A 144,179-nucleotide genomic window follows, 5' to 3' on the forward strand; every position below is an offset into this window, starting at 1 on the left:
TAGAACGCTAAGTTGCAACTTCATGTCTAATTGATTGCTCCACTAGTCCATAAAATCTAGGAGGAAAGGGCTGTATCCTCAGCCCTTGACACACGGCCTTGTACATCTTAAGTTTGCATATGAACCACTAGGACAACCCTATAGGTTGTGCATGATTATTCCAATTGTTGTCATTGCTGTTATTTTAAATAAAGATGGGGGCTCACTATGTTGCCCAGGCTGGTCTTAAACTCCTGGGCTCAGGTGATCCTCCCACCTTGGCCTCCTAAAGTGTTAGGGTTACAGTCGTGAGCCACCTTGCCTGGTCAATTATCCCCCTTTTAATAGATGCGCAGAGAGTCGAGGTTCCACTGGTTTTCCACTGCAGTGTCTCTGCTGAAGACTTAAAAAAAAAAAAAAAAAAAAAAAAAATCACAGGGCTGTGCTGGACTGCTGGAACTTCCAGAGGACAAGGCCCTCTCTTCAGTGAGGCTGATCTCCACAGAGCCAGCCCTCCTTCCCCTCCCAGCCACAGCTGTGTGTTGGAAAGCTGGAGGCCTGGGCCCCTAATAAAGAGCAGACCTCCCAATCTCCTCGTTCCCTCCCCCTCCCCTCACATGGTTTTTCAAATTAAAAGCAACTAAAAGGAAAGACCTAAGGAGCAGGAGAGGGCGGAGGCACAACAACATGTTTAAACCGAGGAAGGGGGCTCTCTCGCGAGGGAAGTGGTATCCAAAAGCCAGATCCAGAGGGTTCCAGTCCTACCAGTCTGTCCCAGCCTCTAAGGAGTGTATGGCCCACCAGGCTGGACTGGACCAGGAAACAAGTTCTTGTCCTCAGGTCCGTAAACAAGCTGTGGTGTTAGGAACCCTCTGCTTCTACTTCTCCTTGGAGAGCGAGCCCCTCAAACCCAGAAGAGAGGCTGCACCTTGAGATCCAGCCAACAACCACAGAGAAGAGGAGGTGGGTGCGGAGTCCTGGGGAGGGTAACTTTCACCTCAAGCTGCACAGACCCATCTCGATCTTTTTGTAGAATTCCTCCTTTTTCAAGACTTGTGCCGTTCTGAATTCTGAGCGTGCAAAGAGACTCCTTAGAGCTAGCTTACAAGCCTCAGCTGGGGCAGACCCGAGGCCAGGGCGTCCCTCTCTCTGCGAGGATCCCTCACATCCGTGCGTCGCCTCCACTACCTCCGGGCAAAGGACCCTTCCCCCCAGGGAGGGGGCTATTCCAGATGCAGCCAAGGATTAAAGGGGGTGAGGGAAGGAGCAGTTCGCACCATTTTCTTTTGTAAACCACCAAACGGGCCCTTCGTTTTCAAACTGTGAAGCCAGAAACATCCCCTGTTCCCTTGCCCCGCCCATCACCATTTGAAAAAAATAATTCACAAGTTTAAACGTGATTTTCACAACTAACGGCTTTGATAACTGTTACATTCGTAAGGCTTCTAGAGCAAACGGACTTGAATTCTTCGAGGAAAGTACAATTGGGGGTGGGGCTGGGGAGCAGAGGAGGAGAAGACACAAAAAGCCAACTCAGCGGGAAGCGCCCTCAAAGCCAAAGGTGTGGCGCTCGGAGCTGCGGCCGCCCTCGCCCGGGAGTTGGGGCCGGGAGAACGGGCCCTGGAGGCAGGGCAAGGCACGGCGAGATTTTGCTTTTGTTTTTAGTGACCGTTTTGATCTGGTTGTAAAAAGTTTACGAGGCCCTCTTTTTGAAGGTGAGCTCATCGACTGCACCTTTTTATGCCCTTGCTCCCAATTTCATGTCGCCTGCTGGCGTAGATGCGCAAGGCCGAGGACAGAACTGTCACAGTCCCTGCCCTTTTCTCCTAACTTCCCGGCCCGGCTCAATTCGGGAATTGAGCCTCCTTCCTCTCCGCACGCAGCCTCCCCGACTCCCCGTTTGGGGAGAAAACCCACATGCTTAACCCCTTGATAATCCCTTAAGGAAAAAACAAAACAAAAAACCCCAAGAGGCTGAAAATTAGAATCCGGGCGCGGGTTGAGATCTGCGCAGAGCTGCCCAGGCCGGTGCAGGTCGCTCCTCTCCGGGTACACGTGATGGCCTGGTACCCTCCTCCCACCTCCCGCACGGCGCCCAGTCAGAAGCACAGGAAGGGGAGAAAAGACCCGCAGCCCGCCTCAGGAGGGCAAGCTTTCTGGCCTCCTGCGGTTCCGGGGCCATCCCGGACCCAGGGCGTCGAGGGACCAGTCTGGAAGGATCTTAGAACAAACATTGGGAGAACGCGGCAAGAACTCGCCCCGCCTTCACCCGACGCTCCGGACTGACTGCCGGGCGCAGACCCGACTTCTCCCGAACCAGCCTCGTACCAGCCTTAGAAGGCGGAAAACAGGATTCAAACCCGCCTATGAGCAGTGGTAGGGGCGGGGGCTGTAGGGGCAGGACTCGGTTTAAGGAACCAACCGCCTCGGTTCGAGGGTCTCCTGTCCGGAGGTTGCTCCTGACCCCTGGGTTTATTTTGTTTTGCAGAGTAGGCAGATGTTGACCTCTCTTCTTTGCACAGTCTCTCCGCGAAATCTTCCCCCAACCATTTGCTTTCTTGCGCCACCCCCCACCGGGGCACTATCCCCGGAGTCAGCTCCTCAGGCCTTTAAACCTTCCAGAATGTCACACATGGAAACCTTTAACAAATGTTTGTTAATGGTCATAACAAAGGCATCATTCAAATTAGGCAGGTAATTACTACCAGAAGGACAACTGGGTGCTCGCTTGCTCATCCATTGCTTTCTGCTTTAAACTCCTGAGGAGTCGCTGCCTGGAGCCACTCCCGCCCGGGCTGCTTTTCGGGCCCCATTAAACGGCTCTGAAATGAACTGTGAAGTTACCATTTGTGGGCGGAGAGCGCTGGGGCCCTGCGGACGGAAGACCCTGGCTTGACCGGGCTAGCAGTGTCGCCGAAACAAAGTAGTCCTTCTGGGTAGGCTCTCTGTCTCGCCTCCTACCCTCTGGGGCAACTCGCCTAAAAACCCAGTTCTCAACTTAACAGCAAGAAGCCCAGCAGCCGCGTTTGCCTTTTATTCCGCACTCTGATTTTTGGGGGGAATCGTTTGTCCCGCTCATTTTCTACAAACATTACGGTATCCTGTTAGCATTCCGAACAAGGGGCTGTTCATATATTTGCCTTCAATGATTTCCTGAAGGAACATGTGGAAGTAATAGCGAGCTGTGCAGTCACCCGAGCTGAAGATGCACGAGAGCAGGTCGCGTAGAAGAGCTGGGGCAATGGGGCCCCCAGCGCAGCCCCAGGCGCCCTATTTCCGAGGCTGATACCCCAAGATCCTGTCCTAATTAGACACAGCACCGCGCCCGTTGGAGTACTTCTCTGTGACTCTCCTCTGTCCACTGCACTGTGTCCACCCTCCTGGTGAAGGAGGAGACGGCTGTTGGACGTGCCAGTCCCAACCTGGCCACCTTGGCCATTTTCAGAGTGCTTGTGTGGGGGTGGGGTTGAGGGAGAAGGATGAAGGATGACCCCCAACCCCAACAAGATAATTCAAAAATCAGAGAGCGAGAAAGGTGAACGCGCTCCCATCCCCCGCTGTCGCTGGGAAGCCCCACTCTGCCCAGGTCTGGTTTCTGGAGCATCAGCGCCCCCTTTCCCTCGCCGGCAGGATCGTTTCCTCCCGACACTGGCCTCGCGCCTTGGGCGCAGGGTTTGGGGCTCAGCTGTCAACTCCGAAGCATTCGTAGGGTTCGACCCACTCGGCGGGAGGGAACGGAGGAAGAATCAAAAGGCACCCTCTCCCACGACGCGGAGGCGGCGGGACGATTCCCCAAACGCCCAAGCTTGAACTTTTTTGTATGCGGAGTTAGAAGCCAGGACAACCTCGCCCAGATAACCCCCAAAACAAAGGCACGACCAGATAAGTGACTTAAAGGGAGTAAAGGTCGTTCTATCGGAGAACGTTCCAAACCTACACAGACCCTCTTTTCTTTGTACCCTATTTCAGACTCCACCCAGTCTTGCGCGCGCACACACACACACACACACACACACACACACCCACCCCCCACACAAAACAAAAACCCATCGTTGTCATATTGGACTCAACAGTTTGCCTAATCCCATTAAAGAACTAGCAACTATATAGCCCTTAGCCCTTCCCCTAAAAGACCCTTAGTTCAAAACCGCGCAACCGCTTGGAGATTTCTCCCGAGGGCCCTATTTCTAGTTGGGCCGAGTTTGTAGAAGGGACGTTTCTTGATTCTAGATTTATATTCTCTCTGGGTATTAAATGCAATTTTGTATGTTCCTTTTCTTGTTTTCAAAGAGAACATAAAACTATAGCAGTCTAAGAAAATAACCCCAAAATGGGGAGGCAAACTCATTCTGGAAATGATGGGCTGTTTGTAGTTTCACAAAACCGCTTTCCCGGCAGAGCACCAACACCTCCCCCTTCCACCCCCCCATCCCATCTGGTCGGCTTCTCCCCGCCCCCCAGTTGTTGTCGAAGTCTGGGGGTTGGGACTGGACCCCCTGATTGCGTAAGAGCAAAAAGCGAAGGCGCAATCTGGAGACTGGGAGATTCGGAGCGCAGGGGAGTTTGAGCGAAACTTTTATTTTGAAGAGACCAAGGTTGGGGGGGGGGGGCTTATTTCCTGACAGCTATTTACTTAGAGCAAATGATTAGTTTTAGAAGGATGGACTATAACATTGAATCAATTACAAAACGCGGTTTTTGAGCCCGTTACTGTTGGAGCTACAGGGAGAGAAACAGAGGAGGAGACTACAAGAGATCATTGGAGGCCGTGGACACACTCTTTACTCCATGTGTGGGACATTCATTGCGGAATAACATAGGAGAAGGTAAGGAAGAAGAAAAAATGATTTTTTGTTTATAAGAGAAGTCCCTGATCAGACTCTGGGACTGGAGAAAGCGAAGTAACTTCAAACTTTGGGCGACAAGAAAAAAAAATGGAGCTGGATTCCAAATGTGTGTCCAGAGAGCAATTTTTTTTTTTTTTTTCGGAATAAACTTCACTTGGGGATGGGTGGGAGATAACCATAGAATTAGAAAGTCTAGGGATTTTTTTTTAAACACACATTTTCCAGACCTATTTTTAAAAAACAATGTTTTTCTAACAACCCTATGGCCTCCCAAAGAAATTGTTTAGGCTTACATTTTTGAGGTTTCTTTTGGGAGTGGGGGTGGTGTTCATGAATACTGGGCCGAACACCAAGGAACTGGGGGTGGAGGCAGAGGTGTTTGCCCTCTTCTTGGCAGTGAGTCCTGGAAGGCGACAGGTTTTAAATGAGTGTTTTCATTCCTCGCCTGCGGTTTGGCGGGACAGCGCTGCAGCCCATGGTGTGGAGCGCGGCTGGGGGACCAGGGGAGGTGGGGAGAGGGGAGCGCGGAGCGGGGCGCGGGAAGGGGTTGCTGGTCGCAGGAGGCGGGCAGGGCTCGGCTGGAGACCGGACCTCCGTGCTGGCCTGCAGCACATGGAGCCGGTCGAATGCGCGTAATTACTGGACGGCGCTGCTCTGGGTGAGAGTCCGGGCCAGATTTGGCGCAGCTGTGACGCGGCTGCGGGACAAGCAGAGGGGCGCGGGCGTGGGCAAGGGTTTGGGGCGCTCTGGAGGGGTTTGTCGGGTCAGTGAGGTGCCAGGGAGAGCGGGTGCCTGCTCGGCTGTACGCTCGGGTTGCACGCCCTAGCGCGGGGGCGACAGCGGCGGCGCGGGCGGGCGGTCTGGAATAATGACAAACACATTTGGCCCTGAGTGAAGAAGTCGATGTCGCCTCGCATTCCAGCAACTGGGATTTGAGGAATTTCGAACCGCACACCAAGGGGTCCTCATTGTGCGCCGTGGCCCCCGCCCCCGCCCGTCTCCCCGCGCCCCCTCCTCGGTGGAACCGTTTCTGCATTGCCCGGGGCTCTGCTGCCGCTCAGTTCTGGCCTCAGGCAGGAAGAGAGGAAAGGTCTCCAGGAAAGTGTCGAACTTCTTGTGAGTAAGTTAGGGACCACTTGGAACTGGGGAAATTTGTTTGCAGGTAAGAGAAAGGTGGGAGGTAAACCACATTCTCCCTCCGGGCAACTGAGCCCTGGGCACCCCCTACCCGGCGCCCCTCTCCGCGCGGGGGTGCACGGCACTTGCCGTCTGCGCTCGCCCAGCGCTGCTCGGTCCTCTCTAGTCGCCCTTTTTCTCCATTCTTCTCCCTGCCGGGTTCAGAGCCGTCTGTGCGTACTTCTCCTTCCTCTGCTGTCTACCCCCATGGAAACAAGGTTTATACACGATTAACTCCGCCCGGCTGCGTCCGGGAAGCGGGCTGCGTCCGTTTGACTCTGAATATGTGGGATCAGCTGTTCTATTCCGAGAGGGTGACGGCCAGGTCGGAGCGACAAGGAGTGTGGCCCGACCCGAGTCCGGTTGCCGGAGGAAGCCAGGAGCCGGGGCCGGGCCAGGTGTGCGGGAACTGCCGGTGACCTGGCCTCGCGTCTTGGTCGGGAGGGACTTGCTGCCCAGGCCGGCTGTCCGTTGTGCATCCCTCCTGCAGCCAGAGGGCCGGTCCCGCACTTCGCTCCCCCAGTTCTGCTAAGACCTCAGGATGTGCGCAAAGAGTGCCTGGAAGAACCTGCCACTCACTCCATCTCCCTGGGTGGGAGGCAAGCATGGATGGGACCCCTATCAGGTCCCGACCGCCCCACGTCCGAAAAGCCCCGGGCTGGGCGGTGTGGGAAATGGCTTTTTGGCTCCGAGGCCGAATTGCTCAATGTTTTGGACCGACTCGCCTCGCCGCGGTCGCTCCTGACCAGAACTAGACAGATTTTTGGAGCAGGGAGAGGCATCCAAGGCAAACGAGGCACGACAATCCTCCGCAGTGCATCTCACCCGACAAACATCCCGCAGCCACAGAAGGGGAGGAAGGGGTCCCGGGCGTGCGCACCTCACCAGCCGCCGCGCTGTCCCACCCCCGACCCCTAATCTGGTCAATCTGGACCCCCGCACTGCCGAATTGCATCCCCTCCCTCTTCTCCCTCTCTCCTCGGCCTCCTCCTTTCCACAATCCTCACTATGAGGAGGCCCTGCCTCGCCTTCCCGACAGGCGCGAGGCCGAGCAGCCTCGCTTTGACGCACAGGTCAGGCCCTACTTCGGAGCTTGCACAGTTTTGGGTTGAGCCAAGTGCAGCTGGACCTCGTTCACAAGAGTGAGGAGGAACGAGAGTGGGGGGACGCCAAGAATGAACCCGTCATTAGCCCCCGGTGCCCTGGCTCTTGTTTAAATCCTTAGATCGAGAGGGACTTGAAGGAGAGCCCAGGCTCCCAGCTCTCCGCCCCTGGGCCAGTTTCCTCTCGGGACGCGGACTGAGGAGGGATGCAGGGGGAGGGGCATTGGGCTGGGCTTTCCAGCTGCAAACACGTCTGGCGCCGAGGCGGGCCCATTTTGTGCCTCCTGGGGACAGACCGTGGGCGGCGCGCAGCGGCGGGACGCATTTTGGGGACGTGGTGGCCAGCGCCTTCCTGCAGACCCCGCAGGGAAGGACTCCCTCCGACCTCCGGGGAGCTGCGACCAGGTTATACGTTGCTGGTGGAAAAGTGGCAATTCTAGGAAAAGAGCTAAAAGCCTGATCAGTGACCGAAAGGTGTGGGTCTCAGGGTCCCCCTGGTCTAACTCGCCGGGTCCACCCGCAGTATCAGCCTTGGGGCGGCAGATAATCTTTCGGTCTCGCCTGGGGCGCAAGATACAGGATCGGGGCAAATGGCTTCTCCCAACTTCGCCCTAGTTCAGTTTCTGCCAGATGGTTGTCGTTTGCTGAAGTGGCTCGGCGGCATTTCCTTTTGTTTTAAACTGATCAGTGAGTGAACCCGGGATGGGCTGAAAAAGTAGATTGTAGGAGGGAATAATGGGAACCCCGACTTGGGGCGCCTCCTTCCCTGCCTCCTGCTGCAGTTTCTCGGCCCCCGCGAAAGGGTAGCTACAAGCGCGGGTGGGCGCGGACTCGTCAGGGGGCAGAGGCGGCTAAGGCGCGTGTCGGGCAAGCTGGCACCAGAGGGCACTTTTTTTTTTTGGACAGAGTCTCACTCTGTCGCCCAGGCTGGAGTGCAGTGGTGCGATCTCGGCTCACTGCAACCTCCCCCTCCCGGGTTCAAGCGATTCTCCTGCCTCAGCCTCCCAAGTAACTGGGATTACAGGTGCCCGCCACCACGCCAGGCTAATTTTTGTATTTTTAGTAGAGACGGTATCACCATGTTGGCCAGGCTGGTGTCGAACTCCTGACCTCAGGTGATCCGCCCACCTCGGCCTCCCAAAGTGCTGGGATTACAGGCGTGAGCCACCGCGCCGGGCCAGGAACAGTTCTTAAATGCCGAGGGGGCGCAGGCTAGCTCTCTCCAGCATTCCATGTGAGCCGCTACCCACTGCCGGGCGGCTCTCGTGCCCATAGGAGGCGCTGGCGAGCGTCTGTAACCCTAAACCCCTCGGCCCCTTTTCCCCCACCCGCCCGGCCTCTCTTCCCGCTCTCCCCCCTCTCCCCACACCCTGCCCGGCCCCCTCTCGGGTCTCAGTTGAAAACAATGCAAACGCCGAGCTTTGTGCCTGGGGCGCGGCGGCCTTTGCAGCTCTGAGGTACAGAGTGCGGCGCGCACGGACGCAGGTCCAGGGAGCGGCTGGGCATCGCCACCAACCCCGGGACAACCGAGCCGCCGAGGGCGTGGTGGAGGCGGGAGGGCGAGCCGACCGCGCAGTGTTCCTCTGGATCCCGGGGTCAGAAACCGGACGGTGGCTGGGGCTGGACTGTCCGAGCGCAGAGCCTCCCGGGTGAAGTCTGCGCGCAGCACTCCCGGCAGCGCTGTCGGGGACCAGGAGCCTGTGCTGTGGGCTAGCGGGCCGGCGAGCCGGGTAAGATTCGCGGGGCTATCGCGCCCTCTAGTGGGCTCTGGGGGCGCATCCCGCTTTCCCTAGCCCCGGGCGGTCGGCGACAGGATCTCAGTGGAGCGCGGCGCTGGAACCCCGGGGGCCCGGAGCGGAGGCTAACCTGGGTCACCTTTCCTTTCCTCCGGGCCGCCAGTGGACGCCTCGCAGGCTCTGTGTGGGCCCAGAAAGCGCCAGGTGGACGAGAGGGGGCCGAGGTCGCTGGGTTTGGATTGAGAATGGAGCGTCCTTTTAGTTCAATGTGGGAGAAGCAGGGGAGGATGGAGGAGGATGGGTCCCGTGCGTTCTCGGGGGACAGGCGCCGTCTTCTGCGTTCCAGCCCCTCGCCAGCTCCCTTTCCCCTCGGGCGGCCTGTTGCTGTTTGTTTGTTATACGACCCTGCGTTATTGTGCAACGGGAACAGTCGTTTCTAATGCGCCCGCGGTTCCCGGGCTGCGCTGCCGTCGCGGCCTTCGCCGGGCTAGTTTATGAGGGGCAGCGGTGTCGCGCGGACAGATAGGGCAGCGCAGCCTGGGAACGGCGTCGCGGCCAAGGCGGTCCCCCGCCCCGAGGGGGCGGAAATGCTGAGGTGTCGAGAGCGTGGGTTTCACAGAACCCGAGTAGCGAGTCCGGCTGAGTCTCTGCGGCCTGGCCCGGCAGCGTCGTCTTCCCGGCTCCCGAAGCCCCGCTGTCCCAGCGCACCCGCTCCCAGTGATGGGGATGGTGATGGGGACGATGGGGAGATGTCCGCCTACCCCGAATTCTTCTGGGGTCCCGAGGAGATTTAGCCATTTTCAACAGCAGTTTTCGTATTTCTGCTCAAACCCCGCGGGCTTTCAACTGAGGTCGCCACGAAAGCTAAAAGTACAGCCTAAGGAAGGGGGAGACTGGAAGTTAAGATTTGGGATAGTGGAGCTCAGAATTCCTGGCAGACGCGTCTGTGTCGCAACCCCTGGACGCACGTCCTTCGACCAACACTGCCATCTGCTGGCCACTGGCAAGAACTAATGGGCTTTGCGGAGACTCCAAGCTAGTACTGGCATTAGGAGGTGCTTTTTTTTGTTTTATTTATTTATTTATTTATTTATTTATTTATTTATTTATTTATTGCTCTGTAGGACCGTAATAGGTGACTGATTTTCTTTTCCTGTGAGGCTACAAGAATTGCTGGAAGACAGCATTTTTATTTCGTGGAAATTTGTGTTGTGTTTCGCCTTGGTTATTAATGCTTTGCATTTACATAGTGAACATATTATCAGAGCAGGCCTGTGAGGAAGGTAGTGGGGGGTATTGGTGTTCCCGTTTATGAGTGAGGAGACCTAAGTCGGGGCCTTGGTGACCTCAAGATAAGGTTGTGCCATTAGGAGTCACACCCGTTTGGTGACATTCAAAAGGATATGTCATTTTATTCTCCCGTGGTTAAATATCTGGTGAAAGGAGAGCACCCATGTTTATGAGCCCAGATTGTCCCATAAAACGCTCCTGTGTAAAAACACTCCAGCCTCCTCCCGTTACTGGAATGTCTGATGGAGCTCCGGGAGATCAAAACAACAAAACAGGCTCTGGTAGGGTGCAGAGGTCCTGGTAAACACACCCTCTGCTGGAAAACAGGGAGAAGTTTCCATCAGTGTAGACCTGCACTTGGGTTGCCTGGGCTGAAGTTAGGAGACTGCGTAGAAAAAGGAAGATGTGTAATTTTCACAGTTAGAATTAACTTAGGAGAGCTGAAATTAGCTGAACCTCGGAAATCTGAATCTTGAAGTCACCAGTGGCTTTGGGATTATGAGAGAGTCTCCTGTGGTCTTTAATCATGTGAGGGTGGGGTGAAATTAAATATTCAGTGGTTCTGCAATGGGATGCACTGTGCAATTGGTGATTGAGAAGCAAGCTCTCTGGCTTTAGGAGAAGAATGTCTTGCTCTTAGTCCTTCTGGAAATAGAGCCTTGCATTGCCTGCTGTCTCTTTACACTGCCTGGGGTTATACAGTCGTGTTCAATGGCTCTTTAGTGCTGTTTTAAGGGCAGGAGATGGCACCCTGTTAAACAGAAAGGATAGTAGCTGCCAAAGCATTTGTTTCTCTGTTTCTGTGACTGTATATGTTGGCTCATCTTTGAATGGTCTTTATAGCCACACCAGGCTGGAGGTAACAGGGTCATGGGAGTGGACTGCTGGTGTAGGCTGAATCACAGTTCAGATCCATGTCTCCAGGAGGCAGGAGGTGCAGGGCAAGTCATGTCGCTTCTGGGGCATCCATCACTTTCTTAGTTAAGGAGAAGTTGAAGGAGCTGATCTAAAATATCTTGGGAGTCTGCAGAAAGTTTTGAAAATTAAAGCACTTTCAATTAAAACTCTATAATTTAGTCCTTAAAATAATGCCACAAGGCAAGCAACCAGTCAGGCCTTACTAGTGCTTCCTAGAAGAAGAGACTGAGGCTCAGAGAGTTGGACAGAGTGTCAGATTTGGGATCAGTGGCTAGTCCAATGTGATTTCCATCCTTTCTTCTGAGAGAAAGCATAAGAAGGCCAAGAGGATGGGGGAAAAGCACAAGTCACCTGCCTTGGAGTCAACAGGGCAGGGATCTCTTTCTCAGTTTGTTTCTCTAAGTTATGGCAAATGCTTTTTGAGCTGTGATTATTGAAGATGGGGGCCGAAGTTCAACATGTAGTTGGCATGAGGGAAGTAATCATGATTGAAGAAAAGATTTGGTTGAAATCCATCGTTCTTCTCTGCAAAGGGGGCTGTTCTCATGGATTCTTAGTAGTGCCATGTTTCTCAGAATTTGTAGCTTCAATTACTTATATTTGCACACCTGACTTTAGATGAGCACTGGAATAGCAGTTACTAATTAAGGACGAGCATTTAGAGTAGAAAAAGTGGCAGGAACAGCCAGATTCACTCCCAGAGAGCCTCACTACAGGTCTGATAGGTGAGGAAAGTCCCCATCTTTCCCATTTTTCTTCATTACCTCCCTGTGGGGCAAGCACTGCCATTATTCATGAGTCACCTGTCTGAGTTATAGATAAGTAATGACATGAAACTTCACAAACACGCTGAGCACAGTGGCTCACGCCTGTAATCCCCGCACTTTGGGAAGCCGAGGCGGGTGAATTGTTAATGCTTTGCATTTACATAGTGAACATATTATCAGAGCAGGCCTGTGAGGAAGGTAGTGGGGGGTATTGGTGTTCTCGTTTCTGAGTGAGGACACCTATGTCGGGGTCTTGGTGACCTCAAGCCGAATGCTCAAACTGCTACTGCTACTCCTAAGGTTGTGCCATTAGGAGTCACACTCGTATGCTGACATTCAAAAGGATATGTCATTTTATTCTCCCGTGGTTAAATATCTGGTGAAAGGAGAGCAGACATCTGGTGAAAGGAGACCAACATATACAGTTACAGAAACAGAGAAACAAATGCTTTTGCAGCTACTATCCTTTCTCTTTAACAGGGTGCCATCGAGACCAGCCTGGCCAACATGGTGAAACCCTGTCTGTACTAAAAATACAATAAATTAGCTGGCCATGGTGGTGGGCACCTGTAGTACCAGCTACTCGGGAGGCTGAGACAGGAGAATCGCTTGAACTTGGGAGGCAGAGGTTGCAATGAGCTGAGATCACGCCACTGCACTCCAGCCCAGGCGACAGTGCGAGACTCTATCTAAAAAAAATAAGAAAAGAAAAAAAAGAAACTTCGCAAACAGGCCTAGATTTCTACCCAGGGAACCACTGTTATTGGAGACGGGAGTTTGGAATCTTAAGCAACAAACGTGTTTATTCTCTTGCTTCCTGATGGCTTGCTCAGAGGGCCTGTTTCCATTGCCTACTTTTTTTGAGACGGAATCTTGCTCTGTCACCTAGGCTAGAGTGCAGTGGCAAGATCTTGGCTCACTGCAACTTCTGCCTACTGGGTTGAAGCCATTCTCCTGCCTCAGCCTCCTGAGTAGCTGGCATTATAGGTACCTGCCTCCATGCCTGGCTCCTTTTTTTTAATTTTTAGTAGAGATGGGATTTCACCTTGTTGGCCAGGATGGTCTCGAACTCCTGGCCTCAAGGGATCTGCCCGCCTCAGCCTTCCAAAGTGTTGGGATTACAGGCATGAGCCAATAACGCCTGGCCTCATTGGCCACTTTATATGTCAGTAAATAATCTTTCCTGGCAGAGGGTCCACTGTATCTGGAGGCACTGAAGGAAATCTGGGAGTGTCTGGCGAGGGCAAAGCACTGCTTAGAGCTTGCACAGGAAAAGCAGTGAGCCCTTCTTTTAAGCTCAAGAATGCTTTAAAGATGCATCTTTGGCAAGTCTTGCCAAAGAAATATGGGATCTAAATGTGATAAAACCAAAGACATCAAGCTGGCTCTGGAGGCCTTCTTTGAAGTTTGCTGAGTGGATTGTCAGTGGGAGGCTGGTATTTACATGTACAAACACACAAGTGTGCGTTACTGCTAATTGTGGTAAATCAGGCTGGTCAGCCTGGCTCTGGGGCCCACTGTGCCTGCCACCGCAGCAGTATGGAAGCCCTGCATCCCAGACACATGTCAGCATCCTCAGAGGCCATCAGCCAGCCAGCATTGTGTGAATTGCATTTGGGTTCACAGCACTGTAATTGTGTTTCTCCTGCTATGGTGAGCAAAGGAGGAAAATGGAAGGAGGAAGTGTAATTTGCCCTAGGAAATAGTCAGGCAGGCGGCACACAGGGGTGGGATATGGCTAAAACACTGACCTTCCCTTGAGAGAGACCATATGGTGAAGTGGAGAGGGCATAGCCTTTGTATCACACAGACCTTGTGTTCGAATCCTGGCTCTGTCACTGGCTGTGTGACTTTGGGTCATTTGCAAAACCTCTCTGAGCCTCAACTGCCACTTCTTAAAATCAACTCTAAGTAATCTCTAAGGGTTATTCTTCACAAACACAGCATGTACATGCAAACTTTGGCTTAGTAAATAATGGTTTCTCATTCTCTTATTTTGTTTTCTACGTACCCCACTCCCCTTCCTGTTAGGAGCCTTCCACCTTTTACTCTGTGTTTTCTTCCTTTCTTATTTTCCTGGTGGCATTCAATAAAGCAGAAATCTGATTTCTGCAAAGCAGGCCACCTTACAGGAGAAATGCATGATTAGGCACCACCAAAAACTTTGTTTAGGCTATTATCTTCTGGATCCTCTCCAACCAAACTAAACTCAACTAGGGATAAACACAGCAATACAGGAATACATTGAATTTCTCTCTTACTCTCTCTTTTTTTAAACTAGTTTACTCAGGAATCACATGCACACATATTTTAGCTTCCAAAGTCAATGATGGAACACATTGAGTCCCATTAGGCTCACTCCATTGTATGAGTTAGCATCAGAGGAGTTCTTACCAGAGTGTCTTCATCTTGAATAGGGCCTAGGTAAGAAGAGGATGAGACCTGCTGGGCTGCATTCCCAGGAGATTAGGCATTTGTAGTCACAGAAGAGATAGGAGTTGGAACAGGAGTTGATAGATACAGGTCATAAAGACCCCAGTAATAAAACAGTTGCAGGCCAGGTCTGATGGCTCATTCCAGTAATCCCAGTACTTTGGGAGGCCAAGGCAGGAAGATTGCTTAAGCCCAGGATTTCAAGACGAGCCTGGACAACATAGTGAGACCTTGTCTCTACAAACAATAATTTTAAAAACATGAGCTGGGCATGATGGTGCAGGCCTATAGTCCCAGCTACTGGTCTGAGGGGTGGTTGGGGGTGCAGACTGAGGTGGGAGGATAGAGGCTGCAGAGAGCTGAGATCAGGCCACTGCACTCCAGCCTGGGTGATAGAATGATACCCTGTCTCAAAAATAAATAAATAAATAAGCCAGCAAAACCAGGATGCAGTGAAGAAGCTGGCCAAAACCCGCCAAAACGAAGATGGTGATGAAAGTTACCTCTGGTCATCCCTACTGCTTATTATACACTAATTATAATGCATTGCCATGCTAAAAGACACTCCCACCGGTGCCATGGCAGTTTACAAATGCCATAGCAATGACCAAAGATACTCTGTACGGTCTAAAAAGGGGAGGAACCCTCAGTCCTGGGAATTACCTGCCCCTTTCAGGGAAAACTCGTGAATCTTCTACTGCTTGTTGAGCATACAATCAAGAAATAACTATAGGTATACTCACTCAAGCAGCCATGCAGTTGCTGTACCCATGGAGTAGCCACTTTTTTAGTCCTTTACTTTCTTAATATATTTGCTGTTATTTTACTCTTTGGCTTGCTCTTGAATTCCTTCCTGCATGAAGCCAAGAACCTTTGTGACCTCCCAGGTCGAACCCCAATTTTGAGGTTCACCCTATGACATCTTTTCTGGTGACCAATGACGGGACAATGGTGACCTCCCATTGACTTTAAATTAAGACTGATTGGCATTGTGTGGGCTTCACTAGTGGGTGAGTCTCTCCTTGCCCAGATTCAGCTTGCTAACATTTTTTTCCCTTCAAATTGGCTCCTTTGTCCTTTCTAATGTTCTTTATTTTGGACAGATGGGAAAGTGGCTGTGAGGCCTCTGGCTTAGCAGCCTGATAGCGGCCTCCTGTTGTCTGGTTGCCCCAGATGGGAGCATGCCTGGCTGGTCACATCTTTTGCAACCCACCTTGTCATCCCTTCTCTGAGACCTTTTCTCTTTAGTTTCTTTTTAAAAAAATTTTTAAATTAATTAATTAATTAATTTTTAGAGATAGCATCTTGCTCTATTGTCCAGGCTGGAGTGCAGTGGCATAATCATGGCTCACTGCAGCCTGGACCTCACAGGCTCAAGTGATCCTTCCACCTCAGCTCCTGAGTAGCTGGGACTATAAGGCACGCACCACCACACCTGGCTAAATTTTGTGGGTTTTGTTTGTAGAGACAGGGTTTTGCCATGCTGCCCAGACTGGTCTTGAACTCCTGGGCTCAAACGATCTGCCTGCCTCAGCTTCTCAAAGTACTGGGATTATAGGCATGAGCCACTACACCTGGCCTGTCTTTAGTTTCTAATGACTGGCTGTTTGACTTCTCTGCTCTTCGGGCTGATATGCTTATTTCATGTTTGTTGTCTTTGCCTTGGCTATTTGGCAATTGTTTAAGGCAGGACACTTGTTTGTGAGAGTTCTCCTGTTGTGTTGACCCTGGGACACCAGAGTCATCGTTCTGTAGCTCCAATTATGTTAGGTCTCATACTTTTGGGGTTCACTACTGGCCATCCCCCAGATGCTCTGGGGTTTTTGGCATTTGGTTGGGGACCCTTGTTAGCTGATTCTCCAGGTTTTGTGGCATTTGGATGCTCCAGGGTGTTTGGCACTGGCATTCCCCTCTAGCATTGTGGGTTAGAGTCCCACCCAAGGGGAATCTTAGTCTTGCCTTTTCTTGTTTTCTACTCTAAAATTATCATTTTCTGTAAAAGCATTTTCTTATTGTCACTTCATTTAATTTTTTGCTCCAGGAGGTGGGAATTTGCAGGGGAAAATAATTGGACTCTCCCTACACTTAGAAAAACTTCTGTGTCTGTTGAGATCCTTGTTAGACAAAGGGACAGTGGTGAGTCCCAAAGGACTCATCACTAGGGTGCCTTTTAGGCAATTGGAGCAAATTCAAATTAGCAAACAAAGTTTAGCTATTTGGATAAGTACCAGTTTTGTCAGGGAAATAATTTGGGTTCAGCTATCTTTTATAAAATAGTGCATTTGTGTTTCTACATTATGGCTAGAGCTCAAAGATAAAAGCTATTGGATCTATGTTTGTGTGTGTGTATAAATGTCTAGATGTGTTTATGTGTATGTACATTTATTGTGTTATATATTGTGTCTACAGGGTACCAAATTGGCTTATAAATAAAAGAGTGCTCATAAAAAAAGTAAATAAGTCCAAGCATTTCTCAAGCTCACGTAACTTAAGTTTGCTAAAATTTAGAGTTACTAAAAATTCATATATAACTCTGTATAAATGTGCCAAAGAAGATATGCTCTTAGTGAAAATAAATTCTTTTTGGCCAATTCAGATGTCATTTATTTGTGGGGTTTAAAATACGAGTTTAGAAAGAAAATAAAAACAAGTAGAAAGAAATAAAAAACAATAAGTAGTGGAGAGAGATGTGAGGAGAGTTATGAATATGAAGATGTATTTTGGTCAGGAAGGTTATAAATAAATTTTATGAGAAAGGATCTTATATGATAAATTCTTGTCCTAGGATAGAATGACTGATTGTTTAGAGAAAGGAAATACAGGACAAATCAGAAAGCCCAAGCATGTTGTAGATGACCTGTGTAAGTCATGGTAAAGTTTATAAAAGAGAATTAATTAAAATTTAGATGTAATTAGCCATAACTGAAAGGAAATTAATTAATTAATTAATTAATTTTGAGAAGAAGTTTTGCTTTTGTTGCCCATGCTGGATGCAATGGCATGATCTTGGTTCACTGCAACCTCCGCCTTCTGGATTCAAGTGATTCTTCTGTCTCAGTCTCCTGAGTAGCCAGGATTATAGGCATGCACCACCATGCTTGGCTAATTTTGTATTTTCAGTAGAGATGGGGTTTCATCATGTTGGTCAGGCTGGTCTTGAACTCCTGACCTCAAGTGATCCACCCACCTCGGCCTCCCAAAGTGCTGGGATTACAGGCGTGAGCCAACTCATATGCCCCGCCAGGAAATTTATTTATAATAGTCTATCTAAATTTTGGTGCCCTATGTTAAAACAAGTTTGTCTTAAAGTATTGGTTGGCTTTCAGTAAGATTGCAAGAAATACTGACTTTTAATTCTAGAATCTGTTTCCTTTGAAGGCCTCTCAGATTTATATCTGTTCCTTTTCCCTTGAAAAAGTATATCCTTTGTAAGCTCAAAACTGACTTCCCTAGACTCCTTTTACGAAAAGCAATACAGTGCTTGTTTCAGGCTGTGGCTCAATAGCTAAGCCTTTGTTCTTTCATGGTGGTGGCCTGGGTTCAGTTCCTGGCTTAGGGAATGAGAGATTTCCAGTTTGCTACTTCTGGGACTTTTGTCATTTATTCTTTTTGTCTGCACTGACAGCTTCTGATTTTTTCATTTGAATTTTTTTTTTTTTCTGTGAGCTACCTTAGGGGTAATGCTGGGTCTTGTAAAAATTGCTTGTCATCTTTTTGGAGACACCTCTTGTGTCCATGGTTAAGTTATAACCTTGGTTAAGGCCTGTTGGTTTCACTGGGGAAAATACCTTTAAAAAAAGGCTTAAAAGCCAGAGTTGTTGGCTATTTGTCCTGGCTAGAGTCTGGTATTAAGGGATTTAAAAGGATTTTTTAAAAGGACCTCTATAATTAAAAGTCAGCTTAATTAAAAATGGATATTCCATATTCATATATATATACACACACACATATATGTGTATATATATATATATTTGAAAGAGCTTTATGATTTTTTTCTTCTTGGATCTTATTTTTTTAAGAGAAAGTTTTTTGTGTGTGTTTGTTATCTGTTTTTCTTCTCAGTGGTCTGAATTATTTCTCCATTCTGTCTTTTTGCCCCCTTTAATGCCCATATTAGAGGACCTGAGATAATTTCTGACAGCCTGGGACTCCTTGGGAGGAAACAGAAGCTGTCACAGACCTCATTTTGGGAGAAACCTCTGTTTTCTTCATGGAACCCCCAGAACTGTAAGCAGACAGGACCCTTCAGAATCCAAGGCTCTGCTCTGTTTTACCTCACATTACCTGACCTTTGTGACTTTTGGGGGCATCAGAAATTACTTTGCATTGTGAGAGAACCTTTAGCATTGGTGTGTATTACCTAGGTAGGATGTATACTTTTAGGGATGGCAGTTACTTACATGAGTGGTTATTACTACAGGCCAATACTTACTTCTTTTCACATTTAAATGAAAAAAAGCATGCTCTTGGGCATCCACCTGTGAATGGAGGATGGGCTGATTTGCTTTAGGTTGGCCACCAGCCTTTGGGGAACATCCTTGCAGTGAAATGCTTGGTGAAAGCATTGCACTGTCTGGTCGCATAGTGTTCCATTTTGGGGGATCCAGTATTTGGTATAAATATGGGATTCTCGATTTTTGGAGATCTGTTTGGCCTTCCAGCTGTGCCTCCTTATTTGGACCTAGAAGCTGCATGCTTGAAGGAAAAACTTAAAAACTGACAAATGAAAAAAAAATCCTACAACTACTGGATATTTATATGTGTTCTGTGTATTTAAATGTGTTCTGTGTGTGATATTTATATAAAAGAGCTCTAATTCATTGGTTTAAAGAAAAATAAGTGCTTAAATCAAATATATTGTCAGAAAAATGGCAACTTTAAAGCCTTTGAGTTCAAGTGACTTTAGTAATCTTTGGGAAATAAAGATAGTGTTAAAGATCATTGATAAAATAAAAATGTCTTCAAAATTTCGACATGTGGTCTAAATTAGGCAGGTTTGATACTGTTTTCTACTAAACAACATAAACTGCTTCTCTGAGTTTTGGTAATTGTTCAATTTACCTGCTTTGGAACATTAGATGCTAGGTAAGGCCTGGGGACTGTGGAGTTAACCATGTCAGGTTTTTAATCAAAACTAAAAGTTACTAAGAGTTAACACTGTAACATATGTACCTGAGATTACCGGAGAAACAGTTTTACATACAAGATATGTAAGGAAAGTAAAATGTGTTTTTGGTAAAAGATTATAGGAAGGCATGGGAGTACAGTTTTTTGTTTTGTTTTTGTTTTGCTTACTTTAGTGGATTAAAGGATTGTTTTAAGTTGAATAGGAAAAAGCTGAAGTATGAGCAAGTTGTGAAAGGTATATGAAAGATTAACATTGTAAAAGAAATTCTGTGTGTAAACATTGGCTAAAGTTAAAGGGATATTATTATTATTATTTTTGTAAGTTAAACATTAGGATTAAAAAGCACGGCAGAGTTTTCTAGAGCACTGATCTGCTCTGTAACAGAAAATTGTAAAGGGTTATAAAAGGTTTATGAGAATCTTACCTTATGGTCAAACTGATTAAGATTGGGAAGATTTGTCTATAAAGTTTTATTAAGAATTGGGTTTAATATTAATAGTACACTAATGCAAAGGTGAAATTTGGCTTTCTCTCTTGAATAAGATTTTCATGTGATATTACAAGATAATGAAAGATTTTTGTTTGATTTTTAAATAAACTATAGGAAAAATAAGGGCGAAAAAAAGTGACAGATCATTTGGAAACCCAAGTCTGCCCTATATCAATGAGTAAACGTTTTTACCTTTTTGAAATCTTTGAGTTATCATTTTGGTTAAATAAATGCTTTATGGTGACCTGGGATTCTATTTTGTAATATCACTGTTTAAACCTTTTATATTTGATGAATGTTCCAAAATGAAATTCTAAAGTAAGTCTTTTTCTGATCCGATTAGTCTTTCTAGATATCAGGTCCCCTAAAATCCAAAAGTGACATATTTGGCTTATTTGGTGTATTAAAATCATACAAGAAGCACTGTCAAATATAAAATACTATTTGGCTTTCTTTGGGCTATACTTATATAAATGTGTTATTGGTATGTGTTCCAAAATTATGCAAAACTCCTATAATTCTGTTATGACTTAGTGTACATTATCAGTCATAATTATAGTTCTTATGTTACATTATTGTGTGCTACAGAGGTAACCAAATTTCTTTGTCAATTGCATATTTAATTGGCTGTCCTAAGACTTTTGTCACCCACAGACAATTGTTGTCTTGTTTTTAATCCTTTTCAAAAGGTGGTTTATAATCAGCTATAGGACTCTGATGGGTACTCTAAAATGCAAGCCTCTGATAACTTTTAAAATTGTGCCATTGGCTGGGCATGGTGGCTCACACCTGTAATCCCAGAACTTTGGGAGGCCAAGGCAGGTAGATCACTTGAGGTCAGGAGTTCGAGACCAGCCTGGCCAGCATGGTGAAATGCCATCTCTACTGAAAATACAAAAGTCAGCCAGGCATGGTGGCTCACACCTGTAATCCCAGCAATTTTGGAGACTCAGACAGGCAGATCACTTGAGGTCAGGAGTTCGAGACCAGCCTGGCCAGCACGGTGAAATGCCATCTCTATTAAAAATACAAAAATCAGCCAGGCATGGTGTCATGCACCTGCAATCCCAGTTACTTGGGAGGCTGAGGCAGGAGAATCGCTTGAACCTGGGAGGCAGAGGTTGCAGTGAGCCGAGATCGCACCATTGCACTCCAGCCTGGGCGACAAGAGGGAAACTCCATCTCAGGGGGAAAAAGAAAAAGAAAAAGAAAATTGTGCCATTGAAATAGAAAAGAAAACACAAAAAAACTTCCAGGATTCTCATAGAAACTTAACATATTCATAAGGAATGTGGCCCAATATCAGGCAAAACAAGAGTTAATAGCATGGACTAAACTAATAAAAGATCAAAACAATCTTTTTATGACTTTTTGCTTAAAACATTGCTGATCCTTTCTGTTTTCGTTTTCAGAGTCAAGAAAACTTTTCCTTTGGAAAGTATTAACTGCTTTTAACAATTGAATAAAGTATACTACTGTAGACAAAATTTGGAGCATGTCTTTCTTTTTACCTGATTTCTCCAGAATTTGAAAACTATTTGGGAGTATTCTTAACTAATATCAATACAGTTATTTACATAAGTGCAGTAAGAATCTTTTCTTTTGTAACAGGACACAATTAAAGAAACTGCTTATTTTTTGAAGGCTTTGACTAGAATGGTGTGCTTTCAGATACAAACAGACTGCTTTAAGGGATCAAAGTTGACTTACAGAGCCAATAAAAGCTACTTGGGAAAACTGACCTCATTCCTTGTCTATGCAGTCTCTGTATGGGGTTCCTGACCTGTGGTAAGTGAAAATGTCACTTTCTGACAGGCCCAGGAGTCCCAAGTTATCTTGGGACATCAAGAAGAAAGGAATGCACCCAACTTATACAGACATTTTCAGGCACAGATAAATCTGTGGCTGACTCAAGGCTTTAAGAAGCCTAATTTGAGATTCTTTATAAATTAAAGTTCCATCAAAACCAATTTTAAAAAGAGCCTATGTGGCAAATAATTATTTTTGCTGCACTTTATATAAATAATCAGGCCAAATATAATAAGATTAAAACTTTATGGCAAACAAATTGGTCCCACTGTGATTTGTCTTTGGTAAAAATGGAAGCTAGAGAGAGAAGTTGTTTCAAAAACTGTGATACACCAGTTATTAGATTCTAGTCTCATCTGTTGTTTTTGAGTTTCTTCTGCAATTTAGACAGACCCTGCTTATTCCTGAGAATCAACCAGTGATGTATGGCTGTTGCTCAGAAGAAATAAGAGGGATGGCTAATGTAAAGATCTGGATCGGTATTCTAATTCTGGGCATGTATTGGAATTGGCTAGTGACCACATATCAGCTTGCTTTTAACAATTACCCAGTTCATGGAAAGCCTTCTTATTTAGTTTACTTGGGATAATTGTGCTGATTTTGCTTTACTGTTGTGGAATATATTGCTGTTGTCCTCTTTGTGTGGGAATGCAGGATAAACTTACTTAACATTTTCTTAAATTGAACACTTATTAATCTTCCAGATTTCACTTTTGTCAGAACTCAGAGTTATGATTTGCCCTCACTATACTGACAACAGGCTCTGGTAGGGTGCAGAGATCCTGGTAAACACACCCTCTGCTGGAAAACAGGGAGAAGTTTCCATCAGTGTAAACCTGCACTTGGGTTGCCTGGGCTGCAGTTAGGAGACTGAGTAGAACATTTGCTGCAGAGAAAAAAGAAGATGTGTAATTTTCACAGTTAGAATTAACTTAGGAGAGCTGAAATTAACTGAGTCTTGGAAATCTGAATCTTGAAGTCACCAGTGACTTTTGGGACTGTAAGAGAGTCTCCTGTGATCTTTAATCATGTGAGGGTGGGGTGAAATTAAATATTCAGTGGTTCTGCAATGGGATGCACTGTGCAATTGGTGATTGAGAAGCAAGCTCTCTGGCTTTAGGATAAGAATGTCTTGCTCTTAGTCCTTCTGGAAATGGAGCCTTGCATTGCCTGCTGTCTGTTTACACTACCTTTGCACATTGCCTTTGGTTATAGAGTCATGCCCAATGGCTCTTTACTTCTGTTTTAAGGGCAGGAGATGGCACCCTGTTAAAGAGAAAGGATAGTAGCTGCAAAAGCATTTGTTTCTCTGTTTCTGTGACTGTTTATATTGGCTTATCTTTGAATGGTCTTTATAGCCACACCAGGCTGGAGGTAACAGGGTCATGGGAGTGGACTGCTGATGTGGGCTGAATCACAGTTCAGATCCATGTCTCCAGGAGGTAGGAAGTGCAGGGCAAGTCATATGGCTTCTGGGGCATCCGTCACTTTCTTAGTTAAGGAGAAGTTGAAGGAGCTGATCTAAAATATCTTGGGAGTCTGCAGAAAAAGTAGTGAAAACCAAAGCACTTTACATTAAACTCCGTACTTTAGTCCTTACAGTAATGCCACAGCGCAAGCAACCAGTCAGGCCTTACTAGTGCTTCCTAGAAGAAGAGACTGAGGTTCAGAGAGTTGGACAGAGTGTCAGATTTGGGATCAGTGGCTAGTCCAATGTGATTTCCATCCTTTCTTCTGAGAGAAAGCATAAGAAGGCCAAGAGGGTGGGGGAAAAGCACAAGTCACCTGCCTGAGAGTCAACAGGGCAGGGATCTCTTTCTCAGTTTGCTTCTCTAAGTTATGGCAAATGCTTTTTGAGCTGTGATTATTGAAGATGGGGGCTGAAGTTCAACACGTAGTTGGCGTGAGAGAAGTAATTATGATTGAAGAAAAGATTTAGATGAAATCCATTGTTCTTTCCTGTAAAGGGGTTGTTATCCCTGATTCTTTTTTTTTTTCTCTCTCTCTTTTTTCGATGGAGTCTTGCTCTGTCGCCCAGGCTGGAGTGCAGTGGTGTGATCATGGCTCACTGCAACCTCTGCCTCCTGGGTTCAAGTGATTCTCATGCCACAGCCTTTCCAGTAGCTGGGACTACAAGAGTGTGCCACCACGCCTGGCTAATGTTTGTATTTTTAGTAGAGACGGGGTTTCACCATGTTGGCCAGGCTGATCTTGAACTCCTGATCTCAAGTGATTCACCTACCTTGGCCTCCCAAAGTGCTGGAGTTACAGGAGTGAGCCATTGCACCTGACCTATTCTCACTGATTGTTATAGTGCCATGTTTCGCAGAATTTGTAGCTTCAATTACTTATATTTGTGCACCTGACTTTTAGGTGAGCTCCGGAATAGCAGTTACTAATTAAGAATGAGCATTTAGAGTAGAAAAAGTGGCAGGAACAGCAAGACTCACTCCCAGAGAGCCTCACACAGGTCTAATAGGTGAGGAAAGTCCCCATCTTTCCCATTTTTCTTCATTACCTCCCTGTGGGGCAAGCACTGCCATTATTCGTGAGTCAACTGTCTGAGTTATAGATAAGTAATGACATGAAATTTCACAGACAGGTCTAGATTTCTACCCAGGGAACCACCGTTATCAGAGAAGGGAGTTTGGAATCTTAAGCAGCAAACACATGTTGATTCTAAGTATTTGCCTCCCGATGGCTTGCTCAGAGGGCCTGTTTTCATTGCCCACTTTATATGTCAGTAAATAATCTTCCCTGGCAGTGGGTCCACCGTGTCTGGATGCACACAAGGAAATCTGGTGGGATCTGGCTGGGGAAAAACACTCCTCAGAAGTTTTGCAGGAAAAGCAGTGAGCCCTTCTTTTAAGCTTGAGAATGCTTTAAAGGTGCATCATTGGCAAGAGTTGCCAAAGAAATACGGGATCTAAATGTGATAAAACCCACGACATCAAGCTGGCTCTGGAGGTCTCCTTTGAAGTTTGCTGAGTGGATTGTCAGTGGGAGGCTGATATTTACATGTACAAACACACAAGCGTTACTGCTAATTGTGGTAAATCAGGCTGGCCAGCCTGGCTCTGGGGCTGCCACCGCAGCAGTGTGAAAGCCCTGCATCCCAGGCACATGCCAGGCTCCTCAGAAGTGATCAGCCAGCCAGCATTGTGTGAATTGCATTTGGGTTCACAGTACTATAATTGTGCTTCTCCTGCTATGAGGTGCAGAGAAGGAAAATGGGAGGGAGGGATGTCTAATTTGCCCTAGGAAGTTGTGGGGGAGGGACACGCACGGGGGCGGGACATGGCTAAAACACCGACCTTCCCTTGAGAGAGACCATATGGTGAAGTGGAGAGGACACAGCTTTTGCATCAGACAGGTCTTATATTAGAATTTTGGCTCTGACACCAGCTGTGTGACCTTGGGTCATTTGCAAAACCTCTCTGAGCCTCAACTGCCACTTCTTAAAATCAACTCTAAGTAACCACGGGGTTATTCTTCACAAACACAGCATGCACATGCAAACTTTGGCTTATTAAATAATGGTTTCTTTTTGTTCTATCTACTCCACCCCCCTTCCCATTAGAAGCTTGCTACCTTTCACTCTGTTTTCTTCCTCTTGTATTTTCCTGGTGGCATTCAATAAAGCGGGATTCTGATTCCTGCAATGTAGGCCACCTTAGAGCAAAATACACGATCAGGCACCACCAAATTAGGCTATTATGTACTGGATCCTGTCTAACCAAACCAAACCCAACTCAGGCTAAATACAGGAATACATGAAAACATTGAATTTCTCCCCTTTACTTTTTTTTTTTTTTTTTGAGACGGAGTCTCGCTGTGTCGCCCAGACTGGAGTGCAGTGGCGCCATCTCGGCTCACTGCAAGCTCCGCCTCCCGGGTTCATGCCATTCTCCTGCCTCAGCCTCCCGCCACCACGCCCAGCTAATTTTTTGTATTTTTAGTGGAGACAGGGTTTCACCGTGTTAGCCAGGATGGTCTCGAGCTCTTGACCTCGTGATCTGCCCGCCTCGGCCTCCTAAGTGCTGAGATTATAGGCGTGAGCCACCGCTCCTGGCCCTCCTTTTTTTTCAAAAAAAACCAAAAAAACAAAAAAACAACAGGAGGTTGAGGCAGGAGGATGGCGTGAACCTGGGAGGCAGAGCTTGCAGTGAGTCGAGATCCTGTCACTGCACTCCAACCTGGGTGACAGAGTGAGACTCTGTCTTAAAAAAAAAACCCAAAACAACAACAACAACAACAATAAACAGTTTATTCAGTAATTACGTATACGTATTTTAGCTTCCAAAGTCAGTGATGGAACAAACTGAGTCCCATTAGGCCCACTCCATTGCATGAGTTAGCATCAGAGGAGGTCAAACCAGAGTGACATCATCTTGAATATGGGCTAGGTGAGAAGAGGATGAGGCCTTCTGGGCTGCATTCCCAGGAGGTTAGGCATTCGTAGTCACAAGATGAGATAGGAGGTGGGTAGGAATGGTTTCACAAGATACAGGTCATAAAGACCAGGATGCAGGCTGGGTGTGGTGCCTTATGCCTATAATGCCAGTACTTTGGGAGGCCAAAGCAGGAGGATTGCTTAATCCTAGGAGTTCAAGAGCAGCCTGGGCAACATAGTGAGACCTTATCTCTACAAATAATTTTTATTTTTTGAAATGGAGTCTTGCTCTGTCACCCAGACTGGAGTGCATGTTGGCTCACTGCAACCTCCACTTCGTGGGTTCAAGCAATTCTCCTGTCTCAGCCTCCTGAGTAGCTGGAATTACAGGCGCACACCACCACACCCGGCTAATTTTTTTGTGTTTTTAGTAGAGATGGGGTTTCACCATGTTGGCCAGGCTGGTCTTGAACTCACCTCAGGTGATCTGCCTGCCTTGGCCTCCCAAAGTGCTGGGATTACAGGCATGAGCCACCATGCCCAGCCTCTACAAATAATTTTTTTTTTTTTTGAGATGGAGTCTCAGTCTGTCGCCCAGACTGGAGTGCAATGGCGCAATCTCCGCTCACTGCAGCCTCCACCTCCCTGGTTCAAGCGCTTTTCCTTACAAGTAATTTTTTAAAAATGAGCTGGGTGTGGTGGTTTCACAAGATACAGGTCATAAAGACCCCAGGATGTGGGCCAGGTGTGGTGGCTTATGCCTGTAATCCCAGTACTTTGGGAGGCCAAGGCAGGAGGATTGCTTAAGCCTAGGAGTTCAAGACCAGCCTGGATAACATAGTGAGACCTCATCTCTACAAATAATTTTTAAAAAATGAGCTGGGTGTGGTGGTGCAGGCCTGTAGTCCCAGCTCTTGGGCTGGACGTAGGGGTCAACTCAGGTGGGAGGATTGCTTGAGCCCAAGAGTTCAAGGATACAAATGAGCTATGATTGTGCCAGTACACTCCAGCCTGGACAACAGTGCAAGACCCTGTTTCATAAATAAATTAAAAAACCCCCAAAACCCAGGATGCAATGAAGAAGGAAGCCCAAACCCACCAAAACCAAGATGGCGATGAAGGTGACCTCTGGTCATCCTCACTACCCATTATATGCTAATTATAATGCATTAGCATGCTAAAAGATACCATCAGCACCACGACAGTTTGCAAATGTCATATCAATGACAGGAAGTTACCATATATGGTGGAAAAAGGAAGGAACCTTCATTTCTGGGAATTTCCTCCCTGTTTCTGGGAAAACTCATGAATAATGCACCCTTTGTTTAGCATAAAATCAAGAAATAACCATAAGTATATTCAGTTAAGCAGCTCATGTGGCTGCTCTGCCTATGGAGTAGCCACCCTTTTTGATTCCTTTACTTTCGTAATAAATTTGCTTGAATTCCTTCCTGGGTAAAGCCAAGAACCCATGTGGCCTCCCACGGTGATCTTCAATTTTGGGATTCACCCTGTGACTTTAGGAGCAACTTAGGGATCCAGTACATCCCAGGCCAAGACTAACGTGATGATTTTCGGGGGGTTATGTTAAAACTGGGGGCCCTGCGCAGGACCCTTATTGTGGCTTCTTCAGTCAAGAACTTACTGGCCCCAGCCCCTACAAGTTCATTCACAGTTCCTTCTCACTGACTTCACCAGTGACCACTACCAGTGACTTCAAAGGAGAAATGACGGGGGAGATAAAATAAAGTGAATGGGGAAGAGATAAAGAAGAGAGGTCTTTTCACGGTGTGCCAGAATAGTCCCTTACAGTGGTTTTACCGCAGGGCAGCATGGGCCCCCTTTTAATTTCTTTCTCTCTTTTAATTTTCTTTTCCCTTCCCTCCTTTCTTCTTTCCCACTTTTTGCCTTATTTGTGTCTTATGGATGGTCAATTTCCATCCTTTCTCTACTTCTTCATTCCCAGATTTGGCTGTAGAAAATTAGAAAGTTCTTGAACTTGGTTTGCACAGGTGCGTTTACCTTAACATGAAAATGAATGATCAGCCTCCTGTTAATTTTATCCTAGAGTCTACTGCATCCTTCCTACCCCCTGCACAGGAATTTAGTCACACTTATCTCTCCCACCTTCACTTTCTCTGTTCCTCCTCCTTTCATGCCTGTACCTGGTTTTCCATGCCCTGTGTAGCCTGGCTTGGGATCCAGCAGGTTCTCCGAGGGTTCCTGCGAGAACCCGGGCTGGGTGCCCAGGTCTGAGCCTGGTATGTGCCTCAGTATCACAAAGGCCTCCTGTAAATGACCTCCATTGTTGAAAGTTACAGAAATTCTAGGTCAAAATGGCACTTAAATATTAAGGTATTTACTCCCACCCAAGCAACTTTTCTAAAAGTTGTAGAGGGTGTTACCTCTTTATTAATCGAAACGTGAAAATCAGCTCTAGTTTGGAAGCTGAGAAAATATATATATATATGTATTTATTTCTTTGTTGTTCTAATTCTTGATATAAAGGTTTAAAGGACCATTGAAAGCTGCAGGCAATCACAGAAGGTTTTGGCTTCAGGCAGCTCCCGCCATGATCTTGGGGCTCCATTGATTCTTTCATCTTTCAGGCGTCTTACTGTTTGAACCTTGAATTTTAACCTGGGACATGTTTGACTAAAATGATGCTGTTAATATTTTCTATTGTGCAAAACACAAAGAGAACTAGGCTCCAGGATTATTTCTATTTGCTAATGCTGTTTCTGTTGACTTTTGACTTTTCTAGTTTCCCAGAGCTATGGGGACTTCCCATCCGGCGTTCCTGGTCTTAGGCTGTCTTCTCACAGGTACGGAGCCCAGTCCTCTCTGAGTTCCTTGTTTGGGTGTCTTGTTTTCTAAGCTTTGTGCTCCATGGGTTTATTACCAGTACTCCACATGCACCGTCCAAAAGAATGAAATGAAATAGAAAACTACAGGACGTTATCCAGAATGACCACAAACCTTCAGTTCCCTTTGCTGTATTGCACTTACTCCATTTCAAAAGGAATGCTCTCCAGTGGCAGTTTTAGTAATATATATAATGTTGGCATTGAAATGTTGTTAGTAATAATGTCTAAATTTACTTACTACTCTCTTCCTTTTCCTAGGACAAGGCTTCTATTAGAGCTAGATTAGATAAATTCAGGAATGGTCAACTGTGGGAGGTGGCACATCTGTTGTCCCAGCTCCTTGAGCAGCCAAGGTGGGAGGATCCCTTAAGGCAAGGAGTTCCAGGTTGCAGTGCACTGTGATTATGCCTGTGACTAGCCACCACACTCCAGCCTGGGCACCATAGCAAGACCTCATTTAAAAAAAAATGTTCAAAGAAAATAAATAATAGAAAATTCTTGCCCAAGAAATCATACCTGTCTTAAATCATAACTCTCCTGATGAAAGATGCTTACATTGCTTCCAAATCTCAGAGTCACCTTTACCTTCTCTAGGAATCAAATTGATAGATAAATAAATGTTTGGTTCTTGGAAAATCTTAAAAACTTTCCCACCAAAAGGATGCCATTGGGGTAATTCGTTGATGTATTGGACTTCCTTAGTTTTCCTCCAGATATTTATGCACTGCAGATGTTTGCCATGGAACCAGTGCTCTTCCATTCTGAGGAGTTAGCTCAGCCCGTTAGTGTCTTTGTCTTACTCATTTGGATATGGTAGAATTGAGCAAGACCAGAGATTTAACAGATGTAAGCTCCACTAAGTATACCCCATCTACAGAGTAACAGGTGATCCAGATGTGCTTACAAATCCTACCTTCACAAGCTTCAGGAATTATAGTGGTCATATATTGAAGTTGGGTGGGAGTCTCACATCAGGCTCCAAGGGAGATTACAAATCATTAATTAATAATTAAGTCAAAATATCTCTTCTATCAGTCTTGGGTTTCTTGTTTTCTAAGTTCTGTGCTCCATGGGTTTATTATCTGTGCTCTGCATACACAGTCCAAAAGAGTGAAAAGAAGTAGAAAACTACAGGACGTTATCCAGAATGACCACAAACCTTCAATTCCTTTGCTATATCACATTTACTCTATTTCAAAAGGAGTAAGTTCAGTTTCAGTCTAAATAAGCGAGACTGAAATTTGAGGTTCAAAGATGAACTGAGAGTTTTCACTCGGGTTTTACTTACCAATTGTGAATTAAAATCCATATCATCTGGCACCACTGCACTCCAGTCTGGGTGACAGAGCAAGACTCCATCTCATAAAAACAAATAAATATATAAACAAATAAATAAATCCACATCATCCTGCTTTGGCCCTGGAAGTCATGAGGGGGAGACAGCATGCCCAAGGGCTATAAAAAATGGAAAATGTGGAACTCTTGAGCACAGATGTGCTTTGTGTTTTGTTCAGTCCATATCCTTGCCTCTGTTCTCATTCCATGTGTTTTGTTTTGTTTTGTTTTGTTTTTTTGAGACAAGGTCTCTCGCTCTATTGCCCAGGCTGGAGTGCAGAGGCTCACTGCAGCCTCAATCTCCTGGGCTCCAGTGATCCTCTTACCTCAGCCTTTGGAGTAGCTGGGACTACAGGTGTGCACCAGCACACCTGGCTAATTTTTTTATTTTTTATTTTTTGTGGAGACCAGGTCTCACTATGTTGCCCAGGCTGGTCTCAAACTCCTGAACTCAAGCGATCCTCCCACTTCCACCTCCCAAAGTGCAGGGATTACAGACATGAGCCGCTGCACCCCAGCCTCATCTCATTTTAACTAAGGGAAACCTCTGCTGACTGTGAACCATAAAGAACCCATATGTGCCTGAGCCTGTGCCATCTTGGGATATTTTATGGTTACACCTAAGAGTCTGAAATATGGAATTGGAATCAGACATCCTCTGTCCATTTGAGTGTTTGGAGGAGTGAATCTAGTGGGGCTTGGTGGAGCTATCTGGAACATTTGCTGCTCTCAGCAGATGCGGTGGCTGTTATAATGGGGGACCTTTCATGGGCATCCAGGCTAACGGATTTTTGTGTAGAAATGGTCATTGTTCATCTAAGCTGCTACTGTTGCTTCTCTCAGTTCCCGGGATGAGACCGTCCTTTCTGGTTGCATCCTATTCAGAGCGTGTTTCCTTTTGCAGGGCTGAGCCTAATCCTCTGCCAGCTTTCGTTACCCTCTATCCTTCCAAATGAAAATGAAAAGGTTGTGCAGCTGAATTCATCCTTTTCTCTGAGATGCTTTGGGGAGAGTGAAGTGAGCTGGCAGTACCCCATGTCTGAAGAAGAGAACTCTGATGTGGAAATCAGAAATGAAGAAAACAACAGTGGCCTTTTTGTGACAGTCTTGGAAGTGAGCAGTGCCTCGGCGGCCCACACAGGGCTGTACACTTGCTATTACAACCACACTCAGACAGAAGAGAATGAGCTTGAAGGCAGGCACATTTACATCTATGTGCCAGGTGAGTGGGATGGGTCCCCAGGACCGAGCTTCTTCTCTTCCTGTCTTTCCTGTTAAATGTCCTAAGGTTTTAAACATATATATAAATAATTAATATTTATTGCAGGAAGTTTGAAAGATGTAAGCGAACACACAGAAATAAAAATCATTTGTAATATTATCAAGAAATATTCATTGTTAGCGTTTCAGAGCTGTATTAAGTTTGGAAAGTCATCTTTGTTATGACATGTCCTGTATTGGTACTGTATAAACAATCTGAAATATACTCATCTCTATTTAGTTCATTCAAGTTGCACACATACTCACAGTGTGTCCAGCACTGGGCTACGTGTTGAGTATACAAAAATTAATAGGTAAGCCTGGTCTTGGAGTTGCTGATAGTTCATTATAATATCTTCCAAATAAACACTCGATTTTTCAGATTCACTATCAATATACATTTATTCTGAGAGTTGGAAGGTATTTTCTTTTTCCTTTTAAAAAGTTATATATATATATTTTGAAACAGGGTCTCACTCTGTTGCCCAGGCTGGAATGCAGTGGCATGATCATGGCTTACTGCAACCTCAACTCCCCTGGTTCAAGCGATCCTCCCACTTCAGCCTCCCAAGTAGCTGGGATTACAGGCATGCACCACCACGCCTGGCTAATTTTTATATTAAAAAAATTTTTTTGTGTGTGTATTTTCATTTGAGACAGGGGTTTCACCATATTGACCAGGCTGGTCTTGAACTCCTGACCTTAAGTAATCTATCTGCTTCGGCCTCCCAAAATGCTGGGATTACAGGCGTGAGCCACTATGCCGAAATTTTTGTATTTTTTTTGTAGAGATAGGGTTTCACTGTGTGGCCCAGGCTGGTCTCGAACTCCTGGGCTCAAGTGAGCCCCACCCACCTCAGCCTTCCAAAGTTCTGGGGTTACAGGCGTGAGCCACTGGGCCCGGCCTACTCCTACATTTTAATTAAAAGGACAAAGGATTGAACACAAGTGGTGGCAATTTCAGTATGCAGTTGGGTAAATTAAAAAGGACTGTGGCTAGAATCCTTGGTTTTAGAACAAAACAGAAACCGCTTAGGATTCTTGCCATCCTTGCTGTTTTGGGATAGGTCGAGGAAGGGGGTTCTCACAGAAGTGTGTCTTCCTACCTTTCTGCCTTTTCTTTTTCAGTTTTTAATGGGCTCCTCTTCCTACCCTCTGTAACTATGGGTGTCCCCAGGGACCTAGACCCTCTTTACTTCTTTCATGATACTCTTATTCATATGAGCCTTCCTTCTTAACAATTAAGGAAAAAATAAACAACTTTGTTTTGAAAAGGGAAGACATTTAGAATGTCACCCCAACTTCATTCACACTTAGATTCCTTCAGGAAAATCCTCTAGGTGTGGAGGGATTTTCCCCTGCTGTGAAGAGAATGGTAGGATCGTGAATATGTTAAAGGCACACAAGTTCCTGAAGTTTTAATCCGTGTAAGATTGTCCAAAAATTCTTCTTGTTCCCTATCTTTTTCCAGCACAGACGCCATCCAAGTAGCCCCTGCATCGCTGTCTGACAGAGATCTTTTTATTTCACAATAATGGAGATTTAGGGGCCTTTTCTGCAGCTAATGTTTGAGACTCTTAGAACTTCTTACCACCGTAGCTTAAGTAGCTGTTTTTCTTTTGTAAAGGAAATTCTCAGGCTCCTTCTCCTTCTCCTTCTTTAAATTTTATGTATTTCTCAAAGGATTACTTTTTAACAAACACATTTCTGTGCTACTTTTCAATCGTACTGACTACAGGTGATAAGAGTTTTTTGAAAGTATTTCATAATAAAACTAGAAATATTTTTTCCTGTTTTGAACAGAGTTGGACTCTATTAAATATTTTATTGTTCATTTTTGTTTTTAGTTGTTTAAATTTTGATTTAGATTCCTGGTTAGTATTTATTTATTTATTTGTAGAGACAGGGTCTCTCTATGTTGCCCAGCCTGGTCTCAAACTCCTGAACACAAGCAACCCTCCCACCTTGGCTTCCCAAAGTGCTGGGATTAAAGGCATGAGCCACAACTCTTATCCAGTATTAATATTTATCATCAGTATTATTCCATCAGGAGACAGGCAATTTGATATTATTCACACTTAAAAATCACTTTGTAGCTGTCATGATAACTAATGCCAGTGGGGCAATTCTTCTGGATATATGTGTAAAGGTGAACTTCATACCTAATATCAATACTGCCAGTGGGATAGTGTTTCTGGATTTATGTGTAAAGGTGAAATTAATGTCTAATGGAGTCTTCATTCTTTTTTAAACCACAGACCCAGATGTAGCCTTTGTACCTCTAGGAATGACGGATTATTTAGTCATCGTGGAGGACGATGATTCTGCCATCATACCTTGTCGCACAACTGATCCTGAGACTCCTGTAACTTTACACAACAGTGAGGGGGTGGTACCTGCCTCCTACAACAGCAGACAGGGCTTTAATGGGACCTTCACTGTAGGGCCCTATATCTGTGAGGCCACCGTCAAAGGAAAGAAGTTCCAGACCATCCCATTTAACGTTTATGCTTTAAAAGGTACTCGTATCATCTCCTTCCTTCTTTAAATAAGAGTAACAGGCATAATCATCAGGTGCATGTATGATTTTTTTTTTTTAAATCATCATCACTGGTGATCCTAAATTCTGATTTGGGGATTTAGGACCCCAGCTAATACAGTGTCAGGGTGACCTCTATGGCTATAATAATAAGCTTAAAATTACTAAAGGCTAAAGCTTGATTACTCATGCAAGATTTCATGTTTCATCAGTTGACTTCAAAATACTGTAAGGAATTCTTTTCTTACATAAGCCTCTTACTTTCATTCACATTCCTGACTACGGAGGCCCTAAAACAAGCATACACCGCGGGGGTTAGATTCCTAGATTAATTTAGTAACTTAAGGAAAATGATTTCAATTCTGAAGAAAGTAGTTGTAGACTTCAGCCCTTTGATGTCCACAGTTAGTACGCTTGGGGAAGTATAATACATGCTGAGGTCAACAGATATTTCCTGACCACTATTCTATGTGGAGGAATGGGTAGCAGCAAGAGTACACTGTTTTAAAATCAGAGCACAGCTAATTTTGTGCCAGGCACTGTGCTGGGTTCTGGGAAAGTACTGAGAATAACTGAGGAGCAGAGTGGAAGAGAAGAAGAGAAGAAAAAATTGGATAGAAACAAAGTGTCTAGAGCAGTGTGGATCATCAAAGGTTGGTTGATTAAATGAATAAGTATGTCAGTCAAGGTGATTGTAGACGAGTATAACCATAACTAACGCGCTGCTGAGGAATGCGGTGTTCTGTTTGATTGGAATTTATTTTTATTGTTATTATTTTATAATTCTGTATTATAACTATACACCTAATTGTTGTACACCATCTCAAAATCAAGCCTTGTGAGATTTTCTAAATTTTATCTTGATCAGGGCTTTTATTCATAATTGGTTCACAAATTATTTTTCAGGGTTTTCTTAAAAAAACAAAAAACAACACCAGCACCCAAACTTTATAAGATCCTTACTATCCTATGGATTTTTAGGCCCTTGTATTTGTTCTTTTTTATAGCAACATCAGAGCTGGATCTAGAAATGGAAGCTCTTAAAACCGTGTATAAGTCAGGGGAAACGATTGTGGTCACCTGTGCTGTTTTTAACAATGAGGTGGTTGACCTTCAGTGGACTTACCCTGGAGAAGTGGTAGGTACCCTCAAAATGTGCAATGGCTTGGAGCAGAGCAGCAGGGCTCAGAAGCCCTGCATTTGTGCTGGGTCTGTCACTGATGGGCACATCACTGAGTTTCTCTAGACCTTAGCTTCCCACCTCTATGATGAACACATTTGATTAAAAAGCCTTTAGGGCTCCTTGATCAATGGGCGAGTTTGAAACGACAGTTGCTGGACCAGGGCCTTCAGAATACATAAAGAGTGTGCACTAAGCCTTCTTTCTCAGAAGTCAGACAGAAATAGGAAGGTTCTCTGGCTACAAAATATCAACCAAAAAATTAGAAGAGCAAAAAAACCGCTGGATTTTACTATTGCAGAGAGTCATTAATTATCATTGTCTTGGCTTCTGTGCTCCTGACGGTTGATTCATCGGATAGTGTTTATTGCCTGCACTCCTTCCTCTTCTGCCTTGTTGACACTGAGGAGAGTGTGTCTTCCTGTTCCACCTCCTATGTGCCTGACCTTTGCATGGCTCACGTTCAGTGAACAGTCACTATGTAATCATTCAACAAAGGTTTAATGATGTTTTACTCAATCTCAAGCACCGTACCAGAAGCTGGTCCAATATTGCCGGATGAAGGGAGGAGGGGAGATGGAAGTGGGGAAAGGGAGCCACCATGCTGCCTCTTGGTCACTGGAGATTTACACAGAGTCTCAGTCATTCGAATGCATTGTCACTAAGTAAGAGAGGCATGTGTAAGAGGCTATGAATGCCCAAATGCAGGAATGACTAACATTCTTATGGAGAACAAAAACCAGATATATATATTTCTTCCCTCTTCTCCTGACTTGTAAATTTCTGCTCCCTGTTCTTTTAGGCATTTGACAGCTTTCTGTCCTTCTAGCCATTGATCTCCCTCCTTATATACATTTCTCTCTCCCATGCATTTGCCACTGCTTTTCATTCGTCCTGGAGCATCTGATTGGAAGGTGGGCATTTTCACTGTTGCCTCATAAACTTCACACGGTGAAGGGACATTTACAGTCCAACAAATGTACATCTTCCCTGAAATATGGAGTGATTTGGTTCTTCTGTTCACACTTGATTGCCATTAATCCCTAACACATAAACACTGCTTTTTATTTATAGGATACAGTATTTTTTTCCCAAACCAAAGTACATGCTATTTGGCTTACAAATATATAATCAAAGTATTGTTTCATACAATATGGTTTTTTCTGATTGTAAAAGTAATGCAGGTTTAATGCAGAAACTTTGTAAAATATGGAGAGACAAAGGAAAGGCTACTTCCCAGAGCGTCGCTGTTTATATTTTAGGGAGATAAAACTTTTATTTTTTATTTGTCTTTCTTTCGTTTTTTTTTCTTCTTCTTCTCCTTTTTTTTTTTTTTTTGTAGAGATGAGGGTCTCACTACATTGCCAAGGCTGGTCTCGAATTCCTGGACTTAAGTGATCCTCCTACCTTGGCCTTTCAAAGTGTTGGGATTACACATGTGAGCCTCTGAGATTGACTGAGATAAAGTTTTTAAATATTTCTTATCCATAGATAAACATTGAATAATTAATAGGTGTTATTCTTTAAACAGTAGTTTGTTACATTCTTTATCCTTCAGCAGTATAGCACAAACACCTTATATGTGTCATTAACTATCCTTTTAAAAAATTGGCTGGGTGTGGTAGCTCATGCCTGTAATCCCAATACTTTGGGAGGCCGAGGCAGGAGGGTCACTTGAGGCCAGGAGTTTGAGATCAGCCTGGGCAATGTATCGAGACTCCGTCTCTACAAAAATGTTTTAAAAATTAGCCAGGCGTGGTGGCATGAGCCTGTAGCCTCAGCTACTCTGGAGACCAAGGTAGGAGGATCGCTTGAGCTCAGGAGGTTGAGGCTTCAGTGAGCCATGATTGTGCCACTGCACTCCAGCCTGGGCAGCAGAGCGAGATTCTGTCTCTAGAAAAATTAAAAACAAAATAAAAAATCTCATGATTTTCTAAGCAGCTAGCTTTTTTTCTTTAGGTTTTATCTTTTAGAGCAGTTTTAGGTTTACAGCAAAATTGAGTGAGAGGTACAGAGATTTCCCATGTGTTTCCTGCTCCCACACATGCATAGCCTCCCCGCTTGTCAACATCCCTGCCATCCATTTGCTACAACTGATGAACCTCCATTGACACATCGTATCACCCAGAGTCCATAGTCTACCTTAGAGTTCACTCCTAGGAGCGAGCTTTTTAAAAGTCGGTTTTCTTCCCCTTTTGCTGTAGAAAGGCAAAGGCATCACAATGCTGGAAGAAATCAAAGTCCCATCCATCAAATTGGTGTACACTTTGACGGTCCCCGAGGCCACGGTGAAAGACAGTGGAGATTACGAATGTGCTGCCCGCCAGGCTACCAGGGAGGTCAAAGAAATGAAGAGAGTCACTATTTCTGTCCATGGTACATTCCGCTTTCTAAAATGTCAGTCGTCCATGCTGCTCGGGATCCATATGTGGTAATCTTTATTTAATGGAAACTCTTCCCTGTACAGAGAAAGGGTTCATTGAAATCAAACCCACCTTTAGCCAGTTGGAAGCTGTCAACCTGCATGAAGTCAAACATTTTGTCGTAGAGGTGCAGGCCTACCCACCTCCCAGGATATCCTGGCTGAAAAACAATCTGACTCTGATTGAAAACCTCACGGAGATCACCACTGATGTGGAAAAGATTCAGGAAATAAGGTAAAGTATGCCTTTTTTTAGTGTGTATACTGCCCAAGTATGCCTTTTTTTAGTGTGCATCAGAGGTGGACTGAGGTTTGTGTGTGTCTTACAACCCAGACCCAAAGTCATTCTAGAAAATGTAGCAATCTGAGTTCAGAGATGCTTGAAATCACATCCCTCTAATGATAACATTGCAGTATGGTATTAGTATGCTGGTAAGTATGTAATGAGAAGATGGGAAGAAAGAACTAAAAGCTCTGGCTCCTGGGGAAAGACAGGTCACTGTATTCAGCTAGGGTGGAAGAAAGGAAGTAAAATTGGACTCACCAGGATTGAATAGATTGAATACATTCCCTGATGTTCATCATCCATATTGCAAGTAGACATGTATGGTGATTACACCCATGAGGTAGTTATCACATCACCTTACGTGAAAGTTAACATCATAGGCTTAATCTGGAACCCATTTGCCCTAACTGAGGACTCCACAGGAAAGAAGAGTAGAGCCTGGCTGACTTTAGTCAGGAAAGAGATGTGCAGTGAATCACTTGGATCCCTGCCTTTTAATCACAATGGTCGATTGCTCTCATCTCTTAACTGGTGGTGGTGATTTGAGTGAGTCACCCTCAGCCACAGTTTCCTGATCTACAATGTAGGGTAAACAATACCTTATGTCCTTCGAGGCAAGGAATTGGATCAGATGATATCATGGGGCTTCTTGAGGTTTTAAGCTGTGATTAGAACCCAAGAGTCAGAAGGTACATCTTGCAGCACCCAGCTAACCAGCCCTATACTTTTGTCAGAAATCATCTCAGAAAGACAAAGTCAGTCCTCTATTTCAAGCCTTCAGGAGGAGGAAGAACAGAGCCTTTCTCATCAGTTCAGTTCACCTCATGATTTGCTTTCTTCTTTCTGAACTAAATTCCACGTGTAATTGAGAAGCAGTCTGAGAAAATGGAATTTTACAACCTCTATAGAATAGTAAAGGAAAAATGAAGTGGGGTACTGAATCTGGTAGGCTTTCTGTTGACACAAAATGAAGGTGCACAACAAGGAGGGCAGCTTTCCATAAGGAACTTCCATGAGGCTGTGCAGCCAGAGAGGAGTAGGGTAACACTGGTACAGCTAACACCTCCAACACATGTGTGAGCATTGTCTGCAAGCCATAATCCACAGCAATGGCAGGACAGGCTTGCCAACTGAGTGGTTCTGGAAAGCTGCGTTTTCCTTTCAGTGATTCAAGGATCCTTCAGTGTGTATTTTTTAGTTCCTATTATGAACCAGTGAATATAAAGATGAACATGGTAGGTGGGGGATCTGGCTTCCTGGAGCTTAAAACTAGTGGACCCACTGGTTTTCTTGGCTGAAGAAGTGTAGACAACAAACAGCAGAGGATAATTTGGTAATCAGCATCCCAGTGTGCCCTAGGGGACTCTCTAAGGAAATCCAGTCCTGGAACACGCCCAGTATGGTTCAGCCTGCTCTCTTCATAGGTCTGAGTGCCCCAGCATTTGCAAAGTGTTTTGCAGCCTATGAAATCCTTTCACACATACAATCTCCTTTAATTAACTCTCACAACGACTCTGTGCTATATGTACAATTATCACGTTTTACACACAAGGAAACTGAGGCATGGAGAATTGTCATCACACCCAGCCTATAACTTTTTTTTTAAATAGGTGATAGAATCCCATGCTTGAAAAATAATCAAACATAAAGAGAGTGCATTGTAAGAAGCCTTACTGTACTCCTGTCCCCAACTGCCCAATTCTCCCCTCCTTCCCACAGGGAAACACCTTTATTAGTTTAATTAGGTTCTTAGGAAACCTTCCAGAGTTTCTTTAAGCAAAATACAAGCAAGTAGGAATGTCATATCCTGTGGACCTCTCCATACCAATATGTAGAAAGTGTCCTTATTCTGTCCTCCAATGGTATTCCATTGTTTTACTGAACCACCTAAATGATGGATATTTAGGGGAAGCAAATATTTTTTTTAAAAAGGTAAAAATCAAAGGGTTTGTTTTGTTTTGTTTTGTTTTTTTAAAGAAAAGCTGGTAGGCTGTGTTTATTCTTTCAGAAGTCAGACCCTGGCTGAACTGATAGCTCTTGGAGATGACCACTGCTCATCTCTGAATGTCTGATTTTCTCTTGTAAGAATTGTGTGTATGATCCAGACCTTCAGTACGTGCACTGAATATTGAGAATTCCAGAAGAGATGATATGGACAAGGAAAAAAAGATGACTTTAGTTTTTACAGTAAAAATAAAACTTAAATTGAATAGTACAATTGCTTAAACAATTGGAACTTACTTAGCTACTGCTTGTTGAAACAAAATCCTTTTTTTAAAAGGTATCGAAGCAAATTAAAGCTTATCCGTGCTAAGGAAGAAGACAGTGGCCATTATACTATTGTAGCTCAAAATGAAGATGATGTGAAGAGCTATACTTTTGAACTGTTAACTCAAGGTATGTAAAGGGAATATAAAGATAATGCTAGCTCTGTAGATGAGTGTCTTCCAAGGAAAGCCTAGCACCTTCCTCCTGGGTCATGGAAGAAAAGCAACACTTAGGGGAGAAGCAGTGTCTGCAGATGTCACATATTAGGGATACCTCTGCTGGACTTAGGAATTCAGGTATTTCTTGGAGGTTCTGGGTTACTCTAGAGTTGGCGGGGAATCCCTAGGCTCCACTAGCTTTTTTTATTTTTGTAGAGATGGGCTCTTGCCATGTTGCTCAGGCTGGTCTCCTGAGTTCAAGCTGTCTTCCCACCTTGGCCTCTTAAAGTACTGGGATTACAGGTGTGAGCCACTGCACCTGGCCTCCACCAGCTTGCTTAGCACCTGCTTCTCAATCTGAGAAGAGAGAAGTGATACTTTTTGGTCCGGATGATCTTAGATTGTTCTGGAGAGTTTTGCTACAAGTTTTCCTTATAGACATTGTACACCAGTCCCTACTAGAATGGAGTGCCCAAGTCTGTTTACATTCAGGCTCAGCACCTATCCCCAGTCCCAGCCATGTGCCAGGTGCCGTCTGAGGTGCATTCATGTGATCCTCACAGTAAAACCTGTGATACAAGCATCACCGTATACCTAATTTATTTGACCACAGATTTAGGAACGAATCTTTAAAACCTAATAACATACCACAGATGCATTTTGGTAAATGCTGCTTTAGATTATACTTTAGCCGAATCCATTAGTTGAATCCTAAGCTATAATATAATTTTAAGAACTTCCTTGCCTTTCAAGCCAAATAACCAAGGGACTTTCTCCCTCCCTCCCTCTTTCCCTCCCTCCCTCCCTCCCTCTCTTCCTTCCTTCCTTCCTTCCTTCCCTCCCTCCCTTGTTCTCTCTTTTCCTTTCCTTTCTCTCCTTCCTTCCCTCTTCCCTGACTCTCTCTTTTCTTTTCCCTTCTCATCTTTCTTCTCACCATGTTGCCCAGGCTTGCCTCAAACTCCTGGGCTCAAGTGACTCTTTTCTACCTCAGCCTACCAAGTAGCTGGGGTTACATGTGTGAGACATCACAACCATGGACTCTTCACTTTCTTCACTCCAGGTTAAAAACATCACAGGGATAAATCTCAAAACACCAAAACTGTGAAAATGCTGCTAATCATGTGGGTCTGTCTAAATTGGAGTGTTACTTGTACAACTGGTTTCAGCCCCTCTGGAGTGGTTTGAATGCCACATGGATGAGTTGTGAACTCATATTCCACTTTGTAGTCCCATATGTTCTGGGACACGAACTCTTCCATTCTGACTTCTTTCTGCCTCTTGCAGTTCCTTCATCCATTCTGGACTTGGTCGATGATCACCATGGCTCAACTGGGGGACAGACGGTGAGGTGCACAGCTGAAGGCATGCCGCTTCCTGATATTGAGTGGATGATATGCAAGGATATTAAGAAGTATGGAAAACAGATGTATCTTCTTCCTTTGTGGTCAGAAGCTTTCTCCCTTGACACAAATGATGTCAAATACATTTTACTTACTGACTATAAGATAGGGTTTTGGGTATGATAGCTTCAGGGTGTGTATCTTTTGTCACAAATAGCTGTAAGGAGAAGGTCCATGGCTTTCATTAGACCTTCAAAGTGTCTCCAATCTAAAAAAAAGAGTGAATTTTAAGAACCACTGTCCTAAGAAGATTTTTACTACCCTGGCTCACATACCTTATTTGGTGAACTTTGTTTGGTGGTCGGACTGCATGTAAACATAAATGTGACTGCTTAGTCCCTTATCTGCCCACCTGCTGTTTGGTGGGTTAATTCGCCAGTGCCTCCTCCTTCCTCCCAGTTCTCAGCCTTCTTAAATGGGCATGTGAGCGGTGTGTTTACACTTCATCCCTGGTAACTGGTTGTGTTCAGAAGCCTCAGTTGTTTTTTCCTCTAGACAGAGACTCCTCATCTTAACTTCTCCTAGGGCTAAGGATGGACTTGGATGTTGGCTGGAGTTTCTAGTAGATTCCAGTGTGGAGCAGGAATCTAGCTCTTATAACTCAATCAGAGGATCATCGCAACCCTAGTGACACCTTAGGGGCTCTTCCCAGAGTGGGTGTTGAGAAGGAAGGGTTCCAGGCCTTTTTGAAGGTGTGGGAGATTGAGATCATTAAATATGGTTGAAATTGAACTGTTCACTTTGCTCATGGTTCAAGATTGGGGAATGGTAGTCATATTTTATTAAACTTGTTTATCTCTGCCTGCTATGTAAACACTTTCAGTTCATGTGTGAATTATGCCCTCTTTAGCACATGCAGACAAGTTTTAATGTTCATCTGCATGTAAAATAAATCAGTGTGTAGTGCCCCAAAATATAGACAAGATCCCAACACCTTGCCATCTTAGAGTGTTCCCTTGGCTCCACTCATTGCCATGACTCTCAGGAATTGGCCCTATACTTAGGCCCTTTTTCTCTCTAGATGTAATAATGAAACTTCCTGGACGATTTTGGCCAACAATGTCTCAAACATCATCACGGAGATCCACCCCCGAGACAGGAGTACCGTGGAGGGCCTTGTGACTTTTGCCAAAGTGGAAGAGACCATTGCGGTGAGATGCCTGGCTAAGAATCTCCTTGGAGCTGAGAACCGAGAGCTGAAGCTGGTGGCTCCCAGTGAGTTCCTCAACAGTCAGGACAACTCATCAGCTGAGCCCCATTTCCCCCAGGCGGAACTTTGAATCCCAAATAGGAGTCATACAGAAATGAAGGTCCCAAGGCAGAAATTCAGTTATGAATGCTCTTAAAGGCAGGCATGTGGACTTTGCTTTATTTTGTTTTGTGTTTTGAGACAGAGTCTTGCTCTGTTGCCCAGGCTGGAGTGCAGTGGCACAATATTGGCTCACTGCAACCTCTACCTACGACTTTGTTTTAGATTCAGATCCAAAACAGCATTTTGCAGAGGCTCCTCAACATTTTGCTTGTCTAATAATATAGCTACAGTTTCTACTTTGAATGTCTGTGTATGTGGATACAGTGTGGGGAAGAAGGATCTTCTGTCTCATTGCTCCTTAAAAGATGGATGAAGCCAAAAGCAGTATAAGCAAAATGCAATTTACAAAATAAGCTTTATAATAAAGCATATGAAGTAGAAGTGTCTGCCCATATAGTAGCTGTCAATTGCATTTATCCATCTTTATTGTTCCTATTCAAATTCTGTCCACAAGGTTACTGTTGGAGCAACTTTGGAGAAAATACTGAGTTCTCCTGATTGAATTTTGTCCCCTTCTTGTATAAGGAAAGAGTTGATGTAGTTTCCTGGGTGTAGATAGTTTGAGAGATGGTACTTCCTATCCCTAAAATGAACCAGACAGCCCTCACATTTCCCCACCAGCAGTGAGAGATTCCTGGCTCAGACACAGCCACACTACCTTGCTGCCCCCATGCATGTCTGCCAGGAAACTTTTCATTGTACCTCTCTCTCTTGTCACGTAGCCCTGCGTTCTGAACTCACGGTGGCTGCTGCAGTCCTGGTGCTGCTGGTGATTGTGATCATCTCACTCATTGTCCTGGTTGTCATTTGGAAACAGGTAGATACTTTCTCATAAAACTAAAGATCTTTGAAGCCAATGAGAACAAGAACAGCAACCTGGCTCAGTGCTTGGCACAGAGAAGGAGCTTAGTAATTATATGTGGAGTGAACGTTGTTGGACTCTACTGTGTCCAGTCACTGTGCAGCTTCATTGAAGCTCTGGTGCACTGGGACTTTGGTAATTCACCAGTTACCTGTCCTGGTCATTTATAGAAACCGAGGTATGAAATTCGCTGGAGGGTCATTGAATCAATCAGCCCAGATGGACATGAATATATTTATGTGGACCCAATGCAGCTGCCTTACGACTCGAGATGGGAGTTTCCAAGAGATGGACTAGTGCTTGGTAAGTTCCATGGGGTGACCTCCCAAGACTCCCTTTTCCCTTGCACACAGCTTTACAATTTATAGGCCTTGGCAGAATAGAGACCTGAGCTTGTGCTTAGTAAGAACTAGGCAATAGAAATTTGCTTTCAGAAATACATTTCTGTCTTGACAATGAGTTAATTGGATCACTGCAATGATTTTTTAAAATCTCGTTCCATAACAAATTATAGTTAAGGAAAATTTTACAAAGGGAGAAGAGAATATGAAGAGGGCTGGCAAAGATACCCACCAAAATTGCTTTGCTTTAGAAATGACACGAATTGAAAATGAGATGAATTTCTGTGACTAAAAATGAGCAGATGAGAAATGAATGAGGACAACCACAAAATGTGTTTTGATTCAGTACGTTTTAAAGATGCATTAGATACTCCTTTTTATATATTTGGAATATGGAATATAAAAATATAGGTACATTTTAAGGCAAAATATGTAAAAATAAGCAAGCCAACTTACCACAAGCATTTCAAATATTTCAATCCTGGGCTGAGACCAAGAATATGAAGCTTTAGTCCAAGGCAGTATTTCTTTTTTTTAAATCACACTCCTAATGAATGAAAGCAAGACAAAGGCAAATGAAAGTAAAGGTAGAGGCTGTGTTATGATGAATGATCTAACAGTATATATGTTAAAGAATGCCAAATGCAGGTTTTAATTACTTACCTGTCTCATTCCAAAATACAGAAGTCTGCTTGGAGAGTTACTTAAACTGAAATCAAGCAAGGCAGCAGAGTGAAATCACCTTTCCAAAAGTTGCAACTGAGGAAATTATGACAGTGAATGAGATATGATCTAACCAACTCCATTTTGCTTTAGCCTCCAAGTTGTCAGTAGACACTGATTTGAGTAATAGCAGAATAGTAGAATAGTAGAAATTCCCCAGTTTCAGAGACACTGATTTGAGTAATAGTAGAATAGTAGAAATTTGCCAAACCAGTCTTCATGACTGGGAACTAGACTGACTTTGAGTAACTAGCAGAATTAGCTAGAATAGTAGAAATCCCCCAGTTTCAGAGACACTGATTTGAGTAATAGTAGAATAGTAGAAATTCCTCAGTTTCAGAGACACTGATTTGAGTAATAGCAGTAATAGTAGAATAGGTCTCCTGTACAGCCACCTCTGTGTGAATTAAACCCTTTCTCTATCGCAATTCCCCTGCCTTGATAAATTGGCTCTGTCTAGGCAGCGGGCAAGGAGAACTCATGGGGCGGTTATAAGAGCTGCTCCCAATTTCATATATTTATATCTGAGCTTTCTTTATTTTCCTGCCTATTTCCCAAAAAGGGATGAGGAGCTTAGGGAGTTAAAAAGTAGTAAAATATGGGGAAAGGGGCATAATTCCCATTATACTGAGAGGCATTGCTGGTGAAGCAATACCTTTCCAGGTACAATTTCCAGTAACACAGACATGCAGTAAGAGTCAGTGTTGGCTGTTAGTGTCTTTCATGAGCCAAGTCTTTCCTGGGCTTGGCTATCCGCGGTGAGACTGACACCCTAGGAAATGTTTCTCTGAGACTGTGAGCCCTTTCAGGGTGGGACAACAGCTTCAGTGTCTTTACGTAAATCTCCTCCCAACATGAAGCTAATTGCTGTGCTCTCGGGCGTGCTTAGCTCTTGGTGGAGTGGCTTTCCTAATAAATAGAGAGCAGTGAGCCCAGCCTGAAGTTTTTACTTAGTCACTCCTTGGAATCAGTGATATTTTGAATCCTGAAGTATTTCCAGTGGCTAATAATTTATTAAGACAAAAGATGCCCCTGTTTGCATATGGAAAACAGAAGGGGAGAGAACCAGGGGGTATGGGTGAGAGCCTCCAAAGGCAGAGGATCCCAGGGGCTGGCCCAGCACGGAGCTGGTAGACAGCATGCTCACACCAGGGAGGGCTGCACCCTCCTTTCTCCCGTCTGTGTTTTCTTTCCCCTGCAAATGTTATTTGACAAAAGCAATTATGCTAATTTCCTTCCCTGTGGGCTCAAGTCCGTTTTTGACACGATGACTTGGAGGAGTCATTATGCTTATTCCAAACAGGAAAGACACCCGCCCAGCTGTCCACCCACAGAGAGCTGGCTACGGTGCAGAAAGCTGAGGTGGCGGCTGGAGTTTTTGGGTGTTAATGATTCTGCCTGCCCACAGGTCGGGTCTTGGGGTCTGGAGCATTTGGGAAGGTGGTTGAAGGAACAGCCTATGGATTAAGCCGGTCCCAACCTGTCATGAAAGTTGCAGTGAAGATGCTAAAACGTAAGTGCTCCTTCCTGGGGATTTTTTGAGCACGGGGATATTAAAGGAATTTCTCAAAATCATACAGCTAGTAAATAAGACATTTAGGTCCTGATTCTTTTGACTCCAGGTTTTATGTGTATTTAGACAATTTTGTCAATTAGGTTTATTTAGATTGCTCTTGCTGCCCATATGTTGGAAAATTAAGAGCTTGTTATTTCCAGACTTCATTTTGCTAGAAAGACCAGGGATTAGTTATTAGCATTGAGGCCAAGTAGCCGTCTACTTCATTTAGACGTTTGGTAAATAGAATGATATCCAATCACAGGATTAGCCATGTTCTTGGTTTTTTTCTGAGCACGGGAAGTTGGTAGCTCAGCTGGACTGATGTGTGATTTATTCCTTCAACAGCCACGGCCAGATCCAGTGAAAAACAAGCTCTCATGTCTGAACTGAAGATAATGACTCACCTGGGGCCACATTTGAACATTGTAAACTTGCTGGGAGCCTGTACCAAGTCAGGTGGGCTCACTGACCTGGAGTGAGGGTTTTCATTGGACACATGTGGTTCTGAAAACTGTTCATTCAGGCTTAAATCCTCCACTCTCCATCCCCACACATGCCAGGGAATAGAAGTCCCTTGAATGGAGCTGACCAGTCCCTTGAATTGATGGAAGCTCATTGTTTTTTGAGCAAAATCTGTTGCCAGTCCAGTCATAGCCATTCATGGCTCTTTTTTTAAAAAAAAACAAAAAAACAAAAAAACACTTATTTGGTATCTTGTTTTTTTCTGCCCCATATGGTCTGCAGGATAATTCATGACTTTTCTGTTCTTCATTTTCATACCCATCTCCTAACGATTTTTGTCTCCATAGGCCCCATTTACATCATCACAGAGTACTGCTTCTACGGAGATTTGGTCAACTATTTGCATAAGAATAGGGATAGCTTCCTGAGCCGCCACCCAGAGAAGCCAAAGAAAGAGCTGGATATCTTTGGGTTGAACCCTGCTGATGACAGCACACGGAGGTGGGTGCAAAGAGAGACGTTGCTGTCTATCATTATCTTACAGGCATCACAAATGGAAAGACCCATGTCCTGATAGATTCCATGTCTGCAGGTTCAGTGCCCAAGGTAGCAAGACTTAGAGTCAAACCATCCTGCCCAGTTGACTATTCCGTGATCATGCAGAGAGATTCATGATGTCTACAGGTGTTTTGGACATGGGAAGGCTTTGCTGATAGGTTTGAATGAGAGTGAGAGTTAGAATGATTCTGGGAGCTCTTCTGCTATTTACATGTGATCCATTTAGACCTATAAAATGCAGCTCTGGCCAGGGATGCTTGAGTTCTGGAACCTTGCGAGAACCGTCTGTGGATCTCCAAGCTCGAGGTCCTTGCTGAACCTGGACCTATAAATGACGCCAATGACAGTGATCCCTGCTGCAGAAACCTACAAGTGGCTGTAAAGAGCTCTGTAGATAGGAAGTTCTGTAATATCACAATAAATTACTACTTAGTGGACACCAAATGGGTGCTAAATTGATTGGGTAGAAGGAATTATATGCCCAAGCCACATGGCCACATGGCTCCGGTTCCAAGGCCTGTGAGTTGAAAAACTGAGAAAGAATAATGACAGACTTAATGTAGTGAATTCTTCAAACTTTAAGTGTAATGGACTTACAGATCCATGGGAGCACAGCCCCACTGTCTTAGATGAGGCTCTACAGGATGTGCGGGCTCCTGCTAAAGATGCGCAGGGAACTGGCTGTGAAACCAAGTGGACAGTAATCATCATGGCAACTGACATTTGTGGAGTCCTTTGTATGTGCCAGGTGCCATGACAAATATTCCTCCAGTCTTTCCCGTCTTTGTCAGTGGGATTCATTCTACGTCTTCTGAAAAGTGCTTTCGTGATCCCCCAGATCAAGTCATTTTCCTTACAGGCTATTGAAACCATTCTTCCTTCACAGCACATCTGAGTTTGAGTTGATCTGTGTATTTATTTTGTTTGTTATGTTTCTTTTTTCCCCTGTTTAAAAAAATTTTTTATTTCCATAGGTTTTGGGGGAACAAGTGGTATTTGGTTACATGAGTAAATTCTTTGGTGGTGATTTGTGAGATTTTGGTGCACCCATCACTGGAGCAGTATACACTGAACCCAATATGTAGTCTTTTATCCCTCACCCACCTCTCTTTTCCCGAGTCCCCAAGCCCATTGTGTCCTTCTTACACCTTTGTGTCCTCATAGCTTAGCTCCCACTTATGAGTGAGAACATACGATGTTTGGTTTTCCATTTCTGAGTTACTTCACTTAGAATAATAGTCTCCAGTCCCATCCAGGTTGCTGTGAATGCCATTAATTCATTCCTTTTAATAGCTGAGTAGTGTGTGTGTGTATATATATATATATATATACCTATACATACATATGTATAGATACACTGCAGTTTCTTTATCCACTCCTTGATTGATGGGCATTTGGGGTTGGTTCCACATTTTTTCAATTGTGAATTGTGCTGCTATAAACATGTGTGTGCAAGTATCTTTTTCGTATGACTTCCTTTCCTCTGGTAGACATCCAGTAGTGGAATTGCTGTGGTGCATGTATTTCTGTGACTATTTGATTAATGCTCATCTCCTTGACTAGATCACCTCATGTGAAGGGTGTGGATTGGTTTTGCTTTTACCTGGTTAGCTCCCATGCCTACCTCAGTACCTGGCACGTTGTAGGTCCCCCAAAATCATCATCTACTGAAAGTGGAATGACCACTTCAGAAGGGCACCCTGGGTAAGATTTCTCTTTCTGTTTTTACAGCTATGTTATTTTATCTTTTGAAAACAATGGTGACTACATGGACATGAAGCAGGCTGATACTACACAGTATGTCCCCATGCTAGAAAGGAAAGAGGTTTCTAAATATTCCGACATCCAGAGATCACTGTATGATCGTCCAGCCTCATATAAGAAGAAGTCTATGTTAGGTAAAAGTATCTATACTCACTCTGGGTATTGGGACTGTGCAGTGGTTTATTATGATACTTAAAGTATTTAGGGGGGAAGTGTATAGGGATGGTAAGTGAACCTGGCAGCCCACGTGGTCTCTAAATTCAGGTCTGCACAGCCAGTTCTGTGACATATTTCCAGGTTTGTGGCCTGTAAACTGAAAATAATAAAAGCCGACAATGTAACAAATTTTTTAAACTTTAAATGTAACAGTTTTAAAGAATTTTCCTGGTATGTTCCTGCAGTAAATATTTTTTAAAAAATAATTACTTATTCTGATATAATGAACTTCCTTTTTTGTTGTTAACATGTCTTTCTTTTTTAATGAAAATATGGTGATTGATACTGTTTTTAATGCCCTTACTTGGCAGTAATGTAATACCCCTACAAGTTGGCAGTCTTACGTTGGTTCCTCACACCATTTTTTTTCCTTAAGTTTTAGAAGTCTCTGATGTCTATGAGTTCAGTAACCCTTGCTTTTACTTTTTCTAACATTCAGTTTGTGATAGGGACTCTAGAGTAGATAATTTGCAGTTACATTTTCTGGACAAGTGTTTCTGGTGAATGTTTTTTGAAGGTGGGTCTATCTGTGTTTGAAGCACACGAATATATGGCAGGGTTAAATTGATTTATAAACTCCAGGGAGTCTAGCTGATGCCCAGACCAGATGGACCACTTCACATCTGCTCAGGGTGGTTCCTCCAGAGCCCTGGACTGGTCAGAGACATGAGGTTGGAAGTCTGACATTGGCTTGTCCTGTGAGCTTGTCTTTTTGGGTCTGAGCCCTCCCATTAGTCAATGCAAAAAAGTGTTGAGCTGCCATGGACACTGTTTTGGAAATTATTGATGTGCTCTGAATGTTTTCAGGGTTCTTAAGTGAAAGGTACAATCCGTTAAAAAAAGGAATTTGTTTGTTTTGCAAAGCTCAGTACACAATATTTTCCATTTCTGCAGTTCCAAGTTCCATTCACTTCTCATTGCCAAATGGGTGAACTTCCAAGCGCTTTTAAAAGATTAGCCAGTGAGAGTTATCGGAACCAGTACTTCCTCTCCCCTCCCATATTGTTAAAAATAGTTTACATTGCTTCCCAGGCTGGGCTGGTGGAGTTGGCACAAAATGTCAGAGGAACCTGAGTCACGCTCAGGCCCAAGCCCTTTTGGCAGGCAGACCACTGCTTTCTGGCCTTCCGTGGCTATCTGAAAAAAATGTGAATGGCTAGAGCTACTCTTCACTTGCCTGAACATTTTCAAAAAGAATTGAGAACTTCTGGATTAAATTGCCTTCTTCCTCGAAAACCCTGGGACCCTTCCAGATGGGACTAACTGGGGAAAGTGGACAAGTTACAAACAAAGAAACTCAAAGCAAAGTCATTGGCACTGATCTCTAAGATGCTATCACATGTGATTGGTGTTTGATTTTATTAACAAACTATAAGCAAAGTACTACAAAGGTGGCTTTAAAAAGAAAATAAAGCAATTCCTTAGAAGCTACTTTTTCGTGTAGCTTGTATATGTGCTCCTTGTATTTCATCATGGAAGATTTTAGTGTGTGTTTATGTGTATGTGTGTTTTAAAGGTAGCTGAGATGATTTGCTAACTATGGTTGAAAAAAAGAAATTTAGGAGGCAAACAAAATAATTGTGTGAGATTTGTCTTTGTGGCTATCTGTGTGTGTGTTTTGTGTGTGTGTGTGTGTGTGTATGTCTGTGTGTGTTTTAGGCTGTTCTTTTATTGCTATAAAGAAATCCTAGAGACTGGGTAATTTATAAGGGAAATAAGTTTAATTAGTTCATGATTCTGCGGCCTTTACAGGAATCATGATGCTGGTAGATCTGCTCGGTTTCTGGGGAGGCCTCATGAAGCTTCCAGTCATGGCAGAAGGCAAAGTGGTGCAGGCACATTACATGGCCAGAGCAAGAGCAAGCGAGACAGAGAAAGAGAGAGGCGCCACACACTTTTAAACAGTCAGATCTTACAAGAAGTCACTTACTATTTGCAAGGACAGCACCAAAAGGATGGTGCTAAATCGTTCATAAGAAACCTGTCCCCATGATCCATTCATCTCCCACCAGTCCCTACCTCCAATACTGGAGATTACAATTCAACATAAGATTTGGGCGGGGACACATATTCAAACTATATCATATTGACCCTGGACCCTCCCAAATCTCATGTCCTTCTCACATTTCAAAATACAATCATCCTTCCTCAACAGTCCCCTCAAGCCTTAACTCATTCCAGCATCAACTCAAAGTGCAAAGTCTTATCTGACCAAGGCAAGTCCCTTCCACCTATGAGCCTGTAAAATAAAAAACAAGTTATTTACTTCTAAGATACAATGGGGTTATAGGCCTTGGGTCAACATTCCCATTCCCAAAGGGAGAAATCGGCCAAAAGAAAAGGGCTACAAGCCCCACAGAAGTTCAAAACTCAGCAGTGCTGAAAGCTCCAAATAAACTCCATTGACTCCGTATCCCATATCCAGAGCACACTGGTGCAAAGGGTGGAGCTCTTGGGAGGGGTGGAACTCCCTGTGGCTTTACAGGGTTCAGCCCCTGCAGCTGCTCTCAGGGGCTGGTGTCAAGTGCTTGGGGTTTTTCCAGGTGCAGAGTGCAAGTTGTTGGTGGATATATTATTCATGGAGGATGGTTGCGCTCTCTTCATAGCTCCACTAGGCAGTGCCCCGGTGGAGACTCTGTGTGGGGTCTTCAACCCCACATTTCCCCTCTGCACTGACTTAGTAGAAGTTCTCTATGAGGGCTCCACTCCTACAGCATGCTTCTGTCTGGGCACCCTGGTTTTTTTAATATATCCTTTGAAATCTAGGCAGAGGCTCCCAAGCCTCGACTTTTGCACTCTGTGCACCCACAGACTAACACCACATGGGAGCTGCCAAGGTTTATGGCTGTCACAAGCTGAAGCAGCAGCCCAAGCTGCACTCGGACTCCTTTGACCCATGGCTGGAGCTGGCGTCATAGGGATGCAGGGAGCAGTGTGTCAAGGCTGCACAGGGCAGTGGACCCTGGGCCTGGCCTATGAAACCATTTTTCTCTCCTAGGCCTCTGGGCCTGTGATGCGAGGGGCTGCCATGAAGGTCTCTGAAATGCCTTCAAGGCCCTTTTCTCATTGTTTTGGCAATCAGCCTTTGCCTCCTTTTTAGTTATGCAAATTTCTCTAGCAAGTGGTTGCCCAGCATCCCTCTTTAATTCTCTCCCAAAAAAGCTTTTACTTTCTCTGTCACATGGTCAAGCTACAGTTTCCAACCTTTTGTGCTCTGCTTCCCTTTTATTTTTTTTATTTTTTATTTTTTTAAGAGATGGGGTCTCGCTGTGTTGTCTGGGCTAGTTCAAACTCCTGGACTCAAGCAATTCTCTCACCTCAGTCTCCCAAAGTGTTGGGATTACAGGTGTGAGCCACTGCGCCTAGCTTCTGCTTCTTTGTAAATGTAAGTTTCAACTTCAAGTCGTTTCTTTGCTTTTGCATCTGAGTGTAGGCTATTGGAAGCAGGCAGGCCATGTCTTGAATACTGCTGCTTAGAAATTTCTTCCACCAGATATCCTAGGTCATCACTCTCAAGTTCAAAATTCCACATATTCCTAGGGCATGGACATAATGTGGCCAAGTTCTTTGCTGAGGCCTAACAAGGGTGACCTTTACTCCAGTTCCCGATAAATTCTTCATTTTCATCCGAGACCTTGGCAGCCTGGATTTAATTGTCCATATCATTTTCAGCATTTTGGTCACAAGCATTTAACCAGTCTCTAAGAAGTTCCAAACTTTCCTTCATCTTCCTGTCTTTTTCTGAGCCCTCTAAACTCTTCTAATCTCTGCCTGTTACCCAGTTATCTTTACAGCAATTTCCCATTCCTTGATCCCAATTTTCTCTATTAGGCTGTTTTTGCATTGCTATAGAGAAATACCTGAGACTGAGTAATTTATAAAGAAAAGAGGTTTCATTGGCACATGGTTCTGCAGGCTATACAGGCATTTGCTTCTGGGGAGGCCTCAGGAAGCTTCCAATCATGGTGGAAGGTAAAGGGGGAGCAGGCATATCACATGGCCAGAGCAGGAGCAAATAGAGAGAGAGAGTGAGAGAGAAGGGGGGAGAGAGAGAGAGAGAGAGAGAGAGAGAGAGAGAGAGAGAGAGAGGTGCCACACAGTTTTAAACAGGCAGATCATGCAAAAAGTCACTCACTTTTGCAAGGATATCACCAAGGGGATGGTGCTAAACCATTCATGAGAAATTCACCCCTGTGATCCAGTCACCTCCCACCAGGCCCCACCTCCAATACTGGGGATTACACTTCAACATGAGATTTGGGTGGGGAAACATATCCAAACTATATCATTTTGTGTGTGTGTGTATAATTTTTAAACCAGATATATGTTTCCTTCCTTCCTTCCTTCCTTCCTTCCTTCCTTCCTTCCTTCCCTCCCTCCCTCCCTCTCTCCTTTCTTTCTTTCTTTCTTTCTTTCTTTCTCTTTCTTTCTTTCTTTCTTTCTTTCTTTCTTTCTTTCTTTCTTTCTTTCTTTCTTTCTTTCTTTCTTTCTTTTTCTTTCTTTCGTTTTCTTTCCTTTCGTTTTCTTTCCTTTCTTTCCTTTCTTTCTCTTTCTTTCTCTTTCTTTTCTTTCTTTTTTCTTGACAGAGTCTCACTCTGTCACCCAGGCTGGAGTGCAGTGGTGTGATCTTGGCTGACTGCAACTCACTGCAACCTCCTCCTCCCTGGTTCAAGCAATTCCCCTGCCTCAGCCTCTCTAGTAGCTGGGATTACAGGTACATGCCACCATGCCTAGCTGCTTTTTTTGTATTATTAGCAGAGACAGAGTTTCACCACGTAGGCCAGACTGGTTCGAACTTCTGACCTCAGGCAATCCACCCTCCTCGGCCTCCAAAAGTGCTGGGATTATAGGCATGAGCCACCATGCCTGGCCTATATATCTATTTTCTAAGATAGAACCTTCGCATAGTGATATTCACCTGTGAGATCTAAACATTCTACAAGAAAATTAAGAAAATATGTTTGGATGTGTTCTTTGGGCATGCCTCTGCAACTTGATGATTTCCTGCTGCCTGCCAGCACCAATACATTTAATTTCTTTTCTGCAGACTCAGAAGTCAAAAACCTCCTTTCAGATGATAACTCAGAAGGCCTTACTTTGTTGGATTTGTTGAGCTTCACCTATCAAGTTGCCCGAGGAATGGAGTTTTTGGCTTCAAAAAATGTAAGTTCAAGGAACAGAGACCTTTTCAGACCCAGCCACAGATTTCAGAGTGAGTGGAGTGTGGAAGGAGATGCTAGGAGATAGATCTTGGAAAGGCCATTAATAACAGGGGCCTCTTACTTACCTGTCTCTCTCCTTCATCCCCTACACAGGGCAGGGAGTCCGAAATCAGACGTCTACTCTTCTCTAGAGCTTTCTCTCTGTTGGGAGTGGGTGGAGTGAGAACCTGGGAGAAGGCCAGCCCTTTATATCCAGGCAGGCAGCTCCAAGTACCACCATGGATCGGGGATTGGCCAGTCTTGCAGGGGTGATGCTGGTTCAGCCACAGATGGCTTGACCCTGAGTCATTTCTTCCTTTTCCGTGCAGTGTGTCCACCGGGATCTGGCTGCTCGCAACGTCCTCCTGGCACAAGGAAAAATTGTGAAGATCTGTGACTTTGGCCTGGCCAGAGACATCATGCATGATTCGAACTATGTGTCGAAAGGCAGTGTACGTCCTCACTTCCCTCAGTGGGCATGCTCGCCATCCTTCACTTTAATCTCTGAAGTCAGGTGTTGCTTCTAGAGATTCGGTGCCTGTTTTTAAAAACATCAATACACTACAAGGGGTCAGTACACAGCCTCGCCAGCAGATTGCCCAGGTGTGAGTGCCAGCTCCACCACTTACTTGATTTGGATTCGGGGCTAGATACTCGACTGTTCTGCCCCTCTATCTCCCTGACTGTAGTGGGAGGTGATAATAGTACCTATTTGCCGAGTTGCTATGGGGATTAAATCAATGAATTCATGTAAAGTGCTTAGGACAGTGCCTGGCATATAGAAACAGCATTCAATAACTGTTAGCTATTTTATTTATTTATTTTCTATTTTTTTTTTTGGAGACAGAGTCTCACTCTGTCACCCAGGCTGGAGAACAGTGGCGCAATCTTGGCTCACTGCAAACTTCTGCCTCCCAGGTTGAAGCGATTCTCCTGCCTCAGCCTCCTGAGTAGCTGGGATTACAGGCATGCACCACCATGCTCAGCTAATTTTTGTATTTTTAGTAGAGACAGGGTTTTGCCATGTTTGCCAGGCTGGTCTCGAACTCCTGGCCTCAAGTGATCTGCCTGCCTCAGCTTCCCAAAGTGTTGGGATGACAGGTGTGAGCCACTGCACCTGGCAAGTGTTAGCTATTAATATGTCAATTGCGTGTATGCATGGACAAGCATGCATTCCCAAGAATGATGTCTCTATATTTTAAGCTTTTATCAGATTTTCAAAAGCCATCTGTGACCCCTAAAATATTGAAACCATTTGGGTTTATATATCTTGGAGGCACAGTTTCCTTAAAGATATTCATTTTGTTGTCTACTTGGACCACTCTCCCCATTCCTTCCACTTCTCAGCAGATGACACAGCTCCCTGTAGGGATACATCTGCTCCCTGTAGGTACAATTCCAAATCACCTCAGTGCACTGGACGTGAGACAGCTCATGGCAGCTGCTGCTTCCACCTAGGGAAAGACATGGCCTGCATCCATGCTGTGTGTGATTCATGTACTCATGTGGCCATGATAGCTGTAATCGGCTCATAGATCACTGGATCTGTTCTTAATTTTGTTCCCAGGAATATCTAAATAGAGGAAACAGGTCCCTTCAGGGCTTACACCTTTTGGGTGAAAATTCAGGATTAGTGTTTTTGGATATTATTCCTTTGGAGGACATAAAAGGCAATATTGATCATTCATCATTCATCTAGTATTTGTTGAACACCTACTATGTGCTAGGCACTGAGAGTTCAGCAATGAACAAAACACATATAAGAGACACTCAAATGGGACAAGATAATTAGCACAAGTTATTAAGAGCCCAGAGGGAACCCTTTTCCATTTCCACTGCTGTAGATCATCAGTGAGTAGACATGGGTTTAACTCTCTCCCTCCTTTCTTGCAGACCTTTCTGCCCGTGAAGTGGATGGCTCCTGAGAGCATCTTTGACAACCTCTACACCACACTGAGTGATGTCTGGTCTTACGGCATTCTGCTCTGGGAGATCTTTTCCCTTGGTATGGGCCTGACATTGCTGCTTGTTTGGGCTGTTCTGAAACACCGCTGGAAGGAAAATGTGTTCTTTCAAGCCCCAGCATGTATACAGTGTTAAGATAACCTGGTGTGAGGCCAGTACCCTTCAGCTGCCTCATACCACACGTTGTGCCTTATTGTGTCTGAGATAGGCCCATGCAGGTGGAAATGGGGTCTTTGTTGGGGGTTGCATCTCACTCCTGACCTCTGCGCCTCCTCTCCTTTGGGCTATGGCAGAGTGACTTCCTCCCATTGGAAGTAGTCCCAATGACATTTGCATCCCAGCTGCTTTTTCATTTTGGGCTTTGGGTCACATGGGTACACCCTTGGAGAGTGGGCCCTCCGTCACCTGGTGGTGATTGATGATTAAGTGAAAAGGGATATGTGGAGGGAAGGGCAGGGCTCTCATTCCTGGTTGTCATTGGCCAGTCTTGACAACCCAGGTGGTGAACAACCCAGGTGCCCTGGGCTGCCCGGTGAGGTCCCTAAGAGAAGGATCAGCCATAACCCTGACATCTGGATGGTTCATCTGGGGAGATGAGACTTACACACTTAGGATAAACAGTGTGGTACTGATTTAAAATTGCAATTCGAATCTTGAGTAAAGAGAAGGGAGTCCTGGAATAGTGTGGGAAGGCTTCAGAGAGGGAACTTAACTTGACCTGGCATTGGCTTTGAATATGTGAAATGTTTCATGGATTTATCTGTGATCAGGATGTAATAGGAAAGTGTGTCTTCCTGCCCCGTCTCCCTTTTCATCCTAGTTCTCCCTCCATAGATGATCACAGTGGATCATCCCCCAGTGGTTTAATGGAGTCTCGTACTCCCTTAAAAGCAGAGAGGCCCCCACTTTGATTTTTGCTTTAGCGATTTGAACATACCTGGTGAAAAAGACTCTCTGAGTTTTAATGATTCAGAATTTCTCCTTGCTTTTCTAGTTCATTTTGTCTGTGTTGATCCAATAGTCATACACATTGAAAAACACTTGAATGCTTGTTTCTAAAGATGTAGAATTTTTTTGATGGTACTTGGACTTGACCAACCTGGAGTCCTAATTAAATTTAAGATTTGAGCTGGTCTCTGAAGTCAAGGAGATGATGACACTGAATTTTCTTGAAAAAAAAAACAGTGTTTCAAGGCTATAGGATCTGAAAGGTGTTCTAACGGTGTTCTATCATGCCAAGTGTTTCAACAATGCACTGAGCATTTGTTAGTCCTGGTGTTTATTGTTTGGCTTGTAGGTGGTACTCCTTACCCTGGCATGATGGTGGATTCTACTTTCTACAATAAGATCAAGAGTGGGTACCGGATGGCCAAGCCTGACCATGCTACCAGTGAAGTGTGAGCTTCTTCCCCATCCCGGGGGCCTGTGTTCACACTCTGTGGGTCTAGGGGGAGGGAGGGGCCCTGAGACTTCCCCCCTGTGCCCACTCTTGAGTTCTGTCCCTCAGCTACGAGATCATGGTGAAATGCTGGAACAGTGAGCCAGAGAAGAGACCCTCCTTTTACCACCTGAGTGAGATTGTGGAGAATCTGCTGCCTGGACAATATAAAAAGGTGTGTTTGGATCTGTGGGTGGAAAGGTGTGGATAAAGCTGAAAGTTATACCAGTGAGCTGTGCTGTTTGGCATTTCTAGAGGAGCATTTTCAAGAGAGGCAAAAGATTGTGTGATCCAGTTGCTGGGCTTCATGGCGGTGCTCCACAAGACCCTAGTAGCAATGATGAATGAAAACCCTCTCCTTCCCACGGGCCTTTCCTTTCATCTTAAATGTGCAGCACCTACTCTTCTCCAGATGTTTGAGTATCAGAAGTTAGTGTGCAGTTAGAAGACTCAGGGAATCCATGGCCATTACATCGCTAATTTGAATGCACTTAAATCCATGCAAAATTGGCTTTTACCAGCTAACTGGAAAGAAGAACCTCAGCTGTTATCTGTGGCACCAGCTGGTTTTTGTGGAATAGGAAGCATTGTTCAGAGGAACAAATGTAATTTCATGGAACCAAGCAGGATATGTAAATGAATAAAACAACTTTCTGCTGAGGTGTTGAGAGGAAAACTCAGACATAAACTCAGTTTCTTAGATTCAGATTAGTCCCTGTGTAGACTTTTTATACTTATCATTTTTCTTCCTTTTTCTCAAGGAGGAACAGCATTAGGAGATTGTGTGCTAAACTGCAAATTAAGCACTTCTGTCTGTTAATTATCTCACTGCCCACTACAACTTTCACAGTTGAGGCAGTGAGGCAGTGAGGAGGCAGAAGGAAATTAACCCTCAGTTGGTCAAAGAGACTGATTGGTGGAAATGTGTTGGTGGGAAGAGATTGAAGCTATTGTTGAAAATAGGGTCTGTTCACATCCAATGTTAGACCTCTCCAATGTTTAAGGATCATGAAGGCTTTGGGTATTATCCCCCCAATAGAAGTCCTCACTGCCTCTCTATGGGACCCATCCAAGCCCTGGAAAGGCAATGTGATGAGGACTAGAAGGGTTATCGGTTGTAGCTACTGACTTGGAGAAGGGGCCACTGGTATCTTAGCACCTACTGGCAGAAGCTCTTTACCATTGGTGGCCACTTCTTCATGTTCTACGTCTCTGGGGATAGTTGACATGACTCTCCTTCAACTAAGTCCCACATCTTCTAGATAGTTTGGAAATATGTACAGTTAAATAATAGTAAGTTCTGAGTGTCTCTATTCATTTTTGAGGTTTGGTCATTAAAACTTGATTAAATATGTTCAATGAATGTTTATAGAGTTATGAAAAAATTCACCTGGACTTCCTGAAGAGTGACCATCCTGCTGTGGCACGCATGCGTGTGGACTCAGACAATGCATACATTGGTGTCACCTACAAAAATGAGGAAGACAAGCTGAAGGACTGGGAGGGTGGTCTGGATGAGCAGAGACTGAGCGCTGACAGCGGCTACATCATTCCTCTGCCTGACATTGACCCTGTCCCTGAGGAGGAGGACCTGGGCAAGAGGAACAGACACAGGTAGCTGTGGGGGCAGCGTCAGTGTCTCACCTTTCCCCTCCCCCACAGACCATGAAGGAGAGGACCTGATAATGGTGCACTCCTGGGTAGTAAATCTGTACTTGGGGGCAAGTTGCAGAATCCTCAGGAGGTCGGTGTGGTTTTGAAAATGCTTCCCAGATGATTCTAATATGTTCCCCCTGGGGCTGGGAGAGGGGTGTGCATGTAGTGGGGAGAGGGTCATGCTTCTCTGGTGGAGAATCTTTGAGCTAAGTTCTCAGGTAATTTGATCAAATTGATACAGAACTGTGATTATTGAGATCATATAAGCCTCTCCTGCCATTGTCTTAAATAGTCATTGAACTAGGGAAAAAGTGGAGAGAGGCGGGACTGGGTCCTTTGATGCTATACCCTACCTGTGAATTGGAATCACCTGCAGAGATTTAAAAACTATTGATATACAAGCCTCACCCAAAACAACAAATTAGAATCCCTGGGGGTGGTGGCCAACTGCTCCCTGGCTAATTTGATTCTTCTTTCTTTTAAATTTTATATTCTGGAAGATTTCTAACATGTGCACAATTCACATAGTACAGTGAGCTGTTCAGTATCCATCACCCAGCTTCAATGACTATGCACTCTGCCAGCCTGGATGCATGCATGGCCATGTCTGTCTCTCCTCAGCCTCCTCTGGATTGTTTAGAAGCAAATCCTAGACACCATATCATTTCACCCATAAATATTCTAGTGTGTGTCTCTTAAAGATAAGGGCTCTATTTTAAAGAATAGCAACAGTTATTAAAAAGTTATTAAAAATAACTACAATGCCATTATCTCACCCAAAACAGGGACAATAAATCGTTAAGGCATCAGACAGCCAGTTAAAGTTCAAATTATCTCACAAATATTATTGTACTCCATTAAAAAGTGGGCAGAGGACATGAGCAGACACTTTTCAAAAGAAGACATACATGCAGCCAACAAGCATACGAAAAAATGCTCAACATCACTGATCACTAGAGAAATGCAAATCAGAACCATGATGAGATACCATCTCACACCAGTCAGAATGGTTATTATTAAAAAGTCAAAAAATAACAGATGCTGGTGAAGTTGTGGAGAAAAGGGGATGCTTATACACTGCTCGCTGGAGTGCAGATTTCTAAGAACTTTTTTTTTGTTTTTTTTGAGACGGAGTCAAAGAACTTTTTTTTTTTTTTTTTTTGAGATGGAGTCTTGCTTTGTCACCCGGGCTGGAGTGGATTGGTGAGATCTCCGCTCACTGCAAGCTCCACCTCCCGGGTTCACACCATTCTCCTGCCTCAGCCTCCCGAGTAGCTGGAACTACAGGCGCCTGCTACCACGCCTGGCTAATTTTTTGTATTTTTAGTAGAGACAGGGTTTCACCGTGTTGGCCAGGATGGTCTCGATCTCCTGACCTTGTGATCCACCCGCCTTGGCCTCCCAAAGTGCTGGGATTACAGGCTTGAGCTACTGCGTCCGGCCTCAAAGAACTTTTAGCAGAATTACCTTTTGACGCAGCAATCCCATTATTGGGTGTATAACCAAAGGAATATAAATCATTCTACCATAAAGACATGCATATGTATGTTCAGTGCAACACTGTTCACAATAGCAAAGACATGTAATTATCCTAAATGCCCATTGACAGTAGATTAGATAAAGAACATCTGGCACATATACACCATGGAATACTGTGCATCGATGAAAAAGAACAAGATCTGAGATATCATCTCCCACCAGTCAGAATGGCTATTATTTAAAAGTCAAAAATCAACCAATGGTGGTGAGGTTTTGGAGAAAAAGAAACACTTTTACAATGTTAGTTGGAGTGTAAATTAGTTCAACCACTGTGGAAGACTGTGTGGCAATTCCCCCAAAGACCTAGAGGCAGAAATACTGTTTGACCCATCAATCTCGTTACTGGGTATATACCCAGAGGTGACAGAGGTATATAAATCATTCTATTACAAGGACACGTGCACATGTATGTTCACTGCTGCACTGTTCACAATAGCAAAATTGTGGAGTCAACCTAATGCCCATCAATGATAGACTGGGTAAAGAAAATATGGTACATATACACCATGGAACACTATGCAGTCATAAAAAAGAATGAGATCATGTCCTTTGCAGATGGAGCTGGAAGCCGTTATCCTCAGCAAACTAATACAGGAACAGAAAACCAAACACCGCATGTTCTCGCTTATCAGTGGGAGCTGAACAATGAGGACACATGGACACATGGAGGGAAACAACACACACTGGGGCCTTTCAGGGGTTGGGGGTTAGGTGGAGCATCAGGAAGAATAGCTAAAGGATGGGTGATGGGATGATCTGTGCAGCAAACCACCATGACACATGTTTACCTATGTAACAAACCTGCACAACCTGCACATGTACTCTTGAACTTAAGAAGTGGAAAATACAAAAATGAAATAAAAAAAAGAACAAGATCATGTCCTTTGCAGCAACATGTACGGAGCCGGAGGTCATTATCCTGATTACATCCTTGTAGTGTCCTTCTCAGGTGCTTCTGTCCTCTCTATGTGTTGCAAACTGGTAGTTAGTCTAGGAACTTAACCTGACTCAGGTTAGATCTTTGGCAAACATGCTTCAAAGATGGTTCTGTGTGCTTCTGTCAGGAGGTTTGCACTGTCCAGTTGTCTGCCTTTTGTAACATTAGCAGTCATTGGATGATCATTACCTAGATTTTCTTTCTTTCTTTTTTTTTTTTTTTTTTTTTTTTTTTGAGAATCTCGCTCTGTCACCCAGGCTGGAGTACAGTGGTGCAATCTCGGCTGACTGCAACTTCTGCCTCCTGGGTTCAAGCCATTCTTGTACCTCCGCCTCCTAAGTAGCTGGGATTACAGGCACATGCCACCATGCCCAGCTACTTTTTGTATTTTTAGTAGAGATGGGGTTTCACCATGTTGGCCAGCCTAGTTTTGAACTCCTGACCTCAAGAGATCCACTGGCCTCGGCCTCCCAAAGTGCTAGCATTATAGGCGTGAACCACCTCGCCTGGCCTAGATTCTTTAACTCAGCACCAAGGTGGAGCTAATGCCCAGGCAGGACTGAGAATCACTAGTTCACGTGGTTGGATGGAGGAGACTATGCCCCAGTTCTCTGCTCTCTTTGCATGGCCCTTGGACAGAGGTAGGAGAAGGTGATGATAGTGGCCCCTCGTTCAAGGTCCAAGTTGCTTGTGTGTGTGTGTGTTTTTCCCTCTTTCCCATAAGAGCATTATTTTGAAGGCTTATGACTATGACCTTTGTTAACCAATTTAGGTATAATATGTAGACAGCCCTTGTTTATTTGTATGAACTGGGTAATTTTAAAAGTATGGCTTTTCTATTTTGTTTTAGAATATGTTATGTGATTTGAAGATGGGACAAAGTGGCCTATCAGTCTTTGGTTTTTTATTATGCTTTGCTCAGGCCAGTTTTTATAATGTGTTTATATCCCTTGAGCAAACGGTGTTCCTCCAAGTTTTAGGGGTCTGTGGTGGAACTTCACAGGGGTCGGGGAAGGCTGAGCAGGGAATCTAGGGCTCTCTGTCTCAGATCTTTTCTCAATTTGGTTACTTTGTATTTGTGGGCTCTGAATAATATTTGAGTTGTAAGAGGGTTCTGCTTTTATATAAAGTTAGAAAGTCACATTGAAATAAATAACATGAGAAAGGTGCCCAGAAATTTTCTAGGGCTACACCAGGCTGAGCTGCAGAATTTGACACACCAGGAATTGAACTTTCCCAGTTGAAGTTCAAGTTCAAGTTAAGTAACTTGTGTAGCATCACACAGCTAGTAAGTGGGGGGACCATTCCAGACCTAAGGCTTTCTGACTCCAGAACTCCCCTTTCAGCCACTGTTCCAGTACGTAAGGAGCCATCACCTGGGCCTTCAAGATGGGATGGGGGCTGCGGGCATTGGATGTCAAGAGAGAGGGGAAGAGGGCATTCCAGGCAAGTGGCATGAGATCCTGAGAACACAGTCTGGATGCCCAGGAGGCTTCCGGGAGAGCACCTGATGGGCCTGGCTGCAGCTTGCAGCTGACTTCACCCCCTGCTCTACCTTCCCGGGCCTTTGGATCAGGCATTGCTTATTTTCTCTTCCATTAGGATTGAGTAGGGCAAGTAGAAATTGTTGCAGCTTGTCAGCAACTTTGGTGAAAGACCTGGCAGAAAAGCAGGAAAGCTGAAGTGTAAAAATGATGGGTGGACCTTGGTTTTCTATGTGGCCTACCACAGCATGTCAGGCCTGGGGGCAGAATCTTGCCATACCGTACAGCCCAGATTTGAATGCCAAAGGCTTTCCTTTGTCTCTAGGGGGCCACAGTCTAGTTCTAGTTCTTTGCGGGAGTTGTAATCTTTGCTCTTCTCTCCCTTCTCCAGCTCGCAGACCTCTGAAGAGAGTGCCATTGAGACGGGTTCCAGCAGTTCCACCTTCATCAAGAGAGAGGACGAGACCATTGAAGACATCGACATGATGGACGACATCGGCATAGACTCTTCAGACCTGGTGGAAGACAGCTTCCTGTAACTGGCAGATTCGGGGGGTTCCTTCCACTTCTGGGGCCACCTCTGGATCCCGTTCAGAAAACCACTTTATTGCAATGCGGAGGTTGAGAGGAGGACTTGGTTGATGTCTAAAGAGAAGTTCCCAGCCAAGGGCCTCAGGGGGCTTTCTAAATATGAATGAATGGGATATTTTGAAATGAACTTTTTCAGTAGCATCTCAGCGTTGTGTGAAGTTTGGAGATAGATGGACAGGGGAATAATAGGCCACAGAAGGTGAACTTTGTGCTTCAAGAACATTGGTGAGAGTCCAATGGACACAATTTATACTGCGACAAAACTTCAGCATTGTAATTATGTAAATAACTCTAACCAAGGCTATGTTTAGATTGTATTAACTATCTTCTTTGGACTTCTGAAGAGACCACTCAATCCATCCATGTACTTCCCTCTTGAAACCTGGTATCAGCTGCTGTTGAACTTTTTAAAGAAGTGCATGAAAAACCACTTTTGAACCTTAAAGGGTACTGGTACTATAACATTTTGCTAGTTTTTTTTAGTGTTAAAGAGATAAAGAATAACAATTAACCAACTATGTTTAATAGATTTGGGGCATTTAGAAGCCTGGCAACTCATTTTCATATTGTAATCTACATTTATAATAATACTACTGTTATCAGTAATGCTAAATGTGTAATATGTAACATGATTTCCCTCCAGAGAAAGCACAATTTAAAACAATCCTTACTAAGTAGGTGACAAGTTTGACAGTTTTTGACATTTATATTAAATAACATGTTTCTCTATAAAGTATGGTAATAGCTGTAGTGAATTAAATTTAGTTGAGCATAGAGAACAAAGTAAAAGTAGTGTTGTCCAGGAAGTCAGAATTTTTAACTGTACTGAATAGGTTCCCCAATCCATTGTATTAAAAACAATTAACTGCCCTCTGAAATAATGGGATTAGAAGCAAACAAAACTTTTTTTTTTTTTTTTTTTGAGACAGAGTCTTGCTCAGTCACCCAGGCTGGAGTGCGGTGTCGAGATCTTGGCTCACTGCAAGCTCCGCCTCCCGGGATTCACGCCATTCTCCTGCCTCAACCTCCCGAGTAGCTGGGACTACAGGCGCCCGCCACCACGCCCGGCTAATTTTTTTCTATTTTTAGTAGAGACGGGGTTTCACCATGTTAGCCAGGATGGTCTTGATCTCCTGACCTCGTGATCCACCCATCTCGGCCTCCCAAAGTGCTGGGATTACAGGAAACAAGACTCTTAAGTCTTAAAAGTTCTCAATGTAGAGGCATAAACCTGTGCTGAACATAACTTCTCATGTATATTACCCAATGGAAAATATAATGATCAGCAAAAAGACTGGATTTGCAGACGTTTTTTGTTTTTTCTTTATGCCTGGTGAAAGCTTTGATGACCCCAATATATGCATTTTTTGAATCTATGAACCTGAAAAGGGTCAGAAGGATGCTCAGACATCAGCCTCCTTCTTTCACCCCTTACCCCAAAGAGAAAGAGTTTGAAACTCGAGACCATAAAGGTATTCTTTAGTGGAGGCTGGATGTGCATTAGCCTGGATCCTCAGTTCTCAAATGTGCATGGCAGCCGGGATGACTGGATCCTGGGTTTCCATCCCTGAGATTCTGAAGTATGAAGTCTGAGGGAAACCAGAATCTGTATTTTTCTAAACTCCCTGGCTGTTCTGATCTGCCAGTTTTCAGAAACACTGACTTAGGTTTCAGGAAGTTGCCATGGGAAACAAATAATTTGAACTTTGGAACAGGGTTGGAATTCAACCATGCAGGAAGCCTACTATTTAAATCCTTGGCTTCAGGTTAGTGACATTTAATGCCATCTAGCTAGTAATTGCGATCTTAATTTAACTTTCCAGTCTTAGCTGAGGCTGAGAAAGCTAAAGTTTGGTTTTGACAGGTTTTCCAAAAGTAAAGACGCTACTTCCTACCGTATGGGGGAGATGAACTTGCCCCGTCTCCCATCTTCTGCCTCCCACTCCATTCCCCGCCAAGGAAAGGCATGTACAACAATTATGCAATTCAGTGTTCCAAGTCTCTGTGTAACCAGCTCAGTGTTTTGGTGGAAAAAACATTTTAAGTTTTACTGATAATTTGAGGTTAGATGGGAGGATCAATTGTCACATCTATCCACACTGTCAAACAGGTTGGTGTGAGTTCATTGGCATTCTTTGCAATAGCGCTTAATTGCTGATACCATATGAATGAAACATGGGCTGTGATTACTGCAATCACTGTATGTGCTATTGGCAGGTGATGTTTTGGAAGATGTAGAAGCAATAACAAAGTACTTGACTACCTACTGGTGTAATCTCAATGCAAGTCCCAACTTTCTTATCCACCTTTTTCATAGTAAGTGCCAAGACTGAGCCAGATTGGCCAATTAAAAACGAAAACCTGACTAGGTTCTGTAGAGCCAATTAGACTTGAAATACATTTGTGTTTCTAGAATCACAGCTCAAGCATTCTGTTTATCGCTCACTCTCCCTTGTACAGCCTTATTTTGTTGGTGCTTTGCATTTTGATATTGCCGTGAGCCTTGCATGACATCATGAGACTGGATGAAACTTCTCAGTCCAGCAGTTTCCAGTCCTAACAAATGCTCCCACCTGAATTTGTATATGACTGCATTTTTGTGTGTGTGTGTTTTCAACAAATTCCAGATTTGTTTCCTTTTTGGCCTCCTGCAAAGTCTCCAGAAGAAAATTTGCCAATCTTTCCTACTTTCTATTTTTATGATGACAATCAAAGCTGGCCTGAGAAACACAATTTGTGACTTTTTAAATGATCAGTGATGTCCTTAAAATGTGGTCTGCCAATCTGTACAAAATGGTCCTATTTTTGTGAAGAGGGACGTAAGATAAAATGATGTTATACATCAATATGTATATATGTATTTCTATATAGACTTGGAGAATACTGCCAAAACATTTATGACAAGCTGTATCACTGCCTTTGTTTATATTTTTTTAACTGTGATAATCCCCACAGGCACATTAACTGTTGCACTTTTGAATGTCCAAAATTTATATTTTAGAAATAATAAAGAGAAAGATACTTACATGTTCCCAAAACAACAGTGTGGTGAATGTGTGAGAAGAACTAACTTGATAGGGTCTACCAATACAAAATGTATTATGAATGCCCCTGTTCATGTTTTTGTTTTAAAATGTGTAAATGAAGATCTTTATATTTCAATAAATGATATATAATTTAAAGTTATGCTAAGGTTCCAGCATTTTTGTTTTTAGTTTAATCATAAGAATTAAAGCAATCCTGTTCAATTTACTTTCTTAGCAACATTTGCAGGACTCTATATTAGGCCTTTTTTTTTTTTTCTTTTTTTTCTGAGATGGAGTTTTGCTCTTTTCATCTAGGCTGGAGTGCAGTGGTGCAATCTCAGGTCACTGCAACTTCTGCCTCCTGAGTTTAAGCAGTTCTCCTGCCTCAGCCTCCCCAGTAGCTGGTATTATAGGTACCTGCCACCATGACCGGCTTATTTTTGTATTTTTAGTAGGGATGAGGTTTCATCATGTTGGCCAGGCTGGTCTCAAACTCCTGACCTTAGGTGGTCTGCCTGCCTCAGCCTCCCAAAGTGCTGGGATTACAGCCGTGAACCACCATGCCTGGCCTATGTTAGGCTTTTGATGAACCAATAGAACATCTGAGGTTTAAGACATTATATGAGCTAGATTGTTCTACAACACAGTATTTGACTTAAAGATGATTGTAACTTGACTCATCTTTGATCTCATCATTTTTTTTATTGTTTGTCTTTATCCTGTGGTGTTTTCTTCCCCTGCATGAGGAATACAGGACTGCATTTACTCTGTACAACATTCAACTTTCGTAAATGCGTAGGAGGTAAAATGTTAATTTTTTCACCGTGTCTTCTTCCGTCTCCCTGTCCTGTTTCCAAGAGGCAGTGCTGTACCACTTGGTGTTTCTTTTAACCTTCTAGTTCCCTTTCTATGCATCTGTGTATATATATTCCTCCAATACACACATCTCTACGTTTGCTTCATATCTACCTAAATGGGATCTCACTTCATGTAATCCTTTGTAATGTTCTTTTTTCCTTTTCTTTTTAAAACTATTTATCAAAGCAGTTTTAGATGTGCAGCAAAATTGAGTAGAAGGTACAGAGATTTCCCATGTGTCCCCTGCCCCCACACCCACAAAGCCTCCCCATCACTAACATTCTCCACATTTGCTACAGCTGATGAACCTACATTGCCACATCATCACCCATAGCACAGTCCACAGTTCTGTTTTTTTTAATGCTGTTTTAGCGATCTCTGTGAAAAGTATATAGAGGCAGACTGCCCTCATTTTTATTAGCTTCATAGGATCCCATTATGTAAAAGTACCATAATTTATGCAATCATGTTCCTAAAAATGGATTTATAGTTTCCAGTTCTTTGCTATTAAAATGATTTCATGAACATCTTTGCAACATACATATTTGCACACAGTATGTGTTTTGTAGAATGGATTTCTACAAATGAAATTGCTAGGCCAAAGGGTGTGCAGAAATTAATTGATGTTGAGCTCAAGTCTTCAGACAGGATTGCTACATAAGTTCTTGAGCGTCTGCACATGAATCACTGGCTTTGCACATTACATGCAGTTTTCTAGTCTCCTCTGCCCCACATTGCCCAGGAATCATAGTCTTATGGTCTTCAAAACAGGATTGGAAGAAACACAATGTGGTAACTATGAGAGAATGTGGGTTTTGTGTTCTGAAGCATACTGAAGCAAGTGACTTTAGGAATTTTAAAAATGGTACAACTCACCTTATTTTGAGCTCACGGACAACGAAAATTGATTATGTTGTTAATAATCAGAATATAGCACCCTATTCCAACATAACTCCTTATCCAAATTCAAATAGCCTGCAGCTGGAAGCATACTTCTTTGGAGTTAAACCTCCAAGGAGGGATTCAGAAGATCATAGCGTATGAGACGCAGGACTAGATTGCAGCTCAGGACAGAGCAGCATGCAGAGGCTTACATTGTGAATTTTAGCTCCAGATTGATTGCAAGGACAAACCAGCAATCCTGAGAGGACCCATAGACCCTCTGATGGAAGTGGACTTCTCCTGCAGGACCGGGGAGACACCCCAAATACTGTGAGTGCCCCAACTGCGGAACTGGGATAGGGAGACCCTCCTTTACCAAATGCACAGTCCCACTGGAGAAGCTGAAGGTTTGCTTGCAGAAGTTTCCTACTTTACTGGAGCTGAGTTAAGTTAGAGAGCCGAGCAAAATACAGGGGTAGAGGAAGCAGCAGAAAGGCCCTGGGAGCTTGCTGGGTCCCCAAGCAGCCCATTCCTGCCTGGCACCACAGGGATCCATAGGGAGGGTGGACAGAGGAGCAAGGGGTAAAACTCTACAGGGAGAAGGAAATCTCGAACTGAACTTTGCAACAATTTGAACGGGGCAAGAAGGCTCCTGGCCGGAATTCAGGGGAGGCTGCAAATCGGTGTGTGCAGACTTCACAGGCAGGGGAATAGCTAAAGCCCTTTTCTCTCCCAGCTGGGTGGAGGATAGCCTCAGGCAAGTTTTCAAGCCCATCTTGCCCTCTGCCTGGAAACAGACTCAGGGCTGTGGGGGGAGGGGCATGGTGGGAGTGAGACAAGCCCTTCGGTTTGCTGGGGAGCTGGGTGAGGCTTGTGGCTGCCGGCTTTCCCCCACTTCTGTGACAACCTGCATGACTCAGCGGAGACAGCCATAATCCTCCTAGGTATACAACTCCAGTGACCTGGGAATCTTACCCCCATCCCCCAACAGCAGCCTCAGCAAGACCTGCCCAAGGAGAGTGTGAGCTCAGACATGCCTAGCCCCGCCCCCATCTGATGGTCCTTCCCTATCCACCCTGGTAGCATAAGACAAAGGGCGTATAATCTTGGGAGTTCTAGGGCTCTGCCCTCCGCTGGTTCCTCTCCACACTACTATAGCTGATGCTTCCTGGAAAGTACCGCCTTCTGGCAGGAGGTCAAGCAGCACAAAGATAAAGCATTGAACCACCAAAACTAAGGACCCTCATGAGTCCATTGCACTGTCCACGACCTCCACCAAAACAAGCACTGGTATCCATGGCTGAGAGACCTACAGACAGTTCACATCACAGGACTCTGTGCAGACAACCCCCAGTACCAGTCCGGAGCTGGGTAGACTAACTGGGTGGCTAGACCCAGAAGAAAGAAAACAATCACACAATCACTGCAGTTTAGCTCACAGGAAGCCACATCCATAGGAAAAGTGGGAGAGTACTACATCAAAGGAATACCCCGTGGGACAAAAGAATCTGAACAACAGCCTTCAGCCCTATACCTTCCTGCTGACAGAGCCTACCCAAATGAGAAGGAACCAGAAAACCAACCCTGGTAATATGACAACACAAGGCTCTTCAACACCCTCCGAAAATCACACTAGTTCACCAGCAATGGATCCAAACCAAGAAGAAATCTCTGATTTACTTGAAAAAGAATTCAAGAAGTTAGTTATTAAGCTTATCAGGGAGGGACCAGAAGAAGGTGAAGCCCAATGCAAAGAAATCTAAAAAATTATATAAGAAGTGAAGAGAGAAATACTCATGGAAATAGATAGCTTAAGGAAAAAACAATAAAAAAATTCAGGAAACTTTGGACAGACTTTTAGAAATGTGAAATGCTCTGGAAAGTCTCAGCAATAAAATTGAACAACTAGAAGAACGAATTTTAGGGCTCAAAGACAAGGTCTTCAGATTAACCCAATCCAACAAACACAAAGAAAAAAGAATAAGATGCAACCGTAAAAAAGGATGAGTTCATGTCCTTTGCAGGGACATGGATGAAGCCGGAAACCATCATTTTAAGCAAATATCAGGAGGACAGAAAACCAAACACTACATGTTCTCACTCACAGATGGGAGTTGAATAACAAGAGCACATGGACACAGGGCAGGGAACATCACACACTGGGGCCTGTCAGGGTGTTAGGGGCCAGGGAAGGGATAGCATTAGGAGAAACACCTAATGTAAATGATGAGTTGATGGGTGCAGCAAACCAACACGGCACATGTATACCTATGTAACAAACCTGCATGTTGTGCACATGTACCCTAGAACTTAAAGTGTAATAATAAAAAAAAGAAAAAAGAATAAGAAAATATGAACAAAGCCTCCAAAAAATCTGGGATTGTGTTAAACAACCAAATCTAAGAATAATTGGTGTTCCTGAGGAAGAAGACAATTCTAAAAGCTTAGAAAACATATTTGGGGGAATAATGGAGGAAAACATCCCTGGCCTTGTGAGATACTAGACAGCCATATACAAGAAGCACAAAGAACATCTGGGAAATTCACTGCAAAAAGATCTTCACCTAGGCACATTATCATCAGGTTATCCAAAATTAAGACCAAGGAAAGAATCTTAATAGCAGTGAGACAGAAGCACAGAGGAAAACCTATCAGATTAACAGCAGATTTCTCAGCAGAAGCCCTACAAGCTAGAAGGGATTGGGGCCATATCTTCAGCCTCCTCAAACAAAACATTTTATCAGCCAAGAATTTTGGATCCAGCAAAACCAAGCATCATATATGAAGGGAAGATACAGTTGTTTTCAGACAAATAAATGCTGAGAGAATTCACCATTATCAAACTACCACTACAAGAACTGCTAAAAGGAGCCCTAAATTTTGAAACAAATCCTGGAAACACATCAAAACAGAACGTCTTTAAATAATAAACCACATAGGACCTGTAAACAAAAATACAATTTAAAAAGCAAAAACAACAAACAAAAAACCAAAGCACACAGGCAACAAAGAGCATGATGAAAGCAACAGTACCTCACATTTCAATACTAACATTGAATGTAAATGGCCTAAATGCTCTACTTAAAAGATACAGAACCACAGAGTGGGTAAGAACTCACCAACTAACTATCTACTGCCTTCAAGAGACTCCCCTGACACATAAGGACTTACGCAGAATTAAAGTAAAAGGATGGAAAGAGGCATTTTGTGCAAATGGACACCAAAAGCAAGGAGGGGTAGCTATTCTTATATCAGGAAAAAAAAAAACCACACACTTTAAAGCAACAGCAGTTAAAAGAGACAAAGAGGGACGTTATATAATGGTAAAAGGCCTTGTCCAACAGGAAAATATCACAATTCTAAACATATGCACCTAACACTGGAGATCCCAAACTTACAAAACAATTACTAACAGACCTAAGAAATGAGATAGACAGCAACACAATAATAGTGGGAGACTTCAATACTCCACTGACAGCACTCGACAGGTCATTAAGACAGAAAGTCAACAAAGAAACAATGGATTTAAACTATACTTTGGAACAAATGGATCTAAGAGATATGTAGAAAACATTTCATCCAACAGCCGCAGAATACACATTTTATTCAACAGTGCATGAAACTTTCTCCAAGATAGACCATATGATAGGCCATAAAAAAAGCCTCAATATATTTAAGAAAATTGAAATTATATCAAGTACTCTCTCAGACCACAGTGGAATAAAACTGGAAATCAACTCTAAAAGGAACCTTCAAAACCATTCAAATACATGGAAATTAAATAACCTGCTCCTGAACGAGCATTGGGTCAAAAATAAAATCAAGATGGAAATTTTTAAAATTATTTGAACTGAACGCCAATAATGACACAACCTATCAAAACCTCTAGGATACAGCAAAGGTGGTGCCAAGAGGAAAGTTCATAGCTGTAAATGCCTATATCAAAAAGTTTGAAAGAGCACAAATAGACAATCTAAAGCCACACTTCAAGGAACCAGAGAAACAGGAACAAACCAAACCTAAACTCAGTATAAGAAGGAAATAACCAAGATCAGAGCAGAACTAAATGAAATTATAACAAAAAAGGATAAATGAAACAAAAAGCTGATCCTTTGAGAAGATAAATGATATACACCATTAGCAAGATTAACCAAGAACAGAAGAGAGAAAATCCAAATAACCTCACTAAGAAACAAAACAGGAGATATTATAACTGACACCACTGAAATACAAAAGATCATTTGAGGCTACTATGAGCACCTTTATGCACATAAACTAGAAAACCTAGAAGAGATGGATAAATTCCTGGAAAAATACAACCCTTCTGGCTTAAATGAGGAAGAATTAGATACCCTGAACAGACCAATAACAAGTAGCGAGATTGAAATGGTAATTAAGAAATTATAAACCAAAAAAAGTCCAGGACCAGACGGATTCACAGCAGAATTCTACCAGACATTCAAAGAAGAATTGGTATCAATCCTTTTGACATTATTCCACAAGATAGAGAAAGAAGGAACTGGAACCTTCCCTAATTCATTTTATGAAGTCAACATCACCCTAATACCAAAACCAGGGAGGACGCAACAACAACACCACCACCAAAAAAAAAGAAAAAAAAAAGAACTACAGACGGATATCCTTGATGAACACAGATGCTAAAATCCTTAACAAAATACTAGCTAACTGAATCCAACAACATAAAAAAGATAATCCACCATGATCAAGTGGGTTTCATACCAGGGATGCAGGGATGGTTTAACATATGCAAGTCAATAAATGTGATACACCACATAAACAGAATTAAAAACAAAAATCACATCATCCTGTCAATACATGCAGAAAAAGCATTTGAGAAAATCCAGTATTGCTTTATAATGAAAACTCTCAGCAAAATTGGCATACAGGGGACACACCTTAATGTAATAAAAGCCATCTATGACAAACCCATATCCAACATAATACTGAATGAGGAAAAGTTGAAAGCATTCCCTCTGAGTACTGGAAAAAGACAAGGATGCCCACTCTCACCACTCCTTTTCAACATAGTTCTAGAAGTCCTAGCCAGAGCAGTAAGATAAGAGAAAAAAATAAAGGGCATCCAAACAGGTAAAGAGGAAGTCAAACTGTTACTCTTTGCTGATGATATGATCATTTATCTGGAAAACCCTAAGTAAGGACTCCTCCAAAAAGCTCCTAGAACTGATAAAAGAATTCAGCAAAGTTTCTGGATACAAGATTAATGTACACAAATCAGTAACTCTTCCATACACCAACAGCGACCAAGTGGAGAATCACATCAAGAACTCAATCCCTTTTATAATAGCTGAAAAAAAGTACTCAGGAATATACCTAATAAGTAGCCAAAAGACTTCACAAGGAAAACTACAAAACACTGCTGGGAAAGAAATCATAGATGACACAAACAAATGGAAACACATCCCATGCTCATGGATGGGCAGAATCAATATTGTGAAAATGACCATACTGCCAAAAGCAATCTACAAATTCAAAGCAACCCCCATCATAATACCACCATCATTCTTCACAGAATTAGAAAAAACAATTCTAAAAATCATATGGAACCAAAAAAGAGCCCACATAGCCAAAGCAAGACCAAGCAAAAAACAAATCTGGAGGCATAACACTACTTGATTTCCAACTACCCTATAAGCCCATAGTCACCAAAACGGTGTGGTACTGTTATAAAAATAGGCACATAGACCAATGGAACAGAATAGAGAACCCAGAAATAAACCCAAATACTTACAGCCAACTGATCTTTGACAAAGCAAACAAAAATATAAAGTGGGGAAAGGACACCCTTTTCAACAAATGGTGCTGTGATAATTGGCTAGTCACATGTAGAAGAATAAAACTGGATCCTCATCTCTCACCTTATACAAAAATCAACTCAAGATGGATTAAGGACTTAAACCTAAGAGCTGAAACTATAAAAATTCTAGAAGATAACATTGGAAAATCCCTCCAGACATTGGCTTAGGCAAGGATTTCATGACCAAGAACCGAAAAGCAAATGCAATAAAAACAAAGATAAATAGCTGGGACCTAATTAAACTAAAGAGCTTTTGCATGGCAAAAAGAACAGTCAGCAGAATAAACAGACAACCCGCAGACTGGGAGAAAATCTTCACAAGCTATACAACTGGCAAAGGACTAATATCCAGAATCTACAACCAACTCAAAGAAATCAGTAAGAAAAAAACAATCAAAAAGTGGGCTGAGGGCATGAAGAGACAATTCTCGAAAGAAGATACACAAATGGCCAACAAACATATGAAAAAATGCTCAGAATCACTAATGATCAGGGAAATGCAAATCAAAACCACAATGCGATACCATTTTACTCCTGCAAGAATGGCTATAATAAAAAAATCAGAAAATAGTAGATGTTGGCGTGAATCCCATGAACAGGGAACACTTCAACACTGCTGGCAGGAATGTAAACTAGTACAGCCACCATGGAAAACAGTGTGGAGATTTTTTTTTTTTTTTTTTTTTTTTTGAGACAGAGTCTCACTCTGTCACCCAAGCTGGAGTGCAGTGGTGTGATCATGGCTCACTGCAACCTCTGCCTCCTGGGTTCAAATGATTCCCCTGCCTCAGCCTCCTGAGTAGCTGGGACCACAGGCGCCTGCTGCCATGCCCAAGTAATTTTTGTATTTTTAGTAGAGATGAGTTTCATCATGTTGGCCAGACTGGTCTCAAACTTCCTGACCTCAGGTAATCCACCCACCTTGGCCTCCCAAAGTGCTGTCATTACAAGTGTGAGCCACTGTACCCAGCTGAGATTCCCTAAAGAACTAAAAGCAGAACTACCATTTGATCCCACAATCCCACTAGTGGGTGTCTATTCAGGGGAAAAGAAGTCATTATTCAAAAAAGATACTTGCATACACATGTTTATAGCAGCAAAATTTACAGTTGCAGAATTGTGGAACCAACCCAAATGCCCACCAATCAATGAGTGGATAAAGAAACTGATATATGTATATATATGCATATATATATTATATATATATATATATGCATATATATATATATATATATATGAAGGAATACTACACAGCCATAAAAAGGAATGAATTAACAGCAATTGCAGTGACCTGGATGAGACTGGAGACTATTATTCTAAGTGATGTAACTCAAGAATGGAAAACCAAACATCATGTGTTCTCACTGATATGTGGGAGCTAAGCTATGAGAATGCAAAGGCGTAAGAACTTTGGGGACTTTGGGGGAGATGTGGGAGGGGCCGAGGGTGAAAAGACTATAAATACGGTGCAGTGTATACTTCTCGGGTGATGGATACACCAAAATCTCACAAATCACTACTAAAGAACTTAATCATGTAATCAAATACCACTGGTACCCCAATAACTTATGGAAAAATAAAAAATAAAATAAAATAAAATAAAAACCTCCAAGGAACTGGCTGTAGGTGGGATATTGGCTATATCTCAGTTCCAGCTCCAGGAAGAAGACAGATCATTGGGAGCAAGAACCATGCTGATTAAACAATAGCTGCTTAATATGGTAGCAACACAGGTTACTCCAAACTTGCTTGGATAGTTTTGTCCTTTTAAAATGTACAGTTCTACTTCTTTTTTTTTTTTTTTTTTTTTTTTTGAGACGGAGTCTTGCTCTGTTGCCCAGGCTGGAGTGCAGTGGCCGGATCTCAGCTCACTGCAAGCTCCGCCTCCCGGGTTCACGCCATTCTCCTGCCTCAGCCTCCCGAGTAGCTGGGACTACAGGCGTCCGCCACATCGCCCAGCTAGTTTTTTTTGTATTTTTTAGTAGAGACGGGGTTTCACCGTGTTAGCCAGGATAGTCTCTGGATCTCCTGACCTCGCGGATCCACCCGCCTCGCCTCCCAAAGTGCTGGGATTACAGGCTTGAGCCACCGCGCCCGGCCTCAGTTCTACTTCTTAATACAATGCAGACAACTCCATCTACTTTATACTTTAGTCATAATAAAATAGAAATGATCTTTTTTTTTTTTTTTTTTTTTTTTTTTGAGACGGAGTCTTACTCTGTCACCAGGCTGGAGTGCAGTGGCCGATCTCAGCTCTCACTGCAGCCCGGCCCCGGTTTCATTTATTCTTGCCTCAGCCTCCCGAGAAGCTGGGACTACAGGCTCACCACCTCGGCTAGTTTTTTATTTTAGTAGAGACGGGTTTCACTGTGTTAGCTGCTAGGATGGTCTCGATCTCCTGACCTCGTGATCCCGCCTCTCGCTGGCCCTTCGCCTCCCAAAGTTGGGATTACAGGCTTGAGCCATCATGCCTGCCACTTTTAATACTTAGAATATTTAAAACTTGTTCAAAGATTCTTTCACATTTACTTCTTTTGATTCTTAAAATGGCTTAATGGCTTTTTTTTTTTATTCTTACAAAAGAAGGTGGAAGACATTTTATAGACGAGGAAACCAAGATAGCACAAGACAAATGACTTTTTAAAAATCGTATAACTGAATACTGACAGCACTAGGATTAGAAACTGCAAATATACCAATGCCTGTGTCATTTACACTACAACAAACCATGGGAAAAGGAAGAGGTACAGAAAAATATCTGCCCTCAGAAGTAGGTTGCTTGCTTCTTGAGATATTTCAAAAGACAAGTGATGAGCTAGTCAGCCTGTGGAACTATTCTACATGTTTATAATCAGAACAATTTCTTTTCTGAAATACACCAGTTCTAATAATGGATATTATGATTTTAATAGCTATGTGCTTCACAAAATGCAGTTCAGGAAAATGGCTGAGAATATCTGAATCCATCATAAACTAGGCAATTTTCCCTGGGATAACAGTGATAGAAATGCTTCATTATCTCTCATTCTAAATACATGTAAGGATTAAATCCAACTACATTGTTATAGCAAAATTAATATACTGCATTTAGAACAGACACAATTTTTCACTCCCTCCCATTAAGATATATGTGAAAATACATATGTGGCTTTAATTAGCAGATTATAACATTCTGTTCCACGCAGTTAGATACATAGCACCTGTGTCCTAAAGAATAATGAATATATTCTCCAAAATCTATTCGTCTGTGAGTAAGGTTTCCATCACCCACACTTTCGTTTACATATAAGTGATGGAGACATCAAGGACACATGGTCTCACATGGCAGAGGGAGCATATTTGCTCCCTGTTTCTGGTTTATAGGCTAATTGGAATTTTAAAAAGATTTGCCACATTATGCTGGCAGATGGTATTTTGCTTTATCATTATTCATGGGTATTAATGACTTCCCTCTGGAGCATGTGTATCCTGTCTATTTTGAATTTCATTACATTTCATGCTGACTGCTTCGAATAGAATCGGATCCAGTATTTTCTGTGTGGTGTTTGAGCTGTAGATTGTGTGATTGGTCAAAGTTTTAGACTTGATTAAGAATTAAGTAACTCTTTGAAATAAAGAAATCCTTTTTGGTCACTTTCCTGAGTGTTCCATCAGACTTCTCATTTTGTTCAGCTTGCTATCTCACAGGGTTGCATATAATATCAGATGTATATGAAGGCAATTCCAGAGTAGATGCATCTTTCATTAGCCTGAGATTATTAGACATCCTTTCTTTCTTCCTAGAAAGACTAGGATTTGGTTTCCTAAAAGGAGAAAATGCATGAGAACGTGCTGTCATAATCCAGCCACAGAAAGTCACTTTTAATTAATTCCTTCAACAAATATTTATTAGAGAACAGCCTCCTCTTCGTTTAGTTGATCTCTGAAATGCCTAAATGTGACAGCTGGTACAGTTGATTTCAACCAGCTAATTACCTGAGGGAAACACTACACCATAGAGAAGAAAATTGTGATAGGTGGAGGCCACAGTCCTTCCTTAGAGTGAAAAACAAGAAAGCCAATGCAGTAGGATAAAGAATAAAGCTTACTGGAACCTTCTCATAAAACTGAAGCATTCCTGCAACCAGAGAACACAAAGTATGATTGCAGAATTTGAGAACAGGGAACTAAGTAAGGCTAGTGTAACCAGACCTGGTAGCTTTACTTCTGCAGTCTCTGTCTTTGCTTTAATTCCAGACACTTTCATGGCCACCTTCACATCCATCCTCCCCAATTATTCTTCCATGTTATTGAGCTCGGCACTGTTTTAGGTCCTGAGGTTTGGTAATTAATACAACAGACAAGATTCCTCTCTATCATGGAAGAAAGAGAGAGTCCCTCTCTAGAGCAGAGGGCAGATTTGCTTGGTGTGCAATATAATAAAGACGATGTCTCCCTCTGGGACTAACGTTTGTCAGGTTTGCTTGCAGCTCATTATAAAAGATTGGGGTTTCCTAAATGTTGCAGTTTTTAGTGCATACACACACACACACACACACACACACATATATATAGAGAGAGTTAACTTATTTATAAGTATTTCATGTTTTTAGCTGATGCTATTGTAAATGGTATTTTTAAAATTTCTATTTCTATCCAGTTTATAGAAATGCAATTGACCTTATCTTCTGCAACCTTGTATATTCCTTAGAATTTTAGATGTAGACAATGATGTTAACTGCAAGTAAAGACAATTTTGCTTCTTCCTTCCCAACGTGGATGTATTTTATTTCTTCTGCTTACCGTATTGCACTGGCTAGGAACTCCAGTACAAAGTGGAATGGAAATGGCAAAAGCCACATCCTTGCTTGATTCTTGATATTAAGGGGAAAGTATTCAGTCTTTCACCATTAAATATGATGTTAGCTATAGAGTTTTCATGGACATTGCTCATCAGTTTAAATACGTTTCTTTCTGTTCCTAGTTTGGTGAGAGGTTTTTAACTGGAATGGATGTTGGGATCTGTGGGAAGCGTTTTCTGCATCTATTGAGATTATCACATAGTTTTCTTTTTTTCATTTCTTAATACAGTCAGCCTTTCAATCTGCAGGTTTCACATCTCTGGATTCAACAAACTGTGGATGAAAAATATTTTTTAAAAACCTATGAAAAATAATAACGCAGCAATACAAATAATACAAATAAAAAAATCTAGGATAACAATTATTTGCATGGCATTTACGTTGTATTAGGTGATATAAATAATGTAGAGATTTTTAAAGTATATAGGAGGATGTGCATAGGTTTTATGCAACACCGCACCATTTTATATAAGGGACTCGAACATCCTCAGATTTTGATATCTGCAGAAGGGTCGCAGAACCAATCCTTCACAGATACTGAGGGATGACTGTATGGTAAATTATATTGACTGGTTTCCAAACGCTAAAGCAATTTTGCATTCTCCAGTTTATACCATCTTAATTATGATATGTTTATATATTGCTAGATTCAACTTGCTAATGTTTTGGTAAGGAGTTTTAACTCTATATTTATGACTGATATTGACCAGTAGTTTTCTATTCTCATCACGTTTTTGCCTTCATTTGATAACAGAGTAATAATGGCATCACAGAATGGGTTTGTGTAGAATTGGTATTTCTTCGTTAAATGTTTGATGTAATTTACCATTGGATCCACCTGGACCTGGTAATTTTTTGTTGAAAGTTTATAAATTACTAATCCAATTTCCTTAATAGACATAAGGCTATTCAGGATAATTAATTAATTAATTAATTACTTTTTAGTGATGAGCTCTTCCTCTCTCACTCAGGCTGGAGTGCAGTGGCACAATCATAGCTCCCTACAGCCTCCACCTCCTGGGTTCAAGCAATCCTCCTGCCTCAGCCTCTCCTCAGTAGCTGGGACTACAGGCATGTGCCACCATGATCAGCTAATTTTTAATTTTTTGGAGAAACAGGGTCTCGCTCTGTTGCCAGGGCTGGTCTGAAACTCCTGGCCTCAAGCAATCCTCCCACCTTGGCCTCCCAAAGTGCTGGAATTACAGGCATGAGCCATCATGTCCGGCCAGGATATTTACTTATTCATGAGTAAGATGGGATAGTTTATGTTTTTCAGGGAATTTGTTGATTTCATATGTTATTGAATTTACTAGCATGAAGTTGTTGATAACATTATTACTCATTAATATTGTAGAATCTGCAGTGTCCCTTCATTCATTCATGATACTGATAATTTGTGTGGTCTTTCTTTTCCTTTTGACGATTTTGCCTAGAGGTTTGTTAACTTTAGCAATAATTTCAACAAATCAGCTTTTGGTTTCATTGTTTGTCTACTCCCTATTATTCGTCCCATTTTATATCATTGATTTCTACTCATTATTACCTCTTTCCTTCTGCCTACTTAGGTTTAATTTGTTATTTTTCCTTTACTTTCCTATGGTAGAAGCTTATATGATTTATATGAAATCATAATTTTTCTTCTTTTCTCTTTTTTTGAGACAGTCTCACTCTGTCATCCAGGCTGGAGGGTGGTGAGCAATCTCGGCTCACTGCAACTTCCAGCCAAGTTCAAGCGGATCTCCTGCCTGAGCCTCTCAAGTAGCTGGGATTACAGATGTGTGCTACCACGCCTGGCTAAATTTTGTATTTTTAATAGAGATAGGATTTCACCACGTTAGCCAGGCTGGTCTCAAACTCTTGACCTCATGTAATCTACTCGCCTCAGCCTCCCAAAGTACTGGGATTAGAGGTGTGAGCCACCGCACCTGGCCCATTCTTTCAATGTAAGGATTTAATGCTATGTTTCCGTCTAAGCATTATTTTAGTTGCCTTCTACAAATTTTGATTAAATGAAGTATGGTAGGTAATTCAAAGTATAATCAGACTACAAAGGAAAGAGCTTTTAGTCAGGCTAGAAGTTGAAGAGAAGCATTTGAGTTGAGGTTTTTTTGTTTGTTTTCTTTTTTTTTGAGACAGAGTCTCGCTCTGTTGCCCAGGCTGGAGTGCAATGGTGCCATCTGGACTCATTGCAAGCTCCACCTCCCGGGTTCACACCATTCTCCTGCCTCAGCCTCCCAAGTAGCTGGGACTACAGGTACCTGCCACCATGCCTGCCTAATACTTTGTATTTTTAGTAGAGATGGGGTTTCACCGTGTTAGCCAGGATGGTCTCGAGCTCCTGACCTCGTGATCTGCCCGCCTTGGCCTCCCAAAGTGCTGGGATTACAGGCGTGAGCCACCGTGCCTGGCTGAGTTGAGTTTTGAAGGATTTTTTTTCTAGTCAGAGAAGAAGGTAAGAGTATTCTAAGCCAAAAGAACAATAAACCATAATTCATTAATTGATATTTCTATTATAAAGTGGGCTCATGAATATTTAATAACTATAATCTACAGACAGAACATCTCTTTGAAAGGCAGGGACAGAGCCAGTCATTCCCATAAACCAAAAGTGATGATGGAGCTGCAAGGTGTTTGACTCTTGAAGTCATCCTCTTGAACTGATCTCATTTTAAATGAGAATGGTATTGGTCCAATATAGAGTTAAAACAAAAATTCTCACATGTGAAATTCTTGGATGTTGATCAGAATAAAAACAAAATGAGGTTCAAATGGAAGCAATGGGGTAGTGGTCTGGTTATAAGTCTCAGATACAGGTACAAAGTCATTTAGATACATTTATTTATCAGAGAGATATTACCTTGGACACTCCAGCTTTCTATTTATTTCTACAGCCATAAGATCCTTGTTGTATCATTTCTTACCCTTTGCTGCAGATGCTGTATACATGACCGAGTAGATTGGCTCACTAAACATATGTTCTAAACATTGCCATTGTTACTTTTTTCTAATACAAGTGTTGGAAAGCAACATACTCAAATTCCCTTGCAGATGGAATTTTATTCTGGCCAGTAAGATGTAGGTGCAATTTCTTGGGAGGACTTCCTCAGTGCATTGAAAAAGTAAAAGCTTGAGGAAAAGGTTCTGTCTTTCTCATTTTGCTCTTCCCATTTCTTTCTGCCTGGAACTTAGAATCATTGCCTGGAGTTGCAGCAATCATCTTTTGACCATGAAGTTAAAAATTACATACTAAAAGTGGCAGTCCAGGAGACAGAAGACAGGCTTTTAAATGACATTCTTGCATAGTTGTATTAGCCCTGACCTATATACCTCCAGATTCTTTTTTGCATGAGAAAAATACTTCTTTAGGTGGCTCTTTTCAGTTATCCATCCTTTGTAACAAATAACATTTATAAGCATAAGGGATACAACTTTTTTGCAACAAACTAAAAAGTTGTATAGGGATGTCTGTCATTTTAATCTTTAATGCAAGCTTTCTTCATTGGGCTTCCAAGACATCAAACTCTTGTTATTTCTTCTGCATTACAGGTTGCTTTTTACTCAGTTGCTTTGCTGATCCTTTTTTTTTTCCTGGCCTCTATTCATGTTAGAGTGCCCCAGGTCGCTAGGTTAGGTGCCGCAGACTCTCTAAGAGTCTTTGAGACTCTTTTTGTCTGTTTGTTTTTCTGGTCTCATCTAACTTCGGGGCTTCAAATACTATCTATATGCTGGCAGATCCTAGATGTATATTTGTAACCCAGGCCTCTCTCTCTCTCTCTCTCTCTGTGTGTCTCGAGTTGTGTGTCCAATTGCCTACTCAACGTCTTCATTTGGATGTCAAAAAGTTGATCTATCTATCTATCTATCTATCTATCTATCTATCTATCTATCTATCTATCATCTATCTATCATCTATGTATCTGTTTTAGAGATGGGGTCTCACTACATTGCCCAGGCTGGACTCAAAGAGATCCTGTGCTCAAGAGATCATTCTACTTCAGCTTCCCAGTAGCTGGGACTGCAGGTATGCCAGGATATAAAGTAGTTGACCACTTATCTTCAAAACAATTTCCATCACTTGAGCCCAGGAGTTTGAGACCAGCCTGGGCAATGTGGCAGAACCCTGTCTCTACTAAAAATGCAAAAAATTAGCCAGGCATAGTGGTCCATGCCTGCAGTTCCAGCTACTCAGGAGACTGCGGTGGGAGAATCACCTGAGCCCAGGAAGTCGAGGCTGCAGTGAGCTGTGATCACGCCACTGTGCTCCAGCCTGGGCGATTAGAGTGAGACCCTGTCTCAAAATGAAACAAACGAAAAAATTAACTTCCGAGCCAAATGTGGTGACTCACGCCTCTAATCCCAGCACTTTGGGAGGCTGAGGCAGGCTGATCACGAGGTCAGGAGTTTGAGACCAGCCTGATTAACATGGTGAAACCTCATCTCTACTAAATACAAAAATTAGCTGGACATGATGGTGCGCACCTGTAATCCCAGCTACTCGGGAGGACGAGGCAGGAGAATCACTTGAATCCAGGAGGTGGATGTTACAATGAGCTGAGATTGTGCCATGCACTCCAGCCTGGGCGACACAACAAGATCCCATCTCAAAAAACAAAACAAAACAAAACAAAATCCCAAAAAACAAGAAACTTAACTTCTTCCTTCTCTCAAGCTTGATCCACCATCAGTTGATGGTGACTCTAATTTTCCAGTTGCTCATGCCCCAAATCTTGGAGTCGTCCTTGGCAATTCTCTTTCTCATGTTCGGCGTCTAATCTGCCAAGATTCTGGTTCTACCTTAAAAGCATACCTGAAATGCATTCAGAATCTGACCACTCTCACTCTCTCTGGTGCTACCATCCTGGGCCACGCCACCATCACCTTTCACCTGTTTGACTGCAGTAGTCTCCTCAAAAGTCTCCCCACTTTGCTCTTTTCCCTCCCCTAACAGACTACTTTCAAAGCAGCGGCTAGAGGAATCCTTTTAAAGCGAAGTCATGATCACTCTTCTGCTCAAAACCTTGCAATGTCTTTCCATCTTACCCAGGGTAAGATTAAAGTCTTTAAATTACTTGTCAAGGTCTGTCACGATCTGGCCTTCATCACCTCTTCAAAGTTCTCTTCTGTTCTCTTTGTTTACTTCCTTTCAAACTCACTGGCCTCATTGCAGTTTCTAGAGCACAACAAGAACACGCCCCTGTTATGGCCTTTGAACTGGCTGTTCCCTTTGTATGGAATGCTCTTTCCCTAGATGTCTTTGGATAATTCTCTCACTTCCTTAAAGTGTCTCCTTAATTTTATTTTTTCCAAGAGGCTGACTTTGACTGTCCTATTTAACCTTGCCATCGGCACCATCCCACCATGTCCACCTCTATGCTGCCCCCTGTCCCCAGCACATCCCATCCCACCTACCCTGCTCAACTTTCTCTTTCTTCCCCTAGGACGTATAATCTTCTAACTTACTGTATAGTTTATTGATGTGCTCTTGGTTATTTTCTGTCTCCCCTTCTAGAATGTAAGCTATGTGATGACAGAATTTGCATGTTTTGTTCACTGATACATCTCTGGTGCTTGGAACAGTACTGGTTCAGAGTAAGTGCTCAGTAAATATTTGTTGCAAGATTGAATAAATTTACCCATTCACAGAAGGATTTATGGGGGAGCTTCAGGGCAGCAGACTAATTGAGAAACCAACACTCAAATCTGGCAACTCCTGAAGCCAAATTGAATGTTGACCCCAAAGTTCCTTCCCATGCGCATCAACTCAGAATGCTTACAGCACAATGACTGTGGCCTTCTCTAGTGAAAAAAGAACAACAGTCATGAGAGTGACTGTATGGGAAGCTTTTAGTAGGGACACAGCTGAAAAGTACCCTTTGCAGTTAAATAGAGCTTCTCTTAAATCTAGAAAAACCAAACACTCCATAGAATGCACTCATTTGCCATCAGACTTATGGGAATAATTGTATTGCAGATTTTAAACAAAACCCAGAGTTTTACTGGCAACCTGTCCGAGCCTGGAGTGAGTGAGGCTAAAGGAAGAAGAACTAGATAAAGGGAAATTTTTGATTCCAAGCACTACTGGAATTAAATACATGTGTGATCCTGGGTGGTGGCTACTTTCATAAAATGTGTTTTTGTAGAACTTGTGAATTTCTCAGAAACACTGACTTGCTAAGGTTGAGAATTTGTTCTACTTCTGGTCTGAATAAGCAAACGTTGTTTAGTTTCAGTTCCTCTTCAAATCCAAGACTCTCGTTAGATTTCTATGAAAGCTGCTTGGCAAAGGACCCAGTCCATCCATAGAGGCCTGCTTCAGCGTGGAGTACAGCACACAATAGTCTGTATTTAGATTATGCTACAGCTGAGGGCTAGCCACTTGATAGAGCTCCTCTATGTTAATGGCGTTAGAATGGAAATTCTTTATCCTTGTAGCTGTAACACAGGGTGGGGACCAGGGACACTCAACAGAGTTGGGAGTCCGTGTGCCTCCTTACATTTTGCACCTCGGGCATCTCACATGCCTCATCCTGGTTGTGATCCTGCTGTAATCTGTTCTCACTCTGAACCACATGGAGTTAGCATTAAATGCTATGGGAAATCTAGAAATTTTCTCATGCTGAGTTCCTTTAAAGAGAGTCACCATCTTGGTTCTGATACTCTCTGAGTGGTCTTGGACAAGCCTTTCTTTGTTAGCAACTTGAAACTGTGGGAGGCTCTCTGTGGAATTACTGTTATGTTTTGGAATAACAATAACAGTATTTTGCTGCTGGAAAAGGCCATTTTCCTTCTGTTTACTTTTTTTTCATGTATTGCCTTTCTTTTCTTTGTAAAACATCTTTTGTTTCATTTTTTGTTCTCAAATCATTGTGTTTAGAACAACAATAATTGAGAGTCTAGCGGGAAGTTTTTATAAACTAACAATTGGGTTTAAACAAAGCCTTAATAGTCAAGTTCTGAATAGTTGGACTCCTGAAAAGTTCTAGCTAGAATGATCATAAAGATAGCCTTTTAAAAAAGTATACTAGGGGAGTCCTTTTTACTAATTTTTCTTTTTTAAGTGAAGAGTTTTGTATGCATTAGTTTTGTATGCAATCCAGTTTCTCATAGCTCTATATCTGTTGCTTGGTCAGATCACAAGGTTATAGGATACCCTGCACCTGGACAGGGGTGAAGTTTCATGAACATGGATTTATTGACTATATTGTGCCTGTAAGAGGCTGAGTTTCCTGGGAAAAAGGCACTAGCAGATCACATTCTTGAGAGTTAGTGATAATAATGAACATGATTATGTTCATGATTAATGTGCAAAGACTGTTATCACTTTTTTTTTTTAAGAGATGGGGGCCGGGTGTGATGGTTCACACCTGTAATCCCAGCACTTTGGGAAGCCAAGGTGGGTGGATCACAAGGTCAGAAGTTTGAGACCAGCCTGGCCATTGTGGTGAAACCCCATCTCTACTAAAAATACCAAAGTTAGTCGGGCATGGTGGTGCGTGCCTGTAGTCCCAGCTACTCAGGAGGCTGAGGCAGAAGAATTGCTTGAACTTGGGAGGCAGAGGTTGCAGTGAGCCAAGATCATGCTACTGCACTCCAGCCTAGGTGACAGAGCAAGACTCTGTCTCAAAAGAAAAAAAAAAGAAAAGAAAAGAAAAGGAAAAAAAAAAAGAGATGGGTGTCTCTTTATGTTGACCAGGCTGGTCTCAAACTCCTGGTCTTAAGTGATCCTTTCATTTTGGCCTTCCAAAGTGCTGAGATTACAGGCATGAGCCACTACACCCGTCCTGTATTGTATATTTTAAATAAGCCTCATGACAATCAAATAAATTCTTTTTATTACTCATATATTTTAGGTGAGCAAAAGAAAATTCAATGAAGGTAGTAACACATCTAGAATTACAAAGGAAAAGGTGTGATTTGTGCTCAGGTCTTACTTTTTAAAGCAAATTGAGGCCGAGCATGGCGGCTCAAGCCTGTAATCCCAATGACTTGGGAGGCTGAGGCAGGAGGATTGCTTGAGGTCAGGCGTTCCAGACCAGCCTGAGCTGGTGAGACCCCCGTCTTTACAAAAAAAAAAAAAAAAAAAAAAAAAAATTAACTAGTTTTGGTGTTGTTGGTGTATACCTATAGTCCCAGCTACTTAGGAGGTTGAGGCAAGAGGAGCGCTTGAGTCTGGGAGGTTGAGGCTGCAGTGAGCTGTGATAGCACGACTGCATTTCAGCATAGGTGACAGACTGAGACCTTGTCTATAAAAACAAGATAAACAAAAGGGATTGAGTGGTGTCACACAGAAGTTAATGCCATTGAAAGATTTTTATTACATTTCCCAAGAGGAGAAGGCATGTCATGTCACACAGGGTCACATGGGGAAGTATTAGAGGTCAAGAGGTAGAAGGGGAAAGCATAGGCTACAGCCTGGACTGGGATTTCTGCAGGAAAGGCAAGGCAGGGCAGGGTAAACAGTGTAGGACTGGCTAGTCTGCAACCTTCTAGCAGGCTTTGGGGCATTGGGACCGTCCCTAGTCATCTGGTGCTTGGCCCTTGGGTGTGTGAGTTTGATAGGGGAAGTGATTTGGGGTAGGAACTGAGGACTGGTTGGAAGGTTTGTAAATGATTTTCATGCACCTGTGAAAACTGGATTGCTGGGGAGATGTTAACAACTTTGGTCATTAGTTTGGCCCTCTGATTAATGGATGCCAAATAGAAAACAGAACAAAGTGGCATCAGGGCAGGAGCCTTACTCCAGAGGCAAAGCTCTTTCCAAGAAACCATCTAAACTCATCCAATTCCAACTAAAGCCACTGAGTTGCTTTAGTTGGAAATCTGGCCATTTGCTAAGCCCTTCAGTTCTCGTCACACTTGTCTCTTCAAGTTCTCTTTTTCTTTTTTTATGCCTCCCTCCTTGCCTTGGGTCAGACTGTCTTGACATCACAGTGTCCTAATCCATCCTTCTCCTCCAGCGCAACCAAGCTGCACCCTGTTTCCAGGATGATCTTTTGTAAATGATAGGTTTGATCGTGTCACCTCCTTCCTTACATCTTACATACCTCCCTATTGCCTTGAAATTTCTCAGCAGAACACAAAGAGCCCTTCATGAGCTGACCTTTGCCTACTTCCTGACTGTCTAGCTTACAAAACTGTGGTATTGTGTCCATTGATTTACCTGAGCACAGATTTTATGAAACGTTTGGAGAACCGGGGAGACAGAGAGAGAGATTCTTAACTCAGCTGGTTCTCTTACAGAATGAGCTTCACTACTGTGCAGAAAATGGATGCATTGCTAGTTTCTTTTTGGCTACTGTGAACTTTTTCTTGAAAGCTCTATGAGATTCTTGTGCCTAGAAGAGGGATTCTAGTGCATCTGAGGTATCAGTTTCTTAGCGTTCAAACCTCTTGCAGCTAAGAGCGGGCCCTGGAAGAGACACTAGGCTGCAGATTGTTTCAAGTACCACAAGGGGCTGCTAGAGAGCAACAGAAGCGCCAGAGAAATTTCTTTAAAATTTCCCCTTTTGGTCACATCCTCATTTCCTTAGTCTTGGTAGGAAGTAAATTGCTTTCCTCTTTTTGGAGTTATATTAGTGGCTACAGCTCTGTCACAGGTTACCCATACCTGTCTACTTGTAATAAATTTCTGTATACCAATCCCTCAAAGTGCTCATCTGCCTTCTCAGCTGTTTGGAGGGACTCTTGATAAGCCTTCCCATGCCTCAACTTGAATGGATATGCCTTCCCGTGTCTCAGCTCCTTGAATGCCATTTAGAGGAGCAAGATGAATGCATGTATCTACCAGGGGACTTGCTAGCGCATCAGCATCTCAGTGTCAATTGCCAAAGGATGCCTCTTAAGGGGGACAAATTGTAAAAAGTACTGCTGCCTCCAGGCCAAACTGGCCCTACCCCTAGGTAGTCTTCGGGCAGAAAGACCCCGTTGGATTTTGGCCTTCACTTACTTCTTTTGTCAGGCAACCTGGAGACCAACTTCTAGAAGAATTAGTGGACTAACAGGAACTGAGAATCACATTATATATACATATATAGGTGTGTGTTATATATATACACATATATACACAAAATATATATACACACACACACACACACACATATATATATACACATAATTTTCTGGAAATATTGCAAGCAAACTTTGTACAGAATGGGTATGCATCCCAAGCAGTTGAGATACCTGCACTTTCTAAATTGTCTGAAACAAACTTTGCAATTATTCAATTATAGTTGTTAGGTCTTAATCACATTGAGCACAATTTTTGTATTTGCTTTCAGTATATGGAATTGACATGCCCTTGTGATTTCAAAGATGCAGTTACTAATAGACTCCCAAGGGGAGGTACTTGGGACGTTCTGCTTTGGTTGTTGCACTCCCAGTTCAAGACATTGAAAGAAATGTGGAAAATTTCCCTGATGATATAAGACAGAACATTTTCTTCTTTCATGCAGCAACCCAATCTGTGTTATCTTTTCTTGTGTATTCCTATACAGTCTCTTGAATTCATGTCATGTTTGATTATTGTCCCTATCAGTTAGATTAAGTTTGACTGCATAAATCACACAATCTAAATATCAGTGGCTTATACAATGCAGAAACTTATTTTTAATTTCATGTCACAGAAACCTGGAAGTCACCCAGACTGGTAAGGTAACTTCACGGTCATCAGAGACCCAGAAACTATTTTTCTGCTCATTCTTCCACCCTTAGTGTGTAGCTTCCATCCTCAAGTTTACTTCATGGTCCAAGACGGCCAGTGGAGCCCCAGCTGTCAGGTCCAAGTTCCAGGGAGGAAATAAAGAAAAACAGAAGAGCCAAAGGTTATATGCCTCCTTGCTGAGTCAGCCCCCTTAGGACATTTTTTAAAAGTCTCATTCAACAATTTCCATTTATGCCCCACTAGCCATTCCTATCTGCAAAGGATGCCAGGAGGCCTAGTTTTCTAGCTGGGCACATTGAGACCTTTGACAATAGAGGAGTCTGTTGCTAAGGCAGAGGAGAGAATAGGTATGGGGTAAGCAACCATAGCCTCTACCACATATGAGAATTTAATTATCTGATGCCCAGGAAAATGCAGACTAGAAAACAAAATGCAGGAGGAGTTGCCACACAGAGTTGCTGCATTGCCCTAGACAGTCATGGCGGCCTAGCCACTGGCCGGTCGGTGGACTCCCTCAAGATCCTCTTACCTGGACCCGTCCTGTTCATTTACCATTCACGCTCTCTCTATTTCCAGCACTACCCTCTTTCAGTCTCCGGACTCACATAGCAATTACTGACCATATGGCACCTCACAGGACACTAAATTCAAGATGCTCCCAAATGAGCAAGGAACTGGCTCCTTCTCTTAGTGCCCATGCATCAGCTGCCCAAACCGCAAACCTGGGTGTTATCCCTGACTCCTTCTTCTGACTCGTATACTTTACAAGTTCTTCCTAAATTACTCCCGGATCCTCCCTGTCCTCCTCATTTCTAGGACTGCCACCAAAATCAAGCTTGCATCACCTTTCACCTGGACTGCCACCACAGCCTCTTGGCGGTCGCGCCTTCTTTATTTTTCCCTCTTGCCAATCCATTCTCCACACAGCAGTCAGAGAAATTAATATTTTTTTAAAAAAGAACAAACTTGATTATGTCACTGCATGGCTTACTACGCATCAATGGCTTCTTACTACCCTTAGAGAAAAGCCCAGCTCAGTAAGGACTGAAGGCCCTGTGTGATCTGGCCCCTGCCCCCTCACTCCATGCCCTTCTCCCCTTTTCTCTGGCCCAGCCACAGTGATTTTCTTTCTCTCTTGCTAATGAGCTAATCCCTTCCCTGCCTCGGGCCTTGGCATACACAGTTCTGTCTGCCTGGCACTCATTTTCCTCAGATCTCCATCTCTTTGTTCAGTGCATTAAACAAAGCATTTTTTGAGGCATTAAGTCCATGTACCCCCAAACCATGCCAGGTTGCTAGAGACTCTCATAGGTCACTGCCCTTGTGCCTTGAAGCATTCCTCAGCCTTCTAATTACTTGCCCCACTGTAAGATCCTTGAGGCCAGGCATCCTCTGTCTATTCCTCTCTGGATCCCCTGTGCCCAATACAGCCACTGAACACCTATTCATTCAGTAATACAGCCCTTCATTCAATCACTCATTCACTCAAAGACATTTATTGTCATCTCTGTCCGCATTTCTGGTTTGGTACTGGAGAAAGGCTTGGTAAAATAATTACCCAAATAGTTTCTTTATTAGAGTCAAAATCAGGACTGCAAGCAGAAAGAGAAGGCATTATGAAAGATGTAAACAGGACACAGGAGGTGCAAGGAGGGTGGAAGGTGGATTTTCTATCAAGTCCATCACAGGCTGGCTCTGTTCATCTTGGAGTCAGTGTAGAACAGGACTCCATGTGCCAAGCTAAATCTGCCCTGCTTCATCATCGCTCAGACTCCCAAATTGCGTCAATATAGTTTTAGAATGTAAAAGTATCTTTCTATTCAGTATATATATTATATATATAAAATATGTATTTATATATTCCAGTATATATACACTAAAATACATATTTATATATTCTAGTGTGTATATATATATACTGAAATACACATATGAAATTTATAAATTGTATTTATACATACGAAAGGAAAGAATAGGAACACCAAGGAAGGCCTGAGGGCAGCTTTGATGAAGATTATAGGACGGTTAACCACCCATATTGTCCAGTCATCCTGGACAATTGGCCATTGCTTTCAGTCTATTAACACCCTCAAGATGCACTGAACATATGTTGACAGTCAAGCACTGATGTGTCTTAGAGCATCAGCCGGTGAACAATGTTAAGTTTCCTGGCTGGAATTTGGAGATCAGAGACTATTTTGGGGGCCCTAATCTTCAAACACCCAGATTTCTTGTGGGCCAATCTGTCCTCCACCTGCCTTGCCCACGAAGGAGTAGAGAGTGGATGAAGAAGCTAGATTTCTTCAGGTGAAATCTCTGAGCCTGGGGCATGGGAGAGCCCACCCAGGCTCAGGCCCCAGCCCAGGCATCTTACCTGCCTAGATGGTAATCCCTGAAAGGGGAAGACCTTCTGGAGAATTCTTTACTTCCTGTCCAAAGCGGCAAGTTGGCCACAAGGGGGAAGCATCACACAGAGAGAGTGTTCTGACCGATCTGCTGTTTGCTCTGACTTTCCTATTGTTATCTGGGCCAGGAAGGCAGGTGAGGAGGGGCCACTGCAGACGGCTGTGGTTCAGCTGAGACCATGCCCACCTGGTGTCTTGAATACAGCCATGAAACCAATGAACACTCGATGAATAGTAATCGACATGTGATGAATATTCAGGATTTAAATTATTAATGAAATTAAGCAGAGCACTGGAAAAGATAAGTGTAAGTGGCAAAATTCTTAGATCTGAAGATTCATCATATGCTGAAAACTGGGAATTGAACAGTCTGGTTCCAACATGGGCCCTGTGATGCAGTCACTGGTCGTGGACTTTTCAGGTCATCTTTTGGCCTCATCTGTCACATGGTAGCATTCCCCTTTCTGTCTTTATCACAGTGCTGCTGTGAGGATGAAGCAAGAGAATATGAAACTGGTGATGAGGTATTGCAAATGTACAAGACCTACAACTCAGGCAAGCAAAAAAAAAAAAAATGCAGCTGACTATTACTGTAGATGGTCATGACCTTCCTGAGGTGGGGTGCATGTGTGTGTGTGTATGTGTGAGATTCAGCCTGGCATAACTTAGTTTAAATCTTGGCTCAACTTAGTAATTGAAATAGCCTTTTAAGGCTATGGTGCCAACCTTCCTGTTTTCCAGGACTTTTCCAGTTTTAATACCCAAAGTCCTGGGCCCTGGAACCTCCCTCAGTCCCAGGCAAACCAAGACTCAACTCAAGTCTCCTCAGGCTCTCTGATCCCCTCCCCATGTTCATTTCTTCTCTAAAAAGACTCTAGGTGTAATGGTGGAAAGGCATGGCTCCCGGACTCTCAGCAGGGAAGAAGAGCCCAGACCTTTGGGTCCCTGTGCAATACGCTGAACCCTTTCTGCCTCTCTTGAGGGTGGCAGGACTGGCTTTGCAGACTTCATGAGTTCCCATGCTGGGACCCACTGCTAGAGTCTGTGGCTTTTGCTCTTTGATCTCAGTCTCCATCAACTCCATCCCCTTAACTCTGCCCTCTGGCCAGGCCAGCAGCCCTCATGCCCACCAGGGCCGCTCCCTCCACCTGTGCACTTCTGAATCATCTGCTCACCATGGGGAGGCCTTGGGCAGCTGGAAGTGCTGCCTGTGGCTCATTTGATAATCCACCTCCACAACAATGCCCATAACTGCTCTGTCCCATTACAAGCTGCTGTGGCAGACAAGGGCTTTTCCTGAAGGCTTGCGGCCTCCCCAGAATGCCTGGGGCCATGAGCACTACAAACACGTCTCCAGCCTTCCCCACACATCACTGGGTACAAGTGATGGCTTGTGCTGGGCAGAACTTGAAGATGACCCCCAGGATTCCAGGCCCTTGGTGCACACACCTTCTCCCAGTATTCAAACACTCATGTAGGTGCTGTGTGTGGTGAAGGGCTTTTGTGGATGTGATTAAAATCCCAAATCAGTTGATCCTAAAAGAAGGAGATTACCCAGGTGGCACAGACCCAGTCACATGTGCCCTTTAAATACATGTTCAGAGGTTAGGAACAGATAAGTCAGAGAGATTGGAGGTGTGAAACAGCCAGAGGGAGGGGCCACATGGCAAGGAGCTGAGGGCATCCTCTAGCAGTTGAGAGCCATCCCTGCACAAAAGCCAGCAAGACATCGGTCCCACAATGGCCAGGAAAGGAATTCCAGAATTCTGCTAACAACTGGAATGTACTTGAAAGTGAACCTTTCTCTACTTGGTCCACCAGATGGAAATACAGCCTGTTGACACCATCTTCTGCCTTCTTCCCTCGGCTGAGGGTCCAACTGAAACATGCAGTCTCCTGACCCATGGAAACTGTGAGATAATAAACGTGTGTTGTGTTAAGCCACTAAGTTTATGATAATTTGTTACATGGTATAGAAAACAAACACATTGCCCCTCCTTTGGGTAGATGGGAAGAAGAAGCCCCTTTACATCTTTCTTTCTCCCCAACTCCTTTCTCTCTTCTCCTTCCCTACAATCCTTCCAATCGGACAGGCAGACTTTTCCTTCCTTAGTACAGCCAGACCTGTCGTCTTACTGCCATGTGGGAAGAGTCTTTTCTCAACAATTCCAAGGATGTACATGATTTGAGACCTCCAGGTGTAAAATGACTGTGCTCTGAGTACGCTAGCATGACTTGGAATTGAAGACAACTGAGGATTAATATGGTGGTTTACCATTCCCCAAATACTATCCCCCTTACACGTTATGAAGATGCAAATGTTATTTATGATCACAGCAAATGCTGCAAGCTGGTGGTCTGAACAAGGAGCAAAACAAATTTTACTCCTTGACATTTTCTGAGTAGGTGTTCAAACCTACTATTCCAAATTTATTTATTTCACTAATATTGTCTATTCCAAATTAATTTACTTCACAAATATTGTCTCGACTTTCTGTTACTGGTTGTCAACACAGACTTAGTATTGGCAAATCATCTACTCATATTTGTGAAATGTGTGTCCATTACCAGGGGCCACTAGGCTATGCGTTAAGGCCAGTTAGAAGCAACAGAATCAAAGCAACACTTTAAACCGGAGGGTCAATTTTATTTGAGGATTGTTAGAAAAAGTTAAGTACTTTTGATTTGTAATTCATTTTATTATTTTTTTGAGATGGGATCTTGCTCTGTTGCCCAGGCTACAGTACAGTACAGTACAGTGCCATGATCATGGCTCACTGCAGCCTCAACCTCCCAGGCTCAAGCAATCATCTCACGTCAGCCTCTTGAATAGCTGGGATTACAGGTGTACCACCACACCCGACTAATTTTTTTTTTTTTTTTTTTTTTTTCAGAAACAGTTTCACCGTGTTGCTCAGGCTGGTCTTGAACTCCTGGGCTCAAGCGATTCTCCACCTCTGCCTCCCAAAGTGCTGGGATTACAGGTATAAGTCACCACTCCTGGCTTGATTTCTAATTTAAAGCTTATTCGTAACATTTAAAAGGAACAGTATCAGTTGTGGAGGTGAATGGAACCACGTATGAAATTTCAAGACAAAAACAAATGTTTTCAGAGAATGTATAGGCTTGATTTAGCCTGTGCCACAGAACTCAGGGGCCATGTGACCATTCTCTTCTATCATTGGCAATCCACTGGGAGATTAGAAGACCATTACCTAACCACACGTAGAAAATGGATAGGGGAGAGAGAAAGGAGGAAGAAGTATCAGGGTGTAGGAGAAGAATGAAAAAAGATGGTGGTGGTAGGGGTCTACTCCCATGGTAGGAATACCAAAGACCCAAGGCTGGTTAGATTAAAGTCATAGAATCATAGCACATTTGAACTAGAAAGCTTTAGTTAGTCAGTTTTTAGATGTGTAAATGGTACTATGTTTTTATTTGTACATTATTTTCACATATTCAACCAGAGGTACAGTCCCTCAAGGAGGACTGGGATTTTTATAGTTGGGATACAAAGAGAATTAAGAAGTCAATGTTAAAATTTTGACAACCAGAATTCACTCTCAATGCCCATTTCAGGAATAGTAGTTGGGAAAGCCACACATTGAATTGCAAGAGCCAGATACTTGAGAGAAAAAATAGCATATTTTTCAAATTTCAACAGCTTTTCTTTAAATATTTAGTAACAGAGCTTGGAGGACCAAGCATAAATTTTTTACTATAAACCAAAAAGCTAGAAGAATGTAGGATATGACAAATTCAATTTCCTGCCACACAGGAAGGCAATTTTAAACTTTCTGAAGTGGAAAGAAGAGCTTGTGGGGAGAGGAGAGGAGAGAGCAAGAAAAGGCAAATGACCCTGGGAGAAGGTGAGCACTGGACACTCCCTAGGCAGGTTTGAGGGTGAGAGGAGTGAGGAAATGTCTATGCCATATCCTGACTGAAACTCTATGAGGATGGAGCTCATTAAACACCCTGAGCCTATGCAATAAGATAATTAAATTAACATTTAAAATTTTGTGTAATCTTTCAGCCCTGAATTCTATGATGATAAATCTTCCTATGCAGATTGGATGCATATTTTGGAAATCTAGATTACTGGCTTTACTGAAATTTTTTTGAGTTTCTTCTGATTGTGAAATGTTTGTTAGATTATGGTTACAAGCACTTTAGAGAAGTGTGAGGTAGGGATGAGTATTCCTCTGCTCACAACCCCTTTTTCTACTGTGGGCTGAGGGTGGGTCGTCAGCTTTTGCAGATGACTTCTGTGAACTTCTGTGAGAACTCTGACAGCATGAGCCTTTGGGTTTCCTTCTTCGTGCTGAGAAAGTAACTAGGAAGAAAAACCAGTGACCAATGGAAGACAATCCCAAAGGGGAGACCCATATGAACTGCTGGTCATTGCCTCATCTTATACTTCATTTTTAAAAAGGATCTTATTGCAATATAATTCACATACCATACAATTCACCCAAAGGGTACAATTCAATGCTTTTTAGTATATTCATAGATGTGCAGTTATCACTTCAGAATGTTTTCATAACACCCAGAGGGAGCCCTGTAATGCTTTAGCTATAATTTTTTTCCTCTCTTTGACCCACCTCCCCCAACCCTAGGCAACTAATAATCTACTTTATTTATTTAAATTGAATTATATTTATTTATTTATTTATTTTATTTTTTTATTTTTTAGAAACAGGGTCTTCCTCTGTTGCCCAGGCTGGAGTGCAGTGGTGCAATCACAGCTCCCTGTAGCTTCAAACTCCTGGACTCAAGTGATTCTCTTGCCTCAGTCTCCTGAGCAGCTGGGACTCCAGGTCCATGCCCAGCTAATTTTTAAAAATATTATAGAGATGGGGTCTTGTTATATTGCCCAGGCTAGCCTCAGGCTCCTTGGCTCAAGCAATCCTTTCACATTGGCATCTCAAAGCACTGGGATTATAGGCATGAGCCATTATGCCTGGCCTACTTTCTGTCTCTATAGATTTTTCTGTTCTGGACAATTTATATTTAGGAATCATACAATGTATACCCTTTTGTGACTGGATTCTTTCACTTAGCATAATATTTCAATGTTGTAGCATCCAACAGAACTTTATTCCTTTTTATGAACAAATAATATTCCGTTGTATAAATATGGCACATTTTGTTTATCCATTTATCAGATATGAACATTTGGATTGTTTCCTCCTATACTACATTTTGTGTGTCCCCTAGTGTCTGGGGTTTACTACTAAGCTCCTAACAATGATCTACTTCCCTTTTCTGAAAACATAGGTGGACTAAGAAACCCTGTTCCCTCTGGAATTCAGACAAATCAAATTATATATGTGTTGAGTGACACTTGCGGTGATGCCAAAGAGAGAGACTTAGAGAGTACCTTGTAGTGGTTTGTAATGATGGTGATCCAGGCAGAACCTGAGAGGTTCAGAGTCTTACATTCCCTCAGAGGTGATCAGGCTTAGGAGGCCTGACTCACATCAAACTCAACTGAAACCCCAACCTAAAGCCAAACCACTTTATAAACCAGGACGCTAATTTATGATTTTACAATATTTCCAAACAGACCTGGAGGCCAGAGTTGGCTGATTTACATATGACCTTCCTGTAGGAAAGAGTACAGGAGATGTCAGGTTACTATCAGATAGTTGCCTCGCAGTGCAGGCATAGGGGGCTGGATAAATTTAAATAATTGACATTTAAGCCATAACATTTGAACATGCTTCCATATATGCCTGATAAGCTTTCTTCTGGTCATGACACTGCTTCTCAATAGTACTGGGTAAACACTGACCACCTCTTGCCATTTTCACCATCTCCTTCTTCTCATTCCAAGTTGAACACTAGCCTTTTATGTAGGCTGAAATTTTAGAACGCAATTATTTAGAACAGTAATATCCAAAAACATTTTTGTTTTGGGGAGTGCTAATCCCATATATATTTATTTATGAATTATATACATGCACTAAAATTTATTTGTATATTAATTTATATGTTAAATATTTTTCCAAAAGTCAACAAATGATGGATATTTCTACAATTAAATAAAAAATATTTCTACAAATAAATAAAAAAACAAATTGTCTTGTCCTCCCCATTTAAGGATCCCTGTTTTGCATTTTGTTGTTGTTGTTGTTCTTGCATTAAATCCATCTCAGGTTTACAGTTATATTTTAACCATCTGATCTTTTGGTTGGGTTTACTTTCATTTGTACCAGCCTTAGAAGCCTATATTTTAAGGGAGGTTATTTAGAAGAGAGCAGAAAGGCTATCTCATCTGTTTTATATTGATTCCGTTAGTCTCAATTTTAGCTGAGGTGACATTTTTTGTTTACCTCCCAAGATTCCAGAGAGAAGCCCTCTGCAGTCTTCTAAGCACTGACTGAAACCTTGCATGAGAGTTATGTTATGGACTTAGGCTTCTCTGAGAAGAGAAATGGTAGGAGATGAGCGTCTGGAGTGGGCAGGGAGAGTTACTCCTAGCCTAGCAGAAATGTGCGTTAATGGTACCAAGATGGTGAAATTGGGGGTAGTAAAAGAACATGGGAATTGGCAAGAATGATTGAGAGCCAATGCTCATTAGCAGTTAGCCTGTTGGAAGTAGGCACTGTGTTCTGCCTTTGAACTACACACAGTAATGTATCGATTGGACTGTGGAGATACTCAGAGAAATTGAAGTGAGACTGGATCCCCTAGAGCACAGAACATGATGATTCCAGAAAATTATCTGGTGGCAGATAAGAGACACCATAATTGAGAGATACCAGTAAATTAGAATTTGGGTTCTCTGGAGGGAAGAGTTTTGGCTTAAAAAAAGAATGAGTTGGGTTTCAGATGAAAAGGAACCTGCTTCCTGGGAGGTCAATGTTGCTAAATGAGAGAATTCTATCCTTGAACTGTCAGTGGTTTTTAAAGTTGCAAATTGGAATAACCTGGGAAGCCATAAAAATGCTGGTGCCTGAGTCTCACTTCTAGACTTTCTGATTTCATTCATTTGAGATGAGGTTTGGCCATTGAGATTTAAAAAACCACACACAGAAAACCTCCAGATAATTCTAATGTGCAGCCAAGGTTGGGAACCACTGCACTAGAGGGTGAAAGAATGGAGTGGCTTAAGGAAATTAGAGAAGGAAGCTTGGGGAGGAAGTGGAGGGGCCTGGAACAGCCTAAGTAATCCTAGAAGGCTGAACCTCAGAGGCTTTGTGACTTCATCCGCCTCACTCCCATAGACACTGTGGAGAAGGGATTCACAAGGAAAAGGAAACAGGAAAAGCCTGGGATTTCTATTGCATGTCAGGAAGGTGACCATGAAACTGAATCGTGCAGCCTTCTGTTTAGGAGCTGACCTCCATCTTGGTTACAACAGCAGCTGTTACTCAATAACTCCCTCAAAAGTCCAGTGCTGGAAGCAGCAAAAGTGCTCTGTAATTGGTGTCTCTCATTGGATCTTTTGCCTTCTCTCCCTTCCCTGCACCAAGCTCCCCACCCCCACCCTTGCCTCTCTATACAGGGAGCCCTCCAGCCCAACCATGGGTTTCCCTTCAATTCTACCACTCTCCAGGCATGAGAAGGAAGGGGAGGGAATGACTTCCTTTGGCCTAGAAATATCTGGGAGAACCTCCTATATGGTCCTTGAGCAGACACAAAAAGAGAATATTCTGGAGCTGCAGTTTCCAAAGTGTGTTTCTTAGATGCTGGATCCTCAAGGTGTTTTCCCTGTACCCACGCAAGCTTGGGAAATGCAGCAGGCTTCTGCGCCCTCGTTGAGATTCACACCACCTGTGAGTAGAGTAAATGCTTTGAGATCTGGAGAAAGAAACCTGTTTGTTTTTCTTTAACCCTCACATCCCCAACTCATCTGGCCATGGAATTGTTTTTCTCTGCTTAGCACATTAACATCTTGCCTCTTTCTCATGACACACTTTTGGGAAACTGCCTCAGAAGCTACAATCAGTGGCTTCATTCACAAAGGACAAAGAAGGCAGCTGCATCCTGCACACATGAAACGGGGCAAGAACCCCAGTTAGGCCCTGGCCTCTCTTGGTAATTGTGCCCTTTTTCCACCCCCTCTGTAGCCCCCCTCCCGTTGCCATGGCAACGCCCCAGCGAGTAAGGACTAGGTCTTCTATTTCTTTCCTGCGTCCCTCCTCCCCACCCTGCTCTGTGTCTAGAAGAGAGCTGAACACGCAGTAGGTAATGTTTGGAAAATTTGATTGATTGAGGGTTTGGGGGGTTTCATTTGGACCATCTGCAGGTGGGCTGGGTAGCAGGAGAAGGCCTCCCACAGTTTGCTTCTATGTATCTGGGTAGAGGAGTCTGAAAAGACGGTGGGAGAGTGCAGGTCTGGGAGCTCACACAGCTTTGGCACTGCCTGTTTTGTTTTTGTTTGTGTTTAATGCTACAATCATAAATATTTCACAAATTAGGAATGGTGAAGGGCATGACAAAAAAGAAAACATTTTGATTTCTTGGTATGTCAGGGTTCAGGGTTAAATTTTTCTTTCCATAAAATGTCTGGTCATGTTGCTTGTTATAATGTTGTTTTTGTAAAAAATGATTTCCTTTTAAGTTGGAGGGAAAAAAAGAATGTCTTACTTTTGCCTATATCTTTAAATGGTGACCATATGTTCAAAGCCCCAAGGCAAGACACAGAGCCTAATACACAGCCTTACAGGACATTTGAAATAGGGGGACTGCCAGGACAGAGTATTTGGAGTGGAGGTATCTGGCCTCCTAGCTGCTGCGCCCAATGCCTTAGGAGTAACATCATTTCTAAATTATAGATGCAGTGAGGCCAATTTGGATATCCATTGGGGACCTGGGGACAATATATGTTCTCAATTGATATCTGCTTATCTATCTATCTATCTATCTATCTATCTATCTATCTATCTATCATCTTCTATCTATCTATATTTCTCTATTTATTGCCAGAAAGTCAAGAGCAGCCTTCCCAGAGGACAAAACAACAATAAAACCTACAGAAATTCTCTCTAGAGTCTCAGTACATGCAAGACCCAGCTCTTTGCTGCCTGTGCGGCTGCCCAGCCCCAGCCTCAGCAATCTCTGAATGAAGGGTTTGTGGGCATCTGCATGATGCAAGCCATGTGCTGGGGAGCCTCACAGTGCGGATTCTGTCTTCTGGCTGGCTGAGAAGGCTTCCCGGGCTCTGAAAGTATCAATTCTTCAGGCGAGAGCGTTGGTGGAGGATTATCTTTTAAATCAGTTGGTTCTTATTTTCTTAAGTGTGAAAGAAGGAGGGTGGTCAGGAGTGTGTGTGCGTATGTGTGTGTGTGATGGGCCAACATTTGTATAGTATCTGCCATATGCTGAGAACTTTATGCAAATCTTGTATATAATTGCCATCTATCTATAGATATGTATGTATATATGGATGTATATATATGTTTGTGGATATAGGTATATCTATAGATAGATAGCAATTTATATATGTTTTATGTATATCAGATATATAGCTATATATATTTCAGATATATATCTGAATGTATATCAATATATCTATACACATCAAGTTGTTTTATTTTTACAACACTCTTTTAACGCTGATAAACAGAAAAGAAAATGGGCTGGGCACAGTGGCTCATGTCTGTAATCCCAGCACTTTGGGAGGTCCAGGCAGGAGAATTACCGAAAGCCAGGAGTTTGAGACCAGCCTGGGCAAAATGGTGAGACCCCCATCTCTACAACCGTTTTATTTGTTAAAGAGAGAGAGAAAAGAGAATAGAGGCTGAAAGTGGGAAAACAGAAGGCTTACCTTGGTCACACAGTGGGAGAGCAGCTGAGCCTTGTTCCCAGGTCAGGGCTGTCTGATCCAGAGAGTTCTCTCCATGTCACCATTTTCCCTACCATTTCAACCTTTAGAATACTGTGGACTAAGGCAAGAATGAGACTGAAAATATGGGCCAGGGATAGTGCAGCAATCCCAATGCCTGCCTGAAATTTCCAATTGAAAATTCTACTCTCCAGGTGCTGCGGCTCATGCCTGTTGTCTTGACAGTGTGGGAGACAGAGGCAGAAGGATCAGTTGGGGTCAGGAGTTCCAATACCAGCCTGGGCAACAGCGAGACCCTGTCTCTACAAAAAAGAAAAAAGGAAAAACAAATCCTACCTTCCTTCCACACCACACTTCCTGTCCCTCCCTCCCTCCCTCCCTCCCTCCCTCCCTCCCTCCCTCCCTCCCTCCTCCCTTCCTTCCTTCCTTCCTTCCTTCCTTCCTTCCTTCCTTCCTTCCTTCCTTCCTTCCTTCCTTCCTTCCTTTTTCCTGGGTCTTCCTCATAGCATAATCCTGGACCTGGACTCTCCTATCTTTCTCCACAATCACTTCCTAGATTATTTTACCCATTTCTAAGGCTCTACACACCATCTCTACAGTCTGATAACTTGGCAAATTTTTATTTCTTGCAAAGATCTCTGTCTTCCGAACTTCAAATCTATATATCAAAGCATCTACTCAACATTTGCCCTTGGATGACTCATAGTCATTTACCCAAATATGGCCCAGATGGAACTTATGACCCATTCCTCCGCCTGCTTCTTTTGAGTTTCCTATCAGCAAATGAACTTCATGCCCCAAGTTTCTCACACCGGAAACCTTAGGATTCTTCTTGATGGCAGCCTCCTTCTCATTCCCACATTCAGTGAGTCCCCAGATACTGTCTGCTTTACCTCCTAAATCTGTCCAGAACCTGTATTCTTTTTTTTTTTTTTTTTTTAATGCAATGACTTATTTACTGGGCAACTACTGTGAGCTAGGTACAGCTTTGGTAAAGGTATTTGAACTGCCTAAAAGCCCAAGCAGGTATGGATGGTGTTCTCTATTTTCAGGTGAGAAAACAGAGGCTCAGAGAGGTCTGTTACTCTCCTAGCATCACATAGCTATTCTTTTAAGCCTCTTGTTCTTTTCAGCACATTTTGATATCTACCCTTGAAGGCCCTCCATAAAGAACTCAGGGTCCCAGGTTCTCAAGAAGGTCCTAGTAGTTCACAAAGATGTTTCTGGAAGCTTCTGGATTAGAAGTAAATGCCAGAGCTGTGCAGGAACTCTAAAAGGAGGGGACAGGAGGTGGGTGAACAATGGAGCCTGGAGAATCATCCAGGCAATTCTGACAGTAGTTATTCCATGAAAGAAGGAGAAAATCAGGCTCTGAAGATATTGCAAATATGGAGAATTACTAACATTGGCCTGGGCAGCGTTGGTTGTCACCCTGTAGAGCAAGACCTGGCAACTGACATGCTGGACAAGGTTCCTAGGAGGAAGAGCGGGGAAGGAAGTACCTCGACATTCCTTGGAATGCCTTCTGGTGTGCGAAGCCAGCTAGTCGACAAAAACTAGGGAGCCTGTGAGAGCTGTTTCCATTTTAATTGCCCTGTGTGGTGATAGTCACCCAATGTCTCTGTTTAAATATTTTTTTCTTATGCTTTGACAGTTTATAGCCTTTGTAGATCAATCCTTATATTTCATGCAGGGGAGAGAGACAGAGAGAAAAAAGCAAGGTTATTGATGACCTAAACTGGATTAACAGAACCTGTATTCTTATGCCCACATCATCAGCCTAGTCTAGGCCACTATTATTTTTCACCTTGTCGAGTATAATAACCTCCTAACTAGCCTCTTAGCATTCATTTTTGCCCTCTTTCCAATATATTCAGCATACAGTAGTCAAAGTAATCCTTTAAAATATACATTTGATGATGTCAGGCCACTGTCTACAATCTTCTAGTGGCCTCTCATTGGATTTAGAATCAAGTCTAAAATTATTTCCATATTCTACAGGGGGATGATATTCAAAATAGTTACTCCTTTATACAGCAGAAGCACAAACAAATTAGAACTGATGTTAATTTCAGCGCTGGAGCAAGATTTGGAGATGGGTGCCTGTGGTGCTGCTGTCACCTCTTTAATCCCAGGGAGTCCAGGGGGTTTCTGAGAAGGGCCACAGCAGCAGGGAGTGGGGAAGTGTCATCCTATTTGTTGTCAGCATTCAGTTTAGCAAACCGAATGTGTTGAAACACCCTAGGTATTTCAAACACAGGAGTAATCAGGAAATTTGTCACACAGATGCCCAGATATGAATAACTTCGGGAAGCAGCTACCATTCCTAGGACTGAAGCAATTAAAAGGGAAGAGGTGGGGCCAGAAAGTAGCAACTCAGAGAAAGGACTCCTGCCTGCTGGGCCTGGCACCTCAGGAAGGACATGGTGGGGCTGGTGATGGGTGTGACAAGAGTGGCGCAAGGCTGGAGGAGCTGACCTGTGTTGTGGGAGTGACAGGAACTGATATTTTTGCATGGTATACATCCAGCCCATTGTATATTAGCTGACTGGTAGCCTGCCTCCAAGGATGCCTTGGTCTGCCCGCTCCAGCCCCTTCTGTCTCCTTTTACTCCACACCCTCCCTTGCTCATTGTGCTCCAGTCACACTGGCTTCTTTTCATGTCCTTGGACAGGTGAAGCTCTTCCTGCCTCCAGTCTGTTACTCTCATTGTATACTCTGTCTTCTGGTTATCTATTGCTGTGTAAATGACCACCCCAAACTTAGTGTTGGAAAACAACTGTAATCATTTATTTTGTTCACACAGCTGCAATTTGCAGGCATTGGAGAGAAGGCTCGTCTGCTCCATGCAGCATCACCTAGGGTGGTTTGACTAAGGGTCGCAGCATCCCCCCAAGGTGGTTCCCTCATGTGGCTGAAAATCTGCTGCTGTCAACTCAGCCACGGCTGAGGCCTGGGGTCTCAGTTCACCCCCACAGAGGCCTCTCCATGTGGCTGGGTTCCAAGGGTGAGCTTCTAAGACAGGAGGCTGATTGGAAGCTGCATCACCTTTTATGACTTACCTCCAAAGTTATATGACATCATTTCAGATATGCTTTCTTGGTTAAAGCAGTCACAAAGACCTGTCCAGGGACAGAAGGAGAGGACGTGGACTCTAACACTTGATGGAGGAGGGACAGGTTCCAGAAGGGCATGTGGGGCAGACATATGGTAGTGACTAGTTTTGGAAATACAATCTGCCACTCCATTTTAAACTAGTCATTTCTGAGAATCTAGTTTAAATTTCATGCATTTCCCTAGGTTAGTTATCCCAGACACAAATACAATCAAGGCATTCCTCTCCTCCTTTGTGGCTCTTATCATAATTTCACACTATACAGTAATCTATGTAGCATTTTTGTTTATCATCTTTTGTTTCTTGTTTGTCTTTACTATAGACTGGAAGCTTCTGAATCTAAAACCATGTCTTCCTTAATCAGCCCTAGTCTGTAGTACTTGTTTCATCACCTGGCATGCAGCAAGTGCTAAATAAAATCTCACCGAATGAATACTGTAATAAATGTTGAGCAAAATCTGCCCCCTGCAGTCCAGACAAATCATGAATTCAAGCAGTATTTGGTCATAACTTCATCATGAAATCATGCATTAAATGACTGCAAATAGAAAGGAACGGTAACACAAATTTCAGTTATCACTTTGTAAATGGCTAAAAATTTCCTGACTTAATTTCACTGTTGTTGATAGATGTTCAGTACAGAAAACCACATATTCATGTGGGCATTTCTCCCAGAAAGGCTCTTTTCAAACCAGAGACAAGTTTCATTTGAGAGACTTTTGGCCCAAACAGCCTGGTTATCACTCACAGGGCTGATATAGTAACCTCCAGCCAGGGGGAGTCTGGCAACATCACAGAAAGGACAATTTCTCTTCTTTCTTTGTAAACTGTTCACCTTCAGGCTGAGTGTGGTGGCTCATGTCTATAATCCCTGCACTTCGGAAGGCTGAGGTGGGAGGATTGTTAGAGTCTAGGAGTTCAAAACCAGCCTAGTGAGACAACATAATGCAACATAGTGAAACCCCATCTCTAAAATTTTTTTTAAAAAATTAGCCAAGCATGGTGGTGTGTGCCTGTAGTCTCCGCTAATTGGGAGGTTGAGGTGGGAGGATTGCTTGAGCCTGAGGATTGCTCAAGGCTGCAGTGAGCCATAATTGCACCACTGAGCTTCAGCCCAGGCAACAGAGGGATAAATTGTCTCAAATAAAATAGAATAAAACAAAATAATTAAATTGTTCACTTTTGGTCAGAGACTTTGAACATCAAATCAAATAAAAATATTAGTAATTTATTCAAACTCAGAATCCTAAGATGTTAGAGAAGCCACTGCTGTCATTGATGAGGTGGGGGCGGGGATGAGATGGAGGAACTGGTGGAATGGAGAAGGGGGTTCGGGTGGGGTGCTGGGTGGAATATTAATACTGGTTAAGGACAAGTTTCCTCCCAGGTGCTTTACATGTGTGATTTCATCTCAACCTTACCATAGTCCTGTAGGTAGGTAGGGCCATCCCCATGTGAAAGATGAGAAGACCAAAGGTGCAAGTGGTTCAATACTGTGCCCATAGTGACACAGTTCACAAATGTATGTGTTAGGATTCCTTCTTCAGTTCTCAGTGGTTCCAAAGCCCACATAATTGTTACTGCACCAAAAATGCAGGTTCAAGTCAAGAGATGTCAACAAGCTGTTAATGGGGGCTCTCAGGTACACCAAGCACTGAGCAAACAGTGGCCCAATAGGGCACACATATACTTCCTCCATTTGCTGATATGGGTTTGATATGGGTCCAATTCTTCCAAATCCTAAAATTATAATAAAATAGGGATATCAGTGGCAGAATAAATTGGTATTTCAGAATGTCAATTTTCCAAAATGTAGTAAGAGACTAAAAAATCTTTTTATCTTAGAATTCCACAATTCTTCAAGGAAAATAGATAATCAAGATCATGCATGAGGCCAGGTGCAGTGGCTCATTCATGTAATCCCAGAACTTTGGGAGGCTTAGGTGGTGGGACTGCTTGAGGCCAGGCATTTGAGACAAGCCTGGGAAATGTAGGTAAACACCATCTCTACAAAAAATAAAAATTAGCCTGGTGCAGTGGCATGTGTCCATAGTCCCAACTACTCGGAAGGCTGAAGTGAATGTATTGCTTGAGCCCAGTTCAGGGTTGTTGAACTCCAGATAAGGATGGCCATTGTAGTTATACCTACAAAATAGAAAAGAAAAAAAGAAGGCAGGAAATCCAGTAGGGGATTTAAAAAACTGGTATTTTTATACAATGGAACATTATGCAGCCATTACAAATCACTCTTTGGGAAAAATATATAATAACAAGGAAATGCTGAAGATATACTTTTAAAGTGTAAAGAACCAGCATATACTCTTGTTCAAGCTGGGCTACTTTATTCTTCCCTTGCTACCCCACAGTAGAGCTAAGATACAGCTCTAGCATTTGACTGGACCTTATGATCGGTTTAGAGAAAATGAAAAATATAAACATAGAGAGTAATAAGAACTAGACAGGCTGGCCTGTGACCTGCAGGTTATTCATATTCAGCTGTGACTCCATAAGGAGATGCCTCTGTCTCTGACCCTGGTCATGGGCAAGGGGCATGGTTAAGCCTCTGATAGGAGAGTATCTTTGGGAGTGAGAAACATCCAAGTCTCCCAATCTACCCACAAGGCCCATATTCCAAATTTCATCCTCCTGTCCACCCACCTACCTCTTCCTGAATGATCAATACAGGGAGCACCCAGCTTGTCTGGAGAGGACCACAGGACTGTAGATTGGAGGTGCCAAGAGATCAAACAGCATCAGAATAGGCACATGAAACACAAAAACTACTTTTAGTATATACCAGTATAAAAATCTTATTTCCCCCAGGTAACTGGAAAGAACTAGAGCTTTGAATTGTGTTGATTTCTGAAAGAATGGCTTGTTAGCTCAAACTAGCAAATAATTAATGGAAATTCTGTGTCCTCCCTTAAGAGTCTAGACCCTCACTAGTCCAATAGAAATATAATAAAAGTACCTATATAATTTAAATTTTTTAAAATAGGCACATTTAAAAAGTAAAAAGAAACAGGTGAAACAAATTTTGTATTATATGTAATTAATAACATGTTATTTAACCCAACATATCAAAAATATCACTTTATCATATAATAGACATAATGAATTATTAATGAGATAGTTTATATTCCTTTTTTGGCATCAAGTCTTGGAAATCTGGTGTGCATCTTACATTTATAACACATCTTAATTTGGACTGGCCACATTTCAGGTGCTTGGTAACCTTGTGGGGCCGTGGCTACATATTGAATACCAGGTCTGGACTCTAAAATAAACCTAAATAGAAATTGGAACTAGAAGATCATGGTGGATGGGAGGCAGGACTAGACTGCACCTCCAGAGAGAGCAGCATGTGGAGGCTTGCATTGTGAATTTTAGCTCCAGATCAACTGCAAGAACAAACCAGCAATCCCGAGAGGACCCACAGACCCTCTGATGGAAGTGGACTGCCCCTGCAGGACCAGGGAGACACGCCAAATACGGTGAGTGGCCCAACTGCAGAAGTGGGAAAGGGAGACCCTCCTCTCCTGAATGCACACCCCCACCGGAGAAGCTGAAGGTTCGTTTGATGGAGAAGTTTCCGACTTTACCTGGAGCTGAGTCAAGTTAGAGAGCTGAGCAAAATACGGGGGTAGAGGAAGCAGCAGAAAGGCCTTGGGAGCTCGCTGGGTCCCCAAGCAGTCCATCCTCCCCGGCACCACAGGGATCCATCGGGAGGGTGGCCAGAGGGGCAGGGGGTAAAACTCCACAGAGAGAAAGAATTGTCTAGCTGAACTTTGTAACAATTGGAATGGGGCAGGAAGCCTCCTGGACAGAACTCAGGGGAGGGCACAGATCTGGAGTACAGAATTCACAGGCAGGGGAAGAACTAAAGCCCCCCCTTTTTTTCCCACAGCTGGGAGACAGCCTCGGGCAAGTTTTCAAGCCCTTCTTGCCCTCTGCCTGGAAACATACTCAGGGATGTTGGTGGGGGGTCACGGTGGAAGTGAGACTGGCCGTTCAGTTTGCATGGGAGCTGGGTGAGGCCTGTGACTGCTGGCTTTACCTCACTTCCTTGACAACCTGCATGACTCAGCAGAGGCAGCCATAATCCTCCTAGGTACACAACTCCAGTGACCTGGGAATCTCACCTTCATCCCTGACAGCAGGTGCAGTAAGACCCACTCAAGGAGAGTCTGAGCTCAGACACACCTAGCCCTGCCCCAAACTGATGGTTCTTCCCTATCCACTCTGGTAGTGTAAGACAAAGGACATATAATCTTGGGAATCTAGGGCCCAGCTCACCGCTGGTTCCTCTCCACACTACTGCAGTTGATGCTTTCTGGAAAGCACCACCTCCTGGCAGGAGGTCAACCAGCACAAAAATAGAGCATTAAACCACCAAAGCTAAGGACCCTCACAGAGTTCATTGCACCCTCCACCACCTGCACTGGAACAGGTTCTGGTATCCACGGCTGAGAGACCCACAGATGGTTCACATCACTGGATTCTGTGCAGATAACCCCTGGTAGCAGCCCAGAGCCAGGTAGACTTACTGGGTGGCTAGATTCAGAAGAGACACAACAGTCACTGAAGTTCGGTCCACAGGAAGCCACATCCCTAGGAAAAGGGGGAGAGTAGTACATCAAAGGAACACCCTGTGAGACAAAAGAATCTGAACAACAGCCTTCAGCCCTAGACCTTCCCTCTGACACAGCCTACCCAAATGAGAAGGAATCAGAAAACCAACCCTGGTAATATGACAAAACAAGGCTCTACAACACCTCCAAATAATCACAGTAGTTCACCAGCAATGGCTCCAAACCAAGAAGAAATCTCTGATTTACCTGAAAAAGAATTCAGGAGGTTAGTTATTAGGGTAATCAGGGAGGTACCAGAGAAAGACAAAGCACAATGCCAGGAAATCCAAGAATGATAGAAGAAGCAAAGGGAGATATATTCAAGGAAATAGATACCTTAAAGACAAAACAATCAGAAGTTCAGGAAACTTTGGACACACTTTTAGAAATGCGAAATGCTGTGGAAAGTCTCTGCAATAGAACTGAACAAGTGGAAGAAAGAAATTCAGAGCTCGAAGACAAAGTCTTTGAATTAACCCAATCCAACAAAGACAAAGAAAAAAGAATAACAAAATATGAACAAAGGCTCCAAGAAGTCTGGGATTATGTTAAACAATCAAACCTAAGAATAATCAATGTTCCTGAAAAAGAAGAGAATTTTAAAAGCCTAGAAAACATATTTGGGTGACTCATTGAGGAAAACTTCCCTGGCCTTGTGAGAGACCTAGACAACTAAATAAAAGAAGCACAAAGAACACCTGGGAAATTCACTTTAAAAATATCTTCACCTAGGCACATTGTCATAAGGTTATCCAAAGTTAAGATGAAGGAAAGAATCTTAAGAGCTGTGAGACAGAAGCACCAGGTAACCTATAAAGGAACACCTATCAAATTAACAGCAGAATTCTCAGCAGAAACCCTACAAGCTAGAGGGGATTTGGGGCCTATCTTCAGCCTCCTCAAACAAAACAATTATCAGTTAAGAATCTTGTATCCAGTGAAACTAAGCATCATATATGAAGGAAAGATATAGTTGTTTTCAGACAAACAAATGCTGAGATAATTTGCCATTACCAAATTTGAGAGAATTTGCCATTACCACCACTACAAGAACTGCTAAAAGGAGCCCTAAATCTTGAAACAAATCCTGGAAACAAGTCAAAACAGAACCTCTTTAAAGTATAAATCACACAGGACCTATAAAACAAAAATACAAGTTATAAAGCAAAAGCAAAAAACAAAAAAACCCAAAGTACACACATAACAAACTTTAAAGCAACAATGGTAAAAAGAGATAAAGAGGGACATTATATAATGATAAAAGGCCTTGTCCAACAAGAAAATGTCACAATCCTAAACATACATGCACCTAACCCTGGAGATCCCAAATTTATAAAACAACACTAATATACCTAAGAAATGAGACAGAGAGCAACATAATAGTGGGGGACTTCAATACTCCACTGATAGCACTAGACAGGTCATCAAGACAGAAAGTTAACAAAGAAACATTGGATTGTTTCTTGGAAAAAATGGACCTAACAAATATGTACAGAACATTTTATCCAACAATCGCAGAGCACACATTCAAAAGTGCATGGAATTTTCTCCAAGATAGACCATATGATAGGCCATAAAATGAGCTTCAATAAATTTAAGAGAATTGAAATCATATCAAGCATTCTCTCAGGCCACAGTGGAATAAAACGGGAAATCAACTCCAAAAGGAACCTTCAAAATCATGCAAATACATGGAAATTAAATAACCTGCTCCTGAATGAGCATTGGGTCAAAAACAAAATCAAGGTAGAAATTTAAAAATTCTTTGAACTGAATGATAATAATAGCACAACCTATCAAAATCTCTGGGATGCAGCAAACACAGTGCTAAGAGGAAAGTTCAAAGCTGTAATTGCCTACATCAAAAAGTCCGAAAGAGCACAAACTGACAATCTAAGGTCACACCTCAAGGAATTAGAGAAACAAAAACAAACCAAACCCAAACCCAGCAGAAGAAAGGAAATAACCAAGGTCAGAGCAGAACTAAATGAAATTGAAACAAACAAAAACATACAAATGATAAATGAGACAAAAGGCTGATTCTTTGAAAAGATAAATTAAGTAGATAGACCATTAGCAAGATTAACCAAGAAAAGAAGAGATAAAATCAAAATGACGACACTAAGAAATTAAACAGGAGATATTACAAGTGAAGCCACTGAAATACAAAACATAATTCAAGGCTACAATGAATACCTTTACATATATAAACTAGAAAATCTAGAAGAGATAGATAAATTCTTGTAAAAATACAACCCTCCTAGCCTAAATCAGGAAGCACTGGATATTCTGAACAGACCAATAACAAGCAGCAAGATTGGAATGGTAATTAAGAAATTACCACCACCAACAAAAAAAATGTCTAGGACCAGATGGATTCACAGCAGAATCCTACCAGACATTCAAAGAAGAATTAGTACTAATCATTTTGACACTATTCCACAAAATAGAGAAAGAAGGAAGCCTCCTTGATTCATTCTATAAAGCCAACATCACCCTAATACCAAAACCACAAAAGGACATGTCCAAGAAAGAAAGCTAGAGACTGAAATCTTTGGTTAACATAGATGCTAAAATTCTTAACAAAATACTAGCTAACTGAATCCAACAACATATCAAAAAGATAATCCACTATGGTCAAGTGGGTTTCATACCAGGGATGCAGGGATCATTTAATACATGCAAGTCAATAAATGCGATACACCACATAAACAGAATTAAAAACAAAAATCACATAATCCTCAATAGATCATGAAAATGCAGATGCAGAAAAAGCATTTGACAAAATCCAGCATTGCTTTATGATTAAAACTCTCAGTAAAATCAGCATAAAGGGATATGCCTTAATGTAATAAAAACCATCTATGACAAACCCACATCCAAAATAATACTGAATGAGGAAAAGTTGAAAGCATCCCCTTTGAGAACTGGAACAAGACAAGGATGCCCACTCTCACCATTCCTCTTCACCATAGTACTGGAAGTCCTAGTCAGAGCAATTAGACAAGAGAAACAAACAAAGGTTACCCAAATCAGTAAAGAGGAAGTCAAACTGTCACTGTTTGCTGATGGTATGATCATCTATCTTGAAAACCCTAAGGACTCCTCCAGAAAGCTCTTAGAACTGATAAAAGAATTCAGCAAGAGAGGTGTGCCCAAGATGGCCGAATAGGAACAGCTCCAGCCTCCAGCTCCCAGCATGAGTGACACAGAAGACAGGTGATTTCTGCATTTTCAACTGAGGTACCGGGCTCATCTCACTGGGGAGTGTCAGACAGTTGGGGCTGGTCCACGGGTGCAGCCTGAGCAGCAAGAGCTGAAGCAGGGCGAGGCATTGCCTCACCTGGGAAGCACAAGGGGGAAGGGAATTCATTTCCTAGCCAAAGGAAATTGAGACACACAACACCTGGAAAATCGGGTAACTCTCATGCTAATACTGCACTTTACCAAGGGTCTTAGCAAACAGCACACTAGGAGATTATATCTCACACCTGGCCCAGAGGGTCTTATGCCCACAGAACCTCCCTCATTGCTAGTGCACAGTCTGAGACCTAACTGCAAGGTGGCAGCAAGGCTGGGGGAGGGACGCCTGCCATTGCTAAGGCTTAAGTAGGTAAACGAAGCCACTGGGAAGCTCGAATTGGGTGCAGCCCACCACAGCTCAAGGAGGCCTGCCTGCCTTTGTAGACTCTGCCTCTGGGGACAGGGCATAGCTAAACAAAAAGCAGCAGAAACCTCGGCAGAGGTAAATGTTCCTGTCTGACAGCTTTGAAGAGAGCAGTGGATCTCCCAGCACGGAGGTTGAGATCTGAGAACAGACAGACTGTCTGCTCAAGTGGGTCCCTGACCCCTGAGTAGCCTAACTGGGAGACATCCCCCACTAGGTGCAGACTGACACCTCACACCTCACACGGTTTGGTACACCCCCTTAGATGAAGCTTCCAGAGCAAGAATCAGACAGCAACACTCACTGTTCTGCAATATTCTATCTTCTGCAGTCTCCACTGCTGATACCCAGGTAAACAGGGTCTGGAGTGGACCTCAAGCAAACTCCAACAGACCTACAGCTGAGGGTCCTGACTGTTAGAAGGAAAACTAACAAATAGAAAGGACACCTACACCAAAATCCCATCAGTACGTCACCATCATCATCCATGACCAAAGGCAGATAAAACCACAAAGATGGGGAAAAAGCAGTGCAGAAAAGCTGGAAATTCAAAAAATCAGGGTGCATCTTCCCCTCCAAAAGAACGCAGCTCATTGCCAGCAACAGAACAAAGCTGGATGGAGAATGACTTTGATGAGTTGAGAGAAGAAGGCTTCAGTCAATCAAGCTTCTCAGAGCTAAAGGACGAACTATGTAACCAGTGCAAAGAAACTAAAAACCTTGAAAAAAGATTTGACAAATGGATAACTAAAATAACCAATGTAGAGAAGTCCTTTAAAGAACTGACAGAGATGAAAACCATAACATGAGAACAATGTGACAAATGCACAAGCTTCAGTAACTGACTCAATCAACTGGAAGAAAGACTATCAGTGACTGAAGATCAAATGAATGAAATGAAGTGAGAAGAGAAGTGTAGAGAAAAAAGAGTAAAAAGAAATGGACAAAACCTCCAAGAAATATGGGATTGTGTGAAAAGACCAAATCTATGTCTGAGTGGTGTGCCTGAAAGTGAGGGAGAAAATGGAACCAAGTTGGAAAACACTCTGCAGGATATCATCCAGGAGAACTTCCCAAACCTAGTAAGGCAGGCCAATATTCAAATTCAGGAAATACAGAGAACACCACAAAGATACTCCTCAAGAAGAGTAACTCCAAGACACGTAATTGTCAGATTCACCAAAGTTGAAATGAAGGAAAAAATGTTAAGGGCAGCCAGAGAGAAAGGTTGGGTTACACACAAAGGGGAGTCCATCAGACTAACAGCAGATCTCTCAGCAGAAACTGTCGAAGCCAGAAGAGATTGGGGGCCAATATTCAACATTCTTAAAGAAAAGAATTTTCAACCCAGAATTTCATATCCAGCCAAACTAAGTTTCATAAGTGAAGGAGAAATAAAATCCTTTACAGACAAGCAAATGCTTAGAGATTTTGTCACCACCAGGCCTGCCCTACAAGAGATCCTGAAGGAAGCACTAAACATGGAAAGGAACAACAGGTACCAGGCACTGCAAAAACATGCCAAAATGTAAAGTCCATCAATGCTAGGAAGAAACTGCATCAACTAACGAGCAAAATAACCAGTTAATATCACAATGACAGGATCAAGTTCACATATAACAATATTAACCTTAAATGTAAATGGACTAAATGGTCCAATTAAAAGACACAGACTGCCAAATTGGATAAAGAGTCAAGACCCATCAGTTTGCTGTATTCAAGAGACTCATCTCACATGCAGAGACACACATAGATTCAAAATAAAGGGATGGAGGAAGACCTACCAAGCAAATGGAAAACAAAAAAAAAGCAGGGGTTGCAATCCTAGTCTCTGTTAAACAGACTTTAAACCATCAAAGATCAAAAGAGACAAAGAAGGCCATTACATAATGGTAAAGGGATCAATTCATCAGGAAGACCTAACTATCCTAAATATATATGCACCCAATACAGGAGCACCCAGATTAATAAAGCATGTCCTTAGAGACTTACAAAGAGACTTAGACTCCCATACAATAATAATGGGAGACTGTAACACCCCACTGTCAAGATTAGACAGATCAACAAGACAGAAAGTTAACAAGGATATCCAGGAATTGAACTAAACTCTGCACCAAGCAGACCTGTACCAAAAGGACCTAATAGACATCTACAGAACTCTCCACCCAAAAGCAACAGAATATACATTCTTCTCAGCACTACATCGCACTTAGTCCAAAACTGACCACATAGTTGAAACTAAAGCACTCCTCAGCAAATGTAAAAGAACAGAAATTATTACAAACTGTCTCTCAGACCACAGTGCAATCAAACTAGAACTCAGGACTAAGAAACTCAATCAAAACTGCTCAACTACATGGAAACTGAACAACCTGCTCCTGAATGGCTACTGGGTACATAACGAAATGAAGGCAGAAATAAAGATGTTCTTTGAAACCAATGAGAACAAAGATACAACATACCAGAATCTCTGGGACACATTTAAAGCAGTGTGTAGAGGGAAATTTATAGCACTAAATGCTCACAAGAGAAAGCAGGAAAGATCTAAAATTGACACCCTAACATCACAATTAAAAGAACTAGAGAAGCAAGAGAAAACACATTCAAAAGCCAGCAGAAGGCAAGAAATAACAAAGATCAGAGCAGAACTGAAGGAGATAGAGACACACAAAACCCTCCAAAAAATCAATGAATCCAGGAGCTGGTTTTTTGAAAAGATCAACAAAATTGATAGACCGATAATAAGACTAATAAAGAAGAAAAGAGAGATAAATCAAATAGACACAATAAAAAAATGATAAAGGGGATATCACCACCGACCCCACAGAAATACAAACTACCATCAGAGAATACTGTAAACATTTCTATGCGAATAAACTAGAAAACCTAGAAGAAATGGATAATTTCCTGGACACTTACACTCTCCCAAGACTAAACCAGGAAGAAGTTGAATCCCTGAATAGACCAATAGCAGGAACTGAAATTGAGGCAATAATTAATAGCCTACCAACCAAAAAAAGTCCAGGACCAGACAAATTCACAGCCGAATTCTACCAGAGGTACAAGGAGGGGTTGGTACCATTCCTTCTGAAACTATTCCAATCAGTAGAAAAAGAGGGAATCCTCCCTAACTCATTTTACGAGGACAACATGATCCTGATACCAAAGCCTGGCAGAGATACAACAAAAAAAGAGAATTTTAGACCAATATCCCTGATGAACATCAATGCAAAAATCCTCAATAAAATACTGGCAAATCGAATCCAGCAGCACATCAAAAAGCTTATCCACCATGATCAAGTGGGCTTCATCCCTGGGATGCAAGGCTGGTTCTACATATGCAAATCAATAAACATAATCCAGCATATAAACAGAACCAAAGACAAAAACCACATGATTATCTCAATAGATGCAGAAAAGGCCTTTGACAAATTCAACAGCCCTTCATGCTAAAAACACTCAATAAATTCGGTATTGATGGAATGTATCTCAAAATAATAAGAGCTATTTATGACAAACCCACAGCCAATATCATACTGAATGGGCAAAAACTGGAAGCATTCCCTTTGAAAACTGGCACAAGACAGGGATGCCCTCTCTCACCACTCCTATTCAACATAGTGTTGGAAGTTCTGCCTAGGGCAATCAGGCAAGAGAAAGAAATCAAGGGTATTCAGTTAGGAAAAGAAGTCAAATTGTCCCTGTTTGCAGATGACATGATTGTATATTTAGAAAGCCCCATGGTCTCAGCCCAAAATCTCCTTAAGCTGATAAGCAACTTCAGCAAAGTCTCAGGATACAAAATCAATGTGCAAAAATCACAAGCATTCTTATACACCAATAACAGACAAACAGAGAGTCAAATCATGAATGAACTTCCATTCACAATAGCTTCAAAGAGAATAAGGAATCCAACTTACAAGGGATGTGAAGGACCTCTTCAAGGAGAACTACAAACCACTGTTCAGTGAAATAAAGGAGGACAAAGAAATGCAAGAACATACCATGCTCATGGATAGGAAGAATCAATATTGTGAAAATGGCCATACTGCCCAAGGTAATTTATAGATTCAATGCTATCCCCATTGAGCTACCAATGACTTTCTTTACAGAATTGGAAAAAACTGCTTTAAAGTTCATATGGAACCAAAAAAGACCCCACATTGCCAAGACAATCCTAAGCCAAAAGAACAAAGCTGGAGGCATCATGCTACCTGACTTCCAACTATACTACAAGGCTACAGTAACCAAAACAGCATGGTGCTGGTACCAAAACAGATATATAGACCAATGGAACAGAATAGAGCCCTCAGAAATAATACCACACATCTACAGCCATCTAATCTTTGACAAACCTGAGAAAAACAAGAAATGGGGAAAGGATTCCCTATTTAATAAATGGTGCTGGGAAAATTGGCTAGCCATAAGTAGAAAGCTGAAACTGGATCCTTTCCTTACTCCTTATACGAAAATTCATTCAAGATGGATTAGAGACTTAAATGTTAGACCTAAAACCATAAAAACCCTAGAAGAAAACCAAGGTAATACCATTCAGGATATAGGCATGGGAAAGGACTTCATATCTAAAACACCAAAAGCAACAGCAACAAAAGTCAAAATTGACAAATGGGATCTAATTAAACTAAAGAGCTTCTGCCCAGCAAAAGAAACTACCATCAGAGTGAACAGGCAACCTACAGAATGGGAGAAAATTTTTGCAATCTACTCATCTGACAAAGGGCTAATATCCAGAGCCTACTAAGAACTCAAACAAATTTACAAGAAAAAAACAAACAATCCCATCAAAAAGTGGGCAAAGGATATGAACAGACACTTCTCAAAAGAAGACATTCATACAACCAACAGACACATGAAAAAATGCTCATCATCACTCGCCATCAGAGAATTGCAAATCAAAACCACAATGAGATGCCATCTCACACCAGTTAGAATAGGAATCTTTAAAAAGTCAGGAAACAACAGGTGCTGGAGAGGATGTGGAGAAATAGGAACACTTTTACACTGTTGGTGGAACTGTAAACTAGTTCAACCACTGTGGAAAACAGTGTGGCGATTCCTCAAGGATCTAGAACTAGAAATACCATTTGACCCAGCCATCCCATTACTTGGTATATACCCAAAGGATTATAAGTCGTGTTGCTATAAAGACACAGGCACACGTATGTTTATTGCGGCACTATTCACAATAGCAAAGACTTGGAATCAACCCAAATGTCCATCAGTGACAGACTGGATTAAGAAAATGTGGCACATATACACCATGGAATACTATGCAGCTATGAAAAAGGATGAGTTTGTGTCCTTTGTAGGGACATGGATGCAGCTGGAAACCATCATTCTCAGCAAACTATCGCAAGAGCAGAAAACCAAATACTGCATGTTCTCACTCATAGGTGGAAACTGAACAATGAGATCACTTGGACACAGGAAGGGGAACATCACACACCAGGTCCTATTGTGGGGTGGGGGTAGGGAAAGGGACAGCATTAGGAGATATACCTAATGTAAATGACCTAATGTAAATGACCTAATTAGGAGATATACCTAATGTTAATGGGCACAGCACACCAACATGGCACACGTATACATATGTAATAAACCTGCACATTGTGCACATGTACCCTAGAACTTAAAGTATAATAAAAAAAAAAAAAGAAAGACACACAGAAGTTAAGTGACACAGTATAAATCATGGAGATAATGAATGACCATCCTAGAGCAAAACTCCCGTTCTTCTATTGTGCAAACTGGTACTCTTTCTTTGAGTCCACTTAAAGGTGATACCTAAATACTTTGCATACATCTTTCAGCAAATTTACACTCTTTAATTCATATCCAGCAGAAAACATTATTTTTTCCTAGGATTTTCTTTGGAATTGACATGGCATTTTTCCAGTTTTATTCTTGCCTTGCCTAAGAATGCCTCTGAGACAAGTGACCATAGGCTTACTTACTTAAAAGGTGTTTAAAGCAGCAGAGCCTTTCAAATAATTTTAATGATTTTAAAAGGTGGTATGGAAAGCATTTTTATTTTAACATTTTAGAAGGCATTTCCAGAATACAGTTGGTTTAAGGAAACTCTGGAATATGTTAAATGATGAAATGTGTTGTGATAATAAAGCAAATACATCAGCTTAAAAAAAAAAAAAAGAATTCAGCAAATTTTCCAGATACAAGATTAATGTATGCAAATCAGTAGCTCTTCTATACACCAACAGCTACCAAGCAGAGAATCAAATCAAGAACTCAACCTCTTTTACAATAACTGAAAAAAAATGAAATACTTAGGAATATATCTAATGAAGGAGGTAAAAGACCTCTATAAGGAAAACTACAAAACAATGGGAAAGAAATCATAGATGGCACAAACAAATGGAAACACATCCCATGCTCATGGATGAGCAGAATCAATATTGTGAAAATGACCATAGTACCAAAAGCAATCTACAAATTCAACACAATCCGCATCAGGATACCTCCAATCATTCTTCACAGAATTAGAAAAAACAATTCTAAAGCTCATATGGAACCAAAAAAGAGCCTGCATAGCCAAAGCAAGACTAAGCAAAAAGAACAAATCTGGTGCATCACACTACCTGATTTCAAACTTTACTATAAGGCCATAGTCACCAAAACAGCATGGTACTGGTACAAAAATAGGCACATAGAACAATGGAACAGAATAGAGAACCCAAAAATAAACCCAAATGCTTACAGCCAACTGATCTTTGACAAAGCAAACAAAAACATAAACTGGGGAAAGGACATTCTTTTCAGCAAATGGTGCTGGGATAATTGGCTAGCCACATGTAAGAGAATAAAACTGGATCCTCATCTCTCACCTTATATAAAAATCAACTCAAGATGGATTAAGGACTTAAAGTGAAGACTTGAAACTGTAAAAATTCTAGAAGATAACACTGGAAAATTCCTTCTAGACATTGGCTTAGGCAAGGATTTCGTGACGAAGAACCCAAAAGCAAATGCAATAAAAACAAAGATAAATAGCTGGGACCTAATTAAATTAAAGAGCTTTTGTACGGCAAAAGGAACAGTCAGCAGAGTAAACATACAACCCACAGAGTGGGAGAAAATCTTCTCAATCTATACATCTGGCAAAGGACTAATATCCAGAATCTACAACCAACTCAAACAAAGCAAGATAAAAGTTAACAATCCCATCAAAAAATGGGCTAAGGACATGCATAGACAATTCTCAAAACAAAATATACAAATGACCAACAAACATATGAAAAAATGCTCAACATCACTAATGATTAGTGAAATGCAAATCAAAATCACAATGCGATACCACCTTACTCCTGAAAGAATGGCCATAATAAAGTAAAAAAAAAAAAACAAACAGTCGATGTTGGCGTGGATATAGTGAACATGGAAGACTTCTACACTGCTGATGGGCATGTAAACTACTACAACCACTGTGGAAAATGGTGTGGAGATTCCTTAAAGAACTAAAAGTAGAATTACCATTTGATCTAGCAATCCCACTACTGGGTATCTACCCAGAGGAAAAGTAGTCATTATATGAAAAAGATACTTGCATACACATGTATATAGTAGCACAATTCACAATAGCAAAAATGTAGAACCAAACCAAATGCCCATCAATCAATGAGTGGGTAAACTGTGGTATATATACACAAAGGAATACTACGCAGCCATAAAAATGAATGAATTAACAGCATTTGCAGTGACCTGGGTAAGATTGGAGACTATTATTCTAAGTGAAGTAACTCAAGAGTGGAAAACCAAATATTGTATGTTCTCATTGATATGTGGGAGCTAAGCTGTGAGGATGCAAAGGGCATAAGAATGATACAATGGACTTTGGTGACTTGGGGGGAACAGTGGGAGGGGAGCGACGGATACAAGAATGTAAATATGGTGCAGTGTATACTGCTCGGGTGATGGTTGCACCAAAATCTCACAAATCACCACAAAAGAACTTACTCATGTAACCAAATATGACCTGTACCCCAATAACTTATGGAAAAATAAAAAAATTAATAAAATAAAATTAACATAAATTCAAAAAAATAAACCTAACTAATTATTTATAGAGGTGAAAAAAGGAACCCATTTAAATAATTGACAATGCTGGATTGGTTAAATAAACAATAATCTATACAATAGAACCTTATGTTATCATTAAAAATACTGGTTTTTTGTTTGTTTGAGAAAGTGTCTCACTTGTTGCCCAGGCTGGAGTACAGTGGCATGATCTCGGCTCACTGCAACCTCCACGTCCCAGGTTCAAGTGGTACTCCTGAGTAGTTGGGATCACAGGCATGCACCACCATGTCCAGCCAATTTTTGTATTTTTTGTAGAGACAGGGTTTTACCATGTTGTCCAGGCTGGTCTCCAACTCCTGACCTCAAGTGATCCACCTGCCTCAGGCTCCCAAAGTGCTGGCATTATAGGTGTTAGCCACCACACCTGGCCAAAATATCTATATATACTGTTTTAAAAGAAGCAGGTTACCAAATGGCCTTTTTGGTACTATTTTTCTAAATCATGTGTTGTATGTGTGCATGTACATAGACCCCCATGTCTCTCTCATTCTCTAGTCCCTTCCCTGCTTCTTTTTTCTTCTTAGCTGAAATCATTCAATTATATAACATACAATAGGATACATTTGCCCAGTCATTTGTTCAATTTCTGTCTCCTCCGAGAAGACAAAAAGCCTATTGTGCATAAAACATGTTTCTAGGCCCTGAGTATCAAACACCAAACCAAAATCTAAAATACGTCCCTGTCTGCCTGAGGCTTAATTTTCAGTGGGAGAAGAGTGTAAACAGACAACCGAATGAGCAAATCTGCCATATCATATATAACCTCCTTCCAGATTTTATCATCTTACATGTGCTTTAATGAAAAGAGCAACACAGCAAAACAGAAAAGTCCAAGGATGAAGCACAGTGAGAGGAATGGGGAGCCCCTTTTTTAAGTAGGTGCTGAGGGAGGATTTCGCAGCCGCTGTTTGAATAGAAACTTGAACGAAGTGAAGGAGCAAGTCAAGCAGGTATCTGGGGGAACAGATTTCCAGGCAGAGGGAACTGTAAGTCCAAGAGTGTTTACAGAAATGGGAAAGACTGTGAGAAGATGGAGCACTAGGGGGCTGGAATCAAGATTTCAGTGTGGCCATTTTAAAGTTAAGATGCCTTCGTCAAAATGAAAGTGTCAACTGGTGTCTAACAGGCTGGTTAATCAGAAGGGATTCTCAATGTATCAAAACTGATATCACTTATAAACAAACAGTAAGGCCATATTGGAGCCTACCAGGAATGCCTATTAGATGTCCAAGTGGACATATGTAATTCTGGAGTTCCGGGGAGAAATTTATATCAGGGCTGGAGATAAAATGTGGGGATTATCCACATACAGGTGGTAATTTAAGGCATGGGACTGATGAGATCACTAAGCAAGTTGGTATAGAGAAAAAGAAGTGAAAAGGTTGAGCACTGGGCCAATCTTAGGGTTGGGGAGAGGAAGAACCTGCAAAAGTGAGAAGTGGTGGTGGAGACAGGAGTAAAACCAAGAGAGGATGGTGTGCTGGGAACCAAAAGAAGAATGTGTTTCAAAGAAAGTGGGATAGATGTCAAGCGCTCCTGCAGGATTAAGAAGAGCACTGAGGACTGACCACTGGATTTGGACATGGGGAGGTCACTGGCCTGGACAAAAGCAGTTTTAGTGGAGGGGCAGGAATGCAAGCCTGCGTGGAGTGTGTTCAAGGCACAACAGGAGCCAGGGAGTCTAGACAACTTTGACGACTGTGTGCTAAAAAGGAGAGCAGAGAAACAGGGCTGCCGTGAGAGAAGGAGAGAAGGATGTGGGGGCCACAAAGAGTTGTTCATTGTTTGTTTCTTGGTTCTGGATGGGAGAGATTACAGTATATTTGCTTATGGATAGAAATTGTTTGGCATGGGGGAACCACTGATTAGCAGCTAATTGCAGAATGAATCTCTGAGTAGGTAAAAGAAAATAAAATCAAGTGCAGAATAAACAGTAGGAACACGGTCAGTTCATCCCTTGTACCAGGAGGGAAGGCAGGGTATATAGACACAGATGTGGGGTTGGTAGACCGGTGGGGGAGAATGTGAAAGTTGTTTTTTTTACTGATTCAGTTTGTTCAGTGAAATACAAAACTAGACCATTATAGCTGGAAGGAGCTATGTCAAGGTGTTAAAAGTGGCTCTCTCTGATAAGTGGAATTATGGGCATTTTTTTTTGCTTTTATATTTTAAATTTCTCTCTAATATCATACATCTTTTCTTAATGATAGGCAGCATCTTTAAGAGACCTCCTTTTCTGCTACTCATAAGGGTGAACCTAATCTGCCACTTACCGGTTGTATGTCTTTGAACTACTTACATTTTTTTTAACTTTTCAAAATTTAAAATTTTTATTTTTAAATGGGCAAACAGTTGTACATATTCATGGAGTACACAGTGATGCTTCAATACATATAATGTAGAGTGATCAGATCAGGGTACATAACATATTTGTAATCTCAAAGTTGCTTATTTTGGGGGGTGGTCTTGCTTTCTTATTTGTAAATGGGGATGATAATGTCTGTGCTATTTAGTCCACTGGTCTGGAAGAATCTTAAATGAGAAAACGTATATAAAAATAACTTGAAAGGAACCAGTATGGCATGGATAGAAAATGTTCCTATTGTGGTTATTTCTGGTTTCTGTAGGGAAGTAGGAGGCAGGGGAGGGATCTAAGAATAGTCTGGAATCATCAACTCATTCCTTACAAGCTACTCCATAGCAAACTACTGAAGAGCAAAAACTACTTTTCTGATTCAGATAGTGCCGCATCCTTTAATCAAACTTCTGACTAATGTTAAAAGCTTTGTGTTCGGCCTTGGAAAACAAAACACAAAACATGTTTCCTTTGCTTTTACATTGAGTTAACTTTATTATTTGACACTCTAAGTTAAAATGTTTCCTACTGAGCCAGGTTTTTCTTTCTGGCTTTAGATACATTAATTTTGAACATTTACCCACATTTTTGCATTTGCATTCAAAACCAGCCAGAGAATATATAGCCGTGATTATTCTTTTGTTATTTTTTCAAATTACTGTGATTGCATTGTTAGATATGCTTCAGCACATGGGCCCTGCTGGCCTGTCATCATTAGACAAATTCATAGAAATCTACCAAATAAAAAATCACAAGATAAAGATAAAACCACTTATTTAAGGCACTTTGTATGAATTAAGTAATGATAGTGGAGTCACATAACTCTTCCTAAAGTATAATTCTGAACTGCTTTTGTATTTCTTGGCATTTGAATATTTCATTGTCAGACTTAAGATTATAAAATAAAGACAATACTGAGCTTTTGCTGTTCTGCAATGTGTATACTATTGAAGATAAATGCTTGTTAACCTTTGCTTTCAATTTATTTACAGCCCCCCCGCCCTTTTATGGTAAGACAGTATAACCCCAGCATTAAAGAACATTTTGAAAAATGAGAAAAACACGACCACTGCATCATCTGAATATAATTATTTTCCCTTTTGTGTGTTCCTGGTCTACTTTTGTCTTTTTATGTACATAGCTTTACATGGTTTCAATTGCAGTATGCGTACAATTTTGAATATAAATTTAGGGTTTCATTTAAAAGAGAATTTTTTCAGGCTACAGCATAATTTTACGTTTCTACCTTTTTTCAAAACTTGACTGTGTCAAACAAAGCCTGAGATCAGGAGACCTTGTTAAGACATCTGAAACAACTTCAATGATCTCACTGCTCTGTGCTCCTTCAGGACTGCAGAAATAATTGATCACCTTGGGTACCTAACAAACCCTTCACAGGCCTGCAGTGATTTCATTCTGAAGGGGCCCCAGACTTGGAATAATCTTCCATAGAATCATCAGGGATCAAAGGACTCTTCTTTCAGAGTGAGAAATGCCTCTTAGGGGGTGGGTCAGGGACAGGATCTGATGGGTGTCTCTCGTGTCTTCTCAGATGGTCCTTAATTAAAATTTTGAGTACTTTTTGGTTTTCATCTTGGTGAAAATCCTATGATCTACACTGTTTCAGGATAATTACAACAATGAAACTTATTTCATAATTGTTGCTTATTTCCTGTACCATTATGTTTCCAGTTTGTGGTAGGTTGATCACAAACGTGGCCCCAATTTTCCCTGCTTCTTGTATCCATACCCTTTGCAGCATGAGTTTGCAACTATTCCCCATCTGGAATCTGGGCTGGCCTGTGTTATGCTTTGGCCAGTGGAATGCAGTAGAAGTCATGGAGGATCAGTTCTGAGTTTAGAATTTAAGAGATTGTGCCCACATCCTCTCTCCTTGGTGGAACACTATCTAGCTGCCATGTCCACTAGAGTGTGTTAGCCTGTGGGAGAATCATGTGGATTAGGAAAAAGTCAACCCAACTGAGGCCCAGACCCCAAACCTGCTGACCACACATGCCCTGGGGGAGCCCAGTCAAATTTAGGTAAGCCCAGTACCGGTAAGCAGAACTGTCTAGCTGAGAAATCATACCTAATTGCTATTTAAGCAAGTAGGTGTTTTTTGTTGTTGTGGTTGTTGCTGTTGTTTAAGACAGAGTCTCACTCTGTCACCCATGCTGGAGTGCAACAGTACAATCTCAGCTCACTGAAACCTCTGCCTCCCAGGCTCAAACCATCCTCCTGCCTCAGCCTCCCAAGTAGCTGGGACTACAGGTGTGTACTACTACAGGGTACTACATGCCCCGCTAAATTTTATATTTTTTGTAGAGGCAAGGTTTTGCCATGTTGCCCAGGCTGGTCTTGAACTTCTGGGCTCAAGTGATCTGCCTACCTCGGCCTCTCAAAATGTGGCTATTACAGGTGTGAACCACTGCGCTCAGCCTACATTGTTTTTAAAAACTATTTATTCATTTTCCATTTTTTGTTAATGAAACACATTTAATGCATATGCCCTTTGACCCAGCAATGCCACATCTAGATTTTACAAATATGTATACATTACATATGTGACATGACAAAGTACAATGACTTTGGTGCACTGTTTATGATAGCAAAATACTAGAAACAGTCAAAAGTGGTTAAATAGGTTATGTGCATTTATTTATTTGTTTCTATTTATTTGTACAAATTTATGGGGTACAATTCTAATTTTGGTTATATGGATATATTGCGTAGTGGTAAAGTCAGGGCTTTTAGGGTATCTATCAAACAATGTACATTATACCCATTAATTTCTCATCACCCATCCCCTCCCACCTTCCCACCCTTCTGAGTCTCCATTGTCTATCATTCCACATTCTAAGTTCATGTGTACACATTATGTAGCTCCACTTACAAAAGAGAACATACAGTATTTGTCTTTCTGTGTCTGAGTTGTTTCTCTTAAGATCATGGCCTCCAGTTTCATCCATGTTGCTGCAAACAAAATAAAACAAACAATCTCATTTTTTTTATGGCTGAGTAGTATTCCATCCTGTAGACATACTACATTTTCTTTATCCAATCATCCACTGATGGACACTTAGGTTGATTCCATGACTTTGCTGTTGTAGATAGTGTTGCTATAAACGTGTGCGTTCAGGTGTCTTTTTTAAATATAATAATTTTTTGGGGGTAGATTTTAAGTAGTGGAATTGCTGGATTTTATGGCATTTCTATTTTTAGTTCTTTCAGAAACCTCCATACTGTTTTCCATAGAGGCTGTACTGATTTACATTCTCACCAACAGTGTAAAGTGTTCTCTTTTCTCTGCATCCTTGTCAACAGTTGTTGTTTTTTGTTAAGTGACTAAGTAGTTGGGTGATTTACTGTACAGCAGTATTTTGGAAATACATATTAATAAAAGGTTCTAACACATTTTGGACAATTATTTTTTTCCTCTTGGGTTCCTACTGTTGCAAAATTGAGGTGAGGGGGCCATAGAGAGAGAGAACATGCCTTACTCCCATTACCACTACTTATATTCCATGAGAGGCCTAAGATTTTTTGAGGCTGTAGATTGAATGAGGAGGACTTCTAACTGCCCCTGCCCTTGAATTCTTGAGCTCAGACAGTCGACCTTAGAGCTCTCATGCTGCTTTCTTAAATAAGATTAGTGTGAGGTAGGACTACCTTTATTTTATTTTTTTCCCCCTTTTAATCCAATCTATCAAACCTGTAATGTATTCTCAACAGATTTTCAGGTGAGCAGGAAACCAGGAAAGATAAATGAAAAGTTGAGTGGTATTGTTAAAGGAGAAACGGTCTCTACAGCTGTAAGGTAACATCTAATTAACCTCAGATTCAGGCCAGGACTCAGATAATAGAAGTACTCAATTCAAAAGGAACTCACAAACCACCTGAAATGTAAGCAATTCCTCTTTACATAGGAAATATGCTGTTGCTTTTGCTGTTATTTATTTTCATTCTAATTTTAAATTATTTATGATATTTAAAATTCATACCTTTATCTCAGATGTAGCATTTCTTAGTACAGCATGTATGTAACTACATAATTCATCATATAAAATTATGTTGTTGTATGGGCTTAGGTATCTCATAGACCAAGAAAGTCCCCAGAAATAGCAACAATTCTTCAACGACCAGGCCCAGTATCAGCTAGTCTTGGTCCTGTATGTGACACTGAGTTCCCGATTTCTTAATTAATGTGCTCTGATGAGGAAGTTGATTGAGTTATTTCAGGAAAAGAAAGAGGTGAACTAAATCTGCCCTTCTTTCATATTTAAACATTCATTTTATACATTTTATTGTAAATAAACATGTATACATATACACACACAACTAGTTTTAGAAATTATCAAAATACAGAAAGATGGAAGAGATCTAGTCCCTCATAATCCTATCACCCCGAAACAATCACTATGAACAGCTTGGAATATTTATTTCCAGTGTTTAAAATTTTTTCCTATACCTAATTGGAACTGCAAATACATAAACAGAAGACACTCATATAAAACCTAAGTGAGAGACTGGGCATGGTGGCTCTCACCTGTAATCCCAGAACTTTGGGAGGCTGAGGAGGGCAGATCACCTGAGGTCAGAAGTTTGAGACCAGCGTGGGAAACATGGTGAAACCCCGTCTCTACTAAAACAATACAAAAATTAGCTAGCGTGGTGGTGTGCGCCTGTAATCCCAGCTACTTGGGAGGCTGAGGCAGGAGAATCGCTTGAACTCAGGAGGTGGGAGTTGCAGTGAGCCATGATCACAGCATTGCACTCCAGCCTGAGCGACAAGAGTGAAACTTCATCTCCAAAAACAAAACGAAACAAAACAAAACACCAAAAAAACCTAAGTGAGGATAAGAGCAAAGTCAGAAATTCTTCTGTATTTGGAAGACAAGTGCATAGCTCTCCACCCATTTCCCCCTGTAAAGGGTAAGCACAATGATGGTCACAGGGAGAGTGGTGGTGATAGTGAAGTGAAGTCGTGGACAAACAGGCTTAGCTCAGGACCTGGTAGAGTGCAACATTCACCATTAATCACAACAAAAAGAGCAAATATCAATCTAGTGCTTACTACATGCCAGACACTGTTCTAATGACTTCCTGTATTTTAACTCATTTAATCCTCCCAGAAATCCCACTAGAAGGGGGTATTGGAATTCCCATTTTACATTTGAGGAAATGAGGCACAGAACCATTAAGTAACTTGCTCAAGATTGGAGCTTGGATTAAAATCCACAGTCTGTTTATGGTGTCGTTGCTCTTAAACACCATGTGCTTATTTTATTATTTTCTTTATTATAATTGTCCATCTCACTCCCTCATGGACTCCAACAGGCACGCTGACCATTTAGAAGGGCCCATTTGGCACAGCTGTGGAGACTTCGTCTCACCACTGCAATCATTTATCGACTTAAAAGCATATTCCTTTGAAACTGAAATCTGAGTGTCATCCATCACAATTCATTTGTATTATTGCCCATCCATACATTTTCGTCTTTCCACTTTTCTTTCAGAACACAATAAATTATATTCAAATGGCAGTCAAGGAGGAAACTTTCCTTCCTCATCAACAAAGCTGATCGATGGGCACTGAAGCCCCAGGGAAGCAGCATCTGTTGCAACTCAAGGATCCCGGCTTGAGCTGAGAATGAAATTAACAGGCGCAGAGTGGTTGGCAGCCCAACATTTGTGCAAGTCTGGCACATGCACACATCATTAGCAACTATGCTGGAGAAGAATGATCAAGGAGGTGAGGAGGGGAATGGATCTGATTAAAGGGATGTTCAAGAAAGGAAATTCCGAGCACTTGGGTAAAAGCTTCATAGATAAAATGAATGAACTCAAGAGCAAAGCAAACAGCCAGGTACATTTGGGATATGCCGACAGACAATCTGGATAATTCTGCCTCTGAAACTTTCAAAACAAAGTCATTTCATGCAGTGAATTCCCCAGAGTGGCTGCCTCTTTCACTTAGCTCCTTTGGCTGTGTCTCCTTCACTAAAATGAAGCCCCCATGAAGGCAAAGATTTTGCTGTCTTGTTCATGGCTCCAATCTTGGCTCCTGGTTGATAATATTAAATTTTCATGGAATAAGTTAATGTATACTTGTGTTGACTCAAGCTAGGCAGATAAGGTCAGAGATATTCAACAGCATTCAGAAGCAATGTGCATGCTGGAAGAATGGCATGGTTCAACTAAAACTGATTGTTTATGAAAGTGTATGGAATCAGCGGTGAAATACTGGCAGAATATCTCTTTGTGTGCCCACCACTACTGTAAGCAATGGAAGAGATACAACAGAAACACGATCATGATCAGCAGCAAACATTCGTCGAGGGCTTGCTGTTGGCCGGTATGTTCTAAGCTCATTACTCTCATTAGCATGTGTAATTCTCTCAGCACCACCTATGGGGTAGGTAGGTACAAGTGTAATCACCCCCACTTGACATACAAGGCAGCTGGTGCCAGGTCGATTTAGCAACTTGCCCAGAGTCCTACAGCTAGTACATGGTAGAGCTGGGATTCCATCTGCTCTGCTGTTTCCTGCCAGTCTCTGTCGTCCTGACCCTCCAGGAATTTACCCTTAATTTAAGGACACAAAAGGGATACATATGAAGAAGAACAATTAAGTCTTAAACTCTGTGGCCCTGGAAACAAAAAAGAGAGGAATAAGTGTAGGCTGGTTTTCAGAGACCTTCTGGAAGGAGGCAGTACTTGCACTGTCTTGAATTTCATCATTAGTTGTATATCCATCTACCCAACCTCCCATCTAGTCATCCTCTCATCCTCCCATATACTCGCCTAACAAACATTTATTAAGCTCCAACTATGGGCCAAGCCCTGAGCACTGAAGTGTGGGTTTTGTGCTGAAATAGTCATATTTCGGTTGCCTGCTCATATAGGGGGTTTTCCTTAGGAAGGACAGATTGGTGCTGTTGATCAAAACTGAAAATGCTCACACCCTGGGTACAGCAATCCCAACGGAATTATCCATGGTGAAATGATCTGTGTTTAAGGTTATTCTCTGCAGTACTGTTTTTGACAACAAAGGATTAGAAATAGCCCACATGTTCATCAAAAGGGAACTGCTTAAATAAAACATGATAGCATACCTAAAGAGATTACTAAGCTGCTGTGACAGGAGTGAAGAAGCTGAGAGGGAGATATCTTAAGACATTTAAGTGAAAAAAGCGAAGAGGGTATGTATAGGATGCCACCATTTGGATAAAGGGCAGGGGGGAATAGAAACATCTTTGGTTGTTTATCTATAAAATATTTCTGGAAAGATACACCAGACGCTGATAAGATTTATGGCTTTTGGTGGAGGGAGCAGGTAGTTAAAAGGCAAGAGGAACAGGAGGGGTTTTCACTGAGTGTCCCTTGGTATGTTTTAAATTTTGAACCTTTTTGGTAATGTATTGTCTATATTCCCCTAAAAAACACACAAACACAGTAAAACCAAAACTCATGTGCCCGGACCCCAGTGTTAGTGGTCTATCAATGGTGGAGTTCTAGTTTGGTTCCTCAACTCTCCCCAGGCAATTAGAAGGGAATGCTGGGTGCCAGGATGGGTTCCACAGCTGCCTGACTTTCACCTAAGTGACATATTGTTTCTGTCCTTGGCTGAGCCAGGTTCCCTCACAGGGTTCCTCTCCTTTAGCCAGGGAGCTTCTTCCTCCATCTTGTGTTTGCAATTTGGAAGAGGGTGGCCAGCATGGGCCTGACTGAGAGAGTGACATTTGTGCAAAGACTGAAGTAGGTAAGAGCGTGAGCCCTGAGGGCATCTGAGGGAAGGGAATTCCAGAAGGAGGGAATAGCAAGTTCAAGCATTGGAGGCAGACGTGAGTCGGGCCAGGTGGCAAGTGTGCCTAGAATAGAGTAAACAAAAGGGAGAGAAGCAAGAGGCAAAGACAGAGGGAATGCACACTTTGTGTGGGAGTAAGGGAGGTGTGAACTGTGCTGAAATAGTCATACATTTCCTTGGAAATTCCACATCCAGACACTGCAGTTTGTTTGCTCTGCTGTTTGTTGACACTGATGTCCCAGTTCTACTAATTGGCTTACCTGTTGGTTCCTGAGCCCCACTCCCCACCCTGCCCTCAGGTCTGGTGTTGGTGTCCCAACCTCATTCCCTGTCTTGGTAACCAGCTCTGTAGCCTCGTCTCTCCCAGCTGCCACCTGGGAATGGGGACCTGTCGTGGAATCCTGGTCTGGGCTAGAGAGTGCTCCCAGTTCAAACCCTGCGGGGACTACAGGACCATGAAGAGGAGAGACTGGAACAGGGAATCCAGGAGCTCTTCCTTCAGCCCTGGTGCTAAGGCGGTCTTCCTGATGTCTCCCAAACCACACACCTTTACCTCAGGTAACTTTGAACTTGTTGACTTTGCACAAATTACTTCCACATTTCGCTCAGGTGAAACATCCTTGGTGTCCTCAGAGAGGCACTCCCTAACCTTCCGATGTAAAGTAGCTACCTTCTAGCCCAGTCTCTGTCCCCATACCCGCGTAATTTCTTCGCTGTGTATATGGTTTTGTTTATTGTCTCTCTCTCCCCACTGAACGCCGGCTTGAGGAGAGTCAGGGCTTTATCTAGGATCCCAACACCTGCGGGCAGTTTGGCCTCCTGTTACTTGTCTCAGTGAGAGGGTCTGGTTCTAGATTTGGTTTCTCCAAGTCAGTCCTCTGTCTCACTGAAGTGCTAGACTGACCACAGTGGGAATGGAGAGTCCTAGGAAGTTGGATGAGATGTGTGACCACACAGAATGGCATATGGATGGGGTGCTAAGAACACAAAGCTCTAGCCCTGGTCCCCATCCTGAAGCAGAGGTGACAGAGACAAGAAGGTAGCATTCACCAACACTTTGCAGAAAAAAATACAGGTCCTTTCACCTGCTCAAAATTGTACTTCTCTGGTATTATTAGAGCTTTAAAATGAGTGTAAAGTGCTTATTATTTGAAGGGTCATAATTGTCATGAGATGGCAACCCACTTTTATTCTTATTGATTCTTTATTCTTGAGAAGAAGTTTGACACCAGTAGATTTGGGTTCAAATTCTGGCTCTCAAACTTGCTGACTTTGGGCAAATCAAGCCTTTCTGAGTCCATGTTCTTATTTAAGATGTGGATGGGGCAGTGGGAATGAGGGGATAATATCTACCTTCACTATTGACAGGATATAACATGTGGAGTAGAGTCTTTAGTACATAGTAAATGCTCTATGGATGTTCAACATTTTTCTTCTTCCTCAGCCCTCCTCCACACCTGCCATTATGAAAGGTAGTTTTCATGTACTTAGTGGTCTACAAGATTAATACTTGCCTGGAAATTGTGAGGACTATGAAAATAAAGCCTATGATCTTTGAGTTCACTCTCATTTATTATGTTCTTTGATGTTCAATGTCCTGGTCACAGTTTTAACATCCATAAGAGTGCATCAATTAATATTTTTCTTGTATAGGAGTCACACTATAATTCAGCCCATTTCTTCACCAATGCACAGGTGTGTTAGTCAAAGTCTAGGCTCAGCTGCTGTAACAAAAATACTCCCAAACACAGTAGCTTAGTAATAGGAGCTTATGTCTTCTTACATAATAATCTGGGAAAAGCTGGCTGGGCAGAATTTGTGGCTCTGATCTAGAAGGATATCCAGAGGCCCAGGTTCCTTCTTTCTTGTTGCTCCACTATTCCCTAGGTTGACACTTCTGTCCACACTATCCAAAGGAGAGCAACACCAGTATATCCACATTGTAGTGTGAGGGGAGAGAGAGTAAGTCCAAAGCTTATCCTTTCCTTTTAAAGAAGTTGCATCAGCTGGGCATGGTGGCTCATGCGTGTAATCCCAGCACTTTGGGAGGCCGAGGCAGGCGGATCATCTGAGGTTGGGAGTTCAAGACCAGCCTGACCAACATGGAGAAACCCTGTCTCTACTAAAAACACAAAAAAGTAACCTGGTGTGATGGTGCATGCCTGTAATCCCAGCTATTAGGAAGGCTGAGGCAGGAGAATCGCTTGAACCCGGGAGGCAGAGGTTGCGGTGAGCCGAGATTATGCCATTGCACTCCAGCCTGGGCAACAAGAGCAAAACTCCGTCTCAAAAAAAAAAAAAGAAGTTGCATTAACTGCTTCTACTTCTAATCTTTTGGTACAAACTTAGTCATGTGACTGCGCCTGGCTCCAGGGGCATTTGCAAAATTTTATCTTTAACTGAGTGGCCATAGGCTCTGTGAAAACTTAGTAACTGGAGGTCTATCACTAAAAGGAAGAAGAGGACCAAAGATATGGGCGGCGGGGGGGTGGGGACAGTAGACTTCTTAACACTCTTGGTCTGAATGGAATCAGATGAGGGTATGTCCGTCTGGCTTGGGGCAAGCCAATGGCCACTAGAGAAAAGCAACTGCTGACAGATGCCCAGAGCTTCCTCTGAGCCTGCAGGTGGTGGGTTTTGAGTAAATAGTGAGTACATACTTTTTTCCCCTACCATTAAAAAAGATGGATGTCATCCAACAAAACCAAGGATAAACAGTATCATGCCCATATTGTATTTTTAATTGTTTCATACATTTGTATCCATCTAATAATTCCATAATTGGATCCAGGTTGCTTTAGAACTCAGTTGAAGTTTGTCTGAAACTCAGAAACAAGATGTTGCAGCTCAGGAGGTCCTTGTGACCCTCGGCCATCTTTAGGATCAGCGCAGAAACTGAAAGCTGATGCGGATCATGTGCTCCTTTGATGGTGTCTGTGGTTGCATGGAAAGTTGTACAGTCACAGGCGAAGCATCTGCACCAGGGTGCCAGGCCTTAGGCTTCCTAATTCCAGCTCTCACATTGATAAACTCTAACTTCAATTACCTCAGCATTCATGCTTCCAATTCCATTTCCATTATTAAGGCCAGAAGGAGCAGGGTGCCACAGTATTTGGGGGAAAGAATAACTTTTAACAATCATGAAGTTCTCTGCAAATGTCAACTACAGCTGCATGGTGCTAGGATCTTCAGGATCCTCGGACTGAGTTGAAACACACACAGTAGAGAGCACACTTCGCTCCTGCTTGTATTCTTATTTCAGTTTAGGAAACAACGGTATAGCCATTCTCTCCTTTGAGCCTCCATTTGAGGTGGATAATTATTGTATTATTATTATTATTTTCATTTTACAGATGAAAAAACTGAGATGCAAGGAGATTGTGGGTATGATTTGAGGACATATCAGTGATAGGTGGTTCTCTGCTGTCTCTAATTCCATGATATTGAGATCAATTTTTTTTTTTGAGACAGAGTTTCACTCTTGTTGCCCAGTCTGGAGTGCAATGGCGTGATCTCGGCTCACCACAACCTCCGCCTCCTGGGTTCAAGCGATTCTCCTGCCTCAGCCTCCCGAGTAGCCAGGATTACAGGCATGTGCCACCGTGCCCGGCTAATTTTGTATTTTTAGTAGAGACTAGGTTTCTCCATGGTCAGTCTGGTCTTGCACTCCCAACTCCAGGTGATCTGCCCGTCTTGGTCTCCTAAAGTGCTTGGATTACAGGCGTGAGCCACCGCACCTGGCAAGATCGATTTAAAAAATTATATCAGGACATATCTGTGAAATGAATGGGTAGTACTGGAAAAAAAAAAAAAAGTCATGTTAGAACACTTTAAACTCTGTCCTAGTAAAGAGAACTCCTGTGGTCACCTCAGTTAACTTTCCACCCACTCCTGCTTTGGGTATCAAGGTAGGAAATGGTATCAGTGCTATGCAACAGGTAGTCTTTTGGGAACATCTCATGTGTTTTGGCCGCACTCCGGTTGATAAAACTGGTTCACACAAATCAACAGGCCTGTGAGCTGAAGGAAGATGGGACTTAGTCATATTTCTCTTTGCAGGTACTTCTAAAATTCTGTGGGATGAATGCTCTTGTTTGGTCCTCAGGACAGCTCAGAAAAATAAGCATTCCACGACATTTCCATGGAATAGGCCCAGAGATGGAGGCTGGAGGAGGCCAGGTCATAGGCTGGGTGTCACAGAGCTAAGACACCGCATGGCTGGGACTGGACAGTGGCTCCCTGTTCTCCTATCTCAGTGCGTCTCTCGCCCCTCACCCTGCTCAGCGCTCCAGCTGCCTTGTCTCTGAACCCAAAGCCCTCACTTGTATGCCCTCTGAAGCCTCCTGTGATTATCCATTTTCTCTCAGAAGAAGCTGAAGTCTTTTCCTCAGGGAATAAATTCAGAACTTGAGACAATTGGTCTGCTTCTTGCTTTCAATAAACGTGGAAATGCATCCATTAAAATACACAGTTCCTGCTCTTGAAAATACAACTGTGTTTTCCTCCCCTTCATCCTTGCTACAGAGATTTGATCACAGGTCTCTTTTATCACTTGGTTTTTCTAACAAATGAACAGAATCAGTAGAACTATCTTCAGAGTCCCTGAGGCCTCCTCTTGTCCTCTGTCCCAGAAACCCAAGTCTCATTTTCCACAGCCTAGTCTCTTTTTCCACAGTTAAACTGAGATAAATTCCAAAATTCTCTGCAGATCCTATTTTGATCTCCATTGACTCTAAGATTCACCACCGCACTCTTTGCCCCTCAAATTGGACCCTCTTTTTAAAAAATTAAATAGATTAATTAATTCGTCAATTTATTCAGAGACAGGGTCTTGGCCTGTCACCCAGGCTGGAGTGAAATGGCATAATCATAGCTCATTGTAGTCTAGACCTTCTGGCCTCAAGCAGTCTTCCTGACTCAGCCTCCCAAAGTGCCGGGATTATAGGTGTGAGCCCCTGTACCTAGCCTAATTCACTCTTTTGATAAATGGCACCATTTATAAGTAAAAATCCCAGGCACTAACTCCCTACCCCTCATGGCAGGTGAATTGTAGAATGACCCCAATGATTCCTGGTGCTACCTTCTGATGTAATCCCTCTCTTTGAGTGTGGGCAGGATGTGGGGGATGTAGAATTGGCTTTTTTTTTTTTTTTTCTGAGGCAGGGTCTCACTTTGTCATCCAGGTTGAAGTGCAGTGGCGTGATCTCAGCTCACTGCAGCCTTGACCTCCCAGGTTCAAGCGATCCTCTCACCTCAGCCCCGCTAGTAGCTAGGACTACAGATGCACACAACCACACCTGGCTATTTTTTTTTTTTTTTTTTATGTAGAGATAGAGTTTTGCCACATTGCCCAGACTGGTCTCGAACTCCTGAGATCAAGTGATCCACCTGCCTCGGCCTCCCAAAGTGCTGGGATTGCAGGCCTGAGGCACCACACCTGGCCTGGAATTTGCTTTTAACCAATAGAATATGGCAAAGGTGATGGGACATCACTGCTGTGGTTAGGGTACATACAATTGCAAGTCCTATTTTGTTAAAAGACTTAGTCTTTCATTGATTTTGATAGTTTGTGAGTCTGGGTTGGGAAATGGGCCCCTTGCTGTCTTCTCCAATCCTTAATCTCCTCCAAGCAGACCCCTGCTGCCGTGCAAATCCGCTCATGCACATACATGCATCAGACATGCTTGAGGCCTGGGCTCAAACTGGCTTCACCTGTTTTGTGTGTTTAACTGCTGGAGCTCTGCAGGCAGGACTGGGTTTTGTCTTTCTCTGTATGCCAGCAGTGTTGTTTGTGCATGGTGGGAGTGTGATGAACACCCTGTGGATGGACGACCTGCCTAGCATTCCCCGAGGAAGTGGACTGAAGGATGCCCACAGCAGCTGGGTCTTAGCAGCAAGAGTGTCATCTGTAACCATAACTACCCTTTGATAAGAAAACGAGAGCAGGACCATCTGTAGGCCATCCGGGAGACCCAGCTCTGGTGACTGGGTCCTGGCATGTGTATTTGCTTTGGCTGCCCCCTTTTTCTCTAGAAAGCAGGGACTTTGCATCCCCAGAGTCCAGCACAAGCAGGACCTCAATCAGTGTAAGGTTGAATGGGGTTTCCATTGCTATCCAGTGTCTTAGCTTGGATTCTCCTCAAAGCAGATCCTAGGACAAGACTTGGGTGCAGGTTGCTTGTTCAGGATGTGATCCCAAGAAGCAGAAGTAGAGGAAGTGATATTGGGAAGAGAGAAAAGTCCACGAAGTGCATGTTATTGCGTGAGTTACTGCTGTGGGCCAGTGGGCTCAGTCCTGTCAAGGTGTTCCTGGGGAAGGTTGTGCAGCCTCCACAGTCACCCACCAGAACACAGGGAGACTGGGCAAATTCACCAGCTCCATTCCCATTGGTTAAAGGTTGCAAAAATAAAATAAATAAATAAATAAATAAAAACAAAAAAACAAGGTTGCCTCCCTGGGGACTTAATTTGCCACACTTCTGGGTTGTTCCTGACATCAGAGCAGGCTCCGGGATGTGAGGAGCCCTCAGGCAGAGAAGCAGAGAGTGCGACAGGCCAGAGATGGGAAGCTGTCAGCAGGCTGAAGCTAGCTGTCCACCTCTGCCGCAGGTGAATGCGGGTAGATGCAGGTGGACACAGGCAACTCGAAATGTGGTGGGGGTGGGCAGCAAGGGGCTCTGCTACCCCAGCCTCTGGGATTGGGAGGGGAAGGAAGCACAAAATCATTGTTTTTCATTGAAAAATATCTGCTCCTGGAGTCAGTCTCTTTGAGGCAGGCTTGACAATTTATTTTTGGAAGACGCAAGAAAGGTCATTACCTTTAGTTATTAGTTTTAGTAATTATTAATGACACCTCCATTCTCCAAAGAGTTCTGCTTTGGACAAAAAATTGTCACAATACCATTAGACAATAACTGACCACACCCACCCACTCGCATTCCCACTCCCATCACCAAGAGCTTGTTGCACGTGTGTTTTGTGTCCACCTCTGTCCTGAACCAAGAATCTTCGAAGCTGGTCAGGCGCAGTGGCTCATACCTGTAATACCAGCACTTTGGGAGGCCAAGGCAAGTGGATAACTTTAGGTCAGGAGTTCAAGACCAGCCTAGCCAACATGGTGAAACTCTATCTCTACTAAAAATTCAGAAATTATTTGGGCGTGGTGGTATGTGCCTATAATCGCAGCTACTCGGGAGGCTGAAGCAAGAGAATTGCTTGAACCCAGAGGCAGAGGATACAGTGAGCCAAGATTGCACCACTGCACTCCAGCCTGGTCGACAGAGCTAGACTCTGTCTCAAAAAAACTAACAAACAAAAAAAAAAAAAAAAGAAGAAGAAGAAGAATCTTCAGAGTCAATAGGTGACTCTGTGAAGGCTGCAGAAGCTCCCCCAGGGAGCCCTTGGGGGGTGGAGCCCAGTGGCTCACAGCAGCAGCTCACTCATTAATATGCCCTTCATGGACTTTTCTCTTCCCAAATCACTTCCTCTACTCCCTCACTTCTGCTTACTGGGATCACTTCCTGAGCTCGGAATCTTCTAAGTCAATGATATCCAAGACTGCAGGGTCAGGAGCTGGCTTCATCCCTATTTATGCAGGAGAGCGGGACACTCAGAGGGCCAGGGAGGGGCACCCCTTTCCCATTAATTCACTGCAGCCTGCCTCCCTCCCTACCCTAGCAGAGTGCTTGGCTTGTCCACTTGTTTAGCTTTCAGTCCATCCTCATGTCCCAGGTTCCATTCCAAATTCCTCTGGGACTCCCAGGTGTCTCAGACCACTGGTCAGCTGGCGCCTTGACCCTCTCATCTTCCTTCAGCCTGTTTTCCCTAGGGCTGGACCCAGCTTTCTGATCCTTCCTTGACTTACAATGCTAAATATGAAGCACTCACATTTTTGCCAGAAGCCCTCTCCGTGCCCCGCACCCTTGGCTCAGACCTGAGTCCTACACTACATCAGAACTGAGTTCATTGCACCCCTTGGCCTTGAATCTGGGCTGCTGGAAAGGTTTGCTTTCTGCTGCTGCCTCAGTTGCTTTCCTCTCATTTCCATTTCACGCAAGTCCTGGTATTCCCGGTGTGCTCTTCAACAAAGACAGAGTCCGGTGGTAACAAGATTTGGCACAGAGGGTGCTGAAATAAATGAGAAAAACTGAAGGAACAGAAATGATGAGTTCCATGAGATTCATTCTTTCATAAAAGTATGACTGAAATATCGAGCAACACAGTTCCAGAATGACAGGAGGTACTTAATGTTTATGGACTTGCATAGACCAGGAGCAGGCCCAGAAGTCCCAGGGCTTCTGACAACCAGATGGGTGAGAGTAGGGAGGCACCATCCTAATTCATCTCCCATGCAACTGAGAGTGCGGATTCCCCTTGTGGCTCAGGAAGGATGGCGTTTGGCCAGGAAAAGTGCATTGCATATCAGCTATATGGCCCTGGAAATAGCAATAGCGTTGGGATGTTTTTTACTCAGGCCTTGAGTTTCCATGAAGCAGGTAATTCTGTCCTCTTTCTGCCCTCTATTCATTCATCCCCCTCCCTGCTCCTAACCTGGCTGCTCACAGGAAGGACACATTCAGCTCTGCTCTAAGTTTTATGGGGCCAGGCATCTGGAAGCAATTCTGTGATAACTCCCTGTTGCTGGGGCTTTGGTGAGGAGTCCAATACTGGGCTGCAGCATTAGAAAGCCTAAGCCTTAAGCCATGTTCTCCTTATTGGCTACATTGTAATAAAGGATATTTTGATCTCATTTTCCAGATACTCATGTCTATCTCTCAATAGTTCTCAACTCCAGTGGGAACAGGGAGGTTAATTGTTGGACTTCCTCAAAACTCACCATGTCATTCCAACTTCATAGTGTTGGTAAAAGGATTCAATGAGTCTTTAGAACAGGGCTTAGCACTTAGTGAAAGTTCAAAAGAGTTGGCTATTTTTTTATTATTAGTAATAATAACAGTAACTCAGCCCCTCGTTATACCTACACGTTGAGAAAAAAATGAACAATATAAAGTATGTACTTCAAGCATTGGCAAATAACATTTGGGACAAGGGAAGGAGAAAGCATACAGCAAAATGAGAATTGGGAAAAAAAGTGGGCCCTACGGATCAGTCACTCCAAGACCTAAGGAGAGGCACAGACTGCCTCCCTGAAGGAAGGCTCAGGACCTTGCCTCTAGCTGGAGCCCTGGGCTGCTGTGGGCAGTTGGTCAGCTCCTTCCGGTAGCAAATCCTGAAAAGGATCATTCTACCATTGTGGGCAGGAGTGCCACACCCATTGTCACCTCAAAGGCCAGGAGTGGGGAAGAAGGTAGTGTCTTTTTCTCTTTTTCTATTTCTTGCTCATGGAGGGAAAATGGAGAAAAGGAGAAAGCAGCCCAGAGCCTCCAAACCATGTTAAGTCCAGGTCTTGCTGAGGCCGAGAGAAGGGCCATGAATGCAGATTTCTTCATTTGTTTGTTCAAAGTCCTGTTGATGGGAAAGTTCATCTGTTCTCATTATTTATAATTAAAATATTGATGGAGTGGCTACTATGCATCTACCTCAGCTCACTATTTAATTTGGGTGTTAACTTGCCCAGGGAATATCTCTAAGAAAGATGCCAATAACTCATTAGCAGCTTATAAAGGACCCTTTTACTTTTCTTCCAAGCTATTTTAAAATGCAACAGTTGGGAGATTTATCAAGCATTTGTTATTATAAGTAATTACTGGGTGTTTCTTATAACTTGCCTGAGGGTGGCAGCATTTACAGGGGTCTCCCTAATTTTCCAGTGACTCCCCAAATGCACACTATGACTTTCATTTTTATTTTGAAGGAACTCAAAGAAATTTAATAATCCTAAGAGGGTGTGCACATTGTAGAGAGATAGATATGGAAATGGAAATGTTCCATTTTACATTATTCATAGAGACAGCTAAAGAGCCTTGCTGGCAGCAAACACATTGTCTGGAGTGTCTCTAGCAAGTCTGCACTAGGGGTAGTGGGTGAAGGGGAAGACTTGGTGCCCCGGCCTTTCTAGTGTTCTATTCTCAGGGCATTCCAGCTTCACCTGGTCCCCAGTGATTCAAGATGAAGCAGTATTAAAGGAGAGCCACTTCTTCAATCCCTTCAGTCTCTCTGACCATCTGACTCTTTCTTCTCCTCTGAGCAGATGGTTGGGATTGGGGGGGCTATGATGTTTGGCTGCAATAGCCAAGGGACCTGAGTCTAGGATTGGGTTTGGGGACTAGAGCTCTAGGTGCATGATTGGGTGGGATTGCATGAGAGAGACTCTAAGAAGCCTGGTAGTACTTAGTACTGAACCCCTAGGCACCTCAACACTCCTTCATTTATGGAGATTCCTACCACTCCCCCAAACCTGACTTATTTAACAGGATAACTCTTATTGCTATGCAGGGAATAATTATGGAGAAGGAAGCAAGAATGGAAGCAAAGAGAACTGTTAGAAGGCTACAGACATAATCCAGGGAAGAGAAAGTGACTTGGACCAGGGCAGGTTCTCCACCACTATTAATAGTTTATGTTGGCTAATTCCTTGTTGCGTGGTGCTGTCCTGCGCATTGCACAATGTTTGGCAGCATCCTTGACCTCTATCCGATAGATGCCAGTAGAACCTCTACCAGATGCCAGTAGAACCCTCTCCATGTGACAATCCAAAATGCCTCCAGATATTGCCAAATGTCCACTGAGATGCAAAATTGTCAAATGGGATTGAGAACAAGTGGACTAGGGTGATAGCAGTTAAGATGTAAGAAGTGATCAGATTCAGGATTTGTTGAGTTTATGCATGAGGGATGTGAGAGGAATCAAGGATGACTTCAAAGTTTTTGGCCCGAGTGAGGGAAAGGATTGAGTTTTCACTGACTGAGATGGGGAAGACCATTGGTGGAACAAGGTTGAGGGCAGGGCAGCCTGGAGTTCATATGAGAGTTCTGGACTGGAGTTCAGTATATGTATCACATTGCTTATGTAATTTCAGAAAAGGCAGGAAGGAGCTAATGGCTAAGTTCATGGAGATATAAATGGTATTTTAATGACAATAGGGAAAGGAAGCATTGCCAAGACTTCTGAGGACCTTGGGGCCACAGATATATTCTAGGCAGTCATGTCTTCTCAGGTTTGAGACTTAGGGTTAGGTATGTCTTATCTCAATGAGGGTCAGTGGTTACCCTGCACTTGAGATTCTTCCTATTAGAGAGGTCAACAGGATGTCTCTGGACAGGGTCTAGAATCACCGCAATGGGCTGGAGTGCAAGTGGCTGATGATCCACAGCTCACTGCTGCCTTGAACTCCTGGACTCAAGCGATTCTCCTGCCTTAGCCTCCCAAAGTGCTGGGTTTACAGGTGTGAGCACCATGCCCAGCCAAAAATCTCACTATTTCACAATGTAGCTTGCAGGAGAGAGGGGTCAGGAGGTAGCGAGAGAGGCCCTGACTTAATTAATAAAAATTCTGCACTAAAGAATTTTGTTTTTACTTTATTTCTTTTGAGTAAATACAACAAAAACTAAGCTAATAAAAATTATTTAAGCAGAAGTTCTGCTGGAATACACTTTAATAAGTGTAAAAAATATATAATATGTGCACATTAAGTGCTTTTTAAAGATTGCCTAAAAACAGAATTCCCTTTAGAGTTCCTATATAATTAACTAAATTGGTACATTTAAAAAAATTGCAATTTCACAAAGTCTGTGTTAGTGGATTAAGATCAATGAGGTTTTATGCCTGATGCTCCCTTGCTGTTACAGGGCTTGCTAATTTGCCTAACAGATATGGTCTCTGCTGCAGGGTGATGGT

At 42.9% G+C, this 144,179-nt stretch overlaps 1 protein-coding gene across 3 annotated transcripts; it reads left to right on the forward strand.

Moving 5' to 3' along the window:
* The first annotated feature begins 4,490 nt into the window (after nt 1-4,490).
* Nucleotides 4,491-65,269, forward strand: PDGFRA (platelet derived growth factor receptor alpha). 3 transcript variants are annotated; one of them, XM_003898883.4, is made up of 23 exons: nt 4,491-4,805; nt 28,834-28,894; nt 31,176-31,493; nt 33,790-34,050; nt 35,078-35,208; nt 37,455-37,626; nt 37,718-37,907; nt 40,240-40,355; nt 41,669-41,795; nt 42,806-42,999; nt 43,819-43,913; nt 44,129-44,261; nt 46,431-46,535; nt 46,926-47,036; nt 47,390-47,543; nt 49,332-49,498; nt 54,628-54,743; nt 55,111-55,233; nt 56,675-56,786; nt 58,044-58,143; nt 58,254-58,359; nt 59,557-59,798; nt 64,192-65,269. In XM_003898883.4, the coding sequence occupies exons 2-23, from the start codon at nt 28,846-28,848 to the stop codon at nt 64,337-64,339; spliced, it is 3,270 nt and encodes a 1,089-aa protein (XP_003898932.1). In that variant the 5' UTR covers nt 4,491-4,805; nt 28,834-28,845; the 3' UTR covers nt 64,340-65,269. The 3 variants fall into 3 exon arrangements, with proteins under 3 accessions (XP_003898932.1, XP_009205354.1, XP_017814304.1); XM_009207090.4 differs by lacking the exon at nt 4,491-4,805 and adding an exon at nt 7,387-7,579; XM_017958815.3 differs by lacking the exon at nt 4,491-4,805 and adding an exon at nt 18,277-18,476.
* The last annotated feature ends 78,910 nt before the right edge of the window (nt 65,270-144,179 follow it).

Source organism: Papio anubis, chromosome 3 (assembly GCF_008728515.1).
Source record: "Papio anubis isolate 15944 chromosome 3, Panubis1.0, whole genome shotgun sequence".
In the NCBI taxonomy this organism is placed as follows: domain Eukaryota; kingdom Metazoa; phylum Chordata; class Mammalia; order Primates; family Cercopithecidae; genus Papio; species Papio anubis.

Excerpts from the sequence above, each read along its gene's own strand:
- PDGFRA (XM_003898883.4), top strand. The coding sequence starts at position 28,846 with ATGGGGACTTCCCATCCGGCGTTCCTGGTCTTAGGCTGTCTTCTCACA. Across the intron at positions 47,037-47,389 it reads GGGAGCCTGTACCAAGTCAG|GCCCCATTTACATCATCACA; the intron begins GTGGGCTCACTG and ends TTGTCTCCATAG. Across the intron at positions 54,744-55,110 it reads AGTTTTTGGCTTCAAAAAAT|TGTGTCCACCGGGATCTGGC; the intron begins GTAAGTTCAAGG and ends TTTTCCGTGCAG.